Raw genomic sequence first — 104234 nt, 5'->3', positions numbered from 1 at the left:
AGAAGGTGAGGGTGCCCTCATTCCTGCGGACCAGTACATCCAAGAAAGGTAATACGCCGTCTTTCTCAAGTTCCAAGGTGAACTGTATATGCGCATTCTGGGCATTTAGGCTGTCCAGGAAGTGTGAGACGTCTTGCTTCTTCAAAATACAGAAGCAGTCGTCCACGTAGCGGTAGTAGACTTTCGGTGCAGGATTGAAGGTGGATAGTACCTTTTCTTCCAAGGCTTCCATTACTAAATTGGCCGTTGTAACGGATATCGATGCTCCCATTGCCGTGCCCCGTGTCTGCTGGTAGAAGCTGCCGCCGTAAGAAAAGTACGTGTTGCCAAGGCAAAATCACAGAAGCTCGCAAAGCTCGGGGACGTCAAAGGGTGTGCGGCCAGGGAGACCAGTGGGAGCAGATTGAAGAGCATCCAGGCGTCATATACCAGATACCATGTGCTGACTGCCCCCAGGTGTACATTGGTGAGATGGGAAAGTTCACAAGACGGCTCAATGAACACAAACGTGACGTAAGAAATAATAATCACGCGACTAATGCCATTGCACAGCATGTGCAAGAACATGGTCACGCGATTGACTGGGACCACGCCACTGTCGTTGCGAAGGAAAAGAACGTGTCATCTCGGCGGCTGCTGGAATCTCTAATCATCCAGTCGACACCAGCTGGCATGAACCGGATGCAAGGAAATGTGCCACCAATCTATGCACGCTCGTTACGTCAGGTGTTGCGTATAGAAGTCGCGGCGCTTCCTGTCCCGCTCAGTGATCGAGGAACCCGTACGAGGTTCTGAAACGTCTCAGAAATTTCGTGATTTGGTCAGTCACCGTATTCTTTTTCCTTTAACTCAATGCCTGACCAGACGTATTTTTGTCGAACTATTGATTATGTTAACTGTCCCTGGGTGTGTGCATTGACACCCACACACACATGTATGACGCCACCCGGACACTATGAAAAGTGGTTTTTGAGGAAAGGAACTGTTTGGCATCTTGGTGGACACCTCAACTACACCTTAGCAGAAGAGGCAGAAAGTGCGGGAGGCCATAAATTTGAAGGTGCATATGTCTTCAGTTCGAATCCCTTTCGAAAGCTAGCCTCTAACTTGACTAGCACGTGTAAGCTATATGCAACGAGAAATCACATGACACCACACAGGACGCTGTACGACAAACAGTTGCATCACAATTTTGGTACGAATGTTGTCGGAAAAAATGGCACCGAGTTGAGATCGGCCAGCGGGGAGTATACAAGGTGTCCAGGCTAACTTTAGCCAAGGGTTAAAAATAAGATATTTGAGGTTGGCCAGGGAAACCACTCGCGTACAACTACCAGCCGGCTTGCACATCTAGGCAATTTTTTGTATTGCTATTAAGGAGTAATTCAGATAATTTTTCTAAATTCGTAAATACTGACTTTAGACGGCAGATGTGAATAGCGAAGTTGGAGAGCACCTTCAGAAACCCCCATTCTATTTATTTGTGGTAAAGAAAGCCTCATGTGTATCTATTTTCAAAGCTCCAAAGAAAGTCCGCGAAATAGAAAAAAAATCCCGTGACTAGCGCATTTGCGCGCCACGATTGTGCTGCTCTCAATCCTGGCTTGAGTGAACGAAATCAACTGCTGGTATGGCGCGATGACTCCACTGCTCTGGCAGGCCGATACATCAACGGTGGGTGCGACGCCCGCGTGAGCCAGTCTGCAAGCGTGATGGCGCAAGTTGCGCCATGGCCTCAATGTTAAGAGTCGGTGAAAATTGAGCAAGCAGTGAGTTCTGCATGATGTGGCCGCATCGACATAGGCTACAGTGGGGTCTTCTCCAAAATTGTCTACCTGAGGCTTGCGCCCTGACTTCTCTGCGGTTCCCAGCCCTTTCTGGATGCAAGTGTTTAGGGGGGGGGGGGGGGGGTCGAATTGCAGTAGGGAAGGAAGGGGAGCACCTCCCGATGGAAGTCTTATTGGTTGGCGATATGTGTAGAGAAGAGAGTTGTGCGTGACCGGCTGGTGTGCGTGAGAGGCAGGCCGTCTGGACTGTGAGCATCGCCTCACGGAAATGTTCATAAGTGTTGTGGGCTCCAGTCTTGAGTAGGTGCACGGCAGAGGCTCTGGAAGGAAGGCGCAGAGCTGTTTTCGTCGAACTGCGGAGTAAAAGGGCCAACTCGATGGACACATCCTAGGCGCACGGGCGTACGCTGGTGCCTGTCTGCGCATGCGCGATGCGTGAGCGGGGCACAAACATGTCTGCATGTCAGATATCGGCATTAGCGCACGTCGGAAGTGGGTTCCGGTTTACAACAACAATGGGAAGACTTCCTTGCTAGTGAGGGGTAGGTCAGGCATAGCGTATATGTGGCTCTGCTTTAGTAACTTATGCTTGGGCGTGACAAAGGGTGTTTCATGAAGGCCTGTTCTCCGATGTGCTACTAGACGGACGAGTCTAGTAGTTTGTTGAGTGTGAGTCTGGAGGGCTTTGATGAGCGACATTGATCGCACAGTCCTTATCGGAAACAGCCACCTGCTGGTGCTGTGGCGCATCGCTTGTGCGAGGGCAGTTTGCGCCGTCGCACTCGAGAAGGGTCTCCCAATTAAGCCTCTTTAGTGGGGGTGGGGTGGGGATGTGGGATAGAGAACAAAGCTTGTCACAGTGTGGGCACTAAGGATTCATTAAAGGGTCATAGCGAGCAGCCACTGTGGGACAGCAGGTGTTCGTCCGTAGCTTTGCCTGTGGAGGGAACTAGCGATGCCTGTTTCTGTAAGTTGATAATTTTTCGAAACCGCACAAGAGGTCAGCTAGGCTCATTAACTGGGGAGGACACAGAAATAGGTGCCCGGAGGATAAGTGCTTTGGCAGCCGCATTCACAGCTTTGTTTCCAGGGAGTCCCTGATGGGCCGGCACCCACACGATGAGTCTAGGCATGGGTTCGGCGTCTCTAACGGCGTTGTAGAGTATGTGATAGGCTAGAGGACATACCTCGCCATTGACATAGCTCTCGCAAGCGAAACGCGAATCTGAAATGACAGCCTTGCATTGGGGGTCTGTGACTGCGAGGGCAATAGCGACTTCTTCAGCCCGGTGGGCATTCTCGGCGCGAAAGGAGAGCCGATTGATTTGCAGTCACGTAAGAGGCAGGCCGGCGAGTACAAACCAATGGGCTCTCCTTCCGTGCCGAGGATGCCCACCGGGCTGAAGAGCCGACTACACTCATATCCTATTCTCCTGTCCAGCACACTTGCGCCCTGCCTCTTGGAACCTTAACAGTCCGCAACAGTGGGAGGCTGCTTTGTCCAGCACCGGGCCGAATCTCCAACTTCGGCTGGTGACCTGGCCAGAGGACGTCGTGACTAGGCACGGCCTGGACGCCACAACCGGCTGCCTAAAGGCCGCCCGCAATGCTGCTGCATAATTTTCGTTTTTTCTAGGCCTTCAAATTAAGAGTTTTTCGCCACCACCCATTGGTTTGCAAGTTCTGGTGGACTACGGCTGCCATGTAATGGCCCGATGTAGTCGGACCTGTGACGTCGACATAGAAAGCGCCAGGTTTGGAACCATGTTGCGCATCCAGCGCTCGAGCACGCGCTGTTCTCTGGCTTTTGTGTGTGTGTGGAGTCATGTTGTGTGGCACAGGTTGGATCCATAGCCTGTGCCGCTACAGCTGCGGGATATGGAGTGGTCCCTCCGGGACACAGGGTATGCTTATGTTGAGGCGACTGAGTAGATGGCGTCCTGGTCCCGTCCCAAACTCCCTTGAACGTCCCGTGGACGTTTAGTGACATCTGCGGGACGTCCAAGGGAGTTTCAGTGCCTATTGGGGTCTGCTGCAGTCTCGTGCATTGACTCATGAGATGAGCCTCTCGCAACTGCGAGTAGGTGCTGAGCACCCCAGGGCCGTGAGGTCGGCCGTCGAGGCGGCAATCGGAAGGTCCAGAGCTCGTTTCACGACTTTGTGAATAATGACGTCTAACTGCTTTCTGTTAGCTGCACTCAGGCGGAAGTACGGCACCAAGTACAGGATACACCAGTGACATAAGCTTGAGTGAGACGGAGCACATCGCATCCGCGCAAGACACCGCGCCGGTTAGACACGCGTCGTAGCATACGGCAGATCACTTCCCCCACGTGCTTGATTTTGGTGATGGTGGTGTCGGCTTTTAGCCAGCGGTGAATGTGTGAGCCCAAGACTGATCTCGTCAGCCTGACGCACAGGACCCTCGCAGAGGGTAATGCACATCGAGGTGAAGTCGGTCTCGCAGGGACAAATGTGTAGTAGCTTGGATTGGCTAGGGCAGCAGCGAGCCTGCATGAGTTGGCGTAAGTCTCGACTATGGTTGCGGCTTGCTGGAGGTTGTCATCCATCTCACCGCCATTGCCTTAGTTAGCCCATAGTGTTACTTCGTAGGCATACATTATGTGGTTTAGACTCTGATGATTCTGAGGAAAGAAAGCGCGCATAACTGGCTCCCTGAGTCAGTGGACGCCTCAATCGTGCTGTGAGCTACATGGCGGTGGTGAGAGAGATGTGGGCTGCATGCGTTGGCGCTGACAACGTTGTGGCAGACACACGGCACTGCAGCAACAGGTCGCAGCGTGACTTCACGCTGGTTATGCAACCGCGAGCTTTCGCTACATATATCGTGGCATAGCCAAGCTAAGCCACTGCCAATTTTTTCGCTACCCTTAGCAGGAAGCCGATGAGGGTGCACGGGGATAGGGCAAAGAGGGGTTACAGGAGACAAGTGGGCCCTTGCGATCGCGCTAGGTGGCCAGGAGCCCTTGAGCCCCCGACGACCTCACTGGCCCAGGTCACCATCCCAGACGGCCTCCCATCTCTCCTGGTCGTCAAGTCTGAGAAAAGGGGGAGTGGAACAATTAGGACAGGCCCTAAGTATGTGATTGACATCTGCCCTGAGGTGTTGACATAATTTGCAGGCCGGATGATAGTCCCCTGGGTGCATGAGGGAGTACAGGAAGCGGTTCAGAAAAGTGTCTGTCTGAATCCGTTGCCAAATGACTTGGGTCAGCCTTACTGAGTGATTTATTAGGAGTGGAGTAAACTATTTGGGAACCCCGGCAGTGGAGCGTAATTTCGTGGTATGTCTTCATGTGTTCTTTGGCGCTGCGGAACTAGGGGAGGCTGTCCTCGGGCGTGATTGTGTGCGGCCGACTTCCCTGCACGTCCGTAGTGCGCAGGAACCCAGGCGAGTGCAGTGAGCCGATGAGGTGCTGCAGCACTGTTCATGCTAAAATTTTTCAATGAACTTCTGGCACGGGTGTTGTGCGGCAGTTAGTAAAAAGTCGATTTCGGCGCAGCAGTCAGTGCAGGTCACGAGAAAGGGTGTTGAAAGTGATTTATTTCGTCGGCTGGTGCTAGGAGCGTCCGAAGAGCAGGACGAGTTCGCAGTGGCGCGTCTGTGGGAACATGTCCACAGGGCAGGCGAGCAGCAGGCGGAAAGGGGGCCCCACCTTGCGAGCCCGGGCCCGGCTGTCGCAGAGCCTGCACACCGACAACAACGGGGCGCATTTCTGGCAGTCCATCTGAATGGCAATAATTTTACGGTCTATATAATAGAACATAATTTTCTTGATATCGCCTGCAAATGTTACTGCAATATCCAGCCATATTATGGATGGGTGGATAATGTGGAGCCCTTCTTTTTGTGGTCATTATTTAGAAGATATACCAAAATGAAAGCCACACTACAAGAATGTTTATTAAAATAGATGTATCTTTTATTTTCCCATTCATTACAATTACTTCATAATGCACAGTACCACTTACTGTGCAGCACTTTCGCGTTCGTACAAGACCTGCCTGACTCCGTATACTGCCGAAACATTCACTCTAAATAAACGCACAAGAGCCTTGGAGGAGGAAGTTGTTAGTGTGGGAAGCACAAAAAACAGTGATGCCAACAAGACGTCTTCTCAGTATCCGGAGCCTCTCGTTCCAAAAACGGCTCACTCATTTTTATGCTGAAATTAAGCCACGTCACGAATGACGACTGCGAAATTTGGAGGTCATGGGATCGATTTCACTGGTGTACCCCCATGTAGGAAAAAATTGTCCAGCAGCGTTGGCAACCGTTCGAAGCCCGCAGCCGGCCATTCTGGCAACCTAGGTAGGTACCTTGGTCATGTGACCTCGTAGCTTCATCACAATCTTCCCACCGGACTGTGTGCGAACTGACCACCGTGGCAGGCGGCAGTTAATGACTGGTCGTGAGAGGTTGCTCAGGAAGAGCAGCCCCATTGGTGGCAGTAACCACCATCACAGGGCAGTGGCGCATCACTTAACTGGTGCACCACTGTGCCAGGAGTGGTATGAGGAACCCCAGGGATCTATGAATGTAAAATAGACAGTGACCAATCTGCTGTTGTGTTGTGTCCCCATTGCGCTAAAAATCATTATGTCTGAAGACCAATCTGCATATATCGGCATTAACCCACTAATGCTATCACGTCATAATCTTAAGGCGGAGCTTAAATGACTATAGACACCTAATTTTAATGCGACAGTGTTAAAATTAGGTTCACTAGGTCCAGTTTTCATTCAGTACGAACCAACGGAATGGCTTGTATGGTAGTTCAGTAGTATTCCACACACAATAATATGGTACTTAGACGCATCGTTTTCCATTTGCCGGCGCTTGAAGCAAGTGGGACACATGTGTCCCACAGGTTCCGGCACACCTAATTTTAATGCGACAGTGTTAAAATTAGGTTCACTAGGTCCAGTTTTCATTCAGTACGAACGAACGGAATGGCTTGTATGGTAGTTCAGTAGTATTCCACACACAATAATATGGTACTTAGACGCATTGTTTGCCGTTTGCCAGCACTTGAAGCAAGTGGGACACGTGTCCCACAGGTTCCGGCAAAATACTCCCGGAAAACAACATCCCCCAATTTGGAAGTAGGAAAAAACGTCCCCAAACGGGTGCCACCAAACATCGCGTAACCCCCTCTGATTTGAGTACCTGCCTCGCATGGAGGTGGGAGGTTCAACCTGCACTGCTGCCGGGTACCCCCCCAGTTTTGCAATGGGCACAAGTTTTCCCTTGGACTGGTGCTCAGCTTACCTTACGTTTCGTGCAATACCGGTACACAGTGCACTCTAAACTGGATAGCTGCCCCTGTTGCTGGTGTGCTAAATGTAATGGCTGCAGCAGTGCTTTAATTGTGGACCGTTTCCTAAGAGAGTAATGTCAGAAGCTGCCTGGGAAATACTAGACTGCTTTGGTACATGCTACGTTTCCTGTACTTACATAGTCACAAATATTCACAATGACCCTGTAGCAGGGTAGCGGTGAAAGGGGGGCCGTGTTCGAAAACTGCGGAGCCACGACTTCTCCAGTCTCTTAAAAGACCCCTCGCAGTCAGCCTCTGCCCAGATGGAAGAAACAACCAACATGATGTTTATTTATGGTCTATGGGGGTTTAGCTTCCCAAAGCGACTCAGGCTATGAGGAGCACCAACATGACGTTGCCCGCACTGCAGTTGTAACGAGGCCAATTCGGAACTCACTCGACAAAGTTGTCCATGGCTGCTCCTTCAGGCAGGCAGGAGATGTACACCAGGCGCTTTATGTGGCTGTACTCTCGCAACGCCCGGATAGCACGAGCACCTGGCCAAGCAAAACCATCTCTTGCACCACACAACATGTGCACATCCACGGAAAACAGAGAGACTGTGAAGATTGAGTACTCGCTCCGACAGCAATGTCTCTCATTTTCTGAGCCCAGTATGTTTAGAGGAATCCTCCACGGTGAAGTAGGTTTCATTCTAGGTAGTAACTACTCGGTGACACCCACACGAGCGCAGACACGAGGCTAGTTCCGCAGAATAAAAAATTAGTCCCAGTACCTGGGACAGCCGTCCATCTATGCCAGTCCTGTTCAGAGCAAACAAAAGTCCTGAACGCCCAACCAAACCTCTGCAGAGACTGCCGAGCGGCCCAAGCCATCGGATAACGAAGCTGTTCCATTAGTGCCAGCGCTGGTTTGAATCCCATTTGGCGTTAAAAGTATGGTAAGTTTTCTTTTTTTTATTCGGTTGCCTTCCATTCAGAATAAGTTTGGCATTGTCTTGGTTTCAGGTTCAAGCATTTCATGCTCAAAAAAAAAAAAAAAAAAGAGTTGACCAAGGATGTAGACGTGAGACCAGCACCAGTGTTTGACTTCCAGCAACATTTTATTTTGAGCTCCTTCACAGGCAGAGAAGGGCTGCCCGTGAGGCAAAAAGTATATACAGAAAGGCCAGCTCCCTGTCTGATAGCAATATAGATGCGGATCTAAGATTCACTACAATTCAGCAACCTTTTGCGTGAAGCGTGAAATGTTCACGCATGCGTCGCTGATACCTTATCCTGCCTCGGACTGCCTATACATCATGACATGAAATACACTTGGATAAAAAGTGCTCGTGCTTGTCTCCTTTCAACATGTCAGCGTTTTCGAGTTTTATTCACTAGGTATATGTCACACCTAACAAGGCCAATACGCCACCACATGGAGTTTAGTTCGATTTAGAATTCGATTTATGAGGTCTTAATGAGATTTCACTCGCCATAAGCCTCACCAGTCCCCACTAGAGACGTGAGTGCCTACAAAAAACACTGCAATTTTGGAAAAAAAAAACTGTTTTTTTCGTTTTTTTTTTTCAAAGGACAAAAAAAAATGGAAAGAAACATCTAAAATTTCACAATGCAATTTCAAGTTTTATGATTGCTTGCTTTTAGTTTAGGTTTTTGTTTTTGCTTTGAAAACCATTACAGCGCGCATCGTTGAATAATTAGAGAGAAGTCGACATCGCCGGTGCCAGGTAGTGCTTTTAAAACGTTCGTGCTGCGAGTACGCAGTTTGAAGGCCAGGTCACATATAAGATCCAGGCTTGACTTAAAAACACACTAATACTTGAACTCACGGCTGAAGTAGAACAAAATGGCTGCAAATTCTACAGCGCTACACACACGGCATAGATAACATAGCCTCCTGTGCACATAAGCGGTTTTAGCCAAATACAAGCCTAGTTTCTTGATTTTCAACATAGCAGAGTACAGGACATCCCCAGGAATTTGGTCCAGGACAGGGGTCTTCAGTGAAGCACGTGACCCCATCTACCTGGTGGCAAGGCCTTTGCACCAACCAGCCGCTAACTCGTCTGGCTTGCCGACTGCTGCAGATACCACCATCATCCGCCAGCTGTGAACGAAACTGATCATGTTTCGGAAACATCCATACAAGGATTCGCAACAGGCTTTCAGGGGAACGCGTTTGAAAGATAGTGTATGTGCAGTCGAACCTAGCTGTGGACACAGCTTCAAACCATGCTGCTGCGCGTAGTCCCGCATCCAGCGAAAGTGACTCATAGTCCGATATGAAGTGACTTACAGATCAGTTTTCATGTTCTCTTTCTCGGTGCAGAAGAACAAGAAGTTCGTTCCACAAATATGATATCTATATCTCCATATTCGCCTGAAGTGCAAATCATTGTTTATCTTCTCGGTGCAATAGAACAAGAAGTTCGTACCACAATATGGCATCTTTCATCACCTAGAAACAAGCGGTTTACTTTACCCTCACCAACACGGATTCAGAGCAGGCCTTTCCACCACTACACAACTTGTAGAGACAATTCATGATTTTGCAATGACGATTGATGGGAAGCAGCAGATTGACGTAATTGCTGTAGACTTTGCCAAAGCTTTTGATAAAGTGCTGCACAATAAATTAGTTTTTAAACTGGAAAGAGCTGGAATTAATTTGAATATTGTGAAATGGATTAAAGCTTATTTAACAAATCGTAACCAAGTGGTCAAAGTGGATGGTCATGTGTCCGGCCCACTAGCAGTGCTTTCAGGAGTTCCGCAGGGTTCTGTTCTGGGACCATTGTTATTTTTAGTCTATATTAATGATATCTCTGCTGTTCTGGAACCAAATGTACGACTAAAGCTATTCGCAGATGACTGTTTAATTTATTCTACAGTTAGAAACAAGGACGACCAGCTTAGAATTAACAACTCTTTACAGGCTTTAAGCGAATGGTGCAAAAAATGGAACATGGAAATAAATTATTCGAAATCAACATACACGCACATTACAACGAAGAAGTCTGTTCTTTTGTTCCCATATGTCATTGGTGACAAATGTTTGGTAAATGTAACTCAGTTTAAGTATCTAGGAATGACAATAACACAAAACTTAAATTGGGGCACACATATAGAAGAGGTTTGTTCTAAAGCATACCAGAGGTTATGTTTTTTGAGAAAAAAAATTGGAGCATGCTACACGGGATGTAAGACTAATTGCGTATAAAGCTTTTGTGAGGCCAGTCCTTGAGTATGCGTCAGTAGTATGGAGTCCTAAACAGAATTATTTAAAGAAACAATTAGAAAGAGTTCAGAGGTACGCAGTATGCTTTATTTGCTGCCGATATCGAAGGACAGACTCAGTTGCGGATATGCTCTCTTCCTGTAACCTGGATTTATTAGAAACATGACGACAAAAAAATCGGCTGAGGCTATTGTTCCAGATGCTGCAAGGACAGATAAATATTCAGAAGGAAACATACATACAAGCACCAGGCAAACGATGGTCGGATAATTCAGCCTTACAACGCCCGTAGTGAAACTTTCAAACATTCCTTCTTCCCTCATGCAGTTGAAATGTGGAGTGATGTGCATGAATTCGAACGATCTCTGGATAACCACCTGCTTCAAAGTGCCATTTGATGCTTGACTGAATGATGTACCGTTTCATGCTGAGGTATTCAATGCTTGTGAATAGTGCTGTTTTTCTATGAAATTTTATACCCTCTCTGTAAGGACCCTCACACGAGGGTTGACAGTATTGTTAAATAAATAAATAACTGCATATTCGACTGAACTTCGGAGCATTATTATTTATCATTGTGCTGTTGCAAATAAATCTGTTTTTGTCACGTTTTACAAAATTTTCAAAATTTCATGAAATTTTACATCTCTAGTCCCCACTAACCTTACTATAAGCCCTTTAACACCCCATTTAAGGCCTGCAAATAAGGCTAGCCTCACTGGATAAAGTTCTAGTACATCAACTCACCTCTACCCCTGTTGCGGGCCTGCAATACTGTCACGTTGTAGTGACGGCAGTCCAGCGGTCAGGAAGACACCAGAAATACTTGCAAACGAAGCTCTTTATTTGGGCTGACTTGCGCCCGCAAAAGAACTGACTCACTCGGTGGCGGCGTAAGCAACAAGCGTGCTCGTCAATCGTCGAACTACGAATGTCGCCGCTCGCGGCATCGCTGAATTTAAAGCCGGCAAGGAAACTTCCAGATAACAGGTCAAGATCATCTACGGTAATCTGGAAAAACCTAGATGCAGCCTTTCATGGCTGCGAACAATCGAGATTAGTCTGGTCGCTTCTCGCGCCACGAACAAAAGTGATAACGACCCTTTCCTGCTGCCTTGAGCGTTAACGAACACACACTGCAATGATACGTGGCAATACTCCTTCCTGCATGATGACACACTCAGCAGCTCTTTTTTGCGCCCACTGTTTGGTGCGAGCCGCAGCAACAACGCCCCTTGCAGTGGACAAGGAAAACACGGTGCGCTTCCAAACATGCCTTTCTCCGTTCCCCACTGGCCTCACGTGAAGCAAAAGGCAGCCACTCACTGAGTCCTGCACGACCCGGGTTCACCACGGCGCACAGGTCCTCGGCAAACAGCTGGTTGCGCAACTCTGGAAGCAGCAGCTCTGCGCGGCCCACCTGGTACTTCGCGTTGCCGATGCCTGCAACACAAGCAGCGGAAACAGTCAGCTGTTGAGCGTGATGATATTCGCACCCGAGTGGACACGCTGTCTCCTTTTCCCTACACCCAGTGGGGCTTCACCATGCATCATAAAAAACAACTGCTATCACTGCTCACAGCATGCTAGCCACACCACTCTTAGCGGTCACCGTAGTGAAATTTAACGGCTGCTCTGACAAAACAAACCTTCCCCAAAAAGAAGCGAGACTGCCCTCCCACAGTTCACTTTATTGATTCCCTTATAAAAAAGACCTCTAGGCTTCTTATAATATTTCCTTTTTCTGGTTGCAGTATTTCGACTGCCTGCAAAAAAAAAGTCTATTAAAATGTATGGTCACAAATCAGACTCGGAATTTGCAGTGCGTAGAGACCAGTCTACAGGATTTCTCTAAATAACATCTATAGACTTTATTGACAAAAAGATAGGGGTTTAACGTAGTTAAGCCGAGTAGACATGCGAAAGCAGGTGTTCATTCTTCCACTGGAGGGGGCAATTAAGCTCTGCCTTAAGAGCACGACGGGATACCAGTAGAGGGTGAATGCACATGTATGCAGAATTGGTCATTCTCTATTCAACATCCATAGAATCTAAGAGGATTCTGGTGTGGGCTAGTTGGTTCATGCTTAATAAACAGAATCACAACAGCGCTACGGAACGAGGACAGAAGGAACACGAAAAACACAGGACGGGCGCTGACTACCAACTCTTTATTGCGTGAAAAAAACCAGCACAGATTTATACTATTTCCTGGACCACGTGATACACTGTCAGCTAAGGGACACAGCGAAGGAACGCCTCACACGTTTGGCGAGTCATAACACAGCTCGACAGACTCATGGAAAGTGCATGCACTATCAAACTATAGCATTACCAAACTAATGATAAAAGGACTAACAGATACAAAGATGTGCATGACTCAGCTACAGCCTACGACAACTACAGCTTAGATAGGCAAGAAAAAGAGTACTTCAAGGCAAAGCGGAATCTTTGGGCTACGTAAAAGCATGAGAAAAGCATGAAACAATGGCGATGAAAAAAAGGGGCATGAAAAATAAAAGTTGCTAGGCAATAGGCACAGTCAGCAGGCTAAAAGCGAAAACAAGAAACCGACACCAACAAATAACACGGTAAAAGTAACAGTCGTTAAAAAGATAAACTAAAAGAAAAAAGAAAAAACATGAACCACCACCGGCCAAGCAATGAAGACGGTAAAACCACTAAAAGTCAGAGGAGCAAAGTTCCGCATAAGGTCAACAAACAAAACAACGCAAAATAAAACACAACAAGGTGAGGTGTGGGGAAAACCGTTTGTCAGGATGTCTAGCAGTTAAAACGCAAGAATCGCATCTGTTCCAGAAAGGACCTTTCTTTCTCCTGTAAACAGACAGAAGAGCTGCCGATGCACTCGTCCCCAGCCTTTTCAATCAAAAAACCTTCAATAACCTCCCTTTCTATTCTACTCCTTGCGGTCGCCAGAAACTTGGTGTCTGAAAACATAGGCCGACAATCGTGACGGGGTTGGTTACAGTGCAGTACCATGTGGCTCCCAGACTTGTTTTTTACGTTGAGGAAGTGTTCGCTTGCTCTGTCATTGAAGCAGCGTCCGGTCTGGCCGATGTATACTTTACCACAAGTGAGGGGAATCTGGTAGACACCTGCGGATCGACATTCGGTGTACTGACGGGAATGTTTTACTGAGCAGGTCGCCCGCTTCTTCCGGTTCACCATCGGACACACTCTTGCCAACTTACATGGGGCAGAAAACGCAACGTTCACATTGTACCTGGCTGCAACCTTTTTAACATTGTGCGATAGCTTATGGATATAAGGAATTACGGCAACTTGTTTCCTTTCCCTGGGCTCTCTCCTTCCTTCTCCTAGCTTCATTTTCTGTAGTAAGGCTTCGCACAGGACTGCTATGAGGAAAGGTGAGTAGCCAGCTAAAAGAAGGCGTTCAACCTGGTTATCAAAGCTGTAATCAGCCATGTGCTCACAACTTTTTGTTAGTGACGCATGAAGTGCGCTAGTTGCGACTGCCCGCTTGACAAGTTTGGAATGCGCACTGTCGAAGGGGAGTAAACCTTTCTTCGATCTAACGTTGTACGACCAACACACTCGCTCACCACTAAAAACCAGCAACAGATCTAAAAACTGGATCCTGTTCTCTTTTGGCATTTCCCACGTGAAGTTCATTCCACCAGAATAGTCCTTGAACACTCCGACGATGTCCTTGACGGCTTGTGGCATGTCAATAGCCGCTGCACTGTCTAACATGATGAGGAAATCGTCCATGCAACGATAGATCTTGACGATGTGCTTGTCATGTAAACGTTCTTGAACTGCCCTGTCCATGGTGGACAAGAAAAATTCAGGGGGCACTTTGACTGTCTAAAGTGGGTAGAGGCGGAAGCGTTTTCCGCACCACCTTCGCTGTTTCTGTGGCACTGGTGGCGTCACATATATTCGAGTACTAATTACTAAGTGATGGCAAATCACGAATTAATTGTTAATTACTGATTAATGCCTGAATGCTAATTAACTGCTAATTATTTACGCTTAAGCTTCGCCTTTAGGAGTGGAACGCGACAGCGCGTTGTAGCGCTGCCAGGGAGTCCACGGAACGCCACCACCCGTTCGGCGCGATGCCTTGCCCTTTGAACGCAACGCTTTTTGAGGAAAGGAAATGGCGCAGTAATTCTCTGTCATCTCGGTGGACACCTGAACCGCACCGTAGAGGAAGGGAGGTGGGAGTGAAAGAAGATAGATAAAGAGGAGCCGTAATGAAGAAAATGAAAATTGTTTTTGAGGAAAGGAAATTACGCAGTAACTGTCTCACATATCTCGGTGGACACCCGTCAAAATTCAGGGGGGCACTTTTTTGACCTAAAGTGTGGTCACTGATGTGTGGTTAAGATGTTAAGCTTCGCCCCTAAGAGTGGAACAAGACGCTGCCAAGGAGTCCATAGAACGCCATCGCCCATTCGGTTCTACGCCTCGCTCGTCGGTAAATTGGTTTTTGAGGAAAGGAAATGTATCTGTCTCTCATTTGTCGGTGGACACCTAAACCTCGCTGGAAGGGAATGGAGGAGGATGAGAGTGAGTGAAGACACCGTATTCACTAGACCCGCCTTTGTTCATTCCAAACCATCGAGCTGGCATGGCGGAGTGGATAGCGTGCTCGTCTCTCACGCCGAAGACCGGGGTTCGATTCCTGAGCTCGACCAATTTCTTAATCGCTTTTATTTATTTATATGGCCTGACTAGTAAAGCTAATTAGGCTAATTGGGTAATTAAGCAATTAACTAAGCTCAGTCCCACTTACTTGGAGCATCACTATACGATCCCTTCAATTGGTTGTATGGTTACTAGCCAAAGTGCAATTGGCCCCGTTTGAAATTCGCGCACTGTGACGTCACGACCGTTTCCACCAATTGAAAAGCGTGACATTTTCTGTCGACAACTGCTGCTTACAACGATGAGACATTAAAGGCTTCCGCCTTAAAATATCCGAGAGCACCAGGGCAATGGACGAACCAATACAGATTCCCGATTTTTGTATCAGGAACTGCTCTTTGTACGACACTACTGTTGATTGCAGGTAAAACTTAAGTAGGGTGATGAACCTGTCTTGACCTATTCCGGTTGCATTCTGAAAGCTGACGGCTCCGATCTCGTCTATCCTTTGGATAACAGCTGTGAAAAGTCCTTCATGGGGAATGGAATAAAAAAGGTCTTCTACGTCAATTGAAAAGGCCGTAGCAGCATCTTGCAATCCTTGGCGTAGGTCCTCGACAACTTCTTTTCTTTTTCTTTTAGTTTCTCTTTTTAACGACTGTTACTTTTACCGTGTTATTTGTTGGTGTTGGTTTCTTGTTTTCGCTTTTAGCCTGCTGACTGTGCCTATTGCCTAGCAACTTTTATTTTTCATGCCCCCTTTTTTTCATCGCCATTGTTTCATGCTTTTCTCATGCTTTTACGCCTTCTCGCTCTCTTAAATGTTTTTTTATATAGCCCAAAGATTCCGCTTTGCCTTGAAGTACTCTTTTTCTTGCCTATCTGAGCTGTAGTTGTCGTAGGCTGTAGCTGAGTCATGCACATCTTTGTATCTGCTAGTCCTTTTATCATTAGTTTGGTAATGCTATAGTTTGATAGTGCATGCACTTTCCATGAGTCTGTCGAGCTGTGTTATGACTCGCCAAACGTGTGAGGCGTTCCTTCGCTGTGTCCCGTAGTTGACAGTGTATCACGTGGTCCAGGAAATAGTATAAATCTGTGCTGGTTTTTTTCACGCAATAAAGAGTTGGTAGTCAGCGCCCGTCCTGTGTTTTTCGTGTTCCTTCTGTCCTCGTTCCGTAGCGCTGTTGTGAATCTGTTTATTAAACATCCATAGATGGCGACGAGCTAGTCCTCAAACCCCTACCAGCACAGTGGCACAGCGGTTAAGAGATGCACCACCGCACTGGCCGGCAGCTCTTTCTAGCACAGCCACCCGTAGGGATTGTGCAACCCATGTTGCTATTCCCGAGCAACCTGTCGCGCAGCTGGCTCAACGCTCCTCCGAATTTACCCCAGGTCACCCCAGTTACCACCTGAATAACTCTGTGGTTGCTAAGCAACGGCACAAGATCGGTTACGTAGGTACACACCATCACAAGATCCTTGGTCGGTGCTGGTGAGCGTATGAGTGCTTTCGCACTAAAAGTCTATGAACAGCCTACAGATTCTTGCACGCTGCTTCAAAGACCATCATTATTTTAAACTATAAGTGCCGGTCTCAAAACTAGGCACACGGGGAAGGCACTTTTGCTGTGGAACCTGTTTCTACATAAAGCTGTCTAGTAGTGCCCTGAATGCGTGAATCATTGAGAAACTTTGCACGCGCGCTGGAGAATAACGAAAACAAAAGTAGACTTAAGGAATATTCGCAACGGTTTCATGCAAACTGCTCGAAAGAGTATCACTGTTTTACTACTTGATCGGCACAGCTCGTTGCAAAAATATATCACACCTTTCCTGCCAAGTGAAAATACTCCGAGTAGTCGAGCTGGCTTAAAGAGATACCGAAGCAAAATCTTAAAATTGAACAAACACACTACAAATAGATTCTCGGAATGTGATTACACCGAAATCTAGTCGTCACTGGGCATATTTTTCAGCCAATGGTTTTATTTTCGATGTTTCATGAGCGCGCGCCAAGCCCTCACAGCCGGCGCAGTCGAAGAGCGTAGCGAAGAGGCACCCTCCCGCGGCGACGAATATGGCGGCGCCCTTCGATGCATGAAGCCTCACTTCGGACTGGATTCGTCGTTGTTACTGCCTTCTTCAGCGCATTCAATGGCCATAAATGGGCCACCGGTCTGTCACCCATAAGAAAACGTACGAGTAATAAATTTGCTTTATTTTTTATTTAGAGTGACGATTCTGCCCCCTTTAGGCTTAAGAGGGGCGTTGGTTTGTTGACAACAATGGTTCCACTCCTAACCACCAGATGGCGCCACTAGTCTGAATATCGTCGTACGAAGTTTAGAAGAGCAAGTTGCTGGGCTAGTTGGTGCTGTTGCATCGTGGTGGAGCAGCGCAAAGGACGGGACACAAGAAACAAGGAAAGACGTACACAGGCGCTGTACGCCTGTGTACGCCTGTGTACGTCTTTCCTTGTTTCTTGTGTCCCGTCCTTTGCGCTGCTCCACCACGATCGTCGTACCTCTGTTTTAAAAGTGAGAATGTTAGAAATGGCGTAAGGAGCAGGGAAGAATGGTGGGCCTGTTGGTAAAATGGCGTAAGGTCCGGAAAAAATAGCTGCATTTAGCGTACATAAGCGTGCATACGGTTGGTTATGGCATGTAGACAGCATCGATTAACATCTTGACATATCTGTGTACGCCGTGAGCAGATGATACACAGACGACCAGCGGCCAATGCAAAACTAAACACTGGAAAACCCGCGAGTAGCGATGGCAATCGTGCTTCTGCGGGAACGGTGGGCGCGCAGGTGTAATGACGTCTAGTCGCAGCTTCCACAGGCGGCTGCCAGGTGCAACGATACGGCAATAAATCTCGAAAAAAATATGTTATCCGCCTTTTTCGCTGACATGCTTGTCGGATTTATCAATTTTAGCAGTCAAGCTCTTGTTTACAGCAGCTCCAAAAGTTTGGTTCAGTATCCCTTTAAGGAAGTTTATTCCAGCTGGTATCAACTGGGAACTTGTTCCTAAACCAGCTTGATCACTCGGAATATTTTCACCTCAGCCAGATGTCAAACAGTCAACATTCCCTTCCTTCATTTTTCCCCTCTTTATGCCCAACAACCTCCTACTGCTTTGAGTACCATCTCCTGCGTGCACGAACTCCTCAAGCTTCCGCTTCGCTGGTTCGTGACCAAAACTTCACGTCATGAACGCACAGGGTGACTGGCACTACAGCCGCAGAACACCGCATTTAAGCACTCTCGCATGATAAATATATGAACTATGGAAACTATGACCGCACAACCAATGGCAGCAACGGCCATGGGCTTCCGTCTTGGTCACACTAGCCGCGCTGGAACAAACAACTGGAACCACAAACAAACAATATTGCCGCAACCCATTACTGGCGCCGCCTAGTAGTTGCGCTCAGGAGGCTGGCACGCGCTCTTTTTCGCCCAAAAGCTCGCTCGCGAGTTGGTTAGCCGGCCGGGCCGTTTCTGCTGGTGCTGGGACGTTGTGGCAAATATAAACCTGCCTACCTGCTTCTGTGACATTTTGGTGGAGGTGCTGGGTACATCCCATGTCCGAAGAGCTTTTGGGTGCCTCCGAAGCCCCGCTACACACCGTGGACACACCTGTGCACAAGGCCAGCCGCCGCTTGAGAGGCTAAGCCCCCGAGTGTGGACCCCTTCTTTCCTTACCGCAAACCATGACGACTACAGAGCGCGTGCCAGCCTCCTGAGCGCGACTACTAGGCGGCGCCAGTAATGGGTTGCGGCATTGCCCCACGTCATCATTGGGCAACCGCTACATTATAGTCGCCACTGATTACCTCACCCGTTATTGTGAAACCAAAGCTCTTCCCAGCGGCACTTCTACTGATATTGCGAACTTTTTCATCTTTAACCTAGTCCTCCGTCATGGTGCCCCTGCGGTCGTTTTCTGACAGAGGCACTGCATTTACTTCAGCTCTAACCCAGGAAGTTATGCTTGTCATCGCAGAACAACAGCTTACCATCTTCAGACGAATGGCCTTACTGAGCGACTCAATAAGACCATCGCCGATATGCTTTCAATGTACATACGTCGACGATAGACCATAAGAACTGGGACCAGGTACTACCGTATGCAACATTTGCGTATAATACCGCAGTCCAGGAAACGACCCGCTCCACCCCGTTTCGTTTGGAGTACGGTCGCGAAGCCGTTACCATGCTGGATGCAATGTTACTGCCCGATGTCGCCCTCCCATCAGTTGCCGGCGCTGACCAATTCGTCCAGCACGCTGAGGCCGCCCGTCAGCTAGCTCGAATGAGACTCCGGACGCAGCAGGTTAAAGACGCTCAACACTATAACCTTCGTCACAGGGAGGCAATTTACAACCCTGGCAATCAAGTATGGGTGTGGGTTCCTGTTCGCCAGTGGGGTCGCTCCGAGAAGCTTCTGCGCCGCTACTTCGGCCCATACGAAGTGCTGCGCAAACTCAGCGACGTCACCTACGAAGTGATTCTGCAAGGAATTGTTCGTACGTCCCGACGGCAAACACAGTCGGAAGTCATACACGTTGTCCGGATGAAGCCCTTCCACGCCCGCTAGGTCAAGCTACGAGGGGCAATGCCGCAACCCATTACTGGCGCCGCCTAGTAGTCGCGCTCAGGAGGCTGGCACGCGCTCTTTTTCGCCCGAGAGCTCGCTCGCGAGTCGGTTAGACGGCCGGGCCGTTTCCGCTGGTGCTGGGACGCTGTGGCAAATATAAACTGCCTACCTGCTTCTGTGACAATATACAACTACAAGCATTAATAACAGGAAGCACAGTGGCGTGCGTTTCACTGTGATCTTGGGCGCCTGACAACACTACACTCATGTCGTGTACATGCGTTATGGTTCAAAATGGGCCCACCCATTTTAAATATCCTTTGTGAGAAAAAATAGGAACTCAGAATTCAACCCTCTAGGCCGCGCAAAGTTGTGAAAACTATAAAATGCTTGCTTTCTCTTGCGATGCGCTCAGTTTTGGGCCATGCTACCCAGCATAGCATAGAAAAACTTTATTGAGTTCAGATCGAGTGTCACAAAGGCGGGCGTGCCCTCCCATCCTTGTCGGACAGCCGAGATCCCTTAGGACATGGCGGCTTCGAAGGCTTGTCTGATGATGGTCTTCTGCTCTCCCAGGTCTTGGCTGCATAGCAAAACCTGCCACGACTCCTTACTCTCCACTCAAGTGGGCGCATGCGCACATCATATGAGCTAGGGTCGCCTAATCTCCAGAGGCTCTGCATTTGCCGTCATTTATGTCCGGCAGGAACCTACAGCTGGGTTCAGAAAGGTGCCTCCATGCTGAGCTTTCTGCGTGGTTCTGGATTCTCCCATCTGCTAGGTCTGTAGAACTGTGTGACAATTCGAAGAGGTATAGCCGCCCGTTTTCTGAAATGCATCCATCCTCAGAGGGAGTCACGAAGATCGGCCGAAAAGTCAGCCCTCAGGCGAGCTCCCTCATTGCCCTGAAGGGTTTGGTGCACAGGCACCTAAATCAAGAGGATCGGATTGTCAATTTTATCGCTCGACCGTATGTGTGCTGCCGCTGGTGATACTCTGCCCAAATCAAAATTGTGCATCGCTTCCTTAGAGCGGATGACGACCCCCTTTATGGTTTTGTGTAAGCGTGAGGGTGATGGCCGCTTCCTCTGCCATCGCGGGCGTACCTCTTCTGAGTGTGCAGCTTCCTTTGTGATCACCGCCCCATTTGCTGCTCGCCCAGCATACTCCGTTGCATCAGTAGACACGACGTCCTGCTGCCCTGTCTTTCCTGCGTTCATGTAAAGAGGGGTGCATATTCCGTGGCATAGGGGGCAATCTTTTATTTTCTGCCTCACTTCTGCAGGAATTCCCACCTCAAATTCCTTTGCCTCTGTGGCAGAGTATCCCAACTGCCTGAGGATACATCTAAGCGTCTTCGTGGTCGTTAACCAATAAAACTGTCCGTGTTGTATTGAGTTTAATGGCACATATGTAGCTAAGGCTATCATGCACCAAGCACAAGGTGTAGGAAAGTTTTCTGGAGAATTTTATAAAAATGTGAAATGTGATCGGCGGTGTAGAGGGCCTAAACGCTAGTTATACTACCTAGTGATGCCAAAGGAAAGACATTTTAAAAATGACGACTAGTAAAAGCTTTAAAAAAAGTCAGGTAGAACATCCTTGGCTCTTCCCACCCCTCAGCTTCTATTCTACTTTCACCCCATTTCCCCAGAGTGCACTCTCTGCAGAGAATCGCACGCCACCCTGGACTGCATCCTCTTCGGCTGCCCTGCCGATCCTCCCCCGCAGGGACAGCCCGCCATCGGTACATGGGAGGAATGGGAGGCCCTCCTGGCGTCGCAGGACCCGGACACGCAACTTCGCTGTGTGCACCGGGGTGCCCGTGCCATGGCCCTTCATGGCCTGGACACATGCGCGTAATGTGAGGGCTGTGCGGTGGCCCTGAGGCCTTGCACGGTCCAAACTCGGTTGCACAATTAAGTTTTCCATCCATCTATCCATCCATCCATCATATTGTGCCAAAAAACCCCATTACATGATAATTGTTTTCAAAATCGGCAGAAAACTTCTTGGGTATTTGAGGGACTATTGTCTTCCTTGGCTGTGATTGGACGAGAGAGCTCTACTTTGCACAGTGCTGCAAACGACTTGTGAGATGAAGTATGCGCAAAGACATTCTTTTTTTTTTTCGGATAACTAATCATAGGTCCTCCGTTATATGCACTCATCAGGCAATGACATAACAAAATATCAAGACAGTTCGAAGATGTAGACCAGGTAACAACAGCACGATGATTCTGCTGTTATCTCAATTCACCCACTTAATTATGATGCAAAGCCAGAGCAAGAATAGACACATATAGTGCGGCGAATAAATAACCGATGATCTTTCAAAGCGTGACAGGAGTAAAAGAGAAAGAGGCCGAAAGTCGGGGAAAGAGATCGGAGTAAAGGTGGACAGAGATACAGGGAAGAAACGCTTTGTCCTGCAGTGGACGACAAAATCTAGCTATCACAGTTGTGTCTTGCTGAACAGGGGCTGATCATCAATGAACAACACAAGAAGCTATTGGGAATGCATTCAAAGCGCGTGGCCATGGACAGTTTAGAACGCTTGACCTGCGAGCAGTACACCAGCACTGAGCAGTACTCGTGGCCGCGTGAAACAGCAAAGCAGCAAGTACTGTCGCTGGGCACTTCAATGCACTACCCGTCGTCCACCACAGTTGTGGACATTCAGAAAAGCACTGCTTACCATTGAGCTGGGCATTGTATGTGGCGTCCTCAATGGCCTGGGCAGATACGTCTATTCCAAACACTGAGTGTAGATGGTGTGCCAGCGTCAGTCCAATGGTGCCTGCAAAAGAGAGAAATTTTTGCACACTACCGAAATGCTATATGCACACGTGATTCTTCAGTACATAATGTGCATTTAGAGCAGCAAAGTTCCTCTCAAAAAAGCTAACTGTGTGTTTAAAGACACCATGGCACCCAATTTTCGAACATTAAAGGGATATAGTTCAGTAGCGTGGCTTTTTGGGCTTGTTGGTACATAGTTCCAATACACTGTAGCGCAGCAAAAGACGAGGACACAAGAGACGAGAGACGAACACCGCGAGCGCTAACTTCCAACACATTTTATTCTCCTGAAGCGTCACATTTATACACCAGAAAACAGGAATCACATGTGCCAACAGTATCAATTCCATAGAAAAACGAGCTCTTTATCTGAGAGGAGAATGGAAGGTGTGCTTACACACGAGCATCCTGACCTATTTATCTTTTCAGCTTCAATGATTTCGCGCGTTACTCTTTCTCTGCTTTTTCCTATTACGACACTTTTTTCATTCTTGCATGCAAGTCAAGAACCTGTAAGCCTTTCTTTGAAAAAAAGTGTCGTAATAGGAAAAAGCAGAGAAAGAGTAACGCGCGAAATCATTGAAGCTGAAAAGATAAATAGGTCAGGATGCTCGTGTGTAAGCACACCTTCCATTCTCCTCTCAGATAAAGAGCTCGTTTTTCTATGGAATTGATACTGTTGGCACATGTGATTCCTGTTTTCTGGTGTATAAATGTGACGCTTCAGGAGAATAAAATGTGTTGGAAGTTAGCGCTCGTGGTGTTCGTCTCTCGTCTCTTGTGTCCTCGTCTTTTGCTGCGCTACAGTGTACTTAAAGGGATACTGAACCAAACTTTTGGACCTGCTCTTTTACATGTAAACAAAAGCTTGACTGCTAAAATTGATAAATGCGACAAGCATTTTAGCGAAAAAGGCGGATAACACGTTTTTTTTTCGTGATTTATTGCGTATCATTGCACCTGGCGGCCGCCTGTGAAAGCTGCGACTAGACGTCATTACACCCGCACGCCCACCGTTCCCGCAGAAGCACGATTGCCATCGCATCGGCTGCTCGTCGCCTGTCTGTCGTCTGCTCACGGCATACACAGATATGTCACGATGTTAATCGATGCTGTCCACATACCATAACCGTATGCTTGCTTACGTACGCTAAATGCAGCTATTTTTTCCGGACCTTACGCCATTTCTAACATTCTCACTTTTAAAACAGAAGCTCGACGATGTCCAGACTAGTAGCGCCATCTGGTGGTTAAGAGGGGAACCATTGTTGTCAACAAACCGGTGCCCCTCTTAGCCTAAAGGGGGCAGAATCGTCACTCTAAATAAAAAAATAAAGCAAATTTATTACTCGTACGTTTTCTTATAAGTGACAGGAGACGAAGCGAAAGACCGGTGGCCCATTTATGGCCAGTGAACGCGCTGAAGAAGGCAGTAACAACGACGAAATCAGTCCAAAGCGGGGTTTCATGCATCGAAGGGCACCGCCATATTTGTCGCCGCGGGAGGGCGCCATGATGTCACGCTCTTCACCTCGCGCTCATGAAACATCGAAAATAAAACCATCTGTTGAAAAATATGCGGAGTGATGACTAGATTTCGGTGTAGTCACATTCTGAGAATCTAATTTCAGCGTTTTTGTTCAATTTTAAGATTTTGCTTCAGTATCCCTTTAACTCTTTCCTGTCCGCGCCTATTCCCATCGATAGCCCGCTATCGATGGTTTCAAGTTCGTATTTTCCCGCTTTTTGAAGCGTTCCTGGACAACTAGCGCCTTCAAGTGTGAAATAAAGGAACTCTTCTTTCAGTTTCGCTTTTGGTTGGACTTTTTCCGCCAAGCGGTGATTTTTGAAGCCCCTCCGGAGTCAGCTGACCGGCGCTCCTTGTTTCCACCATGGCGTCAACGTCGCGCGCTGCTGCTGCGTCGTGTGGGGACGCTTTCGTCCCCTGCGTTCGCTTTCCCTCAACGCGCTAGTTCCCTGTGGTTAGCTCCTCCGCAAAGCACTCCTCTCGGTTCGGTGACTTTCCACTGACAGGGGAGGGCGCTCGCGTCGCAGCGACACCAGCGCCACGGATGGCGTTTTGCTGCGCGCTCGCGGGGAGCTACGGCAGCTACGGGGCCTCTTCTCCCTCGGCACCGGGAAGCGAACGGACGTTTCGCTCGCAGCTTCGCTCTTCGTCGACGGGCGCCTCTTGGTCGGAACTTACTCCCGCCGAGCCCGTCCCGCTCGACCTCGGAGTTTATCCCTTTGCCCTACCGTGGGCGGACGTTCGCTCGTAGCCGTGCTGGTGAGTCGGACTTCCTCGATTCCTCAGTGTATTTTGTTGCTAGCTGGCATTATTGTTGTTATAGCAATAAATGCCTTGTTTGTGTCAGCCAGTGTGTCGTTCCTTTGTTCCCGCAGAGCACGGCCCGCCGTGGTCGGCGTGCGCTCAGTAGCGTACGCGACCACGGGGTGGGGTCCGCGCGGTTTTGAACTGTGTCAGCCGCGCTTAAACGGGGAGAACGGGTTTATCTCCCCGATTTTAACCCCACATCTGGCAGCCCAACGTGGGGCCTGCTCTTGGAACATTGGACGACTGTCGGTTCGGTTCGAGGAACGCTCTTTGTCCGGACTTGACAAGTGGTAGGCCTAGTGTGAATTCTGATCGCTAGGACCTGCGGCATGCTTTCTTGAGTGCGAGGTGTATTGCGCTGCAGCATGTTTGAACTTTTCGACATGCTCAGCATGTTTTTTGTGAAGTTTTCTTCTTGGAGTTTCTTCAAGAACCACTTGGTCCGCATCGAGGGAGCGCGAGGCCTAGCGCCCGCAGAGTTGCCGAGCCCGAAGCGAGTGAGTACGGAAGCCGCGTGGGTGGTCCGAGTTTTCTGTATATATTTTCTCGCTGTCTCTTTTTCGACTCTGGGAGTCGCGGCTCCGGGAGCCGGGTGGCCTGGGGCCACGGGTGCCTCTACGAGCTCGCTGGTATTGCAGCTCGGCACCGGGCGTTCCGACACCGTCCGATACGGTGGGCGCCGATCGCTCAGAAGCTGCTTTGTGCAGTGAGCGGGGAGGACCACCCCACAAAGCTGATGTCTCCTCGCGGCTGCGCGCACGAAACCCGTTTCGGGTCTTTCTTTTGTTGGGGGTCATCGACCGTCACTATGGTGGTGAGGCCTAAGGCTATTCATAGCTGCCTGCACATTGTCAAAAGTGACATGACCACCGGACCGTGGTGTTGAGAGGGGGCGCACTTTGCTGGCCACCCGTTTTTTTTTAACCTCGCATGAACCGAGCATTCTCGTTCAACTCAAGAAAGGGCTTTGTTCACTCGAACTTTGCCTTGCACAGCCGCCCGACACGTTTTGCTAGCGAGTTGAGCATTGAGCCACGTGGCCCTTGTGTACGCCGTTTCCCCTCCCGTGACCTACGTTAAAGGCGTGCGGAGTGTGTTTCGGAAATTTTGCAGATCCAGTGGAGCCACTCCGGCTTGCTGTCCTGTGCACATCGTCTCGCTGCCGCCTGCTGCGACGGAGCGGCCTGTATCCTGTTCACCGCATCCATCCGGGGCAGCCGTGGCGAGACCAGACAGCAGCCACCTCCGGCTGCTGTTACCCTGGCGACTACTGCGGAATCTTGGCCTGCAGTGGTCAACCGGCCCTCTTCGCGGGCCTGCGGACACGTAGTCCGCGGGCCATGCGAGCCGTCCCAGCGGAGACCTTCACGCCGCCTTCGGAATACCGCGGAAGACTGCGTGCACGCTGTCGGCGTGACCTCCGCTGCAAGACCTGCCTCAAGTGCATGAAGACCAGGAGACTCCTCCATAGCATGTAACTTGCAGGCGCGGGGGTCTATTTAAGGTTGGGGGATGTGGGGACGCTTTCGTCCCCTGCGTTCGCTTTCCCTCAACGCGCTAGTTCCCTGTGGTTAGCTCCTCCGCAAAGCACTCCTCTCGGTTCGGTGACTTTCCACTGACAGGGGAGGGCGCTCGCGTCGCAGCGACACCAGCGCCACGGATGGCGTTTTGCTGTGCGCTCGCGGGGAGCTACGGCAGCTACGGGGCCTCTTCTCCCTCGGCACCGGGAAGCGAACGGACGTTTCGCTCGCAGCTTCGCTTTTCGTCGACGGGCGCCTCTTGGTCGGAACTTACTCCCGCCGAGCCCGTCCCGCTCGACCTCGGAGTTTATCCCTTTGCCCTACCGTGGGCGGACGTTCGCTCGTAGCCGTGCTGGTGAGTCGGACTTCCTCGATTCCTCAGTGTATTTTGTTGCTAGCTGGCGTTATTGTTGTTATAGCAATAAATGCCTTGTTTGTGTCAGCCAGTGTGTCGTTCCTTTGTTCCCGCAGAGCACGGCCCGCCGTGGTCGGCGTGCGCTCAGTAGCGTACGCGACCACGGGGTGGGGTCCGCGCGGTTTTGAACTGTGTCAGCCGCGCTTAAACGGGGAGAACGTGTTTATCTCCCCCTTTTAAACCCCACAGCCGAAACCGCGCGTTTCCATAGAAATTGATGCTCCTGAGAGTTCGTTTTTGGACGAGAACAGCAGCAGTGAGGATTCAGAAGACGACTTCGGCTCTTGAGACTTCAGCACCGACAGCGAAACTACGTCAGAGCGACCCGGAACGTCAACAGCCATGCCTCGGTAAGTTTCGCTTTCTCCCCCGAAATGTTCCGCTTTTGCTGCGCGCTTATCGGAAAATATCAGAGTGTTCTGAAGGTCATAACTCTTATCTGCAGGGTGTCAACGTCTTTCGGGCGGGATTACTTGCCGCCGGCAGCGCAGAGAGTCGTGTTTTTGGCTCGAAGACAGCCAGGGGTCGACCTCGGTGTTGCGCGCCGGAGTGTCGCACGGCGCTCGGCGGCGCGGTCGTCAACAGCTTCATACTTTTTGACGCGCATCGCCAGGAGCATCCCGAAGCGCCAGAATTGTCGAGGACATCAATATTTGATCAGTTCGCGTTCAGACTTGAATTGATCGAGCAACTCCTCGGATTTGATGAGCCACATCCGGAGGACCCCAATGTTCGCCCTCTGTTTCCGCCTCGTGATTCACCTCAGGGGCTGCAGCACAAGCCGCAGTAAATGCAAAGTACCGGAACTGCAAATTGTGCTACGAAGAAAAAAAGGTGGAACAAAAAACAAATGTTTTCTGTGAGACATTTGCGGCCAACCTCTGCTTGACGGCAACAAGGAACTGTTTCGCGCGGCGGCACGATAGTCACTAGGACTACTGTTTCCTTTCCTAGCCCAGCTAATACTGTTCGCAGCAAACTAAAATTTGCTGCAATGTTGCATTGATCCCTGTTGTAAAAAATGTATATTTTGAAATTTTTTTCTGTTTTATTTTTGTGACGAAACTTTGATGTTTTTGTGTGTTTTTTCTTTGTAACTACAATTTTCTTTCTGATAATTTTTTTTTCATCTCTTACTCAATAAACATGTTGACTGTGACTAATAACAATGTGAAGAGAATTTCCTCCTCTACAATTCGGTACCATACACTCCTGTACCAAGAGAGTTTTGTTTAAGAAAAAAAAATATTAATGACATGACCTGAAAACCACCATTTTCCCCGCGGACAGGAAAGAGTTAAACTGCTTACTGCATTTCATTCTTCATATACCAAATTGCAATTCCCCGAAATTCCAGTGCATTCGATGTGGCAGATATTTTTGAAATTATTTATTTTCGTTTTTTTTGCGGACAGCTTCTGGTCTGGCTACCCGAGTGTGTGTTCTGAACTACAATGACGCTTGGAGAGTCTCAGGTAGTCCAGTGCATCCTGGTAAGTGGGTACAGTTATTCCTGCTGTAAAGTGGGGCTTATTTTGAGAAGTTTTGAAATGGGAGCAGGGCCAACAGCAGTCCGAGGTCAGCTAGTCAAGCCAGGAGCGTGCATCAGGCGATGGCCATGCAGCTCGCGCGTATGCCCCTCGTCTTCCTTACAATGGCCCCCGGACAGAAGAGGAGCCATCCTGGTGACTTAAGGGGCGCACAAGACAGCGGGGTCGTAGTGTGTCTTGAGGCCCTGGATATGGACACTGTCACGGCCACGGCGTCTGAGATCGGGTGACAACGTGAGTGGCTCAACAGTATAGTTGACAGGAGATGTTTGCTTCAAGATGCGATAGGGCCCTTTATATTTAACGAGCAGTTTCCAGGAGAGGCCCGGAGTACGGAGAGGTATCCACAGCCAGACAAGAAAGCCTGGCAGGAAATCGTGGCGGGTTTTTTGGAGGGACTGGGTAGCTGCCGTGAGTGACCGAGCAATCTGGCGGCAATGTTCGGTGTGCCTGGCGGTTTGGGAAACGGTGGTCCACTCAGATGTGTCGGGGTGGCAGTATCAATGGGAACGGAGGGATGCCATCCATAAAGAAAGAAGAAAGGAGAAAACCCTGTTGTAAACTGTGTAGCAGTATTGAACACGAACGTAATATACAGGAGGATCAGGTCCCAGTCTGTGTGGTTCGAACCGACGTACACAGCCAGCCTGTCCCACAGAGAGTGGTTAAAGCGTTCAGTGAGGCCGTTTGTCTGAGGGTGGTAAGCGGTGCATGTCCGGTGGATGACATTGCATTCGTGGAGCAGAGCTTTGATGACATCAGAGAGGAAGACACAACCACTGTCGCTGAGGAGTTCACAAGTGGCACCGTGTCGAAGGATGAATCGACGCAGAAGAAAGGATGCGACATCCTGTGCCGTGGCAGCAGACAGCGCGGCGGTTTTAGCATACCTTGTGAGGTGATCGACGGCAACAATGACCCATCGTTTGCCAGCAACAGTATACGGGAGGGGCCCATAAGAATCAATGCCAACGCGGTCGAAAGGGCGAAGCGGACAAGAAAGCGGCTGCAACTTCCCAGCAGTACGGCAACCTGCGTCATCCAGTGCAACGCTGCCATAACTCAAAACGTGCATGCTCAAATCCTAGGGACTCCCCACCTGTTCCGCAGCACACATCCAGCAGGGACGCATGAGGCCCAGGGTTGAGCAGCTGCCGAACGGCATCGTACAGGTACACAGCCACTGCACTGTTCACCTGCATAAGGTGACCACTGGCCTCGGAAAACTGTGGCGCCACACGTCTACAAGGATCCAGTGTGCAACCACAACCTGATCCACGCAGGCAGCAGTTACCACTGCAAAAGCCAACATCGTCTGGAATACGGCTCGCAGTACTGTGCAGTATGCTTGGTCACGTGTGCTACGAGAACACCTTGGTGTTTCAAGTTGACAACTCTAGCAAAGCTGCATGCTAAAAACTGACTCTCACATGCAGCCTGCGGCGAAATATAACTGCATCTTCAGGATGCTTAATGGACGTGCTTTTGGTACTATCGTGTCTTGCTCGCGCTGACTGCTGATGCTAAAATTTTAACCGAACCTTGGGACTTCGTTACAGCACTGTGCCTTGAAAAATTATACCCTCATTTAACTCACTGTGCACCTGCAGCACAGGAGGGAATGACACCGAGAAACGGAATCTTAAACCCTTCAAGAGTAGTAAAAAAAAGTCCAAGTCAAATATTCTACCCTCAAAAGCAAGAACAAGAAAGAAACACAGAAAAAGCATTTATGCTAAAAGAAAACTCTCGAAAGATTTATTGAATGTATGATGGTGACTTTATGCAATCGTCTCGCCTTAGGTCCTGACATGCAAGTTTGTCTAGTGTTTTTTGTCTGTGTCCCGCCAACCATCATGTAGTTTCCCGGTGGTAGTGCTTTAAACCTGCCGTATGTTTAACCAACCAGCCCCAATTGCCGTCTTACTTGATTTAGGTCCATTTTTGAGTGATTCAGATGATATTTCAGCATACCACTTTTCCTTAATTTTGTTAATCTCATTTTATGTGTAGCTCACTGTAATGCTCATAATCTTACAGCAGGAGCACGACCAATTTGTTTTAAGATTGTCAAGTTTCGCAACATGCTTGAATATACACGCGCTTGGAGAACAAAGATACACAACTGTGGGCATGAGGAAAACATAGTTTCTCGTTAAAGAAGTACGTCGCAAAGGTCTCTATTACACCAGCATAAATTGAGGGCAGTAAGGCAGTATGGTATTTAAATTTTATGGCTGTACTTAAGCCTTTAACCTCAATATCAAACGTTAACTTCTCAAGGTATGCTTCCAAGCAGGAGTGGCCTAAACTTTTTTGAGCATTATGTGGCACTTTGTAGTGAGCCCACCAAGACATTGCAGAGTCAAACTGGGTTCTCCGGTCATGCGAAAAATAGCATAAGCGACAACTACATCGGACGCACCCAATCGCTCATGCGCGCCTGGTGGTTGCAGTACCGAGCTTCCTACCAATGCACACAATGAGATGAAATGAGAGAAGGCCAAGAAAGGAGGACGGCTGTTGTCTAATATCGGAACTTTATCGCACACTACAGAGTCTGTTGAGCACCTTGCCTGCTGCTGTGTGCCACTGAATTCGCGAGTGCTCCATTCCGCTGCAGTGAACCCGTACGGTCTCACCATCAGGACGAGGGCGAAGCAGTTGCAGGCCTCGTGAAGCATTGAATAACACCATATGCCAGGCTAGTTGGTTGCGATCCACATGTATCAGCAGCGCGAACACAACACAGGAAGAAGAAGATAGTACAGAGCACTGAACTTCCAACTTTTATTTGAACAAAAACTGAACCCTCACTTATGTACACACACACCGGGTAAAAGCCCACCAGGGGAGTAATCAAGGCACGCGATTGAACTGGGACCAACATAATGTCCAGGACATCAAAAAGATAACTAGAATCGCACTATACAATGACTTCCATGAAATGAACCACGAATGACATGCGCAAAAAAAAAAGGAAATGGGAAAAAACAAGGTTGAGTGTGCGCGAATGACAAAAAGATGGAAAAAAAAAAGAAGAAGAGGGATGAAGGCGCAAATTTTGTTAAAAGCATGAGGAGGTGAGAAGACAGTGGAAAGGTTAGCGATACAAAGGATGAGCGCCAACAATTAACACGGCTAGAAAGAAAATGCAACGTGTGAAGTGTGCCTCTAAAAACCAGGTAAAATCAGATACAACCAGAGAGAAAGGTGATTTCTTTTCCAGATAGTGAAATAGATGGAGTGCTTACGCAACTTTCCTTAAGCCCTGAGATGTAGGCGGCTTCAACAATTTCGCGCGTTAGTTGGGTTTTATGCTTTTTCAAGGCGGTTGCTTTCTTAAAATGAGGCTCATGCATTACCCCCATTTTGACCGACCTTTTCCTGGCTATGCATGACAGAACCTTGAGGGTCGAGCTCAAAATTTCTCAAAGCTCAAAGCGTTCTCAAAATTTTCCGGTACGTTGACTTTTTGGTTCTCTTAGATTGTGACACTGAAGCATTTAAAACAGAAGCAACTCAAGTACTCCAGGTTTTTTCTAATACTATGGCACCTCTCGAAGTTACCCATGAATTCCCAGAGCAGAATGCTATACGGTTTCTAGAGTTAAAGGTGTTTTTCGGGGAGAACCACGTGTGCTGGTTATTTGAACCAAGAGCCAATAAGCCCATCCTACCCTACGATTCAGCCCACTCAAAACTTGTAACGAGGAACATAGTGAAATCAACTTTTAAGTATCCACTCACAAAATCTTGTGAGCACAAGTTGCAAGACAGTTTTTCGAACCAAGTGGTGAGGCTGACGCAATCAGGGTACCCGCAACCCCTCCTTTCGTCTGTAGCAAAAAATGTCCTGATAGGTATGAAGCATAAAAGCGAAGCCCCGGATGATACACGACAGCGAAACGAAAGAGTCGCCGTTCTTGGTTTGGTTTTGGTTTTATGGGGTTTAACGTCCCAAAGCGACTTAAGGCTATGAGAGATGCCGTAGTGGAGGGCTCCGGAAATTTCGACCACCTGGGGTTCTTTAACGTGCACTGACATCGTACAGTACACGGGCCTCGAATTTCTCCTCCAAAGAAATTCAGCCGCCGCGGCCGGGATCGAACCCGCGTCTTTCGGGCCAGCAGCCGAGCACCATAGCCACTGAGCCATCGCGGTGGCTAGAGTCGCCGTTCTGCTGTGCCTGCACCAGATATCTCATAATCTGAAGAAAATTGGTAGAGGAGCAGGTGTAGACGTAGTCTTTTCAGCCCCTCTGCGCCTGTCAAGCCTGTGCAACAAAGTTAACAAAAAGAAAAAAAAGAACAGTAGCTGCACAACCAGGCACCGAGACCATATTATGCCTTGTGTGGGGGGCGTTGTATATTCCGTTCCTTTAACTGGCGGTAAGGCTTACATAGGCCAAACAGAAAGATGTTTAAATGAAAGGCTAATTGAACATAAGAACGATTTAACTGAAGCGCCATTGAGGAACCTGCCCGCCCATTGCCGGGTACGTGACAGCAAAAAGAAATTTATTCCTCATTTTAAGAAAGGAACTGTCTTGAAAAAGCATAAAACCCAACAAACGCGCGAAATTGTTGAAGCCGCCTACATCTCAGGGCTTAAGGAAGGTTGCGTAAGCACTCCATCTATTTCACTATCTGGAAAAGAAATCACCTTTCTCTCTGGTTGTATCTGATTTTACCTGGTTTTTAGAGGCACACTTCACACGTTGCATTTTCTTTCTAGCCGTGTTAATTGTTGGCGCTCATCCTTTGTATCGCTAACCTTTCCACTGTCTTCTCGCCTCCTCATGCTTTTAACAAAATTCGCGCCTTCATCCCTGTTTTTCTATTTTTTTTTGCATCTTTCTGTCATTCACGCACACTCAACCTTGTTTTTTCCCATTTCCTTTTGCGCATGTCATTCGTGCTTCATTTCATGGCACTCATTGTATAGTGCGGTCCCAGTTCGATCGCACGCCTTGATTATTCCCCCTGGTGGGCTTTTGCCCGGTGTGTGTGTACATAAGTGCGGGTTCAGTTTTTGCTCAAATAAAAGTTGGAAGTTCAGCGCTCTGTACTATCTTCTTCTTCCTGTGTTGTGTTCGCGCTGCTGATACATGTGAAGCATTGGAATTATTCATTTCGTCGGAAAGCAGAGATAAAAGCTGGATGTGGTAGCATTACTAAGTATGGAATTCGAGGCACACCGCTAACACAGATGAAAAATTACCTGCTCAGGCATGAGCAATACGTTTTCCGCAAAGTATGGTGTATCACTGATCTGCTCGCCTGACACATGCATCTGGGCTAGTTGGTGGGAGATCTCGAAATGCATTTTTTCTAGAAAATGCCTTTCGAGAAGCTAGGAGAATGACGCACGAGAGTACCTTGCATCTCTGTCCCCTCGTCTCTTCTAATTTATAAGTGCTAGAAGAAGTACATTTCGAGATTGCCCGCCTACTTAACGGGGACTGTGGACATGGTACAGATATCTTTGTACGAGCCCATCACCAACTGGATTTCTAAAGGAAAGCAAGCGACGTCTTAGCAAAACTTTTAGTATGGTTAAACGATAGTAACTTCCTGCTAGCGCATTATGTTGGGTCTCCGTGGGTCCCACGTGAGCTATCAAAGCTGGAACAGCCTCTTGGGAACCGTACCGACAAGACCAAAGTGGGCTTGCAGCTGTTGGACCCCCATACCTGGCATTAGAAGGGATAAATAAGTATAGCAGCGTGGAAAGAACCAGAAACAGCGCTCGTGTTGTCTGGTTTTTCGTTAGTCGTTTTCTGCGCTGTTATAAAGCCCAGCTCTCTGTCTTTCTAGGCTAACCAAGATCGCACATCCACTAGACTAGTGGCTTGGGTTTGTTAGCATAGTACACAACTAGAGGGAGCAGCACGAAAAGACGAGGACGAGCAGGGTAACTGACATGACAGGTGCCGAACTATCAACAATTTACTAAGAGCAACAAGCAGGTTTTTAAATGCCAGCCAGGACCCACGAGACACCAGACAGGAATTTAAAAACCTGCTCATTGCTCTCCATAAACCGTTGGTAGTTTGGCACCTGTGCTCTCAGCTTCTATGTTCGTCCTTGTCTTCTCGCGCTGCTCCCTCTAGTCATGCATCCAGATTGCATGGCCCCCGTCGGCTTCGTGAGGACAGACCTGGCGTAGATGTGGATGCCATGCTGGAAAAATCTCTGCAAGCTCCAATGCGGCTGCCCACGCAACACAGCTGTTTGTCCTACACAGGCCGCTGCGGGGTTGACTGGCATGCCTGCATACTACTGTGTGGGAATTCTTTTCAGAGGCTCACATGCAATATACGTTCCCATAGGTGACTATATCCAAGCATTTAAAAGATAATTACCACATTACAAAAAATTAAATAATTTCTCGCCCTAGTAGTCACTCAAATCATGCAAAAAAAAGACGAAGAGCACAGCAGAAGCAATATGCAACTCTACTCTGAAGAACTAGAAACGCAGATTTGTCCTATTCCATCACAATTTGGGACGTACTACAGACTGTTCCAAATTGAACGCGCACAGCAGAATGCTTTTTTTCAGCTAAAGTGGCGAATTGTTTGAGATCAAGTTTCGCACAGAAGTAGCATTTGGTCGACATAATTGTTTTAAGCTTTGGGGTGCTTGCCTGAACTGATCGTAAAAAGTCGGATATTCGCATCATCTACGGCGACGTGGAAACAAAACAGGCTGTTATCTCAGCGACTGCACCGATGGCGCATCTTGTTCGCTGGTCCAGGAGATTCCAGAAAGGAGGGGAAGGGGGGTGTTTTGCGGGTGGTTTGAAGAGGAACTGCTATATCAGTGATCACAAAAAAAACTTAGCTTGGCCAAACCTCCAGTAAATTTCAAGTTTTTCATGAAGAAGCATCTTCAAACCTCCGCAAAACACAACCCTCTTTTGCCAAATATTCGCGGCCAACAAACAAGATGGCGCCATCGGTGCAATCACTGAGATAACGGCTTGTTTTGTGAAGTCCTTGCTGCAGAGGATGCAAATATCCAACTTTTTTTGACCGATTCAGGTAAGTACTCCTAACGAATGTAGCATAAAATAATTCTGCCGACCAAATGCCATTTATGTGCAAAATTTGAGCTCGAACAATTCATTGGGTTAGGTGTGAGGTGCATTCTATGGCACACATTTAATTGCGGAACACACTGTACAAGTAGCACGCCCACACTCGGCCCAACCTAGTCAGTATTGAGTGCCCTTTTCTTCTAATGAGCCACATGCTCAGTGATCAGTCGTCGATAACGTGTCCCAGACCAATGTGGCTGTGTGTGCACTGTAAACCCACCTGGAAGAAGGACTCGGGTGAGATGCGAAAGCGTAGGCCTCCCAGTGTCTCCTCCAGATAAGGCTGGCCATACAGCAGCTCGAAGGGCGCCTGGGCGTGGCTGCACCGGCTGTGGGGGCTGCAAGGCACCGACTCTGGTTACCTGCACAGCTCTGCTTTGCATGCATAAGTTGTGGGGACGCACTTTACTCATCCCCTGTGGCTCGCTTCCCCGCAATACATCCTCCTTAGCCGTGTTAGTTACTGAAACTAACAAAGGAGGGCGCCGGCGTCGCAGCGACACGAATGGCGTGTTTGCTGCGCGCGCGCAGGGGAGACGGCCCTTTTTGGCTCAGGAATGGGGAAGCGCGTTGACGTTCGGCGCCGGTGCGAGGCTCCGCTCTTCTCCAGCTGACAGGAAGCCTCGTGGAGAGGAATGTTCCCCCGCATCTTGTCCTGTCCAGCTGCGGAGTATCCCTTGCCCTAGCGTGGGCGAACGTTCGCTTGTAACCATGCTTGTGAGTCGGAAGTCCTCGATTCCTCGGCGTATTTTGTTGCTAGCTGCGGTATTGTTGTTGTAGCAATAAATGCCTTGTTTGTGCCAGCCAGAGTGTCGTTCCTTTGTTCCCTCAGAGCAAGGCCTGCTGCGGTCGGCGTGCGCTTGATAGCGTAAGCGATCACGGGGTGGGGTCTGGCAGTTTTGAACTGTGTCAGCCATGATTAAACGGGGGAAACATATTTATCCCCCCCCCCTAATTAAAACCCCATAAAGTAGTATCTTTATAGAAGAAATAAATGCATTCTTGAAAAAAAGAAATCTGCAGCTTTTAGCCACAGCAGTCCCTCCCGGTTGGGACCTCTCTTTGGGTCAATTTTGACAGGTGACCTGGCACCCTGGGTCAGTGGACGCCTGAATTGCAGTTATAGGTACGTGGTGTGATGAGAGAGAGAGATGTGGGCTGCATCTGCTAGTGCTGACAACGGTGAGCGAACTCTCGCAATCAACCATTAACTGCTACCTGCCAGGGAGGCAGGGTGGGTGGGGGCTTTAATGTAGATATGAAGACAAACAGAAATTTCTTAACACTTATGCGGGAGAACATCCCGTTTCTCTCACTTGTAGCGCCTCCCACGGCTGTGACAACCTCGCGAAATACTTGCATAGACCTAGTCTTTGAGAACCATGCATTGGTGCAGCACGTCGAGCATATATCCATCTATTTCTCTGACCACAAAGCTTCCTTCATGACAATCAAGAACTGTTAGCGGAGTGTTTCTTGAAGAAGGAATATGTGTGAAAAAAAAAAACAAGTTGTCTGTAATTGTACATACATGTCTTGTGCGAATTCTTTGCCTCAATCTATCGAAAATCTGAAACAGCTGATGAGCTGCACTCAAATTTCACATTAGGAAGTAACGTAACCACTGGCAATTTTTTTCTACCCTAATCTATGTCGATCATAATTAGAAATAATCTTGATTAAACATTAAATGCACTCAATGCGCCCTTGTAATTCGTATAATTTCCACACACGTTAAAACCTGCTCTTCTTCGAACAGAACACATTCCTTGGTGGCGAGTGCGCCTGTTGACACCTCATGACCACCAAAACGAGGTGATAACTACATGCGCAATTAAATTAGTTTTTTTGTTTTTTGCCCTTGCACAATTTTAAGCCTACTGTGCTAATGCTCAGGCCAATGAGCGCAATACCTTCCCCACAACGAAGTACGCTGACTGGCAGTGTCGAACAAAACATCCTGATTTACTGCCATGGCTCATTCTGTGAGAAGCATATCGAGGCTTATTTTCCTTTTTATGCTACGACAAGGTTACCCCACTGAAGCACCAGGTCAAAACATGCTGCTTCACCAGTGCACAGGTATGATGCGGCCGGGTAGTACCACCCGTAACTGCAGTAGGCACGGGCACCAGTTTTGCCTACCACACGAGGTCGGTTCTGACATCAGCGCCACCGCATCTTCGTGACATCACGGCCTGAAGTCTTCGAGGAAGCGCTCCCGCACGACATAGGTGAGCTTATGCAGCGAATGATCTGCAAGTGCATCAATTGGTTCCTTTAAAGCTGCAATGAATATCCCCAGGAAATGAACGGGTTCCATCAAAATAGGTCTGCTACTGATAATGTCATAGCCCTTGCCTCATCACTCGAAGAGTACTGTCACGCTGGGTGCATTCCAACAGCCATTTTCCTTGACATCCAGTCCGCTTTTGACTGTTTTTCACCACGCAATTCTTGCAGCCTTGGCTAGTCTAGGCCTCGGGGGAAAGCCATGGAAGTAGATTGCACACTATTTAAAAGAACGACCAATTTTTATGAGCACTCCAAGGTCCAACAAACTTTCACGCAGTGGAGAGGGGCGTACCTCAGGGCGCGGTGCTCAGCTCTCTCCTTTTCAGTATTACCCTTATACACATAAGAAACCTTTCACGAGGAATACACATAACGATTTATGCACATGATATCTGCATTTGGAGGGCGTCACGTTCATGCTATACTGCCCAGAAATGTCTTCAGAGAGCGTTACTGCAATCTCGATGCGCCTAGCTCCCCGAGGTCTTCGTCTCTCCCCAGAAAAAAGTGTTGCCATGGCTTTCACAAGAAAAACGACGACTCGATATCCGTTCCTACTAGCTGGACGGTCACTACCTTATGTATGAACTCAGCGATTCCTAGGTGTTGTGATAGAGAGTAATCTCTCGTGGTCACCTCAGATTAAAAAACTGTATGAAAGGATCACTGCAGCATTGCAAGTTTTCAGGTTCATGGCAGGAACACGGTGGGGCAGCAACCGCCGATCAATGGTTCTGCTTGAAAAAGCCTACGTTGAAGGAACCTTGCACTACTGTCTACCAGTGCTTCAAAGATTATCTCCAACAAGCAAGAAGATCCTCGAGGCCGTGAGGAATAACTGCCTGCGGATATGCCTTGGTCTCCCAAAGGGTTCCTCTGCATCAGGAACAGTAGCGGAAGCAGGCTGTCTCCCACTAGAGGTGATTGCCACGCAGGAAACTATGCGTACACATCTCCGCTATGTTCTCCAGGGGAAGAAGCACTTCCTGCACTGCATCCACCTCAGCCACTCCAACTCTAGCTTTGGCCAAGCTGTGCAGCTCCTGCCCCTCCGCTCTATTAATCAGCCACAGAAACTATTGCCTCTGACCTTTCCCCCCTGGACACTCTCTCCTCTAAAGGTGAGGAAGTTTGTTCCACGCATGAATGCAGAGAGACGCATACCACAGGCAGCACTTCTGTAAGCTACTCTTGGTCTACTTAGCCAAGGAATATATACAGCCTACCCATATCTTCACCGACGGTTCAACTACGCAAGCAACCTCTTCTTGTGGCCTTTACGTGCCCTCAACAAGCCACGTTCTTCCTTACCGGCTGCAGCGTAAGACATCGTCTACGACAGCTGAGCTTCACGGCATTAAAGAAGCTGTTTATTATATCTTGCACCAAACTCCTGGCAGCTGGGTTATTTTTACTGACTCCAAAGCATCTCTACAGATACTGTCCAACCTGCTGAAGAAAGCCAACCATCAGCCTGTTTCCCTTGATATGGGCTATTTGCATCATTTGGCTATTGCCGCAGGCTACTGCATAACATTTCAATGGACACCAGCACACTGTGGCATTCTGGCCAATGAAAAAGCAGATGAAGCGGCCCATAAAGGCCACCAACATCGCAGATACATTCAGGCTTCCTTTACGAAATCTGATGCATCTCAAATGGCTAAAAGATTTGCTTTCGAAGAAATGCATCGGCTGTGGAGTTTGCCGACACATCACTACCAGTTTCTTTACTCCATCGACCCACATCTCGGATCAAGACTGCCAGCCAGAATGTCTTGCCATCTGGAAACACTTTATCACCAACTCGCCTGAACGCAGCATTTACAAACGGCTTGTGATACCATTTCGGACAAACAAACAATTGACCAAGGCAGCTTCGCGGCCACGTAAAATGGCATTGAAGGAATTCGATCCCACCAACAGGTGGCAAGTCGCATGCACAAACAACGCATCACATAAGCAACCCGACGTAGAACATGAGTTGGTAGTTTAAAATAAGGAAAGTACATCCTCGCTATACTTAACTCCTTGTGGGTGTGAGTCACACTTTTCAGACTAGTCTGAGCAATGCGCAAATTCGCAAGCCCGTCACAAAAATAGGGGAAAGGAGGAGATCAGTCCCACCTATGTGCCCACTTCTTTCACAGTTCTCTCAAGTCGTATTATCGCCAGCGATGCTCCAGATGCCAGCTATTGCTTTCTTTTCTTGTAGATTTATCTGACAAACTTTTTAACAAATAGACATGGCAGTGGTGCCCTTTTGCCCTTGCTCTGGGCAGTGGGCCCTTGTGGCTGCTTAGACCTCCCAGCCCAGAGTGAACCGCAGGCGTAGTACGGAATAGCGCAACACAGTCTCACCAGGCCTGAAAGTAGAGGGATGAGAGGCGACACTCGCTGCCTGGGCCCCGGACAAAGTGCTCCGCCAGGGCTTCTTTCTCACGACACAGCTCCTCCTGGACACACACACAGCAGCGCTCAAGGCTTGCACTGCGCAATGAGAAGTGATTGGAGCACATGCCAGCAGCATCTCTGACGAGACAAGGATGGAGTGAGGAGCTCGTGTTTCAATGCCACGCTTGTGATCCCCATGTATCTGGCCAAAAACAGTGCGTAGATGATGCAGCAGATCATGAGCAAAAGATGCATTTTCAGTACGGCATAGCGAAACGTCATTGCTACGACTGACTAACTATGGGATGACTTTTGAGACGCAGGCCCACCATAGCAGCATCGATGGATGAAAGGCATATCACAGGAGATCCCACCTCCCGATGTCCAAGACTGCTTATTTCAGTCTCAATCAATGCCGCTAGGGCGTTGTTGGGTCATCGCTCGCACGTTGCTTCCGCCTGCATCTGTAGCCTGTTCACAGAGCAACACCTGCACTGTGCTCGAAACAGGCTGCGACACAAGCTGTGTCAAGACACCAACCTGAAAGCAACTCCTTCTTCAAGCTTGAGTTCCTTAGTACGCTGCTCGTGTCACGTAACAAGGGGCGAAAAAACAACATCGGGGCCTTCTCAACCACAATCTTAAAGAAAATGCAACAGCATTTATGTTGCCTGCTGTGATGTCTACAATGAGTGTTTTCTCGCCAAAACTTCGGATGGAACCAGTTCTGTTGGCCTTATATACTATGCCTGAGTCATCGCCCTCTAGAATGTTCGAGTACATTCCATTGGATTATCATATGAGGTTATACTAATCATACCAATTAATCCTTCTTAAACCATTTTCTGCGACGACCTACTTTCAAAATTTTAGGGACCCTTTTGGAACATTGGGGGGGGTGGGCCAACTTCCAAGTTTTGGGGGTCCTTAGATTTTCGAATTTGATGGCGCACTTTGATTGGTCCACAGGCGGTCACGTGGTTCTGATGATGTCACAACCCCGTGACTAATGAGGGAATTTCATAAGAGAGAAGCCGGAAATTTTTGCCCACACAACAACCTTAGGTTTGGTTTGGTTTGTTGGGGTTTAACGTCCTGAAGCGACTCAGGCTATGAGGGACGCTGCAGTGGAGGGCTCCGGAAATTTCGACCACCTGGGGTTCTTTAACGTGCACTGACATCGCACAGCACACGGGCCTCTGGAATTTCGCCTCCATCGAAATTCAGCCGCCGTGGCCGGGATCGAACCCACGTCTTTCGGGTCAGCAGCCGAGTGCCGTAACCACTGAGCCACCGCGGCGGGGCAGACAACAACCTTAATATCATCGTATTAAAAAAATACAGACAGACAGTGCAAGCAAACAGCGGCATTAAACCATTTAGGCGTCACTCGTCACCTGTTCACAGAAATTTTACTTTTCCGCACAAATATAGCTTATGCCAATGTCAAGGAAGACAAATAGTGCAGTTTGCATTGGAACTTGAATAAACAGCGTGAACGAAGACGAGCACAAAAGACAAGAAAACGGACGACACAGCGCTTTCTTGTCTTGGCTTGGCTTTCTTGTTTTCTTGTCTTTTGTGCTCGTCTTCGTTCGCGCTGTTTATTCAAGATGCTTAACCAACTAGCCCGCCAAAACGTGTTATTGCATTGGAAGACACCAGCAGAAATCGTTTTAACGGAATGTTCCAACATTTAATGGAAATTGTCCCAATGGTTGAAAACTGTAACACCGAATCGCCAGGCTTCGTCTAATCAGTACTAAATAGATCAGGGTCTCCTTATTGTTTACTTTCAAGATACACACCGAAAAAAATATTGCTACGGGCGTCACAAGCTTTCTGCGTGAAAATGGCACAGGACGGGCTACCTAGTGTTGGGCTACCTAGGGCTACCTACGGGCTACCTACGGGCTACCTACGGGCTACCTAGTGAGCAGCTGTTTTCCTCGTGCCATTCGTAGAATTATTCGTGGTGCGGCCATCACATGATTCCGATGACGTCAAATGTTCCAATTCGACAAGTGCAACACTGGTTGGTTGGTTTATGGGGTTTAACGTCCCAAAGAGACTCAGGCTATGAGAGACGCCGTAGTGGAGGGCTCCGGAAATTTCGACCACCTGGGGTTCTTTAACGTGCACTGACATCGCACAGTACACGGGTCTAACCACCCAGCTACGATAATTTAAAAGTTAATTAGTGGGCTTTTGTTAATTACTTGAATAATTAGAGGGGTTTCACAGTATATTGTGTCTGCCAGGACGGAGAGTGATCCTACACCTATTTTTTTGCTGTATTGAACCCAATATTTCCAGGAATTTTTTGAAAATGTTCGCTGCAACACCCTGTATATTATTTCCTTACCACTCCCAACACTTCACTTCCCATTGTAAAACTGCTGTTCCCTTCCAAGACTGTTGAATATTTCTTCACTTTAAATTGATTTTTAGACCCACCATTCTGTTTTGCCTGTCTAATTCAGTGATCATGCTTTGCGATTCATATCCTTAGTTAGTTAGCAAGGCAATGTCATCAGCACATCAGATTGCTGAGGTTATTAACTTTTGACCCCGACATTTCCCAATTCTGTTTTGTACTCGACTAATTCAGTTGAGAACTGCTGCTCACCGTAGTTGCTCACCAGTCTTGAGCCAGCGGTTACGCACTTTCCTTCAGAGAGAATTTAGCTGCACCTGAGGCAGCAGACGAATTGTTATAGCACGGCTGTTTGGATCAGTTGGTTACACAGTGATAAAAGCATGAAAACTGGAGGAACATGAAAGACAGCACCGCCTGTCCTGTCTATCATGCTCTTCTGGTGGTGCTTTTTGCATTGCAGTTGCCCTACAACAGGCTTGAGGAGTGCACTGCCCTTTCCCCTTAATTCTCCCCTCCCCTTCAGTCCTAGATACTGGCCAGTGGAAGCAATAAATATGCCAACGCAGCCCCTGGGGAAAGACCAGTTTGAGACCCCTGCTGTAGTGGATGCTGTAAAGACCTACTGTTGGTTTGCCATTTGCCATTTTTAGTTTGTCGAAAGTAAACTTGAGTTTTTACTCCGAATTTTTATTTGGCCACTGTCACCTCCTCCGCTCTTTTTGTAGTACACAAAAAGATCAGTATGTAAGCAGCTCTGCAGATTTTGCAAAAAAAATGTTTTGTTGGGATGTCAAACTCCTAGTCATATTCGGGTCATAACCAGAAAGCAAGAGAATGTCGAAAGTTCCGTGCTCTCCATTCATTTTCACAAGAAGTGACCCTCTTTTTTGCGCTGTGCGTCAGTGAAGCCAGGGTCTCTCTTCACTTCCTCCCTATCCATACTGCTAATATAACTGAATGAAGAATTTATTTACAGCTATTCTCAACAGGGTCTTTGTGGTGCATCTCTCCAGCTTCCCTTTCCCCCAGTGGGGGCCTCCTCCCTCTACGCAGTCACTGGAACCGAGAAAACTACGGGGGGGGGACGCTTCTCCTGATATCCCATCGAATGCCAAGCACCTGGCTCTCTTCGACTGTGTGCAAAATATCTGCTAACCAAAATCATGCTCCTGATTTTCCACTTTCACCAACTTCATCATTAAAGGTGCACTGAAGAGGAGTCTGAACTCGTATTTTTGCCGCGGGAACTCGATCTACACGTTCCGATTAAAAGTCCTGGCTCTCACCTTTTCTTTTGAATTCCCCGCAGACGATGGGAGGAATTGACTCACCTTTCATCCAGTCCCGTGGCAGCTTGCCACTCTGCCATCGGTGGAGTGATACGTTATGATCGGTGAAAGCAAAGAGTCCATGCATATTTTTATTTCCGTAGGCCTAGTTTCCAGCTATGTATTCTCTGACTAGATCTATTTATTCACGGAAACCTGAAAAGCCAAATAAAAGTGAAAGTAAAGCTGCCACGCGACTGCCCGAAAGGCACTCCATGAGTTGGTAGACTCCTCCCACTGAATGTGGGGAATTAAAAAAAAAAATGCTGGAGCCAGACATTAATCTGATTTAAATTAGGGAAATCACCGACACAGGGCAATAAGTCGCAGTTTCTCAGAATACTGGGAACGTGTAGATCGAATTCCCGCGGCAAAAAGGCAAGTTCAGATTCCTCTTCAGTGCACCTTTAAGAAAAGAATAACATTCCCTTACCCTTCCCTGGGTTTCAATGACTGTTGGCTTCTTTCTTTCGTACGCCCCCCCATTTCCCTACCCTTGTCTGCTCGACAGCTGGATGAAGGCCACAGTTCTGGAAGTCTTGATGCCACAGGTAGCACACACAGCTGCCACCCTCACCCCGTCTCACGAGGAGACACTTGCAGTACCATGCCTGTTGCTATGGCCAAGGATGGCGTCAGTGAACACACTCAGGGTTACGTCACATACAGCACAAATACGCTTGAAAGTAGAAGCAGAGACAGCCACTGCCACAGCTCAGCTGATAGTAGTACACCATACATGTACAACATACAGAGATTGTGGGTTAAAATCCAACTGGTGACATGAGGTTCTATTTTCTTCTACTTTATGCACAATTATCTTATATCCAAAATGATTATGCTACTAATGTCCCTGATAAAACCAAAACAGAACTTTTAAATCAAGCTGCTGTTTTGCACTTCCAGCCTCGTGCTCCTTAAACAGCAACAGTGTTGAGGCCACATTTTCCATCTATGCTGCGTTGTGGTCGTCATAACACAGCGTGTACATCGAGTCAAGCTGACTGAGACCACAACGGAGTAATGCCACGTGTGACAACAAACTATGCTGATTGGCCAGAATGCCAATCAGTGATTAGTCAACGCTATGACGGAACTTGTGCTGTCGCAAGTTTCCCCTATCCCTCCTTTCACACCCGTCCCTTGCTGTGTCTGTCACACCAGATGCTCACCTTATACGGATGGATAAACGACTATGACTGAAAACTTTCTGGAGGGTCTTCCAAGCTCTTATTTAGACTATCAACACAACTGCCGAGGGCCCAGTGAGCAAAGATGCCCTCTAGAGGGGACAGCAGCAGGCTCTTATCCAGAATTTCGCGTTGCTGCCAAAGGAAACAGGTCACACTTCATCCTAAACATAAAAGCCTCCTGAGAATTTGGTCTGAAGCTCGGTGTAAAGAATGACAGTCATCTTGAATGTAGCCATGAACGCGCGCCAAACACTTGCCGGCCCCGGAGCAAAAATGACAACTATGAAAGCACGACATTCAAAACTGGTAAAACGTCAGTCAAGGCTCATTTAAGCCAAATGAGTCGAACAGACTCAAAGAGAAACTCTCAGCTCGGCGTCAGCTCTTCCATCACCTACCGACACTCCCCGGAAGCGAGTGGCTGTGCCGGCGCGATTAGAACAGCAGCCCTTACATCAACTATCGACATTTCCATGAGCACTGAGTGTGCAATTAAAATAAAAGAAAGGAAAATTCTATTAACGCCGTCACGCTTTGGCTGCAATTGCAAGTTGAACACCCAACTTCGGATTTTCATATTTTAAAAATAAGTACACTTACAATCGCGTAAATACAGTATTTATTTTCACCTACCTGTGTCTGGCAGCTTTGTGCATTTTGTACTTGAAAAGGCAAGCGTAACTTCTCTAAGCCTTCTAGCCTATTTGGAATGCTGAACAAGAATGGCACTCTGGGCTATTTAGCATTAATTCACTACAAAGAACAAAGCGCTGTGCTACCTACCATATTTGCTTGCATAATGATCGCACCCCAGAATTTTGTTGGCAAAATTAAATTTTTTTATTCCCCATGTAATGAACGCACCCCGAACTTGCCACTGTGATTTGTTGTGTGCCAAGCCTTGCCGACAATGATCGTACTTGCCATCTGTCAGCACTTGCTGACAGATGGCACGTGCAGATGACCATCTTGGTCTGTCAGCCGCCATTTTTGTTTTGATGTCCCGCACTGTTACAGCGGCAGCCGCCTGTTGGTGGACCTGCAGTCATCCAGCAGCAAATGCGTTCCGACGCCTTCTTTTTACCTAGTCATACGGGCTATCTAAACGCCGTTATGCTTAAGCCGTGGTTACGAAAGCTCACTACCGTTCTGGGTTGCTGTGCAACGAACGAAGTGACGCGGTGATCCGGAGCAAAACAACAACATTTGCAAATATCTGGCAGCGCAGTTGGCACAGTGTCGAGAGTGCCGTCTGACGGCACTGTCAGGTGGCAGCACTGCCTCTGCCTGCACGCTGTTCGTGCCAAGGAAACCTCTACGGCGGATTCCTGGCACCAGCATCAGAAAACCGTGCTAAACTTTCTTGTTGTCATAAATAACAAGCCCTGGGATAAGGGAATGTCAAAAATGAATCCTCCTTGAGGATTGCTGACCTGTACCGAGTTACTGGTAGGAGCAATAACTGCGATACAAGCTAGTTTGCAGCCGCGTAGCAGCTGTCGCCGTTGCAGCGTGGTTGACCTGATCTGCTTGCACGCCAGCTCCGCTGCTAAGGCTTCGCTGAAATTGATCATATATGTTTGTTTTAATATGAGACAAACAAGTCTGTCAGTAAGGCATTGCCACAAATAGACAATTTACTATAGCGTTGGTCAATTCAAAAGCGCCGTCCGCTGTGGCTTCAATGCGAAACAAGTTAGGCCTAGCGACAACAAGGGAGTAGCACACGAGAGCGCCGTCATCTGCCGCACTCACGGGCGGCACCATTGCGGTAAGCTCATGGAATCCAGTGCTGCGAGCGTTGCGAATGTGTCGCCTACTTTAACGATGCGGCAGGGAGTGGACACTCTTCGGTGTAATAACAATAAAATGCGTAGCTTGAGCACTGTGCGCTGTCGGACAAGATTGAAGGCTGCATAAAAGCGCCGTCGCACGGTACTGTACACGATGCGTTGCTCTTGAAACATGATATAGTGCTAATAAAGTACATTCTTGAAGCGGGCCAGCTCGTGCGCTTTTTGCACTCGGATGCCTACGGGCACTTTCTGTCCACAGACGCCCCCATCTTCTCGGTTAATGACGCAAACCGAGGCCGCGAAGCTCGGTTCGACCGCAGTTAAAGCGCGCCTGTATGACAAGGTCTGACCTGCAACTTTTTGCATTTTCGGTGCTCAAAAATTTTTTGTAGAAAATATGCCCCACATAATGATCGCACCCTAAATCTGTGTCAATTAAAAAAAAAAAAGTGCGATTATTATCCGAGCAAATGCGGTACTTCTCAGTGCATTGTGCGTCCTTCAGAATGGCATGCAGAGTAGAGGTTCGCGTCACCAAGTGTAAGGATGGCCAGGGATGAGCCAAGGTTTGGCCAAGGCTGGCTGCCAATAGCAGGCTGAGAGAGGGTGCTCACGGGTGTCAGCTGCTGTGGGTGCATGACCACAATGGCCATGAGCTGTCCGGCAGAGTTGGAGCGCACCACCAAGTGCTTCCAGTGGCCCTGGAAGTTGGTCTCGTAGCAGCCGGGCAGCGGAGATCGCTGGATGTACTCCTGGAACACCTGCAGGACCCCATTCCGCAGCTGAGAATAAACTTGCACAATCAGAACAGTTCGCAGGAATTTTTGCAACTGAGAACGAACCAGACACGCCTGTTACTGCAGCAGCCCTAGGTTAAACAGTGCCGGCATTATGGGAAGAAGCCATCATCATCATCATTTATTTACCCTTAAGAGGCTTAGGGCATTACATAAGGGGGGGGGGGGGGGGGAGCAGTCGTTACATAATACAGTCGTTGGTAACATCAACAAGAAATACAAAGTGCAGGGTTCATGGTCAACATTAACATTATCACAAGTATTAACATAAGAAAGACACAGCAGCTCAAGAACAACTTGCAGAGAGATAAGAAACTTGGATAAGAACTTGGAAAGAGATAAGTCAGAGCAAAGACCAGATGAGTGACACACAACAAGACACATTCTCAGTGAATAGTTCAATGTCCTGTGTGTCACTTGTCTGTTTTCACGCTGACTTCTTCACATCATGCAGCACCAACTAGCCCCGCAGCATGCTCTCTAGAAGTGTCGTTGTTGGGAATCACAGAGCACTTCTGTTCACCTGCTGTTTACAGTCATGCCTTCGGAAAACTTTCACGCATTCCTGTCTCTCTCCTGTCGCTGGCTGGTTCTTTTCATAAAACCGATCCTCATCACTGTTTTCACGTGTACATGGTTTTGAGCACGATTTCGACGTTTGTAAACAAACATGGATGCTGATGATGATACTAACCCCAAAGCGCTTCTGGTATCAATGACTCCGCGTTTAAAAATGTTCGTCAAAGAGAATCTGCGTTTTTTTGCCAGCCATAAAAAGACAAACACATAACTGCGAAAACCACACAGGACAAGGGCTAGACACGTCTTAGAGGTGGGTGTAGCTTCGTATTTATTCGGACACCACTTTTCGAGGTGAGAGGGAGTGAAGCCATCAGAAGTTGGACCAGCGTTGTGGTGCGTGCCTTCTTTGTTCTTGTCTTGCGTCTGCTTTTGCTGGTTCCCTTTCTATGCAATATGAACCAACTAGCCCAGCAGTTTGCACTCCTGAAGTTGGACGATTTGTCCCAGAATTATGGTGTCTGCTTTGCCATCATTTCCCTATTAACTTGAATTAAATGTCCCGGCTCTCGACTTTTTTTTTTTGTTAACTCACCTTCGAAAAAAGGAGGAGTCAGCCAATGCGTGGAGTGCCTTTCAGCCAGCCGTGTGGCGGCTTGCCACTCTGCCATCGGCAAAGTGATAAGCAGTGATCGGCGTAAGCAAAGAGTCTACATGTATTTTTATTTCCGTGGGCCTAATTTGCAGCTACGTAGTCTGTGACAAACTATTTATTCATGGAAACGTAAAAAAACTAAATAAAAGCGAAAGCAAAGCCGCAATGCAACTGGCTGAAAGGAACTCCATTCTTGGCTGACTCCACCTCTTTTCGAAGACAAGTTCAAAAAAGAAAAAGCGGAAACCAGGACTTTTAATTCAATTTGATAGGAAAATCGGCCGCACAGCACAATAATTCGAACTTTCTAAGAATGCTCGGAGAGTGTGATTTCCCTTTAGTGCGCCTTTGATACGACCCTCAATAATATGGACGACTCGAATTATGGACAATTTTTCTGCAGACAAAACTTTTTCAATGTATTTACGTCTCGTTAATATGGAAACTCACGGTCCAGACAATGGATAGGGGCAAAAATGTATGGAGCTTGTTGGGACCCATGTATTTTTGTCCTGCTAATGTGAACAGCAGTGAGATCAAAATCCCTAGTGCGTTTGCCATATATTCTGCCTCATGTATTTGCAGTGCAGAACACTAGCGAAAGGAAGTGCGAAAGTAAAAATAACATAGTAATGGCCCTTTTGTTTGTGTGCTGTTTCATGCTTTACAGCGGCTAGGTGCCGGTCGACGTGCCCTACCAGTTGCCGCATTGCACAAATGGCTGTGAAAAAATTCTTTATGTGCGGTACTTTTAAAACCACACATAGCTGCTGACAGCCAAGTGAGTAGAGAGTTCTTGGAATGTCAACAGTCAAAGTAGGGGATATGCCTTGTTCCTATCTCAGTAAATCACCCGGTTGACATCCATCAGAGGACTTCCCTGTCTCTCTGATTACTGTGTTAGCCCTCATGACCTGGTCCTCAACATATGGGCCCTGTCCCCTGACCTCCGGGACTGTGCATAGAACAATGTGCACTGCCCCGGAGGTCGCCCCGAGTTTTGTCACCCAGTCTGTATCCGTTTTCCCAGGTGTTTCCCTCCATCCTGCCGCACATCGTTGACCCTGCGTGGAGGACCACAAGGTTCTCACCTGCTATGCTTTCCCAGAGCTTAGCCTTTGCTGCAACCTGCACCTGCTCACTGTATGCCATCGTTTTTAGTACTGCTCGCTTCACTCGGTGGACATTTGAGCTTCCCATTGCCCAAACCTTCATGCCGCTATCCGTCTTGCTCCTCTGCCAGTGCCCTGCTCCTGTTGCCTTTCTGGTGTTGACCCCTGGGTGGCCCCTACTACCACGGCACCTCTCTTCTTCTCTGGGTGCTCATCTCTCTTTGGCGGGCTCCACACTGTCGTGTCTGCACCCTAGGCTGTTATGCTGGCTGGCCTTCCCTTGCTCTGCTGCCAGTCTTCCTGCCTCTCTCGTTCTTAGCTCCTTCACCTTCCTCCCTCAGTTCTCGCTCGAGGGTCTCCACCCTGCTGCTCCGCTCCCTCACAACTCTAGTCCCGCACGCCTCTCCTTTTCTTCCCTAAATTCCTCACTCATCCTCTCAACTTCACTCACCAGCTTTTGCAACTTCGCGACTGCTTCACACAAAGCTTGTGACCTCTGCCTCCGTCCCACTTGCGAGCCCCGTCTCATCTAAGAAGCACCACCGATTGCGTGTTTCGCATTGGACGAGGTCTGCTCCCTCATCCTTGGCTTTTTTTAGCCGGGCCACCCATGCTATTCCTGTGCGAGGGACCCTGCCCTGCCAATGCATTTTCTGCTTGTCCCAATCAAACAAACAAACAACCAAACAACGAGAATCTGCATGCTCAAGAGCAAGAACACACACGCATAAAAAAATAAAACACACCAAAAAGAACAGTAACCTGCACACCCAAGAACAAATTACACAAAGAGAAAACCAAAGAAAGAAATAATTCCTAAAGAAAGGACCATCATATGGCCCATACTATAGAATTCCTATATGTTGCTAGCTATATCTCAACTGATGAGAAATCCCACACCTAGTTCTTGTTTGTCTGCTATTGCACATATACATGCCCACGCCTTAGTACTGTATATGCCTCATCTGTCCTCCTAACCTCACTAAGCCCTATGACATCCCAATTAATACCCACTAATTCCTCCAACACCACTGCTAAACTAGCCTCACTGGATAAGGTTCTTGCATTAAACATTGCCAGGTTCAGCTTCCAATGACGGAGTGCCCGGATCCAGAGACTCTTAGCACCCTCCGCTGCGTCACAGGTCTGACCGCCACCTTGGGTCAGTTGCTCCACAGCTGCTGGGGACTGAGGGCCGAGGGTTAATTGGTCTAGTCATACAGGAGGTCGTGGCCACACACTACACAAGGGTGGCCAAATCCTGTTCTGCTGAGGGAGTGCGTTGTCAGTTCTGGTCACCGAAATCAGGCTGCACCCCAGGCCTGTTTATGCAAATCCATTGACATGCAAAGTTTTTTTTTTAATCCGGTGGAGAATTGCGTGGCCCCGGGATTCGAACCCCGGTCCTCTTGCACGCGAGGCGCATGCTCTACCTCTGTGCCATCGCTGCATCCTACCCACTCTGTGGGAAGCGTGAAGCAAGCCTAAAACTGGGGGATGTCACACTTCCTCTCTCCTCCTTTCCCGACAGACCCTCTCCAGGGCCCACCAAGGTCACCCTCAGGAGCACCAATTCCTGTCCCACATGGGCAACACTGTCGGTGGCAAGTAGGTCAACATGGGGGGTTTTCACTCATCCCTCAGTGAAAGGCAATCTACAGGACTGCCAGCAGCCATGAGAAGGGTGGCAAAGCTCGCCCCCCCTCCAGTGGGCTCACTTGGCAACTCCAAAAAGAATCCAAGATGCCCACTGAAACTCATGAACCTTTCAATGGTGTTGTTGCGAACTTACTTGTAACACATGCCTCGGAGCATAGGCACTAATTAACCTGACAAGGAGCGGATGCGCCAGTCTGGAAGTGAACCCCCCTTTCCTCCCCATCTGTGGCCTGTGTTTCTCCGAGCCTGTGCGTCATAGCAGATGCTGGAGACCCAAGAGCAAAGAAATGGAGAGAGAGAGAGCAGAGTTCTCTCCAGCTACAAGTTCGGACTGGGACGCTCCCAAAGATAACACCCAAAAAAGGCATCCTTCCTGAATAGACAAAAAAGGGCAGAGATCTGTGCCCACAACTGTATTTAAGAGCTCCAGCCTCTTTTGTTCAGAGCAGTTCCCATTTTGATGTCTCTTGGAATGTAGCATGTATTTTGCTACTGCCCGATGTAAATATGTGAATATTCTTTTTTGCTGTTTTTCCTTTAAACTCTCCGTCTCCTCATGATTGCTCCTGCTGGTCGGCGACTGCGGACACACGTCCCAACAACCACTGTGGACCCGTGTCCCAACAATGTGTTCTCTCCTCCCCTCCCCATCACATGCCCGGCTGAGGAGAGTAGTGCCCCCACCCACCTGTGCCACCCGCCTGTGGCTCTCCTTGCACACCACCACCCGCTCAGGGCTGACGCACACCACCGGCTCACCACCTGCACACAACAGCTGCTTTGCACAACACGGACAACTGTGACTGGCCACCGCATTTCGAGAGAACTCCAGTTCGAGCATATCCTTTCAAAACAGGTCAGCACAAACACAAGACTAATCACCAGTTGTTGCTGATGAGACGACAATCCTAGACTGGGGCAGAGGTAAAAGCACTCTTGGCTAACCCTGGAAGCCTTCAGGAAGAAGGCAACACACCGCCAAGTGATATGTCTCGGGAAATAAAGCACGTTTTAACAGCGTCCGTGGTAGTCCCCTCCCATGTGGCTGTTTGTGTTCTGTACTCGCCACTTCCGTTATTCATTTTATTTATTTATTTATTTATTTACTAAATACTGCACACTGGTCCAAGGAGGGTGGGCAAAAAAGATAAACAAAGCAATAAAAACTATCAAATTGCAGCCAGAGGCAATAAAGAATCATTCCAATCGGCTACATCATCATCGTTGTCATCAGCCTGACTACGCCCATTGCAGGGCAAAGGCCTCTCGCACGTCTCTCCAATTAACCCTGTCCTGTGCCAGCTGTGGCCACCGAAACTTAACATTCATATGTGCCTGGGAGTCCTCGTACCACTCCTTGCGCAATGGTGCAGCGGTTAAGGAATGCGCCACTGCCCTGCGATGGCAGGTGCTGCCACCACTGGATCCCGAGCGACCTCTCTCGCCATTCAACCCTTAAAATGTCTCCGGCACAAGTCGGTGTGGTGAGTTCTTCTGAGCAATGCCTAGGCCTCCCGTATGCAGCCCTTCACACTTGCACCCAAGTGATGTGGGGATCAGACCGAAAAAAATCGCGAAAAAAGTAGATTTTTGAAACGTGCACTTTTTGGTGTCTCCAACACTGTTTCCATGTTGTACTGAAATATTTCACCCAAAAATAAACCTTAAGTGCTCCAAATAAATATATTTGTCGGCATCTATACATAGACAGTGTGTGCTAGCCTAGAACTTTCAGGCTTGTTTTCTCAAAAGTTTGTTTTGAGCTTAATACCTTGCTCGTGGAAAGCGTAGCACAGCGACAGGTGCATGGATTTTTACCCCATTTGTTTTGTTGTGATCACTGAAATGTGATCTGCGTCGAGACAGCCTCAGATTTATCATTTCAGCTCGCATGTTTTTATTACATCATAATTAGAGCACGATACATTCTAGACATAAAAGAAGGTGCATATTGTGTCCTTTAAAAAAAAGAAGCAGAGAAATTTAAAAAAAAAATCAGCAGAGTCTTGATTTGCACCACACTTCTTAGTAAATATTAAAAGCCTTTGCAGGCCTGTAGCCTGTTTTTTTGTCATGCTAGGCTTTCCACAAGACAAGCAACATGGGGACAACATATGAACAATGATAAAAGGGAACCTACTGAAGCTGTCACTGTGAAACTTTATATCTGATTGTTTGATGCTGTTCTAAGCCAATCTGCCAAATTTCATCACTCTAAGTCGAAAAATAAAAAAAGTTTCCTTTGATCCCTTCATCCCCCCTTAATTTAACTACCACCTGCCAGGGTGGTTTGTTCACAATAGGTGTGCAGACCCCACCAGGTCACCTGACCTACCCGGGTTGCCCACCTAGGATGCTTCTCCGGGGGTGGCTGCCTGGGCCACCTATGCCACCCTATGTATCTCTCAAAATGGCGACAACGCCGTCACCGGATTTTCTGCTCTATGGGAGCTTTACCGGTGGCGTGTCAAAAAGTAATTTACAATGACGATGTCCACAACACACCCACCTGAGGGGCTGCCCAGCAGGAACCCCACTGTCTTGGGCTCCCCCTTGGGGCCCCGGCGGATGGAGAACTCGTCCTTGTTGCGGTACTGCTCCACCACAGGCTGCACAGGCACCAGAGGAAGGGACTCACCCACACACCGCACGAGGCAGCCCATGGTAAGGAATGGCTAACACCCAAGTCCCACGGACATTTCAGAGGCTCACAAAGTGAAGGAGGCCTCAACAGACAACTGAGACAGTTCCTATCGATTCAACAGTCTTTCCAGCCGCCTATGCAGAATGCTGCCGAGATTTAGAGGGCCCCTGAGCGGTGGAAGGATGCGCTCTCAGAGGTAAGGTAAGGCACTCGCATGCATGTACGGAGAAACAAACACAAACACAGTTGCTGAAAAACAAGTGAACTTTGCCAACACAGAGTGCTAGTAGCAACTTCGTTCCCACTGCTTTACAAGTCCAAACTTAGTAAGGCACCCAGCAACCAGTACAGAACAAACCAGCACATGTACCGCTCACTTCCTAAATGAGAGACAGCTGATACAAAGAACAAGGTGGACAGGATGTCACTGTAGTAGTAGTAGTAGTAGTAGTAGTAGTAAAAGACAATCGACCATAATTTACAGGCCGAGCATGTCGACCGCCTGGGCGACCAGAAGCCGCTGTTCTTCTTCCCCTTCAGCGCCAAGCCAGTCGAGCCAGGTGGTGATGGATAGAGAGGGTGGGGGGAAGGAACCCGACTGCTGAGCAGCCGGGCAATAGAAGAGGCAATGGGCCAGGTCATATGCACCAGCAAGGCAAAAAATGCCATACCAATGTGTGCACAATACATGCTGAATGGTCACTGTACTGTCACAGCTCACTGTAGACCACAGTCGATCATTCTCGCCACCTTGACCAACTTTTTGAAGAAGTCCATGACTGATGGTGTCACTGATTTCTTCAGGTGCATACAATTTCCCTGAGAGTTTTCATTCCCAGTCAGTAGACACTAAGCACAAAATGCCGTGCTACCTCCCCTCATCTCACAGTACAGTGAAATGCATTTGCAACTTACTGCACTCATGGCAGAATTATTGGGAAACCACCCCTCAGAGAATTCCAAGAAATCAACCCAACTTAATGACAGCATGTCAATGAAGCCTCACCAGCTTTCAAAGCTTCATGCACTGAGATATATTATCAAGAGCACTGCCCAAGATGCTTAACAGAGCAGTAATGAAAAACTATGAGAATCATAACAGCTCTAAGATAATAGTAAAGGTTGAACACCACAACAACGCATAACAAGGAGCGATTTCTAGGTACCCCAATAACAGCAATCTTAACCTACTGGTTATGGGACCTTAATGAATGCCGTGGTAACTGATACAACCGAATCCTGCTGTTCTACTGTGGAAAACTGGGAAAAAAAAAGTGGAACGCAGCAGCCAAATACAGCACATGAAAAAACTGTATGTCAATATCTGCTGCTTTTTTATTAGATCCCACAAGATTTACATGCTTCCCTGAAATTTTCAAAGAACATCCCAACCAGCTGGTGATGGCTCTCCTAGGCAGCCGTCGATGGACGGGAAGGGAGCGAGCACAGCTGTGGCAAGTGCTGTTTCCATGGTGGCCGCTTTCAACACAGGAGCAACCGAACGGTCTGTGCCAGCGGAAGAGGCGACTGCTGTTTGCGGCAGTGGCCAATGGCAGGTGGCCCACCTGCCACGAACGAACTAAACCAGAGTATGCCACCTCAAATATAACGACCTTTCACGTGTCAACCTTGGAAATACTGAACCTAAGCCTGCCACTTCAGACATAATGAACTTTCATGCATGGACCTCAGATGTAATGAACGTAATGTGTGGACCTGAGATATTACAAACCTTGGATGCAACGAACTTAGGTATGTCAACCTCAAGTATAACGAACGCACTGATACGATCCTCCTATACTCCATTTCATATGCCAGGTGCAACGGTGTCAAAGGTACGGAAGTAGTCCGCACGGATGAATAAAGGGAGGCATGTTACTCCGCGCCTGGTCTGTGGCTGAGTGGTCTAAGGTACGAGAAAGTGACAGCTTGTCGTCAGCAATAGCAGTGCATTCAATCAAGCTCATGACAAATGTGTCGTGTAGTAAGCCTGCAGTCACAGCATTCACTATGTTCCACTCACTACAAGGAGCACACTACTTTTGGCCATGGATGCAGGGAGCACAACGAACAGCGCTAGATTTGGCAGCGTTGCACCTGACGTATAAAACAAGAGCACAGGATCGCCTAAGCATTTATTTCTACACAATCCTGGTTGAGTGGAAGCTACAAACTGCATGTTTCCAGTTCCAGGGGACGAAGAAAAAGCATCCCAGTGCACTCACGCGTCTTGTGCAGCACTGCCCACATGCTGTTACTGGCAGCACAGTTTCATTTTGACGCCTTCAGGGCCTGTGCTTGCCTCGCAGTGATGATGAAACTGCTGCCATGAACAAGCTACTTACAACCCGCGGCAGCCGGGGAAACCACTCAAGCCGAAGTGAACAAGTTCCTGGAACCAATGCCAGCTGGAACACATGGGCCCATGAGTGGCACCCCACCATTCCAACAAGTCTCGCCAAATGCCCTTGCTAGCAGAAGCATGAGAGACGCCATAGTAGTGAACACAGCACCCTGTCTAACCACGGCCAGTTCGACACTCCACACCGTTCCTACGAAAAAGAGCTACCTCCAGCTGGCCCTTCATGTGTGCATTGGAAATGCTCGGAAAAAAAATTAACCCTGATTTACTTGTTCAACTAATGCAGGTGTGCTAGCATAACACGTAGGTACTCTTCACGTTGGTTACTTATGACTGTTTTACAGGCAATGTAAGCGGCAGCTGGGGTGACGTGGTTTCTGCCTTTCCAGTGGGCTGCAGCAGGGCTGCCATGAAACTGCTTCTCCTCCTTCACCAGGACACAGGACGGCTTTTTCGCCAGCAACCCACTCAGTGCTAACGCACGGAAAAGACAGGGATTTCCATCTCTCCACAATCCCACTCGCAATCCGTTGCCTGTCACCCTCTCCTACTTGCATTTCCCTCTCCTCTGAAAGCGGAGATGGGGACTCCACTTCATCACCTGCCAATCGTGGCAGCTGGCAGGTGAGGCATCTACACTCCAGGAACTGGTACTCAGTCTGATATATCAGCTACTGTGCTCTATCAAGCAGCACTTTAGGTTTGGTTTGGTTTGGTTTTATGGGGTTTAACGTCCCAAAGCGACTCAGGCTATGAGGGGCGCCGTAGTGGAGGGCTCTGGAAATTTCGACCACCTGGGGCTCTTTAAGGTGCACTGACATTGCACACTACACGTGCTTCTAGAATTTCTCCTCCATTGAAATTCAGCTCCCATGGCCAGGATCGAACACGCGTCCTTCGGGCCAGCAACTGAGCACCATAACCACTGAGCCACCAAGGCGGCTCTAGCAGCAGTTGAAACAGTTGAAAAGAGTGAAACGCCTCCCTTGGCAATGAGTACAACTGCCAGTGAGCTCTCTCTACGGCCCGAAAGAGTTAGAGGTTGTTTATTTTTGTGTAATGGAGCTTACAGGGTGTTGAACAGGAACCGAACCTGAACACGAAACCGGAACCGAACCCGTATTTTTGCCCGGAACTGGAACAGAAGCTGAACCCAAAATTTTTGTCACCATCTTGGAACGGAACCCGAACTGGAACGATTCAAAGAAACTGTTCCAAACCGGTTCAGGACTCGGTTCAGCAGCATTTTTTTTTTTTTCCAAACAAAATGGCATTTGTCAGCGTATAGATTTCTCCATTGAAAGAAATCTGCACTAGGCAGCGCAAAAAGGACATCCAGTCTATGTGACAACAAAAAAACTGAAGGAAGTCTGATGTCCAGGTAGAAAGCTAATTGGGGCCACTGAAACGTGCTTTCGGTAATCCTAAAGCATTGTACACCAGATTGATGTGAAATTTGGGCTTAACAGCATCCCCCTTTCACGTGCTTACGTACAGCTCTAACTGAATTGTTGGTACTTTTCTCACTCATAAAGCACCAAATTGCAACGGCTTCCCTCTGTTAGTGTCGTGCACCATAAATGCGTGAAACATAGGCGCAACAACCCAACCATGTTGTGCAACATTTACTTTCGGAGGCATCGCTTGCCTCAGACAGCAGATACTGAATAAGACCGCTCAAGATGGCTCAGTGGCTGTGGTGCTCGGATGCTGATGCCAAGGTCGCGGGTTCCACACCAGTGGCGTGGCCGCATTTCGAAGGCAATAAAATGCAAACACGCCTGAATGTGGTACGATGTGAGTGCAGTTTAAGGAATCCCAGCTGGTCTACGTTAATCTGAAGTCCTCCCCTACAGCGCTCCTGATAGGCTCCACATCGCTTTGGCACGTTAAACCCCAGATATTTATACTATTATTTGTGACGCTGCTTTCGGCAATTTTGCATCCTGAATTCTCTGACGGGCGGCTTACGAGTATATCTGCCTCGCTGCCGCACATGCCGGAAGCCATCACTCACCGAAACTAAGGAGTGAAGAGGATGTATTAAATAATAATTATTCCCAGCTTTCTCTTCTTTCCAATCAATTATCTTGATTGCCCTATTAAGCTCCCAATGATGAACAAATGAAAACTGGCTTCTGAGGAAAAGAAATGGTGCAGTAATTATCCACCGAGATGTGAGGCACTTAATGTGCAATTTCCTTTTCTCAAAAAATTATTTTCATTTGTTCATCAATGGGAGCTTAATAGGGTAATCATTTTTAAAGATAATTGATTAGAAACAACAAAAAACAAACTGATCCGGCCGATGGCATTCGAACCTACGACCTCCACATTTCGCGTCCGGTTCTCTACCAACTGCGCTACGGAAACTTTTTTTTTCTTCTCGAGCATGCTATTTACTACAAGAGGTTATGCATGTCTAGAAAATCAATACATACGAATTATTGACAAAGCACGCAGCTAGTGACAGCCCTGCACTAGCCAGAGAGAACACAAAACAGCTAAACGGGTGGCAAAGATAGACACCCCATCAACAGCGAAAACCAGTCCGGCAGAAAGTCCCTCTCATCATGAACGTCCCTGCGCTGAAGCATCATTCGACTGAAATGGCTTCTGGCTGAACAAGAGGTTCAGTGCTGCGGTCTGGCATGCGTGTGTCCCACAGGCTATGAAATCCAATGAGGGAAAATATGTCACATGGTTTGTAATCAGGTTGAATAGCAGCAAGGTAACAAACACTGCAGGAATTTAAAACAAAATCTTTCTTTAGCACCCTCTGCCCCACATTCCAAGTCCTTTTGCTTGCTTTTGGGGGCACTTATGTGTAGTGTAACTGAACCTTGAGTGTGTTCACCAGCGCCGCCCTTGCCCATAGCAGGGCCCAAAAAACCAGCACATCGAAAAAACAGCACAATGACAAAACAGCACGGCGACAAAACAGCAGAGGGGAAAAAAAAGCACGCTGGACAAAACGGCACAGCGACAAAAGAGAACAGCGACAAAACATCACGATGAATGAAGAGTGCAGGGGAAAAAACGGCACGACGACATAACAGCACAATAGCGCAGCACTGCTGGAAGGGTGAACAATCATAGCCATAAACGAGTGGTAAATCGCTACACACACGGCAGCGACCTTTGGAGGTCAGCGAATGCTCGTTGCACAGAGGCAATAAGGAACAGAGCAGCAGGGTAATTATCCTTCATCTCAAATATCCATTTTTTATCTGGTGGGTAATGGAATGAATAACGATGAAGAAGTTGGTCAAATGTTTAGGGGAATCCCCCAAGGTGGAGTAGATTTGTAATAAGGGAGTAATTACTCATTGGTATCAACCTGAGCGTAGCCATGCGGCTACAAAGGAAAGCTATACAGCTTTCTCAGAAACTTGGCAGTTAAAGAAAAATTCGTCCTGGTGAAGAAGTTGTTCTGGTCTGCGGGTTGATCATCATGATGCTGAATTTTAGCAAATACGCCCGATGAAGGGTTCTGGGTGTACCGAAAGTTCTTGTTCTTCAAAACTCTCGCTCTCAGCAGTTGAATCTTCAGCAGTTTCATTTGGAGCGAGGTACAGGGCCTTCATACACTGAAGATATCCAATATGCGATGCTTACTATTAAAGATAACAGGATTGCCCGAGCTGACATTTTCAGGTTGTTTGATGTTTAAGCCAGGACGCTGCACCACAGTGGTTGCCCGAGGCTGACAGGCAGCTACTTTACTTTGCGAAGTAGGCTACACTGCTGAGAAAATCCATGCATCAGCATGCACTTGCTGAGTGTAATTTTATATAGACATTTTTTTTCACTTCGTTTCGTTCACTGTAACTAGGTTGTGTAGCCACAGGTATTCGTTGTACCTGAGACGCAATGTCACTGCCCTAACGCATATTTTGACAGTAGCACTGCCCCTCGTTCGTAATAAGTGGGCTCGACTCTACTAGAACAGCCAGGGGCAGTCTATGGAGTGAGGAGTTGCACATCAGCCGACGTACCACCACCCTGCCGTGCGCGCGCTGAACGTGGGCTGTCAAAGTGCCAGCATGGGGTAAAGCAGCATCACGAGGTGGCATTCGCGGCTTAATTTGTGGCAACACTACCACAAGGGCGATATGCATATGAGCAAAGTTTGTAATGCACGGGTTTCTGTGGGGGTCTACGGCACGCAACAATGTAGCAGCCGGGAAAACTCAGCACCCGAGAATGTGACAGTGGGGTTCTACTGCACTTCCTTCCTATACCTTTGGGCAGCATTTTTCAAGCAGCTTCTGATTTCTGTGAGGCTGCCACAAAGAGGATTAAAAAATTCCTCTCCTGAGTAGCAAAGTAATGGTTTCTTTTTTTTTTTTATGCTTTGCCTTTTACCTTCAAAACAGTAGAATCTCGAAGAAACGAATCTCAGTGTCATCAAAAATATTTGTATCATCTGAAAACGAACAAATCTGCATGCAGAAGCATGGGAAATGCATTCAAGCATCATATCTTTTTGGGCTGACAAGAGTTATGCACGACCACTGATGCTTGTTGGGTGAGTTGGTTGTCCATAACTGCTAAACAGCGCAAAACCAAGACGGGCCGTCAAAGAGCACACTGTTGCGTGCCCTCTCTTGTACCATCTTGGTTTTGCAATGTTTAGCAAGTATTAATGCGAAGGCAATAGGCGGCTCATCGACACGAAAACCCGGCATTGACCAAAAAGTGGCAGCATTACAAAACTAGCGATTGATAGAAATGTTACGATGTCATCAAGGCGGAAAAATATGAAATGCAACCAGTAATAGTCAGTACTAGCAATTACAACTGCACCAACTACAAAGGAATAGAATAGAATTAGAATCCGAATTGCACTGGAATAGAAGTGAAAAAGGAATCAAATTGGAATTTAACTGGAAAACAACTGCAATGTTTTCGCATTACTCATGTGCAAGTTTGTGTACGGCCGCACACTGCCACCACTCAGTGTTTGCGGTACATACCGCGCAACTGCCGATCACGGTGTCAGTGGGTGCAGCCGATCTGAGGGCTCAACCAAGTCGAAACTGCTCTAAAACGATTCATTTTTGCAAGAAAGCTGCAACGAACACATGAGCATAGCTAGCCAATGCATTCCTCTATCCTGCATCATCAAGTTTGTTGCAGACTAAGTGACCATTACGGCAGGAAAAAGTTTTTGGCCCATTCAGCCGGAACGAACGCGCTAACCTTCAAATCCAGTCGCGCTTTCAAAATTCTGCCTATAGCCGATTGCAGGAATCTTTGCAAGTTGAAATCATCCCAAAATTCGTATTGGCCGTGGTCGCACCGCCAAATGCTACACATTTTGTTGCTTAGTTACTCTATCGTCTTTGCAGTCTTTGTAGCTTTCACTGCATTCACTGCCATTAGGACATCTCTCTCACTTCCAACAATTGTCAAGGCACAGTCACTCTTGACGCAGCTCTGCCTCTGCCGATTCTGGAACAAATTAAGAGTGGAGTGCATGCATGCACTGCCTGGCTTGTGAATCACGATTCAGGTGGAAGCTCACTTGCTTGGACTGCAGGCCTGAACTTCTCTTTCATCACCAGAAGCACCCCTCACTTGCTTTGATACACAGTCTTGGGTGCCTTGTGATGCTAAAAGAAGGCTGAAACTATCTTCACAGCTGTCCATGCGAAGCAACACTCAGTGAAATTCTAAAAACGAACAACACATTCAAGAAAGGCCAGCTCTGCTAAAAACTTCACAGGGCCCCACTGGAGAGCAATGACTCACCGACGGCAGCACAGGTCGCAGTGGGCAAGGCAGGCTGTGGGGATCCGGAGGAAAATCAACGCCGGCCGCCTGCAACCGCTGGCCAAGCTGCCGCAGGGTTCGGCTCAGGTTCTTGTGCTTGATCTGCACCGTGGGGGTTCCCGTCAGTGCCTGACCCTTCTTGGGGCACGCATTCCCCACACTGGCATGAGTGAAGGCGAACAAGCAAGCTTCTCTGTTCAGACAAGACAGCTACATCAAGCTCTGAAGACAGAACAACCACTCAACAAGGCCTCGTTAATTCAAACTTCAAGTGACCAGAAAAAAACATTCAAATTATATGAGGTTCAAATAATAGAATAGCCGTAAAAAATCTAACGAGAACCACTTGCATCGCAGTAAATTTATTTCGTGAAAGAGTGGGCAATGCTCACCTACTTTAGAAATCAGAACACCACGACGGTGGCTGTTTTCCACTTTTCCATCAATGCTTTATTGCATGCACAATGTCGGGAGCATCGAGGCAGAACGCTCAGCTGGTTGGCTGATGCACAGCCGATAGCCACTGCCACAGCAGACGCAGACTGGCACAAAGCTCAAAAGCGAAACTGAAAGTAAGCGGTCGGACTACTCTCAGAGACGGGGTAGTCCGTTCGCTGCCATGCCTGCCGCTGCATGCACGTCAGAGGTGCAGCATGTAATTAAGGTCTGAGCAGGGCTATTTCAATGGCCACTTGCTGTGCCGATCATGCTTAATTCCTTTCAGGACCCCGTTTGAAGTAACCGATGTGAGATCTGTAGCGTCCGAATTAGCGAGCATTCAACACTAAAGGCTTGCATGGGTGTTGGCGAGGACTGGGCCAGCAGTTTGAAGTATCCAGATGTCCTAATTGACAACCTTTTCTTGTATATCACAATGGGCGAGAAGAAATGCTGAGAGAGGCTGAACTTAGTGCCTAATTCAGGCAGCGCCAAAGCACAGTCACGCTCGGCATAACTCGGGTGTCTTCTTTCAAGCCACGCTGACATTAGCGTGACATTTCCCCTGACATTAGCGAAGCACATTACAAGCTGTTGCAGACGTGGTTTTCAGTCCCCCAACGCATGCCTGGCTGCAACCAGGCCTATTCTCTGTCCCAGATGCCCGGACCCCCTTTTTCCCAGCCATTCTGCAGAGGCTTAGCCGCAACTGCAGTGTGCCTCTGTGATCTCAAGATGGAGGCCTGCAGTGCAAAGTCTGGTGGTCGCTAGCCTCCTTTGGCTCGCCCTGCCACAATGCTGTCCCCATCTTCAGACAAGTGGCACTGCTGGAAAACGGCATCGCACAACAAATGCAGCCCCTGCACGACAGCTTTACAGCGACACTGAGGACAACTCCACCCAACTTTTGTTCAGAGTAAAAATCGATTCTGGGGATTTTTCCGGGTATGCTGGTGTTTGCCCAGCAGAAAACGACAGTTCTAGCTGCGGAAATCGGATTGGTGCAAACTCACGACATAAAGATCAAAAAGCGAGGCTGTGGAAATGAGTGGCAGTGTAGCCTAGGCTCAGAGATCCAGGTTAGTGAAACTGTAATGACGCACTGCAGTTTGTCCTGGAAAATGGCCAGTGGCAGCCACAACTCTACTATGTACTCAGTTTATGGTCTGTCCTAGCATATAAGAGCTCCGTTTCCAGTGAGAGTACCATTTTTGTTGTTGCAATGCAGTAATCTATTGGACACGCTAACCTCACTCTGTCCCCAGCACACGCCCTTGTGCAAAGCCACAGAGGCAGCACAGCCTTCTGAGCAAAGGAGCTTCCACCTCCACCAGGCCCCCAACACAGTGGGAACAGCCTGGCAGGAAGATAACCAGAGGCAAAGGCAAGACAGCACTGCCCACAGGGAATACTGGGTCCCCTCAATTCGGCTGCACTTGCTGCACCAGCTCAGGCGGTGCAGCACTCTCGCACTCGACCTGACATCATGCTACACGAGTTCTTCCGCACTTCTGTGCAAGCCACCCCACAAGTTCTCTTTTCGTGCAAGTAGTGCTTGGAGCCCTCTGCAGCAGAAATGTAGCATACGGCTCAGTGGCCATTCCTGTTTTAAGTGGCCAGAGTTGAGACGGCCACATACCTGTGCTAATCTGCCCTCACCAGACAGCTGAAATGACATTGCACATCATGTCTACGTGTAAACGACCAGCTGGCAGGCACACTGGTTCACACCTCTGCATCCAGCCCTGCCCATTGTTTTACACCACTTCTCTTTCTTGTACAATTATTGCTTTGCGCAGTATGATGGAGAGTTTGCATACTAAGAGACAGATGGTGAGACGACGGCCTTTTTTAATATGTGGTTGATGGTAGCAGGTGTGATGAATTGCTGCGAAATCATCTGCACCTCCGCTTTTTGGTAGGCTTTCAGTCCAGTGAGCCCACGCCTTCACCTGCCAATCAGGCTCTGATAGTCACTCCACCGCCACTGTCCGCCAACAGTGAAGGCGAGTTACAAAGTTCAAGTAAGTGCAACTCTTTCTGCTGAAATCAGCAGACACTTTTTGGATAGAACGGTGACAGCCTGAACTACACGTACAAGCTCACAAAGGCCGTCTTCAGCAGTAATCTGAATAACCTCTAGAATTCAAAGTCCAAATATTTCATTTGCTCTGTTTTCAAAGTACCGTTAACTTGAGAATGGTTGACACACGCCACTTTGCACAGTGCAACAGAAAGGGCAGTGTCAAACACTCCATCACTTGTGGAATTGCCAAATTTCATGGCTGCTCCACAAGATGCACCCCTTTGAACAAATGCACAGTGTTCAGTACAGCTAGCACAATCCTGCACATATGTCAAACCACGCGACAAATGCCAACACACAGCCGGGCAAACCAATGTTCTTGCATTTTTCCACTCGAACTGTCCGCTGCACCAAAAGTGCTGGCATCAGGCTGCACTCGCACTGGAAGAACTGGCACTGCACTGGCACGGCACTTTTGGGAACTAGTGCAGCCAAATTGAGAACACCTATTAGTATAACCTTTGGTCTCCAAATCGCCCTAAGCAATGGCAGGCAGGCCCGTCCCTTTACCACCCAACAATGAGTGAAGAAGTCCCACTGTATGAAAGACTCACCTGGAGCTGCTTGCTGTAGGGCATTCTCCACAACGGCGTCACTAAATGGGCCAGCCTGCACAGGCACCAAACACATCACGACATCGGTCAATAACAAAACACTACACGGGGTCCTGCGTATTGTTAGCCAAAAAATTAAATCTTCTGCAAAAAAAAAATAAATCAACCAATCATATTTTGCAATCAAACAATCGCAATCATTTAAGCTGCTCTTATAAGTTATACCTTCCTGCAATTCGTATAACCCCCAAAAAGTGCACAACCAAGAGAAGAGAAAAAATGGTAATAAAAAGTCCTCAAAAGCAAGCCAATAATTTACAATTTGTTTTTAGAACTTCACACCCCCTCTTGGATGAATGCCGCTATGACATGGCTCCATTTGAGAGGAGCTGTCACCAGAGACTGCAACGACATTTGCGCAACAGAGCACAGCCAGCTGCAGATTGTGCCCTTCTAGCCTGCCCTTGCTGTGCTATGGCAGGGAAGCAAGGGGGTACGCAAAACTCCACAAGTGCGCTTTCCCATGTGACAGTGTTGCCCAGGACAAGATGGCAGAGTTCTGCATAAAAGAACTGTGCAGGCCACACAGGTGACATGCGAAGGGTGTGGACAGAATGCACGAAACGTATTTTGGAAGAATCACACAAAAACTGGTCCTTCTTGCTTTGTTTCAGCTGGGAATGCATGGTTGGCCATCTTGTCTTGGGCAACACTGTTATGTTGGAAAGCTCACTGACGGAATTTTGCATATACCGTATTAACCCCTGATTTACTTCACTGAACTAAATGTAATGTAGCAGCACTAGCACAATATGTACAGACCCTTCGCACAGGTTACTTTATGATGGTTTTACAGACAATGTAAACGGCAGCTGGCATGATGCAATTTCTGCCTTTCCACTAGGCTGCGGCTAGCATGCAAGGGTTTTGTCCTTTCCACGTGGCTGCAGCTACCATGAAACCTTAATGAGGATGATAAATTTTGATTGATAATGCAGTCTTTATTAGGGCAGCTCACATGTTATCTAGTATGTGAAGCTATTGCTGCTGCAATTGGTCCATTCTATTTATTTTAGTTTTATGAGCAGCAATGCTCCCTGACAGTGACAGCACATCTCAAAATTTCACTACCGCCCCGCTGCGAAGATACAGGCACCATCCCTGTTTACACAAGAGCTTCAATTTGTGTGCGCCATTTTCTGCCATCACTCCCCATTCTCATGCAACACTGAGAATTCACCCAAGGCATAATACTCAGCATCCCTCCCTCCCTTTCTTCCCCCTCCCACCCCCCCTGAAAGTTGCACAACCCCTCTACGAAAACAATGATAATAATGACGATGATGTGCTGGTTGTTTAAACAAATAAGCATCTTTTGAGCTTCAGGACCATTCATTTCACGATGAACAATGACGTGCTTACCAGCACATCTAGACTGTTATTTCTGGATAAGATCTGAACATTCACGACAGTATTTCCACCGAAAGTTAATCCTGCCCTTCCTATGACATTATTTTATCCTATTTCAGATATCTCAGTGTTCACCTAGCAGCTTGCATTTGTGCTACCTAACGCGCCATCGCCAAGGCACACAACCTGAAGGCAGGGCAACCAGAGTGTGCACAAGAAGCAAATAGTGGAATGGGCAAAAAAAAAAAGAAATGAGAATAAAATTGCCCAGGCCAGGCATTGGGCAAGACAGAAAGCAATGAATTCAAACAACAGTGCCCTGCCAGCAGAGGGAACTGCACATGAGAGAACTCTCACTTGTCATGATCACTCTCGTCATCGCGGAAAAATTTTTTTCGAGGCATCTTCGCCTCTTTGTTGGATTGTTCCTTCTGTGGGGGGTGCTCTGCTGCAGGAGTTCCAGGGACAGCCGGCCTTGTCTGCTCGCTGGGCACAACCTCGTCATCACCAGTGACAGGGACCACCCTGCAAAAACAAACATAAACAAAGCTCTCCCCAAGACACCAAAAAGCTGAGGGAAAAACTGGAGGGCACACATAAGCTCCGCCTCTAGGGTGTCACACAACAGCATTAATGGGTGAATGCCCACATAGGTATGCGGAATTGGCGACTGACCACTGCACATTCATAGAGACAGAGAGGTAGGCCAAATGTTTTGAGGGGAATCCCCCAAGTTGGAGCAGATTTGTAATAAGGGAGTAATTACTCATTCACATCCACCCACACGCAGTCGAGCGGCTACAAAGAAAAGCTGTACAGCTTTCTCAGAAACTTCGTAGTTAAAGAAAAATTCGTCCTGGTCCCGGGTTCTAACCCCGGACCAGGACGAATTTTTCTTTAACTGCGAAGTTTCCGAGAAAGCTGTATAGCTTTCCTCTGTAGCCGCATGGCTGCACTTGGGTGGACATCAATGAGTAATTACTCCCTTATTAGATAGAGAGATAGATACAGAGAGGAGGGGAAAGGCAGGGATGTTAACCAGAAAGTTGCCGGTTGGCTACCCTGCACAGGGGAACGCAATGAGGAGATTAAAGAGGGAAGAGAGAAGGAACGGGAAACAAAGTCACCGTCCATCAATCAAGGCAGTCTCTCGTAAAAAACAAAACAGTGCCTTGTAAGCCTTGATGGCAGTCGACTGTTGCGGCCACGGACCGAGGATCTTGGCCTCTGCGAAAGGGCGAGGATCAAGGCGGTCCAGAGCACAACGCATCTTACGTCTTTCGTTCACAAAGGCAGGGCACTCACACAAGAGATGAGTGATTGTCTCGTCACAGACACAGTTTACACAACAAGGGCTGTCGGGCCACGCACATTCATAGATTGTTAATAGTCCTCATACGTACCACTTATGGCACAGTGGTGCAGAAGTTAAGTGATGCACGGCTGCCTCAGTGGGGTGTCCGAGACTCGGGTTGCTTTTCCCGAGCAACCCCTCACGACCAATCATTAACTGCCATATACAATGGTGGTCAGTTTGCGCACGATCCGGTTGTGAAGTTGTGATGACGCCAAAAGGTCACGCGACTTAGGTTGCCCACCTAGGTTGCTTCTCTGCAGATCTTTCGCTCACAACAACGATAACGATGCCGCCATCGACGAAGATGTAACCGGATTTCTTGCGGAAAGGGAACCTCAACGCTGTCACGTTTAAAAAAATATTGGGACAAAACTTTTCAGCTGCTGCTAAACTGTAGAAGCGCCGCTTTTTGGCAGTTCCAACAACCTAATGGCAGACTGTAAACCACCGAAAATTGTAGACAACCGACAGGCACACTGTAAAACAGACAAAGTGAAGCAGCGTAGTAGCGTATAAACTGCGCTGCCTACTGTTTGCCAAAACTGATGTCTCAAATATGCTAATGCCTAGCCCCAATATTGTTTTATCTGCTTCTTGTAGACACAGCTCTAGAAACGTGGCTGTACTATGGAGTTAGGCTAACAGCACGTGTGGAAGGTAAGCGACATCTTCAAGTTATAAACATCACCCACCATCGATGAGACGAGACATGGCTACTTACAACTGAAAACTTAAACTACAGCACCTGCATAACAAATGGCTTTTCAAGAAACGAGGGTAAGGATATCCGCCATCGTTCACTTTTTTAGTCAGCCTCATCGTCATTCCACTAGCGCTCCAAATTTATGCTCGGAAGACAAGAACCCGACAAGAACATAGTGCACTACGTACGTGCCCCTTTATCATGGCAGGGTGGAACCTGCATGTCTGTTTTCCTCAGTTTCTCTGGAATTACGGGGCTCTCCAAACGATGCTCCCATTTCTAGTGTTCAGCTTGCTCATTCCTTTGATATAACAGCACGCATTGCACACAAAAATCCCCGAAGAAACTGCAACCAAAGGACAAAAAACACGACTTTTTGCATTGAAATACACAGCAGACCCCCGACTTCCGAGACAGGCCGTCCAACTTCCAGTGGTTTCACTTGCGTTTGCCTCAGAAAGCGGGAATGTGGCATCCAGCCACCTATTGGAGATCAGTGAGCTATACCTGTATAAAACATCAGGGCACCAAAAGTTCGAATATGCATCCAGTATGGAATCAAGGTCAAATCACACTGATCACTGCACACAAATCCGTTCAAAACCGATCAGCCTGTTACATCTTATTAAACTATTCCCACTATACTAACATGACATTTATCAAAAGCACTGTCATTTTGCCGCACATATTTTTATACTATAAACGTTTTCGGCTTTTTTTTTTTTTTTTACAGAATGCACCATAACTCTCCCCCAAATCATCTTTTTGCTCACCTCTCGTACACTACATACAGTTCTGATCATACGGTTAAAGTTGGTGCATCATTCTCTAAACTAAAATGTATAATGAGAAATTGCGAATTCAAGTCTCTTCTATTTTCCGCCCCTTCGTAAACTGATTACTTTGAACAGTGTTTTGTTACTTATCGCTGCTTTCTATAATTTCTTCGGGTCTGGAAAGTGACATAAATGAATAATAAAACGGGAATTCGACACAATGCAGACCATATGAGGACACTAATGATGAAATAGAATTTATAATGAGTGCACATTTAGCAAGAAACGACGCAGCACGAGTCAACGAATCCAAGAGAGCCCTGCTTCCTGAATTACTTCTGGGAGAGCCGCCTTCAATCTTGCTCGTCCAATGGTTGCTCGATGCCGCTCAAGACTGCGGCAACGGGGATTGGCACCTCGTTCTGATCGGGCTGTACAGCTAAAGCTCCTGTCTACCTCACCCTGTGCACTGCACGACAGATATTGCGACACCGGCAAGAAATCCAGCGGCACGTCCCAGGTGCCTTTTCACTTGTCAAGTGCAGCTGCTTTCAGGTGCGCAAGTGACACTCCAGGGCAGGGCTCTGCCTCTCTGCCTCTCTGCCTGTGGCCACTGTTTGCGTGCTGTTCAGTGTGCTCCGCTGCAATAAGCATAATATGCTTTAAAATGTCAGTGAGGTCACGCTAAACCACAGGTCTCTGCGATGTGTCGCAGCTGATGAGCAGCACGAAAGTCCGACACGGCTCCCAAAGCGAAGCTCGCATTGCTTACCTTCGGGACGCCGTGCGAAGCCATCGAGCGGCGCATCGCTGTGTCTTCAGCTCACTTCTCATGAAGGCAGCCAGTTTGCAAACTGAGCCCATGTTAACTCAAATGGGCCAGCACTTCTGAAATGTAGGAAAGGCTCCACGAAAGTAGCAGTTGTAGTAGTAGCTCGTATGTCGCGCGGAAGCGCCGCGTAAGGCTAAATGGAGGAAGACGATCCTCGTGTCACGTGACTTTTAATGACGTCATTCCAAAATGGCGTTTGTTTAGGTACATTTCTGGGTACTTTTTGTTGCAAAATTAGGTAAAAATGGCGTCGCAAAATTTTGAAACGTCCCTAGCCATAGTTTCTAGGTCGCTGGCGTCTCCACGGTTGCCACGGTGACCATCGTTGTCATCGCCAACGCCACGGTGGTTTGTTGACATGGCTGCGATGGCTGTTTACCGCGCGGTGCATTGACGTGTGGAGTAAGTGCTGCCGTGAAAGTCATCAAAGGTTGGTGCAATGACGAGTAATATTGACCGCGCTAACGTCCGGACTTGTACCCCAGTGCCCTAGTGTTGTCTTTATTATGCAAGTTTGCAGTGCGACCTGTTCCAGCCGTGGTATGATATCGGAAGCCCCTAGAGACGTTTAGCAAGGCAGTGCTTGACTGAATTCGAGGTCACTTCAGTTCTCTTCGGCACCTTTCGGTATTGTATCTCGTGTTTGAACATTGCCTCCTCTAGAAGGAGGCAATGGTTTGAAGCATTTGATGAGTGTCGAAAATTATGTTTCCTTGTGTTGCGCGTAACTGATTCTGACCTCTACGTACTGATAGGATGAGCTCGTATGCATAAAAATGGTGGGTACTGCGAGCCATTTGGCAGTTGCGGTACATATATGCTATGTTCCTGGAGTCCTGCATGTGTGCTCACCGGCGACAAGCTATGCTAAAAAAAAAATTTAAATGCGGAAGGAAGGCGGAATGGACGTATACACGCTAGCCTTTGAAAGGACAACACATCTTCCGTCATAATGTTTGATATGCCTGCAGTGTCTACCCACCAACTAGCCAAGCTGTAATGGATTACTTCGCGTTGACACCCATGTTGCGCAAAGCACACGGTAGGCCACAGCTGCTTTGTACGACGCCGTAGCGTTGCCCACGGAGAGACTTAATTCACGCAACTCGACGCATCGTGCCACATGAACTGTACGCCGCTTTCATCGCTGATAGGCGTTTAGCAAATGGCGTAGTATGGTCACACCACCGAACCTTTGAATATCTAGAAAGCTGCTTTTCTTTTATCTATTTGGTGAAGTGTTTATATTCATTAAGTGGAACGTGTGGTTCTTGGTGTATTTCTTGTAACGTTCAGCATTGGAATAAAGCCAGACAAGGCCGAAACTTGTTTTGCTTGCTCTGTCATTTCTGTAATGGTTTGTGATGAAGTGGGAGGCTTGACTTAGGCTTTCAGCATCCGCGTTGCCAGAGTGGCCCTTGGGTTTGTTTGGGAACGATGTTGGGCTATTGCAGGGTAAGTAAAACACAACACAGAGAGAAACGTAAACACTCCGGATATCAAGTTTCTTGCACTTTCTGTGTGTTACATTTTCTGAGCTTCAATTTCTAGACGCCGTGAATGCATTCCAAATTTCACAGCTGTTTTTTCTGCTGCAGCAGTTAGTAAAAACACAGACTGATAGGCAAGTTGGTATGACATAATAAGGCAAAAACAGCAGACCTGCATAAGGAAGATGCTGCGTGTTGTCTCATCTTCCTTCATCCTTGTGCAGGGTGCACTGTTTTAGCCTTATTAGTAAAAGTATGTTGTACAGGGACGTTGGATGCCATGCATGCCGTAATGCGCTGCATTAACATTTGTAGCTAGAAGGGTTTCTTTTTGACATTAGCATTGTATAAGTGAATATAATTTGTGCACATACATGAATAGCATGCTGGCTTGGCCTTATGTAGGCCACTGCATCATTACGAAGTGTATGAGGTGTCACATTAATTGCACGCCTGCTTTTACTGCACGTTGCCAGTTTTGAGGGGAAAATCTGTTTTGTGTGGAGTCAGCAGTGACTAGGCAAGCGACCTTTAAATGCAAATAAGCTTGCTCCATAGATGGCAGCTCTGTGGGGCAATGGACACACACACAAAAAAAGAGTAGCCATGACCTTTCAATATAAAGTTAAGAAGCAGCATAAACCAAACATCAACACGCCATGCATGTGACATGCTTCTCTGCATACAGTGAAGAGCTTAAAAATGCATGAAATGTAAACATGGCTTGTCTGCTTATATTTGGTTGTTCCTTTTAGAGGGAAGCATTTTAACAAATTTTTCTCTGGTTTATGGCAAACGTCTAAAGGAGTGTGGGATTTCAGTAAGGAAACATTTACAGTTGGCCACATAAGTTTGAAGTATTCAAATTAGAAGGTCTGAAAAAGCTCTGTGCCTTTTCTTTCTAGCTGCATTCTAATTTTCATTCTTCGCTTGCCATGCTGCTGAATGGGTGGGTCTGCTGGTTCCTGAATTACTGTTTTTGTATATGTGCACAGTCAGAACATATGTATATCACGAGTATGAGGCAACATATTTAAAAGCACAATGTGAAAAGAGCTTGTGGATACATTTTTGAAGGTTGGCAGCTCAGTTCGCTGATATGTTTAGGTGCTTTTTATATTGTCAAGGCCCAGTAGGTATTAAAGGAGTAGAGACAACAAAATTTTAGTTGTTTCTTTCGGTTAGAATGATGCGCAGTACTTTAGAAAGACTAGACAGCTGCATGGATTGCGACAAGAGGCAATATATTTATAATTGCATTTTTTCTCTCGCACTGCTTTAGCTTAAACAACCGAACGACGACTGTGATGTCAGGGATGTGTTCAGGTCATGTGAGGCATACAAAGACAGCAGTATTGTTGCAGCTTTGTTCACTGTTATTTGCATCAACTCGTACACAAACCTGTCTAAGAGTTGGAGTCACATAAAGTGAACAGGCAGCGATTATATCTCTTTTTGCATGCCTCATGTGACCTGAACATGTATCTGACTTCAGAGCAGTCATTCGGCTGTTAAAAACCGAAACCAGATGACACGAGAAAAAAAATTAAATTGTAAATTATTTAGCTGATAAAGTTAAAATCCACATGGTGGCTTGTGTATAGCATTGCCTAGTGCATCAGCGTAAAGAGAAATGCGCATCCAAAAATTTGGTTTCTCTACTCCATTAAAGATGTAGCCCATGACATGTTTGTGGCAGACCTTTGAGTTCATCATTCTTTTATGAGTTGTGAAACTGGCTCACTAGAGTGTAGCATATCAGGAGTCAGAGTGTTACTGGAGTACTCTGACCTCATGGTGATTAAAATAGAAGAAAACTAGTTGAGTCCACAAAGAATGAGGTGCTCCTTTCAGAAGCAGAGCTGCTGTGAAGAATGTTCTATGAAAAGACAACCATCAGCTCTTTGCTACATTTCAGGTTATTTTCTTGAAGACCTAGTAATGGGTATTACAGAAATGATAAGAGGTATGTTACAGAAATAATTGGTACCTGCATATTAGCACGACAAGGGGTGACTAATAGAATTTTTGTAGGGGTCTATAGAATTTTGCCTCCATCGAAATGCGACCGCCACAGCCGGGATCGAACCCACGTCTTTCAGGTCAGCAGCCAAGCACCATAACCTCTGAGGCACTGCGGCGGCCAGTGATTTTCTATTACTGGCCCTCGGTACGGTGGGTTCACGGTTTTGCGGTAGAAATGTTATTGGTGTATGCCTGTTGTGCATATATTGGCTGAATATTTTTGTTCAAATTAGTGCAAAATTTGTGAGTTCTTTTTTCTCTTAGAATCCACAATTCATACTGTGGCAGCTGTTACACTTGTATGACACCTTGATAAAACTAGCCAAAAATTATCAGGTCGGCCTGTGGTGGAACCGCGACGGGGACTATGTGAAGTGGACTATGGACAATCACTTCACCAGCAGCCTATGCGAGTACCTCGCCGAAACTGGTCTCCACTCCTTCTTCTGACTTTCTGTAACCTACATTCCACTCCCCCTTTTCTCAACTTATGCCTCACGGCAGACTACTCGAATAAAAAAAAAAAAGTGTGTAGCAAACCAAGAAGGGCATGGGACAATTATAGTAATTTAGATGGAGTGGGGAAGTTGTCTATCGTTAATTTTTAGATTGCAGATATAGTAAAAGTAGACGATACCTAGGCAACATGTAAGACATAAAGCAGAGACCTGGACTTTTGGTTGCTTATAATGTGGTTAGCCGTTGCCCCGCCGCAATAGCTGAGTGGTTAGGGTGCCCGCTGCTGTTCCCAAGGACGGGTTCGATCCCAGTTGCGGCAGCTGCATATCAGTGGAGGTGAAATGCTAGGCGCCTGTGTACTGAGTGACATCAGTGCTCGATAAAGAGCCCCATGTGGTCAAAATTAATCCGTAGCGCTGCACTATGGCGTTCCTCATAACCCATGTTGCCTTCGGACGTTAAACCCCATATTCTATACCATACCATAACTTTGACGTGTTCTGTGTGCTTTACCATTTAAGCTGCAGTAATTGCTGAGCACTTGTTGAGTTTTCATGAGTATTTTTATGTGCAAATGGACAATGTGTGACGGGGTGCATATCGACAATTACGTACGCATGGCACTCATGCTAAGACTGGCGTGCATGTGAATATTCGTGTCCATCGTGTAAATAAACGGAAGTTGCATAAATAGTGAACTAAATGTAGTGTCAAAATGTCTGCGAAGAAAAAATTCTCATGTTTGCATGTGCTGTTGAGTCATTTTGATTGTAATGGCAAGCGTGGTTACGTTCAAGATTGCAGCAATATCTCGGCACATTATGATTTTGAATGGTAAAATTTTGTCTGTCTTGCATCCCTTGCAGTTTCAAGTAAGGTGGACGCACACAGTTTCAGCATTGCTGCCAACATGATTTGTGTGAATGGCTTTATTGTACACTGTTGGGAGTAAGGCTTCTAGTCCATCCGAAGTGCTCTGATGAAAAATACCTTTTATAATGGTACTTGTGGTTTCATGTCATTAAAACTACACTCAAATAATAAATAATGTGAGTTTGAGCTGCATAAGTGAAAGTTATGTGACCGCTTTGTTCATGACAGTACATTTGGTTCGGTTCAATCCGCTACAATGATAGAAGACCGTTCTGCTTTGAAACAGCAAATTGACATGCATTCAATTAATAAGCTTGGGATGAGCAACAAGAGAGAAAGCGTACATATTGTTGACGATGCAATGTTGACCCTTAAGTGCCCCTGTCACGTTTTCAGTTTTGTTGCCTTAATTTTCTTATGGTCGCACTGAGTTACCCGATTTAGAAAACTGCCAAAAAATAGTCGCACGTCCTAGCTTTAGTCAAAACCAAGGAGAAGAAAACATGCATATTTATATTTTCGTTTTATTTTTATGAATCAATTTTGTTGGCGTTTCCTTTGAATGAGTGTGTTGATTTTCGTCAACTGCATAAATGACTTTCTTATTTATGTTGCAATTTTTAACGTTTAATGCTTTTTTTTTTCTAGTTTATTGCTGGTTTCGGCTATTTATATTTACTTTTCTTTGAGGGAACGCGCGATGATGATGCTAGCGCTCTTACAGCGCCCCCTACAGTCAGTTAGCAAATAAGGAAAAAAAAACAACATGGCGGTTGTTTACGTACGTTCGAATCGCGGTCGGCGGCTGTTGCGAGTGAAGTATTCGTCGGTGTCTCGTCTTTGTGGCGTGTGTAGTTCTTTAAATTTGCCCCTTTTTTGTTTGTGACTAGTAGACCGCCTATGGAATGCGTGTTTACCTCCCATGCGTCCCTAAAGGTGAGTGAGCAGGACGCAAGCCCGCGCCGTCCAGTACTGGCGTCCCTGATCTGGGTGTTTCCAGCTCATTCTGGAAAATATCTGTGCATATAACTCTTGTTATAATCATCACGATGCAGTGCGTGGGCTGTGATATGTCGTCACATTGACTTTCTCGTGATGCAAGGGTTGGAGAACATTGCAGCGTGTCGTTTCCAGCCCGCCTTCGATCCTTCAAGACTGATCTGGACACCAATAGTGACAGTACCAGTTGACGACTGTTGTGGGTGCGAGGTGGCGTAGATCTGCTAGATCACAGAGAGAAGCAATTGCCGGCAGAATAATCGCAAGACTAACCCACCTGTGGCTCGCAACCACCTCAGTGGACTGAAAAATGCTCGGGACAGAGCGAAGCAATAAAGCTGCACGGTGCGAACGCTATAGATACGTTGCTTACGTCTCATGTAGTACCTATCTGAATTAAATGTTCTGGAATGCACTGGCAGTGTGTACTTCTGCTCTTGGGGCCGAGTCGTCCTTCATGGCGCAGAAAGAGTGCTCTGAACGCATGTGCATACGCTGGGCGGCGCACCTTAAAAATAAAATTGTTTCCATGTTCACTGCATGTTTTCAAAGGCACATGAGTTCTAAGGTAATCCTCTGAGTTCTCGTTCTGCTGGTATAGTCATATTTGGTCTTTGCAATCAATGACTCTGTGCCCACATACTGTCAAAAAGCAAGATTTGTCAGATCTTTCTCAGCCAGAGATGATGTGCTGGCATGCATAAATTGATATATAGCATCGTAATAGTGTGACACTGAACACTTTATTAAGATGTAATAGCAAGTAATTTCGATGTTTGTGTAAGCCAGTGTATTTGCCTTCATTGAAAAAGATATTCAAGAAAGTGTTTTGGTGTTCGTATGAGGCGGGACAGAACTTGTCTATACAAAGTATGTGATAGCCAAGTGCTCAGGGCCAAATGTCACCTATCACTGCCTCTCGCTGGGGCAGGTGGCTCTCTGGAATTCTTTACTTCAGCATACTGCAAAACTAAAATATGTGAAGAGCTGTGCTCAAATTTCGCTTTACCGACTGTAGTTATTGGCTGTTGATTTTTTTTTTTTTTGCACGTGGTTTACTGCTGATACAATAACACACATGGCTCAGTCTGTGCATTGTACTGTGTGCTACTTACTGCATGCAATGCTTCAAAAGCAAGGGTTCGGGCAAGTTGTTTGTTCTAGTTAAGGTTGGTCGCCGAACAGAAAGGGACGACACGGGAACCAGACACACAGCACCGACTGTCGAGATTTCTGTCAGTGCTGTGTGTCCGGTTCTCATGTTCATGCCGTCTTTATTTCTTAGCAATGTGACCAACCTTAGCTTCAAAAGCAGTCTTCGCACTATGTATAGGGAGGGTGCACAGAGAGGGCCTGGTAATAAGCGTGTTCATTTTGTGCTCGTGTCTGTGTATGGCACCTGGTGCTAACTGCTCGCTATACTGCACATTTAAATTTAGGTGCCAAATATACTTCCTTGTGATGCAGTGCGTGCACACCAGGGAATGATCTCGCATTTTGCATGGTACAGCGAGTACTCTTTTCCTTAACATGTAACAAACTGTAACTGTCTTTCAAAAATATCATTTTAGTGCATCAGCATCAGAACCCCCCATGTTGGAATAATCCGTCGGTCTGAAGCCTCAGGTGACAGAGTGGAGGGAGTGAAATCCACCTTCACGAAATTGCAGGGAAGAGGGAAGAAGAGAGGGCGGGAGGAGGCGGTTGGCAAGCGGTTGCAAATCTGAGTCGAAGGGTGGAGTGGATGTGTCACTGATGGATGGGATTTCATCGGGTGAGTGGAGTGGGGGTGTCACGTAGTGATTGATGGTACCCATTCGTACAGTCTGACCCTGTCAGCGGCTGCTCGGTCCGTCCGGCAGGAACATAATGCTAACTTTGGCTTATGGGGTTTAACGTCCCAAAGCGACTCGGGCTATGAGGGGCGCCACAGTGGAGGGATCCAGTAATTTCGACCAACAGTGGCCCTTAACGTGCTCCGACATCGCACAGAATCTGGGCCTGTTGTGTGTCACCATCGGAATACAACTGCCGCAGGCGGGGTCATACCAGCGTCTAATGGAATTTGTTTAATTTTGTCGTTACACTCACAGTAAGATTAGTCTTTCCCAAGTACAAGTTGTATTTAATGTCAGAGTCCAAGGAAGGGCAGCTTTCCAAAGCCACAGCTGGGCTTGTACAGCGTAATTAACCAGCATTAACATCCTTTAGAATCAATTAACGTGTTTGTACTATGATTACACAATGGACACAGTATTTATCAAGGCAAACAATGGCAGCGTATATATGCCTGCAAATGTTTAAATCAAGAATAGTATCTGCTAGCTTATTAAAAATATATCATTTATAAAATGACCGTCCAACTTCTCAGAAGTACCAAATCTGTGGAGAAATACAAATTGAAGATTGCCAATATGCCTAGGAAAATACATTTTGACTGTCAAAAAAGGATTAGGAGCACTTTATTATTAACTACGCGAGGATTGTGGAAAGATGGGTCGGGTCACACCCAATAGTGCAAAACATGAACCCTTGGAAAAGATGCGAAGTTGTGGCGCATATGCACTCATATGCTGTGCATAATGGGCTGCCTTGCATTACCATAACCTGTCCAGGTAGACTGCCACAAGTCAATAAAAATCTCCGATATATACAACCACAGTTTTCAGTTAGGTAGACATTTTATTTGTGACATTCTTAATCTAGCTGGCAGGCTATCACCAGCCCGAGGTGAATGTGACGTGCAGGATGAAACGGGTGCCATATGTGGATACTGGAGTAAATGTGATGTGATGAGCCTTGGGAGCATTCCTCTTCACATGGCGCCAGGCAGTCTTGCGGCCACATAATACAGCTGACAGTGCTTCATTCTGTAACCTGTAATACTGCAGTTACTTGCATCATGGATGCAGTTTCTTGTGGGAAAAAATTAGAATGGTAAGTTTGGTGCATTTATTACATGGTGTAAAACATGGTGTGGTCAGTTGAACTTTCCCCAGATTTTGATGATTGATGTAGGGAAAGCATTTATTATGCAAATGCATCCATTATTTAAGTAAATATGGTGTACAAAAACCTGGAATGGAAACAGAAATCAGCATCTGCAGGATTGAAACAAATTCCTAACAACTTTGGCGCAGCACCATACCCATGACTGCCAAGCCACATTTTAGCCCCTAGCCTTTCACTCTACACTGTCCTTAATCTGTTCATTCCCAATGGGCCAGACATGAGGCCGTATGGCACTCGGGTATCCGTATCTGCCTATATGGACATGCCACGTTGTCTACTACACAGCTTTTTAAACACTTGTAGCAACAGTGTCAGTTTTCTCAGAAGCATGAAACTTTGTTACGATTAGTTTTATGACACACCCAGCACATTAACAGGCATTCTAGCCAAATTATAATTTCGTTGCAGTTGGGCTTTGAAGCATTTTTCATTAATGAGTAAAAAGGAAATGACATTAACTGGGCACTATATGTTTCATCTAAGCTGCCTTCTCAACAAATAGGGGCATTTTAGAATTTCTAGGCAACAAAGTTGGCACAGTGTTCCCATCACACAACAGAAGGCTCATTGCTTGGAAGGCTGGTGGAGAGACACTGTGTAAGAGCCAAGCAAGTTCATTTATGAAGTGCTTTATCATGTGAGGGAAGGCTATTCACGGCTGTTTCTACCATGGCAATATAAGTTCGTGTCACAAATTGCACCAGCAATGCTCTGAAAAATGAGTAATACTGTTTTTCTGTTGCAGCAGTATTCTCTTTGCAAAATAAGATGAATAGTAGTTTTGCGCTGCAGCTTTCAGTGTGCAAGATGACAGCTACGGCTTAGCCTTTTGTCAAGAATACTTTTTCAACTGTCCTAAAAGGCAAGGTGTGTTGCTGGGCGAGTTGGTTGGGGTACATCTTGAGAAAAACAGCACTTGCAGACAAAGGAAACGAGAAGGACACACAACTGCGCTGTTTTTTTTTTTTGTGTGTCCTTCTTGTTCTGGTCCTTTGTCTGCAAGCGCTGTTTTTCTCAAGATGTCCTAAAAGGGCGGTGCACTGTGACAGCACGACACAACAAAGAGGAATGCAGCATGGAGCGACACTTCATACTAATTTTATTGAAGAGCGCATGCCTCTATGAGTGCATCACATGCAGACAAAATGAAATCAAGCAGGGATGACGAAGAAATAAAATTATAGTGAATGCAAGGCAGGTATGAACAAGAAAATGAGTGCACTAATTTCCCAAAGATGAAAAATGTTTGCCAATTGTCAGAAGTTCTCTGTTGAGCAGTGCCAGAGAGGGCGTACTCACACAAGCAGATTCTGAGTAGGGAATGAGGGGCCTGAAATATCTCAATTTCTTAATTGTCGGGTTTAACATTCGGGAGCGGCACATGGGCTATGAGGGACACCATAATGGAGGTCTCTGGATTAATTTACACCACCTGGGGCCCTTTAACCCTTTCAGTGCCAGGTTTTTTTACTCACATCTGCACACCCCCTGCCGGGTTTTTTTCGCATGTTAGTTTCCTGGAAATTTTTTGCTAGTAACGAACTAAAATGCTCTGCAGGACATGTAGATATGTTTATTCAGGATAATCTTATAGATATTAGTTGTAATGAATCAAATCTTCCAGCACCAATCTGGCCAGTCGAATTTACTCCACTTACGCGGATTTTTCGGTGGCAGGGGGACTTCATCGCTGTCATCACTCGACAAGGCACTTAGGTCGGCTCCTTCCTCGTTCTCATTATCATTGGACTCCGAATTCACAAGCAATTTTGAATTTCTTCGTCCGTCAAAGCGCGGACGGGTGTGGCACATAGCCTCATGGCTGCTGTGCGCAGACCAAAACGAAGTGACTCGGATGTGAAAACATGCGCGCCATCTGTTGTTTAAAATTTATCCTACAAAATCTATGAATTTACAGAGTCTCTCCATAGATGGCGCTACATGTTTGCTTAGTTTTTTTTTTACACAAGTATTATCGGGAGCGGCAGGGGGTGAGTTAAAAGGCCAAAACGAGTTAACTCGGGAGAGGCAGGGGGTGTGCATATGTGGTAGCCCGAGTTATCTCGGGAGTGGCAGATTAAGGGTTAACGCACGCTGACTTTGCACAGCACATGGCCATCTTTGTATTTTGCCTCCACTGAAATGTGGCCGCTATGGCCGGATCAAACCCACAGCCTTCGTGTAAGCAGTCTAAGAACGCCAGAGCCACTGAGGCGCCGTGGCGGGATGAGTTCTCCATTCCTAGGAGGAAAGTTTTGGGAAAAAGGAATGACTAGAAAAGAAATACCAGAGGCCTGTAGTGTACCGTCAATGGTGCTGCTTGATATGGGATATGATGGCGCACCTTTCTCATGACCATGTGGGCTTCAAGAAAATTAGCAAATGACACTCCTCTTCCCTGCTGTGTCTTGAGCTTGCTATGCTAAAGCACTTTGTCAGAATAGCCTGCCAACTAGCTCATAACATAATCCTAATCCCTCACCTGAAATCTGCCATCTTCAGGCAGGGCCTACAAATGCCAGCACAGTCAAATGCTACTTTCTGGCTGCTCTGCATCTGACACAAGTGTAGCTCCATTATAGCAACAGCATGCATGTGCTTGCACATGTGCACATGCGTTGCATGGTCAACACGTACTTGTGTACATGTTGTGGCAAGCCTCGCACTGCTCACAATGAAGCTCACAGCCACTGCACGATTTGCTAGTTCTTTCCACTGTGTGCTTGAAGTTCACCAAACTTTGTGACTTTACATGCCACTGGCCATCTCCCACTCTCTCAGTACTGGACTTAGAAAGCTCAATCCCCACTTTATGCTTCCTAAATAGGGCAGATTTGCGGTGGTCTGCTCCTCCTTTGACACCTGTTGTAAAGTTTTTCGGATGTGAAATTGAAGAGTACTTTGATTAATGTATCCAATCACCCATTTACCTTGCCACCAAAGTGAGAGTACTTTAGTGCCTTGACTCCAAGTGATTATTTGTTGTTAATCCAATGTACTGCCGATAGCAGTAAGCCCACTGACATGCCCTCTTTGCGTATGTTTTCTCAAAATTTCTGACAAAGCCAAAGGCAATTAAGCTGATGCTCTTTGGAGTGGATACCAAGAAGTGCAGGGAGCAACTGTTGAGACTCAGTCTCATCTGTCCACTTCATCAGAGTGTGCAGCATGTCCCTTGTTGTACTCCTGCAGTCCTTGTTTGTGACTGTATTCAGGTGCGTGCTCCAGTTGTGTAGCACCTGCCAGCTGCAAAGCAGTCGACTCTTCAAGGGACCCATCACCTGCTCCCATGCACTGCCATAAACAGGGGCATCATCAGACATAAATGCCTGACATGGTATTGTGTTTTTTTCTTTGATGGCCTCGAAAAACCTCACCACAGTGCCCGTGTTCACCCTTTTTGAAATCAAGTAGGCACACGGGATACCAAAGGCATCTTGAGAAATTGTGAGCAGGGTTGTCAGTTGGAGTTAGTACTTATTTATGCCATGGGTGGAGTCAGTGCACAGTTTCGTTGCCCCCAATTCATAAAGGAGCTCTCGTTGTGGGAACGTCAGTAATGCTAGCTCAAAGTCACCAACATGACTGTTGGGGTCACCCTTCTTCCTGTAATACAACAGTGGCGACTCATTTTTTGCCCTCATTTCTTCGACCCATAATTCAACACTCTTAAAATCGTCTGGATCTCTCTGCTCTGTTTTTCCAATCCTAAACTTATCTGCAATGTTACGGAGGTCCTTAGTGGTCACAAGTTGCATCCGTGGGCTTGATCCACTTGTACCTGCTCGGATGTTGTGCACAATGGTTTTTTCTGGCACTCCTTCTACTAACCGGCCTGAAAATGGTACAGAAAAAAACTGTTAACATCTCTGGTTCATCTGCCTACAGCCATGTAATAAAGTGACAAATACTTCTGGTCGGATTCCTTCGTCTTCCACTTTGTTCCTTTTCACAGGTGACACACAGTTCATCTTACTTTCATTTCACTTTTGTGGCACTGCAAAGCACACAACAAAATGGTTGTTTCAAAGCCAGATGGACTTTATTTTTATGAGCTTGAGTGTTTAAACTTGCATACTGCAATGCAAAACAGGGAAGTTATATACAGCGTGTTATAAATGCGGAATATAACAGCACTGAAAATGTGGACAAGAAAAGAATAAGGACATGTGCTTCTCATCCTGTCCCATTTCATTCTGCATATTCAAAAAATGCACCGATTCGCCTGACAGCAACCTTTAAAGGAGTAGAGACACCAAATTTTTGAACGCGAACTTTGTTTCTTTGGACTTGTGCACAAGACAATAGTGTGCACGAGTCACAATGTAGAATTCACTTACGCCAGGTGAATAATTTCTAAGTGAATATTTTTCTCATGCTGTTTCAGTTTCAACACCTGAATGACTGCTGCTAAGTCAGAGACAATTGGAGGGCATGCCAGTCATACATAAACTGAAATATAAATGCTGCTTGTTCATTTTTTTTTTTTTGCGATTTCAACTCTTGTGCAGGCTTGTGTTTTATGTTAGTGGTTTTTGAGGAAAGGAAATGGTGCAGTAACTGCCTCAACCATGCCATGAAGGAAAGAAGGAGTGAAAGAAGCAAGAGAGAAAGGTGCTGTAGTGGAGGGCTCCGTAATAATTTCGACCGCCTGGGGATCTTTGGGCACTGACACTGCGCAGCACATGGGCACCTCTTGCCTCCATCGAAACTCAGCTGCCGCAGCCGGGTTCTAACCCGGGTACTCCAGCTTAGTAGCTGAACACTGAAACCACAGCCGTTCCTGCGAGCGTTACTGATGAAGTGCCAAAACAGCCAAATAATTCTAATTAATGAAAGTTCACTGCAGACGATCTGTCTTATGAGAAAAAACATGGCCCTTATACAACCATTAGACTGGTGGCGTTGCTTTGATCAGCAACAAAATGCCTACGCTTTTGACAGGCAGCCAAAAAAAGAGGCTAGCATCGAGTGCAACTCTCAGTCATTCAAGACACGTTTCATAGAGCTCAAGCCGACTTCTTACGGATGAAGTTCAACGTCAGCCGATTGAGCTACAGACCTAGGATAGTCAATGAAACCAGCAGAAAAACAAAAGAACAGACATTGGAGTAGTTCAGTGCTAGACGACATTCCTAATTATGTTCAGTTCGAAAGACTGGACCCCTTCCACAATGCATCTCTAAACTAAACGGCATGAAGTTCGTACAGACTGTGCTGTGCATGCAATGTGCCGTGGATCAATTGTTTTTCACCCTTCGATGCGACCAAGTAGGCTCAAGTGAATTGCACTACAGTCAGATACAACTCGAGAACGAAGTGGCAGATGGCCCTTAAAGAAGACCCCCCCAGTCAATGGCGTCAGCTGATTTTCATCAGTTAACTCAATTAAAGCCATAACTAATCCCCTTTCATCTGCCACCCTCCTGCAGTGCTACCCCCTAGGATTAACCATGACATCATGAGAATCGGTCGAAGCCATTGGATGGCAGGCTTCCTTTGAGGGGCATTGGCCACTGGGTTCTTAAGCTGTGCCCTACTATAACTTCTTCCGCCCCCTCGTTTTGTGGGACATGCCTTCTCCCACTTTACAATAGGCATTTTCGTGTTGTCCCACCTCTTTTGTGCCATAGATGCATCGCAGAAGAATAAAAATCATTGAAATGATCACTCGAGTTAATGAGCAATATCTTCCCCCTAAAATACATTTCTATTGCACTTTCGTCTCCCATTTATGAAAGGTTGGTGGAGTGTAGCTTCTAAACGTTTTCACATTCCGGTACAGTCAACACAGCATGCACAAATGCTTTGTACAAGAGGAGTGGCTAACCTGCAAGCCCTCTGGCATCATCCTGGGACAGCCTTTGGTGGCAGGCCTCATTGAAGTGTCCGTAGTGTTTCTTTTGAAACACTACATATACCTTGCCCTCTTTCTCCATGACCTCTAGAGTAGCAAAGCAGTGTTTGCTGATTTTGCAGCTTCCTTGCCCCTTTTCCTGCCTTTGGCGCTGTTCTATAGGAAGCTCTTCGTACGAGCCGGAATGGTGGCAGTGCAGGTAGCGTTTAAAAACCCTTGGTGCGCATTCCTTCTTTCCTGTAGAAGCTATAAAATGGCAGCAAGTTTTGCTTTCTTCTCCGTCTTTCCAGGTGCAAAATCCTGAAACAGAAAGATTGTAAACATAACTAAGCACTCCACATAGTATTAGTTAATTATTAGTGTGAAAGCACAATTCCGAACGGTAAACCCCGAGCAAGATCCTGCGATGTGTATGTGGGTTTGTGCCAAGAGCATAGCAACGGCGACATAGCAACCACAGCCTCACAGCAGCATTGCAACATAGTTATGACACGATGCCAACATATGATGTTAAGTCCATGACCACTCATGACTAAAAAGAAATTTTTAAAAATTGAGGCGTGAACAAAGGTGGGCTCCATTTTGATAAAAACGTGTACACAATGATAGCACATGAATAACGGCATAAGGCATCCTTAGAAAGCCAACAGTAAAGTAACAAGACAAGGCAATGTTCATGAAATTCTGCTTTTGCACGTTTATAAAATTTCGGCAAAACTTCTCTGTCAATTTTTTGTGTATCACACTACTTTCATTTTTTGAAAAGCAAGGCCAAATTAAAGTTTGTACTTTTTACATACACTAATGAAAAATGCATGTGCTATGGAGTGGGCACATATGCAGTACTCTCGCACTACTACTGGCGCTCTGCCTCTGCCAAGTGCGCATGACAATCACAGATTTAGCTTCAAATTTTTAGCCTTTTGCCTGCAGTGCAAAACTGCATTTCCCAGCTTTTTTATTGTTAAAAATTTATCAGTCATTCGCTTACTGTTTTTTCCTGCTATAGCGCATGGGGAACAATTTTTGGAGAAAATTATTAAGTTCAGGTTAAGTTATTACACGGACTGTTACATGGAAGTATTTCAATTTTACTACACCCTGCAAAAACTCATTCCTGCACAGCAACCTTTTACATGGCCCTGTCCTTTGACCACAAATTCAGGTCAGCGCTGTTGACTTCTAAAGGCAGAACAATGCTGGGCATTCTTCCTACACACTTCTGCATGTTGCGATTGCCATGGCTTCAGTGCTGCTAAGCCAGTGCATGCCGCGACAATGTTGTGTGTCCTGTCGAGACATTGCAGATGCCTGCAACAAAGCATAAGCAAGGCCTGTAGCAGCGAGTCTGCTGCAAGGACCAGTTTTTTTCCTGCAGTGGCCACTTTAAATATGAAAGAGAGTGCACTGCTTGTCACTTTGCTTATGGAGGAGCTAGGACACCAAAAAAAAATTCTGCAGACACACATAAGACTGCTTACCAGCGAGAATGCCAAAGCATTAAAGTGCACAGTCATGCTATGTTGCAGAATGACGAGTAATGAGTGCAAGGCATGACTACGCAACTTTGTACAAACTCTGCACACCTTATGTTACTAGTAAAGTGCTGAGTCATGCTACACTTCAGAATGATTAGGAGTCAAAACTATGACTACCTAAACTTTGTACAAACTATACACCTTACATTACAAATAAGTGCAAAATGACTATGACAAGTCATGGCTTTCAAAGGTTATAGTACGTTACGTTTCACATTTCACTCGAATGCCCGCAAAGGCTACCTCTGCAGATCTGTCGCACTAGACCAAGCCCATTGAAATCTTCATGGTTCCTTTAAAAAACGTGAATGTCATCGCTAAGTTTTTGTGCACAAAACCACGTGCAAGTTTCCCCAGGTGAGTGTAAGCCCGTAAATAAAAAAAAAGAACGCGCTTTGTGTTTACAAACTTAAAATGCGCGCACTCGAAAAGTCAATAAACTGCAACTTTTCAATCGGTAATCTAAGCGCGCGACTGCATCCCGCTTTGGCCCTTTATTGCTTTAATCACAGCGTGCGTGCATGCAGACTTCGTTTCTTACCTTTGTTAGAGTCGAAGACTAGATTCTCCACCTCTTCCTCGAAGTCGTGGTGCCGTCGCAGGTCACGAAGGGCGACAAAATGCTTCGGACGTAAGTCGCACAAGAACGGCCGTGCCTTACTACATGCTGTTGTGACTGGGAGAAGGATGCATGGGCCTGCCTACTGGCTGGAGCCGAGCCACCACCGCTGCCGCGTGCAGATAGAGGAGAGATCAGAGGAAAGAGAAAAAGAAAAGACGCGTCGCAGCAACAACCGCGTCCTTCCCCATGAATATCCTTGGTGGGTGTTTTTAAATTACTAGTATTGAAGAACGCCTTGTCGCAAACCGCTGAAGCAACGCCATCGCACGTGTCCGTCTCCATGCTCAAGGCAAAAAAATAAAAAAAACAAGCGAGCAAGAAATGCACCTTGGGATACCTTGGGATATTGAGCAAGGATTTTCAAGAAGAGTTGAGATTTTCCCTGTCGGTTGAAGCGCCGTGTTCCCCAAAAGTCCCCACAGAGTGACGTAGAGTAGAGCAGTGACGTCTGTTCTCGGTTGGCCAATCGCAACGAGGATCACCTTCCTCTGAATACGCCCTCCGGGAAGCGCCACAGGTCAGCCGTTCAGCGGAGTACGAGTCGTGCGTACCACGTGAAAGAACTAAGGAGAGGCCCTGACGTCACATTTTGTGAAGCCGCCCCGCAACCGGAAGTTGGCTCGGCTTTCCTCACTATCTTCCTTCTCTACCGAGCGCGGTTCCGGAGTGCCACCTTTTCGCGAGATTCATTTCAATGCATCGATCGCTCCGCGTAACGACACCAAGTTTGACGAACAAAATATCAAATGGGCGGTTATTTGCCGCATTTAAAAGCAATCCCAGATGCGTGCGTAACGTCACGACGCCAGGCATGTAGACTTTAACACGCAAGGCCGAACACACCGTGCCGAAAGCCCGTCCACCGCCACCGAGAAACACTGGGGCCCCTAGCAACCACGACGCTAACGACGCCGTACGCCGTTGCTAGTGGCCCGAGTTTTCTTATGGCATATTCGATAAACTCGCACCAGAATTGACCCAAAACCACTGCGGTGCTCAAGGACCCGCGGTAGTGGAGCTCCAAGCCGGGGCAACATCGAATACAAACTGCATCGCGCCGGTGCCCGTTCCGAACGCCGCCTTGGGGGCAACAAAAAAGTGCCCCCACACGGTGCGCCCCATTTATCGAAGATGTCCGGTGCGCACCGGTGCAATTTATCGAACATAAAATTTCGCACCGGTGCGCACCGGTGCGCACCAGTGCTGTTTATCGAATATGCTATTAGCAACAACGACAACGTTGCTAGTGGCCCGACTTTTTAAGCTTAAATTTTGACGTCACTTCCGCCACATTCTTGCCAATGCATTGGGAATACGAAAGGCCTCTCCTTATAGCATATTCGATAAACAGCACTGGTGCGCACCGGTGCGAAATTTTATGTTCGATAAATTGCACCGGTGCGCACCGGACATCTTCGATAAATGGGGCGCACCGTGTGGGGGCACTTTTTTGTTGCCCCCAAGGCGGCGTTCGGAACGGGCACCGGCGCGATGCAGTTTGTATTCGATGTTGCCCCGGCTTGGAGCTCCACTACCGCGGGTCCTTGAGCACCGCAGTGGTTTTGGGTCAATTCTGGTGCGAGTTTATCGAATATGCCATTAGTTTTCCTTCCTCCATGCCTTCTTTTACCCTCACACGCAGGCTGCTGGCGCGCCCTTACTCTCGACACCAGTCGCCATCTATCGGCGCGCGCGGCCCGATGGACTGCGGGACGCGCCGGCGCCGCGCGTAGAATGCATGTTTACGTGTTCGCTTCTGTCGTTGTAGTGCTTCATCATAACGTATGAGGGTGTGTGCTGTGCGTCACTACTCACATTTTCCCTCTACCAGACAGTACTGCGGTTATCTTGCGCGCAGTTAGTCTTTAACGTGACATCTCCGAGTTTTTTTTTTTCGTTCATTTGGATGTGAGTGAGTGCGGCGAGGCAGTGCGCGTCTGTCTCGTTGTTTTGTGCCCACCATGATGATATTGATATTGATGATTAGCGCTCGTGTCCTGTCTTCACCTTTTCTGTGTCTCGTTTTTCGCGCTACGTTTTTCAATGATGATATTCTGCTGGCTGAGGATTCTAAACGCTGGCACCGCAGCGGCGACGCTGCTCCACCGAGCCGCTGGTGCGGCGGCGCTGCTCAGGGAAATTCTGGAATAGTATTGCAAACAACAAGGATTTTTCCCGCGGAGTAGTCGGCCAGGTAGCGCATGGACTGGAAACCGGCACTTCTAAGCAGATTTCTGCGCTGGCGTGTCGTTTGTTGCCGTCTTTTACGTGCGCTATCATCTATGATAATTTTAGGCACAGGAGTGTGGATTTATTGATTTGATTCAGTGGTGTAGTAACTGGATAGGCGAGCTGCAGACTGAAGGTTGTCCCGCGAGCGCGTGTTTTCGATTACCTCCTTGCGCTGAGCTGGTTATAGTTCCCATTAAACACATTTCATGCAAAGGATTGTAAGCACGACCGCTACCGATTTCAGTTGCTCTTTCCGCACTTATGTCATAGGGATCAAGGAGGGATAAAGGGTTTACCGTAGTGTCTTTCTGCTTTTGCTATCTACCTTAATCATAGGAAAATATGCGCGATTTTGATACATTCATTCACACTTAGCCAAACGCCTACGCAACGCTGTCACACGCGGCGAGAGCTACCGAATAAAATGAACGCGACTTCGGACCTCAGAATTCGTGAAAGCTGGATTCGCTGCTAATATCTATTCAAGCTTTGATAATTTGAGCAAAAGTACGTTTTTATGCACCAGGTTGCATAAACCATGACAAATTTTGTTTTTGGTTGGCGCTGCGACTCAGTTAAGCTCACAGCGGTAAGTTGTTGATGAACTGGCGCCCCACGCATGCGGCAAGAAAGCGCTGTTCGTGGGTGGTACTTTATGGCCGATGGATTAAGAGTGCATAGGAATTGGAACTGCATGCTAGCCACACACATAATACTTGATATTGAACAATAAGTTTTTTGTTTTTTTTGCAGTGGAGCACCAAGACGGCAGCGATATAAGCACGAGCGCGTTCTAAGCGTCAGCACAATTCACGTGAATGTCAAACTAAATGTCATTAAAACGCATCAATGTGCTCCCTTTGATAACGTGAATATTTCCTGCAACACAGCCACGCTGCGGAAGAATGCTCGGCAATGTTTTTTTAGCGCCCGAAGCGCGGCTACATGCAGGCGCGGCCGCGGAGCTGCCGCAGCCCCGCAGTCCCCAAAGAAACGCCCGCACCGCGGCGCACCAGTCGGCGGAAAATGGCCGCGCCCAGAAGCGGCTCTGCATTCTGGTCTATTGGCACCCTGCACCCGCCAGGCACCGCCACCGTCGAGGCTGCGTTCAGCTCCCCCGCGCGGCCAGTTCCTCGTCCCTGTCAGGAAGGCTCGCCCCGCGACTTCGAAGGGATGGCGTCTGCTAGCGGCTGCCGCTTTTCGTAGAGGCGGGATTTCGACCTATTCATTCATGATGCTGAAAAATTCCTTCGAGGAGCGAACGTCAGGAAAGGAACGAAGATTTTTGAAGCAGGCCATGTACACAACGTGAAAGAGGCGGTATCTTGAGACGGGAGCGAAGTAGCAGCGCGGTGCACTGCGCAGACAAGCATCCCTGCGCCACCGAAAACGACCAAATTAACGCTAAGAAATATTTGTATCTGGTGCCTGTTACCGCTGAACTCTCACTCATATTTTTTTATGTAGCTATATTCCAGTAGACAGCTTGTTACCGCAAGCTGTAGTTGCAAGGCAGGCATCGCAGGCAAATGTAAATGCGCTGCTACCGTTGCCGTGTTTTTGGAGCGGTGTGAAACGCACTGCAAAACGAGCCAACCGCAAGCCTGGAGCGTTCCTGCATTTAAAAAAACTTACCCTAAACTTTTAAAGACGGCCAGGCGGCATAACATTGAAGGTAATTAGAAAAGTCCAGTTTTTGAGCGAGCGGCGCAAACTTGACTTCATAACATTCTCGTCTGCTGCACCTTCGGTGTTCGATGTGAAATGCCCTGTTCAAACTACGCCTTGAAATGATGTACCCATGGCGTAATCTGCCGCTCATATTTTCTAATTTTTCCAGCAACTGTCAGGTCCTTGTCGTTGCAACACGTGTGTCAGTGTTTTGATGATATGAGATGTCCAATGAACGAGCTTTTGCAAGCAGAAAAGGATGCAAGCTGCGGCGAAGCGCCTGTGCGGACTGAAACTCCTGCGGAAAACATCAAACTTTTTGACTGGGATTGTGCAAAAAAGGAGCATCCCAGCTATTTCATGCAGGATTCTTGCAGAAAGCGTGTGCTCAAAAAGCGGGATTTCATTGCAAGCTTTGTTTAATCTCTACACATTCAGTACAAGTACCCTAAATTTTCGACATTAGCATTGTACTAAATTATCACCCAGTCGTTCAGATGTGGAGGCAAAGATTTATCAGGAACATGTTGCCGTTCCCCTGAAAACATGCCTTTACTGTCGAAAAAGACGCTGGACGACAAGGCGCAGTGGAAGCGAGCAAGGATTCCGCGTATAACTGGAAGTAAGGTAAACGATTCTTTACTGCGCAAAATTCGGGCTTCTTCCTCAGGCGTGACTGCGGGAGAGTTATGCGTGGCTTTTTAATACCACGTATTGTTTACAGCCATGCATGAGTCAAATAAGCTTCTGCACGGGTTTGACCACTGCTAGACCAGAAACCGCGCGTGCGTGTTGCCCGTCGCGAAGGGCGGGCAGTCTCCCAATGTCGCGTCGGAAATCCACAAAACCTTGTCCCAGGCGAATTTATATATGCATTATTGCATCCTGTAGCACAGCAGTGTGTCCTGCTGTTGTTATGTGCCATTTTTTGCTCCGTAAGGACGCCCAAAACTGCTTCGGGACGGCGCGCGCAGCACAGCGGGAGTAGAGTTCCTGTATATGCTACCAACTCTAAGACTTCGCAGCAATGGTACGCGTGGCGCCATCTCGCAGCCATCGGAGAAACGAGCTCTCCACTTAGCACAGCAGGGTTTCTCCGGTGGGTGCGAGATGGCGCTACGGGTACCATTGCTGCGATGTCTTTCAGTTTTGGATCGTCGTCGCCACATACGATGGGGATTTCCAAAAAATTCTGACTGAATCAGGCAAGTACCCCACCTAAATGTAGTATAAAACAAAACTGACCACTAAATGCAACCTCTGTGCGAAATTTGAGCCCAAACAAACGCGCGGTTAAGCCGAGAGAATTTTTCTTCGATTTTCTCTGATTTGCGCAACGCGCGATAGTTGTCCATGTGCTGTCACTGATGACGTTGCTCCGGACGGGCCAATCGGGATACAGGCAAAGATGCAGGTCATGCAGTGTTGTCGGGCCACACCGCCAAGCAGCTGTAAAACACGGTTTGAAAGGATTATGTACAGTCGGTCACAGGCCGTTGCTGCCGCTGCCACTACGTGCAATGATGCGAAGCTCGGTGCGTCAACCGCTTCTTATAGTTGTCCATGTGCTGTCACTGATGACGTTGCTCCGGACGGGCCAATCGGGATACAGGCAAAGATGCAGGTCATGCAGTGTTGTCGGGCCACACCGCCAAGCAGCTGTAAAACACGGTTTGAAAGGATTATGTACAGTCGGTCACAGGCCGTTGCTGCCGCTGCCACTACGTGCAATGATGCCAGAGGGATGCCAGACTAAACCAAATCAAGGATAATTTTAAAGGGAGTAATGCGGACCTGCTAGATAACATTCGCAAAACCTATATTTGTCAAGACCCAGGCTCTCCACTACTGGAATATGAAGGCGGGGAAGATAGTGGCATTGACTCGCCATTCGAGGTTACAGAGGTGTAGACAGCGTTACAGGACCTGAAAAAGAAATCGGCTACAGGTCCTGACGGGGTACCAGCACCACTCTGAAGAATTTGGATGATAATTCTATCTCTTTAAACTGAGCCATAGAACAAGATTTGGTACGGGAGGATTTACCGGATGAATGGAAAGTCTCGAAATTAGTATTTATTTCTAAGCCAGGCAAAAGTCTTGTTCTGGTCGACATCTAAGGTCTTGCTTGGGTGGTGGTGCTGATCTCTTTTATTACTCCCAAAAACAGGGGACCAGTCCAAGGACCGGTTGCGCTGGCTTAGAGGAGGTCGGCGGGGATCCCTTGGGATGTCGCGGCCTCCACCGCGCGCTGGATAAGCCGGCGTTGGTCTGCCGGCTCGGAAGTACGCAGGAGAGACTCCCACGTCTCTGGGGTGTTTGGGTTGTTTGTGCTGTAATGTGTACAAGTCCACGCAATGTGTATGAGAGTGGCTGGAGTTGAGCAGTGTTTGCACTTGGGGTCTATCTGTTGCGGAAAGATCCTGCTGTATAAGAGGGGGTTTGGAAAACTGACAGTTTGTAGTTTGCTCCATTGGACGGCTTCGCGTCTTGTTAGGTCACGGTGTGCGGAAGGATAGAGACATCTTTCGAGCCGGTAGTGCTGGAATATGTCTGTGTAAGTGGTGAGTAGAGAAGCGCGTGAGATATTAGTGTCAGAGGAAGCAGGGAGGCTGATCATACACTCTGCTTGGCAGCTGAGATCTCGGGCGAGAGTGTGCGCCTGGGCGTTTCCGCTTAGCGACTCGTGGGCTGGAGCCCAAAGAAGTAAGCGAGAGTTGAAAGAGGGTGCAGTAGAAAGGAGAATGTGTAACGCCTGGCAAGAGATACGGCCAGCATCGTAGTTGCGGATAGCCTGTTGAGAATCACTGATGACGACTTTGGAATCAGGGCCAGCTAGCGCTAGCGCAATGGCAACCTCCTCTGCTGCGGTGACTTTCTGCATTGCGAATGCTGCAGGCTGTGTACCAGCTGCGGTGAGGGGCGAGAGCTACCGCCACCGTCGCTGGCTTCGAGGGATGGTAAGAGGCGTCCGTATACGTGACGTCCGGACGTCCGCTGAAGCGTTTCTCGAATTGACGTGCACGGTCGGCCCGTCTCTCGGCGTGGTGTTCCGGGTGCATCCGTTTAGGAATGGGAGGGATGCGAAGATTTTGGCGATATTCCGGGGTAAGTTCAGCATAACTTGGGGCCGCTCTCGGCGGGGAGATCCAAACTTGCTGCAGTATCACTCGGCCAGCGTGTGTGAGCGAGAGCCGCTTGGGCACGCTCATGGAAAAGGTGGTGCAAACAAGACTCTCGCGCTACATGGAGAGAGAGGGACTCTGGCCTGTTGAAATGGTAGGCTTTAGACCGAGTCTTAGCGCCCATGACGTTATGTTATGGCTTAAACATGATATACTTGATGATCCCGACGGAACTAAATGGGGCAGGACAATCTTGGGGATGGATCTTAAAGAGGCCTTCGGTAATGTTGAGCAGAGAGCGGTCCTTGAAGGCCTCAGTGAGGCCGGAGTAGGCATCAAGCGCTTTAACAATGTCAGAAGATTATTAAGCAGTCGAAAGACCACTATAAGCTCAAAGCAGATTGGGCTTTGGCAATAAGGGAACCCATTAAGGTTCAGTCGTCTCTCCAATGCTCTTCAATTTTTCCTTGAGAAGACTATCCCACAAACTAAACAAAATCGGGGGGTAAAGCACAGCATATATGCCCATGTAAAACCGTTTGGACAAGAGGGGGAATGAACGCTTACATATCTCATACAGACTGCAGGCAGCGGCAGAAGTAGTTGAAAACTATATATGCTCTTGAAAGAGGGCTTTCCTTCACTCCTCAAAAATCTGAGATCTTCTCGCTTAATACCAAAGACCAGATGAAGAAAGAGACTCGCTTGCCTCGCCTGTACGGCCCGATAGAGGTTGTCGCTGGTGGTAGGTTAGTACTTATGCTTGATACTATAAGAGTCCTTGGATACTTTCTCCAGAACAGACGCAACACAACCACTAAGAAGCTTAGTACCTATATATGTCGGTCATTAGGTATCCTTAGGCGGATCTCCCTCAGAAACAAAGGCCTGCGAGAGCACCAGCTGTCTCTTGAGATTAGTACAAGCATTCATAGTAAGTAGGATTGCATACGCGACTCCATTTCTGAACTCGATAACACTTCCTCGGCGTACGAGCTCGCCCAGCACACGCCACGACGGGCGTCGAAAAGTGGCATGCATCTCCATGCTCCTGGTGCTGACTCGCTTTCCCTCTCGAGCCGACTGAAAGAATGTCAAGCCGTGAACAGGAGCTGCAAGGATTCCAAGAAAACTTGGGGGATTCTGAAAGAGCTTCCAGCCACGATGTCCCCAACAGCCCCGCGGTCCGCCCATTGTTGTAAACCGGACCCCGCTTCCGACACGCGCGCGAGCTCCCGTGTTCCGCCCCGCTCGCGCCTGCTCGCGCGCCGCGCCTCGCGCATGCGCAGACAGGCTCCAGCGTACGCCCGTGCGCGTAATCGCTTCGCCCATACGCCTAGGATGTGTCCATCGAGTTAGCCCTTTAGTCAGCAAGAGGAGAAAACAGACAACTTAATACGGAATGCATGCAAAAGAGCTCTCAGCATCCCACCGAACTCCTCAACGGAGAAACTGCTTACCATGTGAGTGGAGAGGGGCGTACCACAGGGAGCGGTGCTCAGCCCTCTCCTGTTTAATATTGTCCTTATTCACATAAGAAGAAACCTTCCGCGAGGGGTCCGCATAACAATTTATGCCGATGATATCTGCATCTGGACCGCATCACGTTCGCGCTATATTACCCAGCAACGTCTTCAGAGAGCTCTATTGCACATTTCGATGTACAGGCGCGGACAAAAGTAAACGGAGCACGCAACTGTCTTCGACTATTTTTCACGCGTCACCTAATTGAAATTTCAAGCAGTGGTACGCGCATGCTGGTAGAGGAGCTTGGTGGGCTTTCTTGTAGACAAACAACGCTTCTTCATTACCGATGGAGAAAGCGTGATTGCACTTAGAATGCAATAGCGTGCTCCGTTTACTTATGGCCGCGCCTGTACCTGGCTTCCAGAGGTCTTCGTCTCTCGCCAGAAAAGAGTGTTGCAATGGCGTTTACAAGAAAAACGATGACCCGATATCCGCTGCTCGTAGGCGGGATTCTCGTAGGCGCAGTTGTGTGTCCTTCTTGTTCTGGTCCTTTGTCTGCAAGCGCTGTTTTTTCTCAAGATGCACTGCCATATGTACGATCTCAGCGATTCCTGGGTGTTGTAATCGACTATAATCTGTCTTGGCCGCCTCAGATAAAAAAACTCCGCGAGAGGATTACTGCAGCATCGCAAGTGTTCAGGTTCATGGCGGGAACAAGGCAACTGCCGATCAACGATTCTGCTTGAAAAAGCCGTTGAAGGAACCTTGCGCTATTGTCTACCAGTGCTTCAAAGATTATCTACATCAAGCAATAAGACTCTCAATGCCGCACGGAACAACTGCCTGCGAATATGTCGACAAATTCGCAGGTGGTTGTTCCGTGCGGCATTGAGAGTCTTATTGCTTCCTCCCAAAAGGTTCCTCTGCATTAGGAACAGTAGCGGAAGCAGGATGTCTCCCACTAGAGGTGATTGCCGCCCAGGAAACTATGCGTACCCATCTCCGCCATGTCCTGCAAGGGAAGAAGCACTTCCTACACCGTGTCTACCTAACTCACAGCAACTCTAGCTTTGGCCAGGCAGTACAGCTCCTGCCACTTGCTACTATTAATCAGCCACAGAAACTACTACCTCTGGCCTTTCCTCCGTGGGCACTCTCTCCTCTAAAGGTGAAGAAGTCTGTTCCAGGTGTGAATGCAAAGAGCCGCATGCCACAGGCAGCGCTTCTGCAAGCTACTCTCGCCTACTTAATAGAAGAATATACGCAGCACACCCATATCTTCACCGATGGTACAACTACTAAAGAAACCTCTTCTTGTGGCCTTTATGTGCCCTCAACAGGCCATGCCCTTTCTTACCGGCTGCAGCGGAGGACATCCTCTACGACAGCTGAGCTTCACGGCATTAAGGAAGCTGTTTCTTACATCCTGCGCCGAACCGCCGGCCGTTGGGTTATCTTCACCGATTCAAAAGCATCTCTGCAGATCCTGGCCAACCTGCTGAAGAAAACGAATCACCAGCCAGTTTCCCTGGACATCGGCTATATACATCATTTAGCTATTGCCACAGGCCACTGCATGACATTTCAGTGGGTACCTGCTCACTGTGGCATTCTGGCTAATGAAAAAGCAGATGAAGCGGCCCGTAAGGGCCATCAACATCAGAGATACATTCCAACTTTTTTCACGAAATCTGATGCGTCCCAAATGGCTAAAAGTTTTGCTTACGAAGAAAAGTATCGGCTTTGGAGTTTGCCGACACATCAGTACCAATTTCTTCACTCAATCGACCCACATCTTAGATCAAGACTCTCACCCAGAATTCCTCGACAACTGGAAACACTTTATCACCGACTTCGTCTGAATGCTGCATATACAAACGGCTTGCGATACCGTTTTGGACAAATGAACAGTCCGCATCGTGACAACTGTGCCTCGATAGAAACTCGAACATATCCTGCTTGAGTGTCCTGCGTATGCTAACGAGCGTGCGTACTATGAACATTGCATGCAGAAGCTCTGCCCAGTGCCCCTAACAATGGACAAAGTTTTAGATCCCTTAGCCTGCTTCAGGCAACAGAGACTTGCAATGAACTTTCTTTTTACATATTTAAAAGACATTGGACATCTCGATAAGCTTTAAATTCACTTGCACGTTACCTTCATGCATTCTTCATGCAGTGAACTTCGTCAGCCCATTTGTCGAACTATGCACTCCATCATTCCATAGGTTACATCAATACTCGCCATTGCATCCTTAGTACCCATTTCATGGCCGCATTTTATCTTCGTTTTTTTTTTTCTTTTACCTCTTCCACGCTGCTCTCCTTCTGTCTTTATCTCCCAAATTCCCCTCCCTACGCAGAGTAGCATGCCAGCGATATTGAAACGCCGGCTAAATTCTCTGTATTTCATTAAAGAGTCTCTCTCTCTCTCACAACACCTGCGGAGACCACAAGGGCAGTAAGAGGAACGCAAATATAAAGGCTTAGCTACTCAGTAGCAGGCAGGCAGATCCTAAATGACCTAGGGGAGAGCGAGACGAAACCCCCGTATACTGCAGAGCTAGTCCCCTTAAACATGCGGAAGCATTTCAAAATTGCCAGCATACATATGAACATGCACCTGGAACATGGTAAAGAAAGGAGGATACATAGAGCAAGGGACCCGCCGGGGAACATAGCCTTCTGCGGCGCAGCCTGTGGGTCCGATGGCGCCTCGGTCATTGCCGTCGTTGATGGGAATGGGTAGAAAGTAGTATCGATTAATACTAGGAATGCGTTAGTGGCAGAGGAGGCTGCTATTGCCCTAGCCTGCATCAGTACCAAAACCAAGACCATCTTTTATTTATTTATTCAAGTTACTCCTAAAGGCCCTCCAGAAGAGGGTATTATATAGGGGGGGGGGGTACAATCATAAGTAATCGCGATACATTTTAACAAATAAGTGTAACAAAAAACGTTAATGAAAACATAAGGCATCACACAAAGAAAAAATGAACACTAACAAAAACAGCAAACTTTTACACATTTCCGTCACAGCGAAGGAGCTCTTGGAATTTTGTCAGTTTCTGTGGCGATGGCTGATGGCAAACTATTCCATTCGTCATAATACAATATGGCTTTACGCAACTTTTGTAAGGGGTTCCCAAGCAACCACAGATATCCGTCGCACGTCCGAGCTAGATCCTAATGTCCTCAGCCGAGATCGGACGTCTGTCGGACGTATAAACGCCATTCGGCTTCGGATATCCTTTTCCGTACGTCCGTCGAAGGTACGGACAGTGTCCACTTTTGCATATCCGCATGAGAGACGAGGTGTATATCCGAATGATGTAAGGCCGAGTATTTTCCTAGGCCATGAATATGGACGTTTTTTTTTCCCACAGAAAATTCGCGCCTTTCATGTATGTATACTATGTGTACTATTCAGTTTGCTTTTGTAACCGCGAAAGACTTATTCCGCAAATCTTATTTCAAGAAATTATTTGCATCAGTTGGAGGGTTTGACGCGAAGTCGTTTGTAAATTGGTGCGATTCCACTCCTACCTGGAGTGCATGAGCCGCCAACGAGCTGAATTTAATTAAGGGAAGAAGCAGGTGTTGCAGAATTTTGCAGCAACTCAAAGACTAGTTTTATATTTAGAAAACTTTTACAAAACAGTGGAGTTGTGCGACATGTCTACCGTTTTGTTAGCTAAACTTGCCATTTAAACCATTCTTTAATATCAAAACTCCCACGCATTCTGTTATCATCATCATAGACATCAGTTTGCGGTCAGTCCAATCCAATCCGTCAGTACGGCTCCGTAGCGCTGTAGTTGATTTGTGGCGTGGTGTTGTGCTGCTTTATAGCTCTGTTATTTTAATGCGTGGCTTTGTTCGGTCTGTGGACGAAAGTAGTATGTAACTTAAGCAATTCAAAAGATACAGGAAGCGCCTGAAGCTCTTCTGGAACGCTGGAATGCCGTACTGCGCCGACCGTGGTTTAAAGAAGGCTTAGTGCACATGTGATTGCCCATGAAGGTATGTATACAGTAGACTTCTTGGAACTTTCTTTTAGGACAATGCCGCATGATCATATAACATTCGTTCGCAAGAGAGTGGGAGCAGTAAGCGAGAGGCGATGGCTTCCACCAATGTGTGTTGTTTTCACGCTTTCGGAAGCCTACATCACACAGCTGTGGGAGCACTCAACTCGCGCGGCTTAATCCCACTCCTCTGCAAAGTTGTGGGACGGAGTATTTTCGCATCTTGTTAATCTTTAAGGCATCGCTAGGTTCACTGTTCCTGTATAAAGAGTGCCAACACGCGAAAGGCAGAACATAGGGAGCACGTGTAGTTCGCAACGGAAGCTTTGCGGCTTTCTGTGCACAGTCGCGTACAGTGCTGCGCAGGTTAGTAAAGAAAACCATCAGAGTAAATAAAGAACAGCTGCATTGTCACATATTGTGTGGAAAAGTGAGAGCTGTTATTGCCTTACACTTATTGATGTGTTTGTTGAAGTGCATTGTCTGTTATACTTGCAGCATTAAACACTTCTGTTGTTTGGTCCCAATCTTATTACTTAGGCTACTGCATTATACCATTTGTTTCACATGACTGATGTTCGTTGCTTTCTTTCTTTTTTCAGAAATCCTGTCGGTGGGAAGGTTATGGATGTGTGTCCCAAGCTTGTCGCATTTGAAGAGTCAGATTTAAGAAATTTTGTTAATATAACCCGTTACTCGGCGGATGTATCATCAACCACAATAAAATATGCATCAAATCGTTTTTTGTTTCATTGCATCGGGCGGAGTGCAAAAAGCACGCGTGCACTAGGGAGCATTATTTGCGACATCCCGATTATGTCTCACCGCGTCTTGATCATGCCTTTAAAATTAAAGAGATCAGGTGTAAAACGAACTTCTTCAAGATGTCCTTCTTCCCCCAAACAATTCGAGAATGGAATAAACTCCCACATGATATTGCTACCATTACCTCCACTGATGTTTTTTTTCCTCACTGCGAAATATGCATTGTAATTAAGCCCTTGTTTCTTCAATGATTGTAAAAGTGTTACCTGTCTGCTTGTTTGATTGTAAATTCAGTTGCTTGCCTTTTTTTTTTGCCGCCGCGGTGGCTCAGCGGTTATGGTGCTCGGCTGCTGACCCAAAAGACGCGGGTTCGATCCCGGCCGCGGCGGCTAGAATTTCTTTGGAGGAGAAATTCTAGAGGCCCGTGTACTGTGCGATGTCAGTGCACGTTAAAGAACCCCAGGTGGTCGAAATTTCCGGAGCCCTCCACTACGGCGTCTCTCATAGCCTTAGTCGCTTTGGGACGTTAAACCCCATAAACCATAAACTATCTTCTTTTTATCTGCATTTCCTGCTTTTTCGACTGTGTTTGAGTCTTCTTACACCCCCACTGTAATGCCTCACGGCGCTGTGGGTACTGTTATAAATAAATAAATAAATAAATAAATAAATAAATAAATAAATGCGCATATTCGAGAAAGATCCGCCAATGGACGTACTCGACTGGACGTCCGTCGGCGGTCGAAACGTATACCGTTGGCCTCCTATCGGACGGCCGACGGACGTCCACCGGCTGTTTGCGGATGTTCAGCGGACGTACGGAACATCCGAAACAGACCTCTGTCGGCTGTCCGTTGAATATAGGTGGTTGCTTGGGGTGCTCTCCAGCCAAGCCCCCAAATTACTAAGAAGATATCCCTCGAGCAGAGAAGTCTTCCGCGTATTAATTCCTAATCATGTGGGCATTCCGGATAATGAGGCTGCTCACAGCCTTGCTTGAGAACTATACGTCCGAGCAGCTCTGGAAGTGCCCCTGAGCAGGAATAAAGACCGTCTTATAACGTATAAAGAAATAACTGAAACACCTAGACTGGATAGGAGAAGACTCTCACTTCCGGAACGGTCACTCACTCCAAAGTGAGTGCCTGGAGGAGCCTCCAGCTCAACAGATTCTTTCCCTACTTTATACTATGACGCTGGGGAGCCTGAGCTCTGCAGTAGCTGCCACGGAATGACTTCGCAAAGTCACGTAATTTAAGTGTGTCGGGATTCTCCTGGGGCTAAATCACATAGCATCCCAGACCTCGCCACCTGGAATGAGCTGATCCAGATCCACGACCCGGATCAGTAAAGACTCATCATCCCTCAGGTGGAAGCAGCTTACTACAAAAGTTTTTCCGCGGTCTGCGGTGCTGAGAGCCGGCTGAGAGGCACCCCCTCCTAACTGCTGCACCCAGACCGTGAGGCCCCATGATGACGGGACTAAAGTTCGTTCATTCATTCATTTTGCCAGCCATAAAAAGACGTACACACAACTGCGAGAACCACACAGGACAAGGGCTAGGTACATACATGGGTTTAGCTCGGTATCTATTCGGACGCCGCGTTCCGAGGCGAGAGGGAGTGAAGCCACCGGAAGTTGGACGGCTTGTCCCGGAATTATGGTGTCTGCTTTGTCATCATTTCCCTATTAAATTGAATTAAACGTCCCGGCTCCCGACTTTTTTTATGTTGTTGATAACTCACCTTCCAAAAGAGGAGGAATCAGCCAACGCGTGGAGTGCCTTTCAGCCAGCCGCTTGGCGGCTTGCCGCTCTGCCATCGGCGGTACTTAGCGATCGGCGAAAGCAGAGTCCACGCGTATTTCTATTTCCGCTGGCCTAATTTGCGGCTATTATTCTGCGACTGAAACTATGTATTCACGGAAGCCTAAAAAACGAAATAAAAGCGAAAGCGAAGCACCCACACCAGGCAGCACAACACCATTGGCCGCACGTCGGGCAATTGTTGGCAAAAATTGGCGCGAACATCGGTCCTACACTGGCATTTGGGCCGAGCGCTACCATTTTGACACATTGGCTCTACTTACATGCCAACTTAGGGCCAACGTTCGGCCGATCGAGCGGGCAACGCAGACCCGGCGTTAGTGATGCAAAACTATCGGAAAATTGACTATCGATAGTGTCGACAGTTTTTTAAACTATGGATAGTGCAAAGAAACTACCGATAGTTCTACTATCGATAGACTATCGATAGTAATACTATCGATTCTACAATCGATAGTATTACTATCGACAGTAATACTATCGACAGTAGAATCGATAGTATTACTAGCGATAGTACCGCCAGCGATAGCAAGACTATCGATAGTGAAACTGTCGATGGTAAGACTATTGACAGTAACAATGTTGGTATTATGCATTTGTTGGCCAGCGATATAACCAAAATATTTGCGATACAGCATCCCTCAAGCTATGAGGGATGCTGTAGTGGAGGTCTCTGGGTAAATTTCGACCACCTGTGGTTCTTTGGGAAAAATACCTGGAACTGCAGCCGATGGAAGAACCAACCGCACAAGTTGTTCTGGCTTACACGACACTATCGTGTACTGCAGACGTCGTCTTGCTGACGTAACCGCTGCAGAAATGCTTTTCGCACACATGCTTCGCATCTAGAACATTCGCACGCTAGACTTTTATCCAGCAGCTTTACGTAGGGAACGTCGGCAGAGCTTGGTGACGCGTAGGCCGTGAAAACGGGCGAGTCCTGTCAGTTACTCGTACCATCACCTCCATACCACACACTCGGGAAACCAAGTTTAAGATGCAGTGGGTACGCGTGGTTGATTTTATAGAATCGATAGTAGTATACATAACAGGTAGTATCGATACGGCTATCGATATTACTATCAACGGAACTATCAAAACTACTATCGGTAGTACTATCGATACTACTATCGAAAGTACTAACTATCGATAGTACTACCGATAGCGCGCTATCAATAGTACTATCGGTAGTTCTTTTTACCATCGATAGTTCGATAGTGACTCAACTATCGATAGTATGAATAGTCTTCATTAAAACTTCCTGTTGGGCGAGTTGGTAGTTCATCTTGAAGTAGAAATGTTATAGCGCAAACAAAGACACGGACAAGAGAGACGAAACACACACACGCGCCATATAGCGCTTGTGTGTGTATGTTTCGTCTCTCTTGTCCGTGTCTTTGTTTGCGCTATAACACTTCTACTTCAAGTATAAATAGTACTATCGAAGTTTTGCATCACTACCCAGCATTCAGTCCTTAGCATGGGCCAGTAAAGGTCTCATACTAGAATGAAACTTTCGAATAATTGTATCCAGCTTTCTAATAATTTTGAGCAATGATATCCTGCTTTCGAAAATTTGCACATGCAATTAACCCACTCGCCAATGACCGGTACTGTGGATGCACCATTCTACCTAAGCTGGCAATAAGCTGGCAGTTTAGCTGGCTTTTCTTTTGCCTTCAGTATGTACAGGTGAATAGCAACATTTACCTCACGATTCTTGGCCGATCCCCTCGTGTGGGTATGTGCCATCTTTGCAAAGGCTAACAACAACACCCACTGAGTCTCGGGTATTACGCCTCTTTAAACAGCTGATCCCGCCCCATCTAACTTCGGTGCGGGTGCTTTGGGTATCGGGGCACATGGGCAT

At 47.5% G+C, this 104234-nt stretch overlaps 1 protein-coding gene and 1 long non-coding RNA gene across 4 annotated transcripts; one reads left to right on the top strand and one right to left on the bottom strand.

Moving 5' to 3' along the window:
* Nucleotides 1–5332: 5332 nt before the first annotated feature.
* Nucleotides 5333–88114, bottom strand: LOC149345312 (tRNA (uracil-5-)-methyltransferase homolog B-like). 3 transcript variants are annotated; one of them, XM_089546572.1, is made up of 15 exons: nucleotides 87764–87852; nucleotides 70316–70500; nucleotides 67065–67232; nucleotides 65298–65352; nucleotides 62199–62321; nucleotides 53945–54044; nucleotides 52124–52197; nucleotides 47308–47454; nucleotides 39964–40058; nucleotides 35528–35645; nucleotides 29303–29399; nucleotides 22280–22381; nucleotides 11660–11776; nucleotides 7527–7626; nucleotides 5333–5495 (listed from the first exon to the last, which is right to left on the bottom strand). In XM_089546572.1, exons 2-15 carry the CDS (start codon nucleotides 70405–70407, stop codon nucleotides 5369–5371), a joined length of 1515 nt encoding a protein of 504 aa, XP_089402698.1. In that variant the 5' UTR covers nucleotides 70408–70500; nucleotides 87764–87852; the 3' UTR covers nucleotides 5333–5368. The 3 variants fall into 3 exon arrangements, with proteins under 3 accessions (XP_089402698.1, XP_089402700.1, XP_089402699.1); XM_089546574.1 differs by lacking the exons at nucleotides 70316–70500; nucleotides 87764–87852 and adding an exon at nucleotides 87901–88114; XM_089546573.1 differs by lacking the exons at nucleotides 29303–29399; nucleotides 39964–40058.
* Nucleotides 70504–87560, top strand: LOC149345313 (uncharacterized). Its single transcript, XR_016283272.1, has 2 exons — nucleotides 70504–76158; nucleotides 77892–87560. It is a non-coding gene; the product is annotated as an uncharacterized LOC149345313 (long non-coding RNA).
* Nucleotides 88115–104234: the final 16120 nt, after the last annotated feature.

This window comes from Amblyomma mixtum, chromosome 5 (genome assembly GCF_055824585.1).
Source record: "Amblyomma mixtum isolate Tamu chromosome 5, ASM5582458v1, whole genome shotgun sequence".
Lineage (NCBI taxonomy): Eukaryota > Metazoa > Arthropoda > Arachnida > Ixodida > Ixodidae > Amblyomma > Amblyomma mixtum.
This window is presented reverse-complemented; position numbering and strand designations above follow the sequence as displayed.

What these genes read in the sequence shown, in the direction of transcription:
- LOC149345312 (XM_089546572.1), bottom strand. Translation starts at nt 70,407, where the DNA reads ATGGGCTCAGTTTGCAAACTGGCTGCCTTCATGAGAAGTGAGCTGAAG. An exon ending in CTTCGCACGGCGTCCCGAAG is followed by an intron (nt 67,233 to 70,315) that starts GTAAGCAATGCG and finishes TTGTTTTTGCAG; the next exon opens with GGTGGTCCCTGTCACTGGTG. An exon ending in GCCACAGGCGGGTGGCACAG is followed by an intron (nt 47,455 to 52,123) that starts GTGGGTGGGGGC and finishes GGGGTCCTGCAG; the next exon opens with GTGTTCCAGGAGTACATCCA.